This window comes from Vulpes vulpes, chromosome 13 (genome assembly GCF_048418805.1).
Source record: "Vulpes vulpes isolate BD-2025 chromosome 13, VulVul3, whole genome shotgun sequence".
Classification (NCBI taxonomy): Eukaryota; Metazoa; Chordata; class Mammalia; order Carnivora; family Canidae; genus Vulpes; species Vulpes vulpes.
Window position 1 is genome coordinate 154,259,047 of NC_132792.1, and position 139,943 is coordinate 154,398,989.

The 139,943-nt window shown below is 49.5% G+C and overlaps 6 protein-coding genes and 1 long non-coding RNA gene across 9 annotated transcripts; 3 read left to right on the forward strand and 4 right to left on the reverse strand.

Moving 5' to 3' along the window:
• Positions 1-20,346: 20,346 nt before the first annotated feature.
• On the forward strand, positions 20,347-33,281 carry FCAMR (Fc alpha and mu receptor). 2 transcript variants are annotated; one of them, XM_025987320.2, is made up of 7 exons: positions 20,382-20,815; positions 23,167-23,227; positions 25,089-25,232; positions 28,242-28,580; positions 29,428-30,169; positions 30,831-30,946; positions 31,592-33,281. In XM_025987320.2, exons 1-7 carry the CDS (start codon positions 20,780-20,782, stop codon positions 31,771-31,773), a joined length of 1,620 nt encoding a protein of 539 aa, XP_025843105.2. In that variant the 5' UTR covers positions 20,382-20,779; the 3' UTR covers positions 31,774-33,281. The 2 variants fall into 2 exon arrangements, with proteins under 2 accessions (XP_072589782.1, XP_025843105.2); XM_072733681.1 differs by lacking the exon at positions 25,089-25,232 and having other exon boundaries at positions 20,347-20,815.
• Positions 33,282-35,059: 1,778 nt separating this feature from the next.
• LOC140595090 (uncharacterized) lies at positions 35,060-38,081 on the reverse strand. Its single transcript, XR_011996476.1, has 2 exons — positions 37,969-38,081; positions 35,060-35,241 (listed from the first exon to the last, which is right to left on the reverse strand). It is a non-coding gene; the product is annotated as an uncharacterized lncRNA (long non-coding RNA).
• A 4,228-nt stretch (positions 38,082-42,309) lies between these two features.
• PIGR (polymeric immunoglobulin receptor) lies at positions 42,310-60,219 on the forward strand. The gene is made up of 11 exons (XM_025987313.2): positions 42,310-42,669; positions 48,930-49,026; positions 50,169-50,513; positions 51,881-52,534; positions 53,800-54,132; positions 54,711-55,034; positions 55,914-56,085; positions 56,451-56,572; positions 57,436-57,567; positions 57,696-57,769; positions 58,847-60,219. Exons 2-11 carry the CDS (start codon positions 48,984-48,986, stop codon positions 58,940-58,942), a joined length of 2,295 nt encoding a protein of 764 aa, XP_025843098.2. The 5' UTR covers positions 42,310-42,669; positions 48,930-48,983; the 3' UTR covers positions 58,943-60,219.
• A 4,368-nt stretch (positions 60,220-64,587) lies between these two features.
• FCMR (Fc mu receptor) lies at positions 64,588-83,643 on the forward strand. The gene is made up of 8 exons (XM_072733407.1): positions 64,588-65,928; positions 73,209-73,544; positions 74,270-74,401; positions 75,365-75,587; positions 77,216-77,346; positions 77,689-77,847; positions 78,239-78,291; positions 80,785-83,643. Exons 1-8 carry the CDS (start codon positions 65,892-65,894, stop codon positions 80,959-80,961), a joined length of 1,248 nt encoding a protein of 415 aa, XP_072589508.1. The 5' UTR covers positions 64,588-65,891; the 3' UTR covers positions 80,962-83,643.
• On the reverse strand, positions 82,812-89,912 carry IL24 (interleukin 24). The gene is made up of 6 exons (XM_025987323.2): positions 89,855-89,912; positions 86,447-86,583; positions 85,277-85,339; positions 84,297-84,455; positions 83,783-83,857; positions 82,812-82,895 (listed from the first exon to the last, which is right to left on the reverse strand). The coding sequence occupies exons 1-6, from the start codon at positions 89,910-89,912 to the stop codon at positions 82,812-82,814; spliced, it is 576 nt and encodes a 191-aa protein (XP_025843108.2).
• Positions 89,913-107,386: 17,474 nt separating this feature from the next.
• IL20 (interleukin 20) lies at positions 107,387-109,954 on the reverse strand. Of its 2 annotated transcripts, XM_025987295.1 has the most exons (5): positions 109,796-109,954; positions 109,435-109,500; positions 109,167-109,319; positions 108,491-108,565; positions 107,387-107,464 (listed from the first exon to the last, which is right to left on the reverse strand). In XM_025987295.1, exons 1-5 carry the CDS (start codon positions 109,952-109,954, stop codon positions 107,387-107,389), a joined length of 531 nt encoding a protein of 176 aa, XP_025843080.1. The 2 variants fall into 2 exon arrangements, with proteins under 2 accessions (XP_025843080.1, XP_072589783.1); XM_072733682.1 differs by lacking the exon at positions 108,491-108,565.
• A 13,407-nt stretch (positions 109,955-123,361) lies between these two features.
• On the reverse strand, positions 123,362-128,811 carry IL19 (interleukin 19). Its single transcript, XM_025987292.1, has 5 exons — positions 128,668-128,811; positions 128,443-128,508; positions 125,869-126,021; positions 124,861-124,935; positions 123,362-123,457 (listed from the first exon to the last, which is right to left on the reverse strand). Exons 1-5 carry the CDS (start codon positions 128,809-128,811, stop codon positions 123,362-123,364), a joined length of 534 nt encoding a protein of 177 aa, XP_025843077.1.
• Positions 128,812-139,943: the final 11,132 nt, after the last annotated feature.

A 139,943-nucleotide genomic window follows, 5' to 3' on the forward strand; every position in this document is an offset into this window, starting at 1 on the left:
CTCTAAAAATATGGTATATGGCATATTTTCGTTGCTGAATTTTAACATGATTCTTTTGTGATCAGATGAGAAGATCTGTTTGATAGTAATTCTTTGAAATTCGTTGAAAAATTGATTTATGATTTACCATGGTGGTCAATTCTTGAAAATTTTTTTAAAGTCTGTATTTTAAGAGTATGTTTTCTTTCATTAGTATGTATTATATTTAATATATGTCCATTAGATCAACTTTGTTATCTTATTCATAATGATATTTTTAGAAATGCAAAGACTGGAAAAATTTACCTATCTAACTTCCTTTGTTAGTAAATGATTAGCAATATGCTTGAGCAAATAAAGGAGTCAGCTAAGACAGAGAAAAACAAGGGACCCAGGAAACAGTCTCTGTCTCAGGCTCTGTCTCTCTCAGGAATGCAGTGACACCCCAGGATGCCGGCTATGCAGCAGGTTCAGGAGCTCCAGGAGGAAGTTTCTGCAAGCACAGGCTTGACCCCCTCCCCCATTCTAAGCAAAGAATTGAGAAATTGTAAATATTTTGGATGGCAATTTTTCAATATGCGTCAAAATCTATAAAAGTTTCATTTCGTAAAATCATGGGAAGGTGTACAAAGATGATTGAATAAGGATGTTCACTGAATCGTTATTTATGTTAAAAAAGTGATTATTAACGAATAAAGGATTGGTTGATGAACTTATAGTCTCTGTATATGATGTAATGCTCTGTAACCATCTGAAATGATATTACAAAAGATGAAATGTCATCAGTAAATAAGTCTGGGTACACTAGCAAACGGAAAAATATGACTTGGGAAAAAAGTGTTTTCAGAAGAGTTTACTTTTGTAGGACAATATCAGGAGAGATAAGCATTTGGATATTAAAATTGGGTATCTTTATATGGTGGAGTTATAGGTAAATTTTAATTTTCTTCTTTAGCTCCCTGTATTTTTTAAATATAAAACTATGAAACTGTATAACAACTTTTACAATAAAATTCTTTTTTTTAAAGATTATTTATTTATTTATTTATTTATTTATTTATTTATTTATTTTCATGAGAGACACAGAAAAAGAGAGAGAGAGAGAGAGAGGCAGAGACCCGGGCATAGGGAGAAGCAGGTTCCATGCAAGGAGCCAGATGTGGGACTCGATCCCGAATCCCGGGATCACATGCTGAGCCAAAGGTAGACGCTCAACTACTGAGCCACGCAGGCATCTCAAAATTCTTTTTTTTTTTTTTTAAATCCATTTTTAAAACAGTAAATAGTTTGTTTCTGTCCCCTCAGCACAATTGTCTTTGGGAATTGATTTTGATGAGTTGAGCCTGTTGGGAGTGGTCCTGGCGGCTCTCTTGCTGTAGATGGGGAACAGGAACAGGGAAAATTGACCAGCAAGGACAGAGCAAAAGGCATTCCACACTGATGAAGTTTTGGATATAGGTGAGGTCCGGAGCCAACCACCAAGAAAAAATTCTTGAGATTTCTTTGGTGCAAAATGGTGGTTTTAGTAAAGCCCAGGGACAGGACCCCTGGGCAGGAAGAGCTGCTGCTCCAGGCCTGTGAGGGTGGCTGATTATAGACCTGGGAGCTGGGAGGGGTCTGGGGATAGCATACTAGCTAAGGAATTTTGGAAGCAAGGTTTCCAGGACCTCGAGGGGGCTAGCTATGGTTGGGAAAAGGTCACTTATTACTGTTTAATAAAACCCGAGTCTTGAGGCCCTTCAGATGTGCATTGGTGGGCCGTGTGCTGGGGGATGATTGCCAACATGTATCTTGGGGGTTTAGGATAGTGAAAATTTCTAAAGGAATTTTTATATGTTAAAGTAGACTTACAGGCTCCTGGGGGCCGGGCTAAGATTGCCTTCTGCCCTTAGCAAAGTATGAACATCAAGGCAGTTGAGTCCATAGAGGAATGTCCCTCTGCCTGTTTCAGGGACTTGTCCATGTGCTACTGGGCTCGTGCTTTGTCCTCAGCTAGTCCTCTGTTCTCCCATCAACATCACACTAGGAAGCCTGGGGACCAGACAAGTTTCTACAGCCAGTGCTCTCTTGACACACAGTACACCTGCCCCTCGGGGAGGGCCCCAGTCAGCAAACACTGGTTCTGTGCCATGAAGGAGGAGAGAGAGGTGAGTGTTTGAAACGCACACAAAAGGGCTGATTAGAAAGAGGGGGGAGAAAAAGTGAAACAACTACAAAGATGTGCAGTAATTAATTCAAAATACTATAGGATTGCTTTGATATACTGGCTGAATTATGTAAGTGATAGTGGTACAGAGTAAATAATCCGAGTTCTGAGAATTTATTGAGAGAAGCTAAGTGAAATGCATGGAACACGGGCTGGTTCTAGCCAAAAAAAGAAAATCTTTTTAAAGAGTGTGTCTTGCTCACTATGCCTGTTAGTTTCTCATTAAGTGTTTGTGGAAGGAAAGAAAGTAGAAAGGGAGGAAGAAGTGGGAGAGAAGGAGGGAAGGATGAAAATAGAAGAGACATTTCAGGAGGAAGATGTGGCTAAGCCGGTGGTTCTCAAAGCATGGTCCTTGGGCGCATGAGTGGCTTTTCTTTAAGCATCTAACTCCTGGTTTCTGCTCAGGTCATGACCTCAGGGTTGTGAGATGGAGTCCACATTGGGTTGAGCGTGCATCCTGCTTAAGCTTCTCTCTCTCCCTTGCCCTCTGCCCCTCTCCCTGCTTGCATGCTCTCTCCTCTCTCTCTGTCTCTAAAAAAAAAAAGTGTGGTCCCTAGACCACCACCATCAACACCAACTGGGAACTTGTTAAAAATGTAAATTCTCAGGCCCGGGCCCAGCTCTGTGGTACTGAATCAGAAATCCTTGGGTGGGGCACAGCAATATGTGTTTTAACAAGCCTTCCAGGTGATTCTGATGCACCTAAAGTTTGAGAACTACTGGGCTAGGCAAAATCTTTGAAGCTGGCATGAGCAGGCTGCAGGTAAGGAGATTCACTTTGCTAGAGCAAAGAAGTCATGTCAGGGTTTGTTGGGAGACCAGCTGGAAAATATACAGGAACTCCGTATTATTGGAGGTAAAATAGATTTTTTTTTCACAAACAACATGGCTGGTATTTATGTACAACTAATACAAAGGAAATGTGTTAAAAAGAATCACCCATCCTCTCTCCTCACCAGCATATCAATTAGCTTAATATTTTTCCTGTTCCTTTATAATGTGTGTAGATATGCATAGATAATGTTTACGCAATGGTAATGAAGTCATACATGCAATTTTGGGATGTGTTTGTTAGTTTTAGTATTTTGTAGTGGACCGGTGTTTTGATACATTAAGCAAGGAGTTTAAACTTTACTGTGGTTTATGCTGTTGTATTTTGTATCTTTGCTCTTCCTAGCCTGTCTCTGGGAGGTTGTTAGAGCAGAAACAAATAATAAAATGACCAATCATTGGGTTTAGGATTTCAAAAGTTGAGATCCAGGCCAAAGACAAGAGCATTTGCAAGTATCTACACAGCCACCATCAGTTTTTCTCACCTGAGAGACTTGACGAAGTACTAGGATTAGGGGGCTAGGGCAGGGCTGCAAAGAATCAGAAGGAACATGCATGTCTTGGGCCCATTCCCCACACCGTCTGCTCCCCCAGGACCTCGTGGATGGGAGCTGAACCACCTTCCTGAAAAGAGCCTGGAGAAGTGGTGAGTGTGGCAGGGATCCTTCCCCGTAGCACCACGTGAAAACAGCAGTGGCTGCATGACCCACATCAGGCATGAGGACCCAACACGACTTCTCCAAGCTCCTTGCAGATCCAGAGTCATTTGATGAAACAGACTGAATATGGCTAAGACAGAGGCTGACCTGAGGAACCTCTCTGAATTAGGGAACACAGAAAAACCCAAGTCCTGCATGGATCCATGACCAAAGAAGACAGAAGTCGGTGACTATCCCGGTGGGTGCCAAGAAAGGGCAGGTGATGACAAAGTACCAGGCACAACTACAGGGGAAAAGCAAGCAGTTGGGAGGAAGGGGGGGTGACAATAGACAAAATTGCTTAATACGTTCCTAAGAGTCCCCAAAGTGTTGCCAACCAGGAACAAAGCACTTCATGTGATGCAGGCTTGAGGAGGGACGTAAATCTTCTGTAGAAGAGTAAAGAAAGTCACTATTTGGCACACCTGAGTACGTCCTCTATGATTTGTACTCGCAACAATGATGTACGCTTTTTTTTTTCATGTCTTATAACTCTGGATAGTAAATTAATGGACTATATCCTCGTCAAGTGACTATACTGTATTTTATTGAAAATTAGGATTGTTTCCATTTTTAACATGATACAAATATGGCACAATGGTTATTCTGCACCATTCATTTGCCACCTACAATGTGCCAGACTCTGGTACTCGGAGGTGAGAGGAACACAGTCTCCTTAGTGTCTGATGGGAGAGTCCGACGTGTAAAATGATCATCCAGCGCAACATGAACGGCATTATAAAAATCGTGTATAACTTGAATCTTCTTTTAAATTATTTCCTTAGAAATGAGACTCCAATATTGACAAGTTGCTTACCAAAAGGCATCAATTTACACTACACTGAAGCAATGCTGGTTTCTGTTATATGCCAAATTCCCTTACATGTTCTAGAAATGTTTTGCAGGTTTTGTTTGCCTTTCTATTTATTTACATTGCCGTGGGGGGGGGGGGGCAGGGCTGATTTTTAAAAGTATTTTAATTTCTCTTTTCTTATTTTATTTCTTCCATGACTTTAAAGCTTTGAAAAGTACTCCTTCAGAGACATGATAAGTACTCATTTCTATTTTCTGTTAGTTTTAAAACATGATTTGATTTTTCTTCAGTTGTTCAGTTAATCCACCTGGAATGTATTTCAACCATTAATCAGAACAATTGACTTTCTAACTGCTAGCTTAGACTATCATTCCTGTACTTATTATTTGAAGACGTTTATCAAATGCAAAATTCTTACTGCACCGGGATAATATTTTTTGAGATATTATGCCTGGTACTGCCTAGAATCTGATTAGCCTGTGGCTCTTATATATTGGATTAATGGCATCCACAGCTTCATGGAAGGGGAGGGAAGAACCATCAGGAGTAGGGGAGCTACTGTTTGGTGTTCCAGGCTATGTTGAGAAAGTAAAAAAAATTAAAAAACAAAAATGCTGGAGGAGTTTCAGATAGCCTGAGCTTAGAGAGCTGATCAGGGGGCCGATCACAGATCAGAGAGGAACATGGAATAAGGTGGTAGTGAAGTTCCCACCACAGAGTGGATTCCGGGTATTAAGAGGGAGGAGAGAGGGCGAAGGGTCACCTGAAATGCTTGACTCCCTTCCTTACCCCAGGATGAAACATTGACAAAAGGTGGGGCTGGCAGGAGGTGAGGAGATAAAATCACAATCAGATGGACTTGGAGAATCTGAGAATTTTAGGGGCTGGCATTCTGTACAAGCTGGGTGGAGCCTGGGGAAACTATAGGCCTTGCAGAGAAAGGCTTTACTGGTGAGATGCCAGACTGACATGATTCAAGATGGCAGACGTAGCAGGGACTGGGCCAGGCGCCAAGACCCCTACCCCCACAGCAGAGAACACAATATACAGTTTTCTGGCACTCATGAAGAGTGGGATAGCTGACAGACCAGAAGAGACCTAGGTTCTGAATCAGGAAACTCTTAATGTGGTCCTCTTGTCACCAGAGGCAATAGCAAGGACTAGGGTGTGGGTGGCAGATGCCACTATGTTGCCCACGGACCCGATCAGGCCAGCTGCACCTTCGTCATCAAGCGGGATGAGGCTCTCAGTGGAAGCTACTGGGGACCAGGGATTAGCTGGACAGTATCATTGCACCCAGTAGTGCTTCCCAGTATCCCACGAAAGGGTGACCCTTCCCAGCTGTTAGGAGTTTGAAATTTGACTTGACTGCTTTACCCACAGAAGATCTGAAAAGGAGAGAAATCAAGTTACCAATAGTCTTCGGTCAAAGTATCTTGCCAGGGTCACCTGGTCCCTGCTATCAACAGAAGAAAGGGGAACGCTCTCAGCTGTTGGTGGGGGTGCAAACTGGTGCAGCTGCTCTGGAAAATAGTGTGGAGAGTCCTCAAAAAGTTAAAAATAGAGCTACCCCCCGACCCAGCAATTGCACTCCTAGCTATTCATATAGAGGATATGAGCATAGGGATTTGAAGGGGCACCTGCCCCCCAAGGTTTATAGCAGCAATGTCCACAGCAGCCAAAATATGGAAAGAGCCTAGATGTCCAACAGATGAATGGATAAAGGATATGTGAGCTATACATCTCTCTCACAATAGCATGCTACTCAGCCATCAAAAGAATGAAATCTTGCCATATGCAATGATGGAACTAGACGGTATTATGCCAAGCGAAATGAGTCAATCAGAAAGATAAATACCACATGATGTCACTCATATGCAGAACTTAAGAAACAAAACAGATGAACATAGGGGAAGGGAAAGAAAAATAAAATAAGATGAAACCCGAAAGGGAGATAAACCGTAAGAGACTCTTAACTCTAGGAAACAACTGACGTTGTTGGAGGGGAGGGGGGCGAAGGGAGGGGGTACCTGGGTGATGGGCATTAAAGAGGGCGCATGATGTCATGAGCACTGGGTGTTATATGCAACCAATGAATCACTAAATTCTACCCCTGAAATGAATAATGCAGTATATGTTAACTAAATTGAATTTAAATAAAAAATTTTCAAAAAAAAGTCAGCATCCAGAACAGAATGCAATTGTAAAACAAAAATTTTACTTTTATATTACTGAGTAATATATATATTTTGAAATTACCACCACCACCACCACCACGTGCGCATACACACACACACACACACACAGGAGGCCCTTTCTGGGCCTTTTGTCCCTTTATTGATTTAAAACATATCTTTGAAGTCAGAACAGGACTTTAAGTGTGTTTGAGGCATGCTGTGTCCACAGGCAATGTAGAAGGAGATCATTTTGCTTTTTTTTTTGGCCCCCTTTTTATTTTTTTTAATTTTATTTTTTTATGTTTTTATTTTTTTATGTATTTTTTTTTTGGAGTTCAATTTGCCAACATATAGCATAACACCCAGCAGCATCCCATCAAGTGCCCCCCTCAGTGCCCGTCACCCAGTCACCCCCACCCCCCACCCACCTCCCTTTCCACGACCCCTTGTTCGTTTTCCAGAGTTAGGGGTCCCCCCCCTTTTAATAGGTACAGTTGGAAATTCTTTATACTTGGTGTCAGGGGAACGCAAAGCTCTTTCATGTGTTGTTAACCTTGTGTGAGGCGAGTGGAGGCCCACGTGGGTAGCAGAGGAAGCCTCAGGCTGGGAGGAAGGGCTGGAAGGTGGGACAGTTTGGGACACACTGCCAGACTGGCCTCGAGAGAACCCTGCACGGCCTCTTATTCCCTCAACGCCCTGTGTCCCGGGCCGCCTGGGACAAGTCCCCATTTACACTGCTGTCCCAACACAAGAACTAAAAATGCCCACTCTCACTTGCAAGAGTGTGCAGGGCTGAGTGCTCAGCCACGTGGCCGCCCTGGCCGTGGAACCTTCCTGCCACAGGGCGGCAGCATCTGCCCAGACTGGAAAACGTCCTGCAGCTTGTGGGGCAGGTCCAGGGGCTGCGGCAAAGAAAGTGGCCCCTTGGGTAACCCAGGGCAGGGCCGTGAAACGGGGGCAGCGTGGCCTGCAAGCACTTGTAAGTCCTTGTCCATCCCCCGCCCCCGGGCAGGTGGCATGACCACGGCTGGCAGCTGTGACAGCCACTGGGGGGGGGGGGGGCATGCTCTCAGGGTGCCGAATTAGGCCCTGCCTCAAGCATTGCTTGTGCGATCCCCGGAGGGGGGTCCTCTCCCCCAGCAGCTTCTGAGATCCCCACCTACAAAGACACTAATCCCTGCACTGAAGCTGCAGGTGTCATCAGGCTCGTGAAGAGGTTTATTTTCCAGATGATACATGAAGGGTCCGGCCTCTTCTTTTTTTTTCTTCCTGTGATGGGGTTGAATTTTGTCTGCAAAAAAAGAGTTAGGTTGAAGCCCTAATTCCTGGTACCTCGGAATGGCTTTATTTGAAAATGGGGGCATCAAAGATGCTGTTAGTGGGACGAAGCCGCACAGGTGGAGCAGGCCCTCAGTCCCACGGGGCTGGCGCAGAAGACAAGAGGTCTGGGTTAGAGACCTGCCACCCCGGGTCAAGGAACGCCTGAGGAGGCCAGAAGCTGGGGAAGGCGAGGCTGGATTCTCTTTTAGAGGCTTCGGAGGGGGACACCTGGGTGGCTCAGTGGTTGAGCACCTGCCCCTGGCTCAGGGTGTGATCCACGGTCTCAGGATCGAGTCCCACATCAGGCTCCCTGCCTGGAGCCTGCTTCTCCCTCTGCCTATGTCTCTGCCTCTCTCTCTCTCTTTCATGAATAAGTAAATAAAAAAAAAAATCTTTAGAGGCTTCAGAGGCCTCCTGGCCTAGCCCACACCCGGCTCTTGCACTTCTAGCCTCAAGAACCATGAGAAAATTGGCTGTGGTTATCTCCTAGTTTCTTTGGGTCAAGAGCCCCGCGTACGACTTAGCTGAGCTCTGGGCAAGGCCGCAGTCGGGGTGTTGGCCAGGGCTGGGCTCTCCTTGAGAGCTCAGTTGGGGGAAGAAGCATCCACTTTCAAGTTCACACGATTACTGACAGGAGTCAGGCCCTTGTGAGCGGCAGGACCGAGAGCCTCGGTTTCTTGCAGGCTGTAGGTCAGAGGCTGCCCTCGTGGCCTTGCCGTGCGGCCCTCCCCACAGAGCGACTCCCAGCGTGGCATCTGGCCTTGGTAGAGCCAGCGAGGGACGCAGTCTCCTTGCCAGATGGGTGTTAGAATCTTCCGCATCTTCGTCACGGGAGTGACCTCTCATCACCTTTGCTGTGTTCTATGGGGTGAAAGTAAGTCACAGCTCACCCCGCGCTGAGGGAAAGGCAGGAACACCCTGAGGTTGGGGGGGCCTGGGGACCATGTTCTACACGGAGTGGGGACACACACTCCTGGGGGCTGGGCTCCTGGACTGAACTTCCAGGAGCTCGTGTCTCTGTGGCTCTCCTTGGTCACTGTCTCCCCAGACACCCAAAAGATAAAAAATTATGTTTTCCTTCCCATTCCCAAGTGGAGAGCGACTTCCCACTGGGCTGTGGGGTGACCCTCTTCCCAATTTTGCCCGTTTCTCCCTGCTGCCATGGTGTAGAAGGAAGCCCCCAGGTCCAGGGGCAGCAGCGGAGTCTGAAAGGTGAAAATGGGCAGATCCGAGGCAAGGACGGGCTGTGTCTGGCCGGAATTTGGTGGGTCTTATCTTCCTTTAGGGATGGGGTGAGCCACTGCTCAAGCTCCCCCACTTTTCCCTTGCCTCTGCTTCTGGGTCCAGGGTCCGTCCCACTCTATGGCAGCGACAAGGGACAGTGCTGTCCTGATTGTCCATGTCTCGACATTTTCCCTTCCTCCTTTGCAGTCAGGCTGGGGCCACGGAATAATTTAGGCCAAGGACGTTTGGTGGGGTGCTCCTGGGATGGGGAATTGAAGAGCCAGCGTGTCTCGTCCATCCCTTTCTGCCCTGAGTCAGCAAGCACGGAGCCCAAGGGCTTGAGAGGGCAGTGCTGCACGCAGGATGGAGGGAGCTGGGTGCCTGAGAGGGGCTGTCCCGGGGAGAGAGCCCTCTGCCAACCCACACAGAACGTCACTTGCAGGAGAACTACAGTTTGGGTTGCCTTATCAGCCCTCGGGCCAAATGTTGCAAAGAGCAGCTCAGCGAAGCACATTTTGAAACGTCCAGAACTTGCCCTGGGATCAAGACACCTGCTGGGGTCCCTTGGATAATAACAGACTACGGATTGTGCTCTATGCCGCGTAAGGCCTGTGACCTCGGGCGGGCCACTTAACTTCTGTGCCTCTGCTGCCAAACCTGTCAAACAGGGTCCTGCCAGTACCTTCTCATATGGCTGTTGTGAAGCGTGTGTAAAAGCCGCAGAGCAGGCCAACAGTTCCCGGCTCATGGTCTGCGTGATTGGCCACCACCAGGTATGTGCTCCGGACACCAAGGCGGTGCTGCCTTTAACCCTTTCCCCAACCTGTCAGCTCAGATCCCTGGGGGCTTCTCCTTGGCCCAGGTAAAGGACCAGCCCCCGCTTCCGAAACAAGGGCCCACTTACACTCTTCCTTCTTACCCCACTCCCTTCCTTGCGGGCATTCCTTTCCTTTGCTTAACACTAGAGGGCACGTCGTGACTGGCACCATCCAGCCCTCCAGCTTGGGTTCTCACTCCATCCAGCGACGGCGGCAAGGGTCCAGCAGGTGGCTGAACTTGAGCCTGGAACGTATCCCTCTGAACAAGGAGATGGGCTCCCACCTGTCAGAACAGCCAGCCAACCAGCTAACTATCCGGACCCGTCCTGCCCCACTTGCACTGAGCCCTCTTCTTTTCCTCCTGAGGAGCTAGCAACGTTTAATTACGTACTTCTTTCTCTGCTGATCAGGTTACTGTCCTTCCCGCACCCCCCCCCCCCCACACCCACCAGACTGGAAGCTCCACAAAGGGAGGCACATATCTATCTGGTTCTCTATCCATTTCTGACACCTAGCATTGTGTCTGGTGTACTTATTCTTTAAAAAAAAAAAAGATTTATTCATTTATTTGAGAGAGTGTGTGTGCACAAGCAGAGGGAGGGGTAGAGGGAGAGGGAGAGAGAATCCTTGAGCAGACTCCCCGCTGAACCAGGACCCCAATGGGGCTTGATCCCAGACCCCGGAGATCATGACCTGAGTCGAAATCAAGAGTCGGCCACTCACCCAACTGAGCCACTCAGACGCTCCTGGTGTATTTATTCTGGATAAATATTTGAGGACCCATTAAAGTAATCTCTCTATCTCTTCTCATACCCCTCCTCCACCCACCTACCCCACACCCCTGGATGTCAGCCTGATCTGGGCTACTCATCACTACCATCCTAACCTCATCACCTTTGGTAATTGTCACAATTTCCTAACAAGTTTTCATTTTTTCCAGATGTTTACTCTCCAATACATTTTGTCCATTTTTATTACCCTGCTCAAGAAACAACTGCTTTCAGGGCATTCCGACAAACAAACTCATCTAGAAGGGAGAAACTTAGGAGAGGGTTTGAACTTCTCTGAGGGCCCAAGATTCTTATCCATATAGTGAGGATAGTCATACTGACTTGAGGGGTCATTGCGATGCTTAAATGAGGTCATGGCAGGCATGGGGGCCAGCAGAAATCAACCTTCAATAAAGAATAAATATTTGCGTCAGTAATAACCCAAAGGAATGAGGACTATTTAGATGAGCAAACGGAAGACTTTACTGGACTAGTTCAAATGCTAATCAAAGAAGGAATAGATTAAATCTTGTATTTTTCTTTCTAGAAAGTGTAAGTATTACCAACTGGTAGGTATTAAAAGTAGTTAGATTTTTCCCAGCTAAGGTTTCCTAAAAATTGGAAATATTTGCAAATGGGTTTGGCTGTGCATGAACTCTGTCATGGGAGCTCATCAACCTGAGGTGGCATGCCTCTCTTTTAAATTTTTTTTTTTATTTATTATTTATGATAGTCGCACAGAGAGAGAGAGAGAGAGAGAGGCAGAGACACAGGCAGAGGGAGAAGCAGGCTCCATGCACCGGGAGCCCGACGTGGGACTCGATCCCGGGTCTCCAGGATCGCGCCCTGGGCCAAAGGCAGGCGCCAAACCACTGCGCCACCCAGGGATCCCCATGCCTCTCTTTTAAAGATGTCTTGGAAGATATTGTGCATCAAGTAGAGATTTGAGTTAGGTCACTTCTAAGTCTCCCATACACTTTATAATCCAATCATGATTTATGATTCTATGAGAATCCTTTCCTAACTTTTTTTGGTCCATTGAATTCTCTTACTTTTTTGAGGCCTTATTTTTGGGACTATATGTTTGTATGGACATTTGCATTTTCAAGTTCCTTCCACAAGGAGGTAGTAAATTTCTGGAGGACGTACCTTGTATCTGTGCCCAATACCCTCTCCCCAGTGCACCCAGCATTGTGCTGTATAGTCACTGGGTGCTCAATAAAGAGTAGTGAGAGGGGAAGCGGGAGTCCAGATGGGTCTTGCTTTTGGGGAGAAAAGTCTCCCGTGCTGAAGTAGGTGGGGCTGCAGGATTCCATCCCCTCCTCTGCTTCAAGATAAACCTCAGCTGCATAAATTGAACAGTTAGGAAGGACATAACCCCAGGGACACTGGGGAACCTATGCATCACTTTTTGAAATGCAAAGTGAAGCTTCATCATTTCTTCAGGTATCTTCATTTAGAAGCCATTAAAAAAAAAACTCACATGAATGAAAGATTAAGATCAATGATCTCTGAAGATAAATTACCTCCTCAAATTAAGTAATTTTTTTTTTTTACTTAGAGCTAAAAAGGTGATAGTATGAACAAACATAAATGAAATCCCCCATCATTTTGGAGCTTGTCTCACTGTCATAAATCTGGAGGCTAAATACATCCATTTGTTTCGATATAAGTTGCCCTTGAGAACCCCCTTGTTATCAATTCCTGTGGGATTTCAGGCAGTTGGACAAGTCCCATAATAATCTGTCTATAACGGAAAGCTGGACCTGCCCTTTCTAGTCCATGCACACGAACAGGCTAAGTCTAAGGGGAATGGAGACATTTGTGGAGGCGATGGGGCCCCAGGACTTAGGATGGATGATTTCCTCCCCTCCCCCACCCACAATGTTTAACTCCTAGATTCTTCTAAACTCTGAGCCTGCAGAATTAGCCTGCCTCTCCCTATTAAGAGCGAACACTACTCTTTCTACTCCCACTTCCACATTGCTTGAAGAAACCTCAACAACCTTTCCCTTCCGCCTCCCCTCCTAGTAACTAAACTTGTTACTTGGCTTAAGTCACAGCATAACCCAACGGGGCTGTTCTGGCCCTGCTAATGGAAGAAGGGTGTTAAAAAGCAAAAGTGAGCTGAGTAAATTGAAAGATCTAATTGGCTTTATTAATGATCCCTGAGCCAGGCAGCATCCCATCCTAGCAGATTTAGAAAGGAGCTCCGAGGAGTTGTACAAAATGGAAGACTTTATAGGCAGGAGGTAGGGCAATGAAGTGATTCTAGCAAAGAGTGAATTGTTTTGCAAGGTCACCTTCCCTTGGTGGAAGGCAGGGGTCTCTCGGGCAGGTTACCTCACTAGCACTGACCAGGCAATTCTAGATCGACTGATTAAAGGTTTCACTCCTGGAAGAGACTGAAACGAGAATTATTAGGTATTACGTTTTGGTTTGTTGATGTGGGGCTTAGTACAAGTGGCTCCATGTTAGGCCTTTTTTTTTTTAAACAAAAGAAATAGACCTCAAGTGAGCTGTAAGTCTACTCAGCAGGTGTCAGCAAGAGTCAGAGGAGTTCATGTGGACTGGATTCTGAAAATGCTGGATCTCGGGAGGCTGAAGCACAAGATAGAATAGGGAAGAGTATAATGATTAGGGAGCAAATCCAGAGATACAAGTTTTAACACCTGGCAGCGATTCCAGGAAGTATATGACCATGCTATTCAAACGTTTCCTAGAAGTATGGAAAAAGTGATGACCCAAGCTATATGAGGTTGAAATGCCAGAACTGCCCCAGCAGGCAGTGGAGGAAGAAATGAAGAGACTCAGGAATTGAGCATGCTAAGAGTGGATATACCAGAAGACTGGAAGACCTACCAGATAATTCTGTTCTGTCGGAAGGCCTGGGCAATACGTCATTCACAAAGCTAAAAGAAATGAGCTAGTGAGGAGGACACCAGCATTTTCAAAAACTCAATCAAGACTCTTCTATAAGCCAGGGCTGAAGTTAGGAGAGGTAGGTAGAGAATTTGGCTTAGTGATACCAATGATGATGATAGGTCCAGATTCAAAAAGACCAAATGGATGCAGTTATTATGATGAGCAAGGGGGTCGGAGCAGTGGCCAAAGGGGCCTGACCCGCAGACAGTAATGGGGGTGATTCAAAGAACGCAGCATTCCTAGAGGCAAAATAGACACTCAGCCAATGAAATTGTTTCTTTTAGTTTGTACCGTTAGGAGAAGTTAAGGCTGGATGACAAAGAGTCTAAAGACAGTGGCCCCAATAATATGTCATGATCTCTTGCTCATTTGCTGGACCTGAGCCAGTTTTCAGACTCAGGCTCAGCCAGATTCCCAGGAGATGAAACCTTGCAACACCACAGCAAACATACACATTAATGATTCCATAGGTCCTTTCCAAAGGAACCCACAGTCATTTATTTGGGGACACGTATACTGGTGAAGAGGGACTCCCGAATGTTTGATGTTAGAACACAAGAGTCCAAGCTGACATGATACCCAGAGAACCCAAGGCTCCTCATGACCCCCTATTCTAACTAGTGGGGCTATGGGGGCCAGGTAATAAATAAAGTCCTGGCCAAGTCTGGCTTACGGTGTGCCCACTGGGTCTGCAGATACATCTAAAGGTAAGCTCTTCAGTCCCTGAAAGTATAATTAGAGTTGACGTGCTTGTTAGTTGGATCATTGGGTCTTAGGCTTGTGCAGCAAGAACTGTTGTAGTGGAGAAGGTCAAGTAGAAGCCTCTGAAACTGCCCCATCCCCCGCCAAGACAATAAATACAAAACAAATCACATAGTGGGGGGATTGTTGATATTAGTGTCACACTGAGGGACTAAAGGATGCAGAGTAGTAGCTCCCATGATGTCTCATTCAATTCAATAGTTGGCCTCTGCAGAAACCTAGTGGACCCTGGGGGATGACTATAAATTACTGCGAACCCAATCAAATATTGGCCCCAATTCAAGCCACTGTGTCCGTTTATCTATTACAGCAGAATTGATGTGACCTCGGGGACATAGTATGTAGCCTTGATTTGCTGAGTGCATCCTTCGCTATTCCCTTCAGAGAAGAGGAGGAGAGATTATTTGCATGTTTATGGGTAAATGTAAACATATGTTTACAATTTCCCAAGGCTGTGCTGACTCCCTGACCTCTGTCATAATATAGTCCAAAGGGATCCAGATCATCGGGGCATCCTGAAGGATGTCACATTTGATCCATTATTTATGGACGATATTATGCTAATCAGGCCATGTGAGCAAGAAGTGGCTAGCACGTGGAAGGGCTTAAGACATGCATGCCTCAGGGGACAGGAGGTAAATCTCAGGAAGATCAGAGGACTGTCACATCAGTGGTATTTTTAGGGGTCCAGTGATCAGAGTCCTGCCAGGAAACCTCATCCCAAGTAAAAGACAACATATTCCATCTTGCACCTCCCACCACAAGGAAGGAAGCCCAAACTTGGTGAACATCTTTGGCTCTGGAAGCAGCAAACACCACCCTCAGAAATACTGCTCCAGCCCATACACCAAGTGGCATGAAATGCTTTGTCAACCCTAAAAATAAAATGGCAGGTTATTTTTTACCAGCAAAATGCGTTTTGGGGGGAATAGGAGAGAAATTGCAATTCAGGACAAGCAAACTCTGCCGAACCACAGGCAAGTTCAAAGAGATGGGTGGGGGCTGGGGGAAGGTCAGCTTTTATTAGGTTTCAGGAGGAAATTGGAGAGGCTTGTTTTAAACAAAAGTTCATCGGAGAAGAACAAGTGTTGGAGGTTGTGGCAGGTTCTCACTGCCACACGGGGTGGTTGCTGCATTGTTGCTGGGGCGGGGAGGGATCTTCTTTCTTTTTTACTTAAAAGTAGGAGAGAAACTCCTATGTGGAAAAACGCCTCCCCTTGTCCAGATAATCCTTATCTCCCTTCCCCGGGCTGCGAGGTAGTCCGTGCAGGACAGCGCCCCCTTCAGGGCTTCCTGGCTCCATCTCAAATGAGGAGTTCACAGCTCCTACCTTGGAGCCGGGAGCAGGGAAGGGCCCTGCAGGGCCAGGCTGACCTGTAAGCGGCCTTTTCAGGTCAGATGTCAGGGTGTTGGGGAACGATGCTGTATGGAGCTCATGGTCAGTCCCAGTGGGAGAATCGCAACCTAACCCCCTGGGGTTCTTCTGCACAGCCCTGCCATCTGCACGGGAGATGGATGCATCGTTGACAAACGACTCCTGGTGTGATACGGGCCAGGCCGAGATGTAACACCTGGACGCCGGATCCCAGATGACTGCCCATCATGAACCGAGGGCTATTACGGCCACGGAGTCATGCAGTCAGGGAGGCCAGCAGCAGCTCATCGTAAATGGGAAGTGGTATGGCTGGGACCGAGGCCATGGGGACGTGGGGCACCAGCAAGCTGCACGAGCACGCGGGCCGGCCCCTCACTTCGGCTGTCTTGTTGCACAAGCGTCCCCCTCCCTCCGTTCATGAAGGGCCACACAGGAGCATACCTGATAAACCACATGGCAGGAGCCAAAACCCAAGCTTCAGTTACAGATGAGTTGGTTCCATATGTGGGTTCACGGCGAACGTGAACGGAGTGGCCCTGAAGAACAGCGGCAAGAGAAAGTCCTTCCAACAGGCAGACCTTTGGGCAGTGCCTCTGATGTCCTACTTTGTGCACAGGGCAAAGCAGCCAGACGTTAGAACATGCACCGAGGCCTGGGCGGAGAGAAAGTGGAAGATTGGTCGGAGGCACGTGGATGCACGTGGGAGTGACATCAGGTGTGAAGCCCTTTGCCTCACATGCTAAATCCCACTGAGAGCGCCCTCTGCGGAGGAAGCCGTCAGTCCCCAAGCAGACAGAGGGCTTGGCTGTCTGACATCAGCCAACTCCAGGCACTGGCCACCGTGGTGCTGGCACAAGGGACATGAGGGAAGTAGCCACAGTCGGAGGGATGGGACCACCATGCCTGGGCTCCCACAAGCAGCATCGGCTCCTCCAAACCCAGGCTGAGTTTAGCCTTGTTGCTCATGACCATCCACCCTGCCAGCAAGAGAGCAAACCCCTAGCCCGCCGCAGAACACCATCCCTCGGTGGCAAGTTAATTACTGGGGGTCCCTTCCATCCTGCAAGGGCTCATGATTCACGATCACAGGACAGTGTCTATTCCAAAAAGCATCATCATTAAATAATCCCAACCGGTAAGAGATTTCAGTTCCCAGACTCATCACTCCAGACGGATTGTGCGAGAAGCTGTAGTTGATCACGGTTTCCTACAGTGATCTATGCCAAGCTCTTGGGCTCTCCTCCTATGAACTATGAAATGATCCCCGGGGATTCTTTCCCCTGCGCTTTTGCCAGCAGTCCCGTCCATGAACTTAAACCATCTCAGCACTCGCCTGATTGCCTTTGGGATGTCTTCTGGGTTTGGAGGGCTGTGAATGTCGCTGGATTGCAATCTTTGCTATCAGCTAAATGATGGTGGACGTTGTAAAAGCCTGCTAATGTCATTATAAAATGATTACTTGTGCTATACAAATACTTTCTTCTCTTACCCTTTGGAAGAGTGACAAGTCTCATAGTTCACCTTCCTCTGTGAATTTCTAAGTGATCAAGGAGTGGCGGTGGCAATCCAGGTGTTTTTAAACAACGCTTTCTTGGGCATGCAGGACTTGAGTTAGGGACGGGGAGAAGGACTGTGTCTCTCCTGCTAATAACTAGGCTAGAACAAAGCTTGCAGGGGCACCTGGGTGGCTCAGTTGGTTAAGCGTCCGACTCTTGGTTTCAGCTCAGGTCGTGATCTCAGGGTCCTGAGGTCCAGTCCTGCATTAGGCTCTGTGCTCAGCGTAGAGTTTGCTTGAGATTTGCCCTCTCCCTCTGCCCCTCCTCCCTCCCTCTCTCTCTTTCTAAAATAAATAAATGAAATCTTTTTTAAGATTTTTAAATTTACTTACTCATAAGAGAGAGGCAGAGACACAGGCAGAGGGAGAAGCAGGCTCCAAGCAGGGAGCCCAACACGGGACTCGATCCCGGGTCCCCAGGATCATGCCCTGGACTGAAGGTGGCACTAAACCACTGAGCCACCCAGGCTGCCCAATGAAATCTTTTTTAAAAAACAAAGAACAGAAAAGCTTGCATATGTAGGTAGAGCCAGCTGAAAACTCGGCAGTGATGCAGAAGGAGGAATGCGAGCTTTGAGGACGGCCAACTGGATGCATAAAGCATCGCTACATATTGCTCTTAATTTATTCATTAGAAAACATGTTTTGGAGACGGAAGAGATCAATACAGATCGTGTTATAGCACAAATAGCTTTCCCTGCCTTGGTTAGCTTCCTGATTTCTGATTTTTACTTCAGTGCGTCTGTTTAGCAAATGACCTTTGCTAAATTTGGGATTGGAGGAACTAGGGGAGGGGGGCAGGGAGTGGGCAAAAACACTTCCCATACCTAACATTTGGTCTATGCGTTATTTCGTTTTCTTTCTGGAGTCTGGGACCTGGAATCAGAAGGTCACGGTGTCATAAACCTATATAAAGAGGCTTCCTGTGGCTTGATACTAGGCAAAAAAAAAAAAAAAAAAAAAAAAATTCAGTTACACTCTCAAGAGGAGTAGCCAGTACAGAGTTTTCTCCCCCATAAAGTTTCAGAGAGGGAGCACTTGGCTCCGGGTCAGGGCTCTGAAAACTGGCCCCAGACTTTACAACTAATTGGGCTTTACTATGGCTTACCTCTTTAGTAATCAAAAAGTCTCCAAAATGTTCAAAAGGAGATAAACTAGACAAAAATATCCTTAAGGCTGTAAAATGTCCGCCTGGTTTATTAAACAATACAATTTGACCATTTTTTAGTTTAAAATACAAAATCAATCTGGACATGTCCTTAGAGAAATTGATTTATTTTTCATCTTTCAGATGCCAAAATAATCAAGTGGCAAAAAAAAAAAAAAAAAAAAAAAAAAAAAGAAAGAAAAGAAAAAAGAAAAAAGGAAAAAAAAGGGCAAAAGAACGAAAGGAAAAAAGAAGAAAGAAGAAAGAAAAAAGAAAGGAAATAGGCTGCTGAATAGAGGAAAAGCTTCAGAAAGGACTGTTTTTTGAGGCTGTGATCATTAAATGACACCTGCTCTCTGTCGCTATAAACTAAGCTATTAACATTATCTATTAATATTATCAGCTGACATTTACTGAGAATTTGCTACACGCAGGGAACTTTAAGTTACATGGATTGTCACACTTAATCCACAAACTTTATGAGGTAGGTGCTATTATTTCCTGTTTTCAGATGAGGAGAACAAGGGGTAAAAACGGTTAAGTAATCTGACCCATATCACTTTTCCAGTACAAAGTAGGGCTGGGATATTAACTTGGAAGGAGTCTTAACTCCAAAGTCTATGGATCAACCGCAGTGCTCTAGTGCTCCCGGCGGAGCGTTAACCCTCTCTGCCACCATTCAATTCTGGGGATAAGGGGGGCCATCACGTACAGTTCTTCAGGTTGTGCACTGCGTCAGCATGCCACAGCTAAGGGGATGCCATTTCCATGGTGCATGTATTCTAACCTATAGGAGAGGCTACAGGTGTCGAAGATCTGGGCCGTCTAACCACGTCCTGGGATAGTGGCACACACCGCTCCGCACACAGTAACTGGCATACACACGTGCCCAGGACCACCTCGGCCCTGCCACACCCTGGACATCCTACAGTAATGCTTCTTTTCCTCTCTTATTTGCTGTCAGTGACCCAAATCCTACCCACAATCTATCTCCAAACCTGGAAGGGGGAATGCATAGGTAATACGTGCTGCCATCTATGGTCACGGCGCAACAATATATCAACTGCCTTGATTTTTCTAAAGAAGAAGTGCCCTTTTTCACTGGCCTACGGGTACTATGGTGCCCGTCAGGGGCCCTGGTGAGAGTCCCTCACTGGAGTCTACAGCACCTCCATCCCTTGGAGCATCTTAGTTGTCATTTGAATGTCAGTTTAAAACCAACAGAGGTGGGATCCCTGGGTAGCTCAGCGGTTTAGCTCCTGCCTTCAGCCCAGGGCGTGATCCTGGAAACCTGGGATCGAGTCCTGCGTTGGGCTCCCTGCATGGGGCCTGCTTCTCCCTCTGCCTCTCTCTCTCTCTCTCTCTCTCTCTCTTTCTCTATCATGAATAAATAAAAAATTAAAAAAAAAAAATAAAACCAACAGAGGTAGGCATTACATCTTTTAAGAGGAAGAGAACCCACCCCTGATGTGTTTTCCAAAGCGACATATTGGGGTGTTTTTAAGCATGTTGTCCTCCTGGATGGGCCACCACTTGTCAGTGCTGTCTTTCCATGGAGCCCGTCTCATTTCCTGTATTGTGCTCGCTCTGGAGCATGAATCGGGGACTACCAGGCACGCAGTTGACCTGGAGCCCGTGACCCAAACTGGCTCTCCCTGGTGGCCGAAGGGGCCAGGCCAGCAGAAGGCCCCCGCTGTCCAGCCAGCCTACAGGGGAATTCCTCTCCCAAATTTTCTCCCCTCCCCAGATTGTTGGTTGCATTACTTATCCTGAAGGGGCCAGTTACACTGGGGCATCCTGAAAGATCAGGATGGGGCCTTGGGCCGGAGGGATAACGAGAGGTTGGAGAATGTAGATCCTTGACACCACGGTCGCCACCCCTGGAAAAGCTCTGCGAGAGTAAGTGACAGCGAGGACCACAAGGACTGGCTCCTTCCTCGACCTAGAAGCCGAGGCGCGGGGTGCAGCGACTTGCTGCAGGTGCAGAGCGGCGAGGGGCAGAGAGAGCCCCTCTCGCACTTGGAGCTTCCACTGCAGCTCCAGCTGCTTTCCAGCCCCCGGTGCTACCTTCTCAGTGTCAAGGCTAAGGAGAAGCTAGACGGTGTTCCAACACCAGCATCTCAAAAAGACAGACAGACAGAGAAGGAGAGTCCGGGTGGGTCTTATCTCTGGACTGAGATGGCTGCAGAAGCCTCAGCTAAGCCAGGAGGACAGGTGAGCCTTGGCTTTGTCCCCGGAGGCTGGGGTCCTGTCTCCCCGGGGAGGGGTGGTGACTCGCAGCAGCAAGTCTCACGTGTGCAGTGGGGGGCCCTTCTCGGGGCAGGCGTGTCCCTCCTGCCTCCCCACTTTCCTGCTCACCCTGATGCGCGACTCCCCAAGTCACGTAGGACCCACACATGTCACAAAGAGCTCTGGAGCAGGATGCATTGCTCTAGGTCATTCTATGGTTCGATCAGCCACAGGCAGGGCCAGAGCTCCTGAGTCCTGCTTCTGGGCTGCACTACCCGACTGGGCTCCTTGGCTTTCCTGTCGGCTGTCCCCGGGGGCAGGGAACAGGAGAGAAGTGGCCTGGGGGGACCGGAAGGAGGGGGCAGTGGGGATTTGGGGCGCAGTCCCCCAGCTGTGCTGGAGATGGGGTAGATGCGCTTCCCGGCAGGACAGGAGGGGGGGCCGAGAGGCCCCACCCTGGCCCTCATCCCAATCCCAAGGTGCTGGGCATTACTCCGAGGCCTGCAGCCCCAGGCTGCTGAGCTGGGGCGCCCGGTATTCCAGAGAAAGGCTTTCGGAGGTCACGGGCGGGGCGGGTGCCTGGGCGCACTTCCTGCAGCGTCCCCCTGCCAGCCTCCAGTCAAGGCCGATACCCCCCCCTGGAGGCGCTTATCTCGGTCCGAGCTTCCTCATTGCCCCTCGGGGCAGGTGCCTTTGCTCCTGAGCCTGGAGATTGCTGCCTCCCCGCACTGGGGGGGTGGGGGGGGCAGACTTTGGCCTCGGCCGCGGAGTCAGCACCCAGCGTGCTAGAAAAACTTCGCCCCACGGACCTGGGCTTGGTGGGCGGTAATCAAACAGCAGATTAGGGCAGCGCACCTGGCAGAGGCCGCCGGGGAGGCAGGCGGCCAGCGGGCGGGCGGGGGCCTCTTCCAGGGCCGCCCCCTCGGAGCTCCCTCGGGGCCAGCCCCGGCCTCCAGTGACCCCTCTGCTCTCGCCCCCCACCCCCGCCCCGTCTCCTTAGGGCCTCCCCCCATTCCCTCCCCTCCTCCCCTACTCCGGCTGGGCCCAGGGGAGGTGACCGTCCTCTGCCCGGGGCCAGACCGCTGACTGTGCACCTGTTCTCAACCTTAGTGAGGTAGGGAGGAGACGGGAAGGACCCCAGGACAGCCAGCTCCCTCCTCCCTCCCTTCCTTCCTTCCTCCCTTCCTCTCTCCTTCCTCCCTTCCTTCCCTCCTTCCTCCTTTGCTCCTCCCTCCCTCCCTTCCTCCCTCCTTCCTTCCCTTCTTTCCTTCCTTCCTTCATCTCTCCTCCCTCCTTCCCTTCCTTTCCTCCTTCCTCCCTTCCTCTCTCCTTCCTCCCTCCCTTCCTCCCTTCCTTCCTTCTAGGTCCCAGGAACCTCAGGCAGTACATAGATTTCAAGCACAGATTTGGGATCGGTCAGAAAGCAACCGTGAAAACCCTAGGGGAACGCGGATGAAGCAGGCATTTCTAATCAGCACGCGATGAAAGCCGGCCGGTGGGGACGGGCAGGGCGTCTGTCGCAGGAGTGGTCAGTCCCGCTCCCGAGAGCCCGCGGTGCCCCCACACCCTGCGGCCTCCTGTCCCAGAGCCATGGGGTAGAGGGGTGACACACACAGGCCCACCCTCGAGTCTCCGGTGGGGGAGATCAGCGTTGGCCCAGGGGACAGGGAGGGCTTTCTAGAAGTCCTGGAGAAGAAAGAGAATGAACTAGGGCCCTTGTGCAATTGCTCATCTGTGAGCCAATGTTTAAGTCCTTGTGACTGACCGGAGGCACCCCGCCAGCAAAGCAGCAGGCTCCCCCTGAGGGAATCAGCTCTTCTTCGGCCAAAAAGAAGGGGTGGGGGGGCGGGAGTTGCTCAGTCCCTGCACACTGCCCGCGCCCCTGGCACAGTCGAGTTCCAGTTGCACAACGGCCCCCTGACGCACTTGCTCATTCCCCAGCCAGGAACCCAGCCCACGAGGCCCCACCACCCAGCCTGGGTCCAAACTGCAAGCCTGTAGCCTTTCCACGACACAAGGCTCCCCCGGATTCCCAGCTCCGCCGCGTGGGTGCAGGGGCTGGGACCCTACGGAGGGAGCCCCCACTCTGCTGAACACAGAGACCCCAAGGGCAGGGACGCTGGAGCCTGGAATGGGGCCCCCGGGCCAAACACACATGCTTCGGAGCGCGGTGCAGTCCACGTCCCGCGCTTGGTTAGGCACGGCCCACCCAGCACAACACTGCGCCAGCGGACGTCCTGGAGTGAGAGAGGGCTCACCCCAGGTCTCCCTGCTGCTCACCCCAGCTTCTCACTGGTCCCCCTCAGGCTTCTTCAACTATAGTGCTTTCTTTGCAGGTCACCAACCGGAGGGCAGGATGGAAAATGCCCGTCCTCCTCATGGTGTGCCTATTGCAAGGTGAGACCCCGACACAGCCCCGGTTCAGAGCTTCCAAAACCAGCCCCGTGGCTTCCAGGCCGCAGGGATGCGCGGCGGGCCGCCCAGCTCCCTCAGCAGTCCGGGCCTACCCCTGGCCTTCCCTCCTGGGACTCCAGGCCATGCAAGATCCAGGGGGTGGTCAGGCCTGGCTCCAGGGGGAATGAGACAGGCAAGAGCTCCCCAGAGAGGGCATATGCCTGCTTTGGTCAGTCCTAGAATAATCACTGTTTTGACATTTCCCAGTGTCTCTGCTCTCTTCTATTCGAATTGCTGACTGAAAGTCAGCTGCGTTTGCAAGATAAGGGGTCCAGGGCATGAAGGCAACAGATGCAAGGTGCGCTGCTTGTTCCACTCATTTGAAAAACAGGGATCCCGGGTGACTCAGCGGTTTGGCGCCTGCCTTTGGCCCAGGGCTTGATCCTGGAGTCCTGGGATCGAATCCCACGTCAGGCTCCCTGCATGGAGCCTGCTTCTCCCTCTGCCTGTGCCTCTGCCTCTCTCTCTCTCTCTCTCTCTGTCTATCATGAATAAATAAATAAAACCTTAAAAAAAAAAAAAAAAGAAAGATAAAAACAGCACCAGGCCCAATACTGGGGACTTTGAGATGCAGACCTGCCCTACCCCAAAGTGCTGAGTCTACTAAGAAGCTAGGTGGGTAGATGATATTACATCTCTGCATCCACTAGTTTAGTCAGTACACATCCACAGAGGGCAGACGACACACCAGCCACGGCGACAGTGGGGGGAAGACAGCCCTTGCCCTCCCGGTCCTGGCAGGCTGGTGTGGGGAGGCTGGATAGATCAAGGCTCAGATGACACATAGCCCTGTCTCTGTGCTGCGGTGTCTAGATTTTTTTTTTTTTTTTAGATTTTATTTATTTATTCATGAGAGACACAGAGAGAGAGGCAGAGACACAGGCAGAGGGAGAAGCAGGCTCCCCATGGGGAGCCCGATGTGGGACCCGATCCTGGGACTCCAGGATCACCACGCCCTGAACCAAAGGCAGATGCTCAACTGCTGAGCTTCCCAGGCGCCCCTGGTGTCTAGATTTTATTTTAATGGTAATGGAGAACCCTTGAGAGATGTAGTGACTGTTTGCCCAGAGCGTCTGGTACCTAGAACCTAGTCCTGAGTACACGCTGAACAAATAACCATTGAATGAATGAATAAAAAAAATGCTCTGGTAATCCAAAAATAAAGATTAATAATTATGTTTGGCCTATAAACAAATCAGAATTTTCAGGAAACGAAGGTTCATTTTGAGCAAGGACTCTCTGTGATATAATCATCCCATCTCTTTATTTCAATCTCCCATGCGCCCCTTTAAAATTTCTCAGTAGAAAAAAAAAGTAAATAAAATAAAATAAAATTTCTCAGTAGAAGGCAGGCATCCCCCTGCCCCCAGATGAAAACTCAGGCAGGCCCGTTCTTTTTCTGCTAACATGTTAACGTAGGTAAGAGTCCTGACTTAATTCCTCTAGGTCTCAAATCTGAATTTGATACTTTAAAGGATGTAGTTAAATGTTTTGGTCGGGACTTCAATCTTTCTTCAAAGACAAGCCCCCTCATCCACCCAAGGCCTGCGGTCAGGAGGCAGTGCAGGGGACGTGGTGACTGTCTACTCTGTTCCTCTCTCCCCTCTCGTCCCCATGTTGGGACCCCAGCAGGGTCACAGGAGCAAAAAGGGAGGAGAGGCAGAAGGCTGGGAGCTCTTACTCCATGGGGGGGGGCCTCCAGCAATCTGGCCTGGCAGGGAGTTTAGAGCTGGCTCTGCCTCTCGTGGGTGCATTTGTGAACTTAGAAGGCCCCCTGATGGTCCATCTCCTCCCTTTGCCCCAGGTTCTGCTTTGACCCCTCCACACAGAAGACCCCATTTCAGATGCCTGTGGAATGGCCCTGTCCCCTCCGGGGCCCACCTCTGGGCCAATGAATCACTCACTCCTTTCTCGCCCCTCTGCCTGATGGAGGAGACATCCATCGCAGGTGCAACCCCTCTCCCTCTGCCCTGCCTCAGACCTCTCCTGCTCTCTCAGACCAAGTCTGTCTCCAATCCCTGGCCTCCCTCCATCTGCCGGCCCCCCTCGCTCTTCCCCAGGGGGGGCCATAGCCACAGAAAACCGCAGGGAAATGATGGGGGAATGAACGCAGGGCACCCTAGGGGGGGGCACCACATTCATCCTAAAATGCTAGCTCTTTCCTTAATTCCCACAGGTGACTAATAAAAAATTCCAAATTACTTGGAATACCTACCAAATATATTCCAAATTATATATAATATAATTAATATAATATAATATAATATAATATAATATAATATAATATAATATAATATATATACATATACGTTAATTACATATAACTAAGAGCTACCGATCAGTAATCCATAAAATGAGTCTCAAAGGCAAGGACAATTTGGTATTAATAAAAGAAAAAAATGTTCATCGCAAGAGCTCATTTAGAATTCCTTTTCAAAATATTTTCTTTATTTATTTGGCAGAGAGAGAGACAGGGAGGCCATAAGCAGGCGGAGCTGCAGAGGCAGACAGAGAAGCAGGCTCCCTGCTCAGCAGGGTGCCCGACACACGGGGCTCGAACCCAGGACCATGGGGTCATGACCTGAGCTGAAGGCAGACAGATGCTTTACCATCTGAGCCACCAGGTGCCCCCCATTAAGGATTCTCAATCAGCTTTCTCCTGAGCAGTCAGACTGCCCCATCCTGTTGACTAATGGGGCAGAGGGCCTCTCGCGTGTGCAGCCCGTAGGTCGTAAGAATTCCCGAAGCTAGGGTGTGAGCACTTACTCAGGGCCCCACCACGCTGTCCCAAGACGGTCCTTGTTTATAATCCTGAAAATTCTCTCAATGATAAATCGCCATTTAGCTTTAGTGATCGTGGCCTAGTTGGACGTACGTCACTTAATTAAAACTACAGTGAGAACATTGCTACAGTCGTGGCCCGTACGGCCTTGAGTCTCCCTATAACTAGACCTCAAGACATATGCAGCAGGCAGGCCAGCTCCGTGAGCGCGTGCCCTGTGCATCACAAGGGCTCCAGCCTCAGAAGACCCCTGGTTTACTGCCCTATTACCATAAAGGACGGGGGTTAATAGCCTCCGAACAGCGGGGTCCTGCATTTCCGTTTTGCACTGGGCTTTGCAATTCTGTAGCCAGTTCTGGCCACAGGATGTTATTAAGCTTAGATATTAAACTGAGCCTTCTTGGGGTGCCTGGGGAGCTCAGTCGGTTGAATGTCTACCTTCGACTCGGGTCATGATCTTGGGGTCCCAGGATTAAGCCCCAATTCGGGCTCCCTGCTCAGTGGGGAGCCTACTTCTCCCTCTCTCTCTGCCCTTCCCCCTACTGGTGTGCTCTCTCTCTCTCTCTCTCTCTGTGTCAAATAAATACAATCTTTAAAAACAAACAAAAACTGAACCTTCTTGGTTTCAGAGGCCCTAGAGACATAGAACAAATTGATAGATGCCAGGCACCGACATCCCAAAGCAAGATATTTAACAGCCTGTGTAGGATTGTGGGGAGAGATGGCTCAGCTGGTTGTGCGAGCAACAGCCCCCCCCCCCCCCCCCCAGCCATCTGAGGAATCCTTAGTGTGGCCACACTCCCTGTAAGAGCTGTTTTGGAGACAGATGTCAGCGTGTTGTGCTCTCCTCCACCTGCCCCCTCCCCACCCCCAGGAGACAGACAGGAGGGCTTACTTCCCCCTTCACGTTCAGTCCAGCAAGAGAAGGAAACTTGTAGAAAGCTACGCAACACGCTGTCCCGTGTCCGAGCTTCTCTGGACAGCAGGACAAAACTATGCTTCCTGTGACCAAATGTGGCACCTACGAAAGGAGCTGGCGTGGGGACTCCACCACAAAGGCCCCCCAGAAGGGACCATGACCACAAAAGGAAGGGCGGGTGGCCAGAAGCCATGGTTTGGTGGAGGTGGAGGAGGCCCAAAGGCCAGCAGGACAGGCACTTCTTACAAGAAAGGAACAGCAGCCAGAGAGCATGGGAAAGTCTGGGAGGCCAAAGTCCCAGGAAGGGCCCTGGACATGCGTGTGCCCAGAAATCAAGGCGAACAGCCCACAACTGTCCCCCCACCTTCCCCTCTGCCCCTCCGTATGCGATCCCCGAGGGGCCTACACAGCGATTTTGAACAGAGGAAGGAGGAGCTCAGAGAGCCTGGAGTTGCAACCGGTCATCGCACTGCCCTGGAGATGCCATTCTCGGCCGGACCAGACTTTTTCCTCTCCGGGTGAGACGACAGAACCTACTGTCCCCAAAAGGATGCCTGAGATGCGTGAAGGAGCAGAGCCAATATGAAGAGACAGTGAAAGGACAAGCTTTGCTTCTGCCCGCACCGGGTCAAGTTCATGCCATTCGGTAGACAGGCCACAGCCTGGGTCAGGCGTGATTTCTGCCACTTGCCAGAGCAGACACGGTCCCAGTCTGTGCTTTGATGGGGGCACATGACGGTGACATCTCTACAGAAGAGTGCCGGGTGTGAACATTTTTCGATCCTGGGTCTGGGGACGGCCCCTCACCAGGGGGACCGGGATTCTTGTGTGTAGGGCAGCCTCCCCTCTCAGAGGAAAGCACCCCAGCCTCCCTTACCCGCGTACCCTCTCTCTTCTGCGGTCCAGCAAACCCACCACAGACCTGCACATGTTGCCACAGGCTCTGGGTGGACTTGTGCGACCACACCTGGCACCTGGCACAGGACAGGTGCTGGCTAATAGCTGGTAAGAGTATCCTTGCGTTTCTGTGTCTCAGATGGGGCCTTGGATGCAGCTCCATTCCATATCTTGGGGTGCTCCGGACCCAGGGGCTAAGCTCTGACATGTCCACATTGATTCTTCTTTCTTCACTTTCATGAGGCCATTTTCCGACCTGTCCCCTCATTCCGGCAGAGCGCGGAGCTCGTGACTCCCCAAACGGTGACCACACTCAACGCCCCCTTTCCTCTGACTTTTTCCCCTCTCTCTGCCTGCAGCTGCAGGTGCATTGAAGGGCCCGAGGCTGGTGTCCGGGGAGCCTGGGGGAGCTGTCACCATCCGGTGCCACTACGCCCCCTTGACCATCAACATGCACGACAGGAAGTACTGGTGTCGCCTAAGCCCCGTGACACACATCTGCCACACCATCGTGTCCACCACCCACTACACTCACCTGCGCTACCGCGGCCGCGTGGCTCTCACTGACTTCCCGCGGAGAAGCTTGTTTGTGGTGACGCTGACCCAGCTGTCCCCGGATGACGTGGGGCGCTACCGCTGTGGCATTGGAAACACGAACAACATGTTCTTCTTTAGCATGAACCTGACCGTCTCCGCAGGTACGTGCTCACGGCTGGCGGGTCAAGTCCGGTGAAGGGAGTGCAGGGAAGGTGCAGGTGCAGGAGACGCTGCACGGGTCCAAGAGGGCTTTGCCCCCCCGGGGGCGGGTAATGAGGAAAAGCTGGGGGTAAGGCAAGACGTCTAGGAAGCAGGCTTTCATTTCAGAAAGAAATCACCTTCAGAAGGAAGGTAGATATTGAGAAACCCTTCCCAGCGGAACGCACGCGGGCCATCCCACCCGAGCTCCCCCACGGCTCCTGGCAGGCGTATTTGGGCAGGACTCGAGAAGGGAGTGAATCGGATAATTTGGCCGCTTGGGCTCACGATGTCTCTTTGTTCAGACAAGCAGAGCAGGTGAGACACGAGCATGGAAGAGGCTCTTCCTGAGACCGAGCCCCTGAGCAGACGTCTGGCGCCTCCCAGGTCCATGCTCTGTGTGGAAGGTTCCAGAGAAGTGACCTGGAGCTGGGGACCCAGGGTCCGCAGAAGGGCGCCCCGGGGAGGGGGCATGGCAGGGAGGGGGCAGTGCCTGGGACCGCACTTGACTAAGCATCTGGCGAGAGCCCCACGTGGCGGGCTGGGGCCCAGGGGCTGCCGGAGGGCTGAGGAGGGCATGTGTGGGCACCACACGAGGAGGAAGGACCAAAGCACGTCAGTGTTTGCAACAGGCTAGAGAAGACACCTGGTTTTCCCTAATTTTTTTATCCTATCCCACATATTGAGCAAAGGCTGCTGCTTCGTGAGGCCGCGTTCCTCGGAGCGAACACGTTAGGCCTGGCGGCCTTTGGTGACTCCTGTGGGCAGCCGGGGTGGCCTTCCCATGGGGTGTCCCCCTGCCGTTCGCAGGCCCTTCCGGCTCCATCCCCAAGGCCACTCCGGCTGCCACTGAGCTCGTCACGGGATCCTTTGGAACAGCATCACCAGCAGCCAACAGACGGACCCCAGGAGCCACCCAGACCATAGGAAGACAGGGGACAGGATGGGCCGGAGTTGCTGGGACTCCAGGAACAACAGCTGAGGGAAGGCAGACCCTGGGAACAACGGGGGCAGGAGCTCTAGGGACGGGCAGCCAGGGAGCGGCCTCCATCTGGGCAACGGTCCCCATTCCAGAGAGTCCGGCTTCAGCGATCGGAGGCGTGTCCGATACAACAGAAGATGTTTGGGTGTGGGACCCCAGAGGCTTGGTAGCCAGCAGGGCTCGGCCCAGCGAGGAAGGGGGGGAGACAACTACTGAGGCCGATGGAGCAGAGGAAGAAACAGAGAGGGTCAGAGCAGCCCCGGATGTAGCTGCGAAGGTCACAGGGATCCGTAGGCCATCAACTCTGGTCTCCGAAAAATGGGTGCAGGGAATCCTTCGAGAAGCAACAACTGTTTCTGAGCCACAAGCCCTGGGCTCCATTGAAGGAACTGCTCCAGCTGCAGGTGTGTGGACCCTGGGACCCACCAGCAGAGAGATGGCATCGGAGGAAGGAGCCACCCAAGGGGACCTAGACAGGCCTGCAGGAGACAGCGATCCCCAAGCCACACCGAGCCAGGCCCCAGCTGCTGGGTCTGTGAGGCCCTTGGGCAAGGGGTCCCCCATGAAGAGGTAAACTCCCAGACCCTCGTCTCGGCTGGGGCCCTGCCTCTGCCCCACTTTCCGCATGCTCCTCTGTGGGCTGACCTCTGTGCCCCCCTCCATCTGCTCACTCCTCTTTGTAAGCCCAGGACAGCGAAGGGCAAGGACCATCAAAATCACAGACCCTCCCTTGCCTGTTCAAGGGTCCTTGCTGAGAAACCCCGAGTATTTTCATGTGGTTCTCAAGTAAAATCTAAACATTAGGAAAACAGACTATTTAGGTGGAACCTTTGGGACTTTTTTAAAAGATGAGGAACAAAAAAATCTAGACATGGGAGGTCCTTGCTGAAGCCACAAGGAAGGATTGTGGTGGAGCCAAATGCCCAGGGTAGATTCCCTGACTCACTCAGCTGTTTCCCACTGGGGCACATGGTGGGGCCCGCACCCAGGCAGGGCAGACAGTAGTGACAGGGATGCAGGGCTTGGGAACCTGAGGGCGGGGTTCTGGTCCCAGCTCTTCTACTAACCTGCTGTGGGAATGAGGGCAGCCCCCCTCCCCCACCTCAGCTTCTCACCTGTAAAGTGAGCAGCGAGGGTCAAATGCCCTTCAGTCTCCCGTCCAACTCCAACCTCCACTCCCCTGTGCTCTTTCCACATCCCCACCCCCCCCCACCGGCTACATCTACTCCAGTGCTACTCCAGGAGAGAAAAACAAATCTTGGATCCTGATTCCGGTCTCTATGCTGTTCCCCGTTACGCTTGTGGCTCTTGGCCTATTGCAAAAGAAGCTCCAGAGAAAGAGGATGAGTGAGTTGAGTTGCAGTAGCCCCCCGGGGTGGGGGTGGGGGTGCAGGGAGTGCTTGTTCCCATCTGACACCTCGGGACTGGGTGGGGTCAGGGTTGATGCCAGGACCTCTGGATGTAGAAATGCTAAATTCTCGTCTGAGCCATCGAACCACTCCTGGTTTATCAATAAAATGGGGAAACCATCTCTGTACCTATGCCTCAGCGACCGCCCAGGGCTGAAGGAGAAGCTCTTCAGGGGATGGCAAGACATTTGCTACCAGTAGGCATGCGTGCCCCAAGAGCAATCCCAGCAGCAGGTAGCAGCAGGGCTGGGGTCAGATGCGGGAGCAGACGGCACTTGCGCCCCCTGGACGGTCTGGCTGGGCATCTCTTCCAGCCCAGTTTTAAATACTCGTAAAAATGAGGGCTCCATGGTGTTTAGCGCTTCTGAAGAGAGGGTGAGATTTCTGGGAGCAAGTGCAAGAGGCTAAGTTGATCACACCCAGGACCCCAAGGGTCTGGCCCAACCCCTTTCAATCTAAGGGTTCAATTGCAACTCTTCTGGTGTCAGGAGTTTCCCAAAGTCTGTGGGGGTTGGGGGCCGGGGTTCCCAGGGAATCAAATTCAGTCCCCAGTCCCCTCACAGCATCCTCTGTATGTGTGCAGCTCAGGAGACAGAGAGGACTGCAGGGGTCACCTTGATTCAGATGACATATTTCCTGGAACTGAGCCTCCAGCCAGACCAGCTGCCTCTCATAGAAAGGAAGATGCTCCGGGGTGACTGTCCTCCCCAGGCCAGTCTGACAGTCCTGGAGAGGCACCCCGGACCCCGAGGAATAGAAGAGTAAGCTGCTCAGTCACCATGGGAGGAGAACCAGGACCAAACACCGTAACTTCAGCCTTTTCTCATCCTTCCTCCACCTGCATGAAGGGGAGCTAATGGAGCTGGGGCTCCATCTGGGGAGGCAGGGGCTAGCCACCCCTGGGCCTAGGAAGGTCGAGCATTTCCCACAGCCAAAGGTGATGCTTGACTCAAAAGAGGATTCAAGAAAGGATTTATTAAACCCTGGTGGAGGTCCCCTGGGAAAGTGGGATTTCCATACCTGGGGATTTGATAATAGAAGAGGCTGCCAATTGCTGTGACATCTTAGCCATCGCTCCTAGCCCTCGCTAGCTGCCCTCTTTCCTGAGGTCTGTTAGCACTCGACCTGCTGCACACATTTAATCATATTCATGTACACGAGGCTGCCTTCTCAAGTGCATCCTAAGCTCCTTTAGAGCAGTAATCATGTTGGATCCGCCTCACTATGTCCCCAGACAACTTCCAAGTCAGTGGGGGTCCCAGTAAATATTTGTGACTGAAGGGCTGACCGGAGGGCATGGGCTCAGTGGCCTTTGAGATACTCTGAGCCCCCCCGCACTTGGAAGTTCCCCTGGTTGACTCCACCAGCAGGTGCTTTCTCCATGGAAACCAAAAAGAACAACCCCCATTCCTCAAATCATTCCTCCCCAGGAGCCCTCACTCATTATGCTCTAGACCTTTTGACCCAGGCAAGATTTTCTGGGGTTTTCCTAAATTCATGGATGAGGAAGGTGTTTTTCAGTAGATCCTCACCTTGTTCATAAAGCTCCACTTGTTCAACTGCTTATAAATCTTTGATATCAAGGACTGTTGATAAAGCTGAGACATGGTCATTTTAGGGGGAGGGAGGTGCTAACAGAGAAGGTGGCCAGAAGGAATTTTATGTGGATTCGGCTTTATGACCACTTCATCCCATGCCTATCGGGGAACTTGCCCTCTACCCTTGGTCCCACGGCTCTTTTATTTTGTCAAATCTGTTAATCAGCTGTCTGAGCTTCATGTTTGGGCAAAGCAGCCTTTGAGCCTTGGAAGAGAAAGAGAAGAAAGACTCTGATATTGAGTTGAGAATTGTCGGGTCGACATTTCCAGAAGAATCAGCCCTGCCTCCTCCCATGCTGCCAGCCACAGTAGAAACCCTTCATTAATACCTCCTCACAGCTGGTACTGAGCACAGACACTGTCCCCAGAAAATCATGGCAGTTTGGTCTTTAAGGTTGGTGAGAGAGACCCCATTTTTTTGGATAAGGGGAGGGGAGCGTTGAATGTATCTTGCCAAATGGAATGGTAGACTTTCAGAGCTAATAGATCCTTAGAGTCTAGGGGAAGTAACTGAGGCCCTGTGGGGAAAAGAATTTGGTCAAACCCAGTGGGTACCTGAGCAAGGATCAGAAAAGGGACCTCATAACCTTGATCTTGTGCTTTCCTCACTTTGCCATTGCTAAACAGTGTATCGAAGCCAAACTAATAAAAAATAAAAAAAAAAAAAAAGAAAAATCAATGACACCACAGTCATCTTGCTCCAGATCGTTTTCATGAACGCTATCGCAGTGACCTACCCGAAAAACCTGCAAGAGGCCGAGATAGGACAGCCCCACTACCGCATTCAACCAATGAGGAAGCTGGCCCCGGGGTGTATGTAGTACAGCCAAGGTCACTTGGCCCATTAGAGGCAGGGTCAGGCCGAGAACTCAGGCAGTACAGGGTCATTCCACCCAACTAGTGTTTACCAGGGGCGTCCACAGAACTCTAGCTTCTCAAGATTGTGAAGAGGTAAAAAAAAAAAGTTTCGGGAGATCAAACAGGTTTGGGACATGCTTGTTGAACAGTAAAAAGGTTCTTCTGTGTATGATTTTTAGGAGGCCCTAATACACTAAGGGGCATTGTGACTAGCCCTGGGGTGTGGAGGCACCATGACTGTTTCCCCGTCTTGGTGAAGCAACCTCCCCGGACCGGGTTCCTCAGATCACTCTGTTTGGGAAAGCTGGATGCACTGAGAGCAGGGGCCTGCAAACTTTTTTGCGTAGAGGACCTGATGGTAAATACTTTAGACTTTGTAGAACAAGCAGCCTCTGTGGCAGCTACGCAGCTCTGCCGACATAGCACCAAAGCAACCAGGGGCAACACGTGAAGGAAGGACTCTGGCTGGGAGCCAACACGGTTTTACTTACAGAGACAGGTGTCAGGCTGGATCTGGCTCTAGAGCCATGATTTGCCAATCCCGATCCCTGAACTAAGCCACAAGAGCATACAAGACCTTCTGTTCCCGCTCTCATGTCAAGGATCAGACCCCACTCTTCCTCATAAGCTTCCCTGCCTCCCCCTGACTACCCTTCTCGGGGACCTCTCCCTCCACCCGAGTCCTGTAACACTTTCTCTTGGGGTCCAGCAGCTAGGGTGCCCCGCCCGACTATCTCATCTTGGGGAAGGAGGGGACCCACCTGGCAAGGGTGTTGCCCAAGTGGCCGGAGTCAGGGGTGACTTCTGGCAGTAGAACCGGCTGCCACGTCAGGGTGCATTAGGGAAGCTGCGGCCTGCCAGGAGGAAGAGCCAGTACAAGTTCAAAGCGTCAAAGCAGAGCCAAGATTAGAGTCTCAGGGCCTATGGTTGGGAGCTGGGCAGAGATAAGATGTGAGTCAAACTCTCCCCTGGAAGGAAATGGGGGCAGCCCAAGTCTTTACAGCTCTCCTTTATGGCCTAACTGGTGCCTGGAGTGGGGCAGGAGTCAAACAGACGAAGTAGACCAACTTGGGATTGTCCGTGATTTGTTTTTCATTTTCTTTTTTTTTTCATTTTCATTTTTTAATTTTTATTTTTCATTTTCTATCCCCAGCTAGCAGGCTAGTTGCATCACTATCACGCGGGGCAGGGAAACATCCATCACTAGGTTGCAATGAGGGAAGTCTTCATGGAGATTTCTTTTTTTTTTTTTTTTTTTTTTGAAGCCTGGGGGAATAATTTATTTTTTATTGGTGTTCAATTTGCCAACATATAGAATAACACACAGTGCTCATCCCATCAAGTGCCCCCCTCAGTGCCCATCACCCAGTCACCCCCACCCCCGCTCTCCTCCCCTTCCACCACCCCTAGTGCATTTCCCAGAGTTAGGAGTCTCTCATGTTCTATCTCCCTCCCTGATATTTCCCACTCATTTTTTCTCCTTTCCCCTTTATTCCCTGTCACTATTTTTTATATTCCCCAAATGAATGAGACCATATAATGTTTGTCCTTCTCCATGGAGATTTCTAATCCAAGATGCAGGGAGCACGGACTTTCCTGAGATCGAACAGATCCTCCCCGCAAGGGCGCAACTCTTCGTGCTGCGGCTTCTTGCTTTAGCAGCTCCACACAGCAGCCCCCACCCTCGGTTTTCACATTGCATTGGACGCAACATTTCCATCAGGCAGGTCTGATGATTCTCGCTTTACACGTGCAAACACTGAAGCCAGTTACACTCCTAGGGAGAGGGCAAGCCAAGAACTGAACACAAAGCCGTCTACCTCCATGGTTAAATCCTTGACCCCCACACTGCCCTCTTCCTCCACACTTGGGTCTATGCCCTGGCATCTGATCAGGTCCTTTCCTGTTTAACGTTCTAGAGCCTTCTTTGTTTTCCTCTGTTAGGCCTGTGTGTAGAAGGTTTTATAATCATTTCCAGTAACTTGTTTTCTTTGGTCACCCAACTGGCTTATTCCTATTCTGGCTAAATGAAGTATAAAAGTTCAGGGAGCTGGAACTGAGAGCTATATATTTGGTCACTACCCCGAGGTCTCACCGGCCTTGTGCTAGTAGAGCTCAGATCCTTAACTCCTTGCGAGGATATCTATCCATCGCAGGTGACCCGGGGCAAATGCTTGACCCCCTCCTCCCCCCCAACTTGTCAATGTTCTCCACTAAGATTTTGGGGGGTTTCTTCCTCTCCTCCAGCAGCCAGTGTGGTCTGGGAAATTCAGAATCAGCTTAAAACCAGTTTGAGTCAGACACAAAGAGGAAAGTATTTCCATGGAATGATCTGTAATGCACTTCAGCCAAGTAGACGTGAATCGTGTGATTATTTTCCACTGGGATGGATACTCCAGGGCTAAGAGCTTGACAAATGTTGAATGGAAATGGAGATTCGACACACAAGGAAATCTGGCCCTCTGGCAGGGTCCAGCACCACCAAGCTCTCCCCTCCCCAGTAAGGGATGCAGCTTGGCTCTCGGGTGCTGGCCTTCTGGCGTGCTCCCTTCACTATCAGCAGGAGCATGAATGGTCACCCCGCTACCTGCTCTCCGAGGGGTCGGCTGAAGCCCATAAGGGCAGCAGAGAGGCAGGAAGGGACACTATGCCACACTTCTGGAGGCATGTAGAAATCAGGGACACTGAGGCACGGGGCCAGTAGGGCCATTATTCACCCCCCCCCCCGGTCCCATTTTATTGGATACACATTCCTTGGTTAGCATCTGGCGTCTTCTGTGTTCCACCATTTCTAACCTCTGTCCGAGTTCCCAACCTTTGCTTATTTGCTGACTTGATCTAGATCTATCAGCTCTGCTCTGAGTCTAGAAGGTCAAAAAAGGGCCACTTCTCTCCCTAATGTTTTAAGTTCCTGCCTCCCCGACCCTGAGTATCTTAGCTAAGAGGAGGAGAGCCCGGACCTCCATGACCAAAGGCATTTTCCAAGTTGCCCTGCAAGTGTAGATGTTGCACTTTGGACAAGAGAGTTCAGGGAGAGGACATCGGGGAGTTTTGCTTCTTCAGAGCCTGGCATTGGAAGGACAGACTGGTGGGTGAATGCAACGGGCCTAAACTCTTCATTTTGCCAGCACATTACGCCACCTGTGCGGCGCAGACAACTCAAAATTAATCATGGTATACGGCACCAGAAAAAAGCGGATTGTACACCATTGCACAGATGGGAATGTTAAGGCTCCGATGGGCATGGGCTGCAGGGGATCTCCGAGGATATTTTTCCAGTGGCTGTCTGACAGGCAAACGGTGGGCTGAAGGCCAGGCTCGGACCAGGAACAAGGAAACTGCAAGTCCACAGGAGGACCCCAGTGGCTTATGAGAGGGGCTGGGCCCTGTTACCTGACACGCTGCCTGTTGACTTTGGATGTCTGCTCTAAAAAATCTTCCTCCTTCCGCCCATGCCTGGCCAGGGTCTGGAGGTGGGAGAGGCCAAGAGAGCAGTGAGAGCAGTTTGGTAACCTCTGAAAAGATTTGTTCGTCTGTTCCTGCCTCTCAGAAGCAGAGAATGAAAGTCTCTGGGGCTCTGGATTGGCCCCAGGGAAACTGAGACAGCCTTTGGCCCACGGCCAACTTTCCACCCGGCTTCACTACCCCTTGCTCTTCACAGCAGGTTCCTCTGGGCAAGACACTCCAACTACAGTTTCTGCCTTCATTGCCCCACCACCCAAATGATGAAGACACCCCCCCCTTCCCCGCCCAGGAGCCTCTGAGGAAATGTTGTTTTCACTCTCTGATTGGGAGTGAACAGAATTAGGGAAACAGGTGAGGGGTTGGACATCTGGGCCACGACACAGGGAGGCAGGTAGTCAGGGAGAAAGGTGGCTCAGTGAGTGTGCATAGGAGAAAGAAGAGCTCTGAGGCTCTCATGCGTATTTTGTGCAGGAAGCTGCCTGCCCCAACACTCTCCAGTGACCAGAACCACCTTCCTTCCCGCTCTCCACGTATCCACCACCCAGCTGGCCATCCTCCAGCTTGTCCCTCCCAGAGGTTGTTCTTGCCATTGACATGACACTGGCCAGTCACAGATGTCATGCTCCCAGCTCCTTAAGAACAGCCTTGGGGAGCCTCTATGAAATCACCCAATAGCCAGGCAAATACAGAGTATTTATAGCTAATCTCCTCCCCCCCACCCCACCTACTCCCTAACAGGGAAGCTCACCTGGGAAGAGGTTCAGGCCTCTGAACATACGTCTGGGCTCGAGAACTCCCCCAAAGCCTACCTGAGCCCAACCAACTAGACTATTGGAGCGCCCACTTCCACAGTGGGACTCCTGGCACGACCACACTAGGGCCCATCCTCCCAGCCAGCAGCACTCAGCTAAGCACCAAGGGTAATAGTCCCTATCCCGGGGCTTAGGACAGGCGCGGGGAGCTGCCCAGGACAGGAAGAGCACATGCTGTGTTCCTGCCCATCGAGGACAGCTAGGCCCAGGAATTGCCAGAATGTTACCTGCTGCTGGTGAGGGGAGGGCTGCTTAGACATGACAATCCCAAAGACGGGGAGAGGGGCTTGATGTTTAGCTTTGGTGGATTCACTGTCACAATTCTATTTTTCAGTGATCGACATTGAAATGACTCTGTATGATTGGTTTGCTGAGGAATGCCGGATTTTGGGGCTGGCTGGCCTGGGATTAAACATTGACTCCAGATGGGGTTAAACATTGACTCAGCCAAAGATCTGCACATGGGAGCAGAGAATGGGCAGTAAACAGCAGTGATAGGCTGCTTCATCTGCCCGCTCTTATCTCGCTGGGCTGGCAAACGCTGCGTTCATAAGCGCCATCCGCAGCGAGGGACACCAGAATGCCAGGAGAGCAGGGGACGTCTGGGGAAGGAGCCCACAGCTTGGGCCTCCCCTTCTCTATGGGTAGCAGGGTCAACCCAGGGACTTGGAGCATCAGCTGATGACACCAGCCCGTAGGGTTGGACCTGCACAGGCCTCTATCCTTGGTCCTCTCCAGTCTTCCCTGAATGCACTGAAGGTGCAAATCGAAGTCTGTTGCCACCCGTGGAAGCACAATTCAAAAGATCCATCTGGAGAGTAGAGGCTTTGGGAAGTGGAAGAAACTTCCTAATGCTGGAGGACCCTGGTGCTTGACCGGTCTATGTCATTGCCTCATCAGGGCAACGTGGGCAAATCATGCCACTTCTCTGCCCTTGGTTCCTCCTCGATCAGCGGGAACCACTTTGTTCTGAGAGCCTAGGCTGCCCCATTCGTTTGAAGCTGAATCCTCAGCACCTACGTGATGCCAGCCCCTGCACATAATAAATATACTTAGTATTTGTAACAAATACACAGGATAAGTGTAATTCACCCCATTTTATACATGAGAAAACAAAGGTTCAGAGACCCTATGGAACTTGTCGAGGGTCCCCTGGGGCCAGCAGGTGGCAGGGCTCGGATATGAAGCCGGCATTCTGGGTCCCGTGAGCTATCCCCAAGCCGGCCCTGCCTCTCCATGCTGGCTACCGCCCAGCTGGTGTTGCTCCTTGGCAGCAGTGTGTGGGGTCGTGCCTCCTCAGAGAATACAGCCTTGGAGAACACAGATGCACACTTCTGGAATCTCCCTGGACCTCACCCAAACTGGTCATGGGCACGGTAGATGCTTGCAGTAGGCTCCAAAGTGGCCCCCCAAAGACAGTCACCCCCCTGATCCCTGGAATCTGTAAATGTTACCTTATTTGGGAAAAGGGTCTTTGCAGATGTGATTCAGTCTAGGGACTTGAGATGAGGAGGTCATCCTGGATTATCCGAATGGACCCTACACACCATCACAAGTGTCCTTGTAAGAGAGCAGAGAAACAGCTGAGGCCACACGCGGAAGGCAACGTGAGCACAAGAACAAGACTGGGGTGATACAGCCAGGAGCCAAAGGCTGCTCCGGGGATCCCACAGCAGCCGGCAGCTGGGGGAGGCGGGAGTGGGGAGCTTCTCCCCCAGAGCCTCCGGTGGGAGCACAACTCTGTCCACCTTGATTCCGACTTTGGGTCTCCAGAACCGAGAACACGTTTCTGCGGTTTCAAGCGGCCGGAGCTACAGTGACGTGTTAGAGCAGCCCCGGGAATCAGAGGCCGTGCTCAGCCGAGCCCAGACTCCCAGGACTGCAGAAGCCTTGAGGACCACGTGGCCCAGTCCTCCCATTTAGCAGAGGAAACAACTGCAGGCCTAGAGGAGGAAGCAACGTGGCCAAGGTCACTTGGCAAGTCAGAGGCAGAGCCCGAACCGGGACACGTGTGTTCCGAGCCCAGACCAGTGCTCCTGCTGAGTCCCTTCAGACGAGAAGCCCTAGTTCTCATTATTGGTATATTCTTCTCGTGTTATTATTTCACGGGGTGGGGGGTAGTTTAAACCACATGATGTGACGCGAGCTTCAGAAGGTGCGATTACTGCTCTCATCGTCGTTAGTGCTGAGCTGGGCCGTTGACCCCTCCTGGCCAGTCCTTCCCCACGCAGGACAGGGAGGCAGGGGGGTTATGCTTTAGGGCCACCGAGTTCCTGATGGGGAAGCCACAGCGCCAGAGGGGAAGTTGGGGAGCTCCAATCACACCACCAGCATGTGGCTGAGCCCAAAATAAGATGCAGGGTTTTGACTTCCCGACTCTTCCCTAGGTTCTACTTCTGGTTTTCTCTTTGCCCAGAGCTGGATCGGTAGGCCAGGTGGGCTGTGCACACGTGTGTGTGCCTGACACAGTCTGCCAAGACAGTTTTGGGGACTCCTGGGAGCACGCACCAGAACGTGACCTATTCTCCCCAGTACAGCACAAAGAACCAGGGGTGGGGGGGATCTGGGGTCTCCAAGGCAGCCAGAGAGGTGACCATTTCCTGGGGGTGCCTCCCCCAGCCCTGCAAGCACTGACCACGTTTCGGCCCTAGCACCCAGGAGGCCTCCCGTGCCCCCTGCTCCAGTCCACACGATGAGATCTGAGTCATCCTCTGCTTGGGAAAGTGAGTTAAGGGGAACCAAGAGAACAGCCGGTACCTGCCGACTGGGTCTGGAAGGAGAGAAGTGCAAGAAGGGGGGCTTGCGGAAGGAGCTGCCACCCGGCAGGCCAGGCTTGCCCGAGCCCCGTGCCCCCACCACCCCCATCTCCCCTCCCACGTGCCTGCTCCTAGGCGCCCCGGAGATAGACTGCCCAGCCACTGTGCACCTGGGTGCCCCCCAAGCCCCACAGCGGGGCCTTTCAGGGGTCGGGAGATGGACAGGGGTGGAGGTGTCCCGAGTGGCTGGGAGGCGCCAGAGCCGGGGACCTGCACCCTGCTTGTCCTGCGAGCACGGCCAGGGGTCCACGGTCTTGCCCACTCGTGCTGCTGCTCCACTTACATGCCAACAGTGGCCAGGGGGAGCCAGGGGAGCGCAAGGCCTGCTGCACAGGACCCCCCACGGCATCGGGAGGGTGCAGGCCAGCCCCAGGCCCTGGCATCCACCTGAAAGACAGTGGAGGGCTGGGAGATGGCAAAAGTCCTACCCGAAGGAGCCTAGAAGTAGGGACAAGGGCGGCACGGAGTGGACCACAGGGAGTCTCAGGATGAGCGGGGCCCAGGGCCACTGACCAGCAGTCCAAGTCACATCTCAGAGCACAGGGCTGTTCGTGCCCCAGGAGGAAGCCGGCGTAGAACCGCGACAGAGCCGGGTCAGAATAATCGGACATTCCTTCTCAGAGCCCCCGACAGTGACGTAGAGCCACCCCCTTGCCCCTGCCCCATTCACCCCAGACTTAACAGAACCAGAGGAGAGAAGGGAGATGAAAGGGAAACTGAGTCCCAGTCGAGGCTCAGCTTTGAATCGGGAGTCAGGTGACAACGACCCAGAGCTCGTTGAACTGGACCGAGCTTGCCCGGGAGTGACTAAGGAATTTTATTTTCTTACATTAGTCAGATCGTGCACTGAAGGGTCTGAAATCAAGCTCCGTGCTCGAAAATACAATTTCTAGTCTTGCCATCGGCTGTAGGGTTGCAGGTTAACATCCACTCCCGAGGGAGGGGTGAGCTAAAATAAGACCCGGGGCTCTGACCGCCTGTGTTTCTCTGGGACTCTATTTCTCCTTTCCTCCTTCCCCTTCTGGGCTGCGGCCTGCAGGGCGCTGGAGGGAGAGCCTGGGGCATCCTGCACAGGTAGGATGGGGCGGGACGGTGCGGGACCTGGTGTGTGGCAAGGGGTGCAGGGGCACATGTGCGTGTGTGTTGGGGAGTGGGCTTCACTGGTGTGACATGGGGCTGCTAAGAGCATCTGGGCACCTCTGGGAGGCCTAACCGGATCACGTCGGGGAGACAACCGAGGACTCACTGACAGAGGGAAGGAGGATCCCCTCCACCCCCTGCCCCAGCTCGGGACACCAACACCGACTTTGCTGTGGCCCAGAGCCCGGGTCCCAACGGGACTCTAAGGTCCACCATTTGCAGGCGAGCCCAGAAGCAGCCCGTCTCTAACCTGCATAGGGAGCGAAGTGGGAAGAGCCACAGTCCCACGCGTTCCCGGAAGCACTGGGGCTGGTAAAGTGGGGGGCTCTTCAGAAGATGTGTGAAGAGAAGACCTCCTCCGGGCGAAATACCCCAGGACGTTGAGGGTTCCTGACTTGGGGGGCGGGCATGAGGCCAGGGACTGCGAGCCATTCCTGCCACCTGTGCCCCATCACCTGCACAGGAACCTCATACCACACCTGGACCAGGGGTTTACATCTAATATCTGGTTACACCCTCGACCTGCAGGTTTGGGATTACTATCCCATTTTTCAGTGAAAAAAAAAAAAATATATATGTATATAAAGGTGACTTGCCTAGGATCTTGCAGCTAGAAAAAGGCGGAATAGGCTCTTCATGCTTGATACTCTGTCTTGCATCCTGCAGTGATGGAGGGTTCCCTGGGAACGGCCTCCCCAAGGTCAAGGGGAGCAAATGGAACCAGTCAGAAAAGCCGAAAGGAAAGGAAAGCAAGAGATCTGTGAGAGTCACGTGGCCCTGGCCGGCCGCCAGGCCTCGGGGAGAGTGTCCCTTTAAGAGCCCAGGTGTGGGTGAAGCCCTGCACACAGTTTCAGTTTTGGCAGCACCATCCGGTGTCCTGCTGGCAACTTTGGGAAAGCCCCAGGCTGTGGACTGGCCAGTGGGCTGCGCCCCCCGAAACCGACTTGCCAGGAGAGGAGAAAGTGGCATAAAGTAAGTGTGGCTGCTCCGGGGTCTGCGAAGGGATGTGTCTGGGAAGGGCCTGGGATGGTGGCTTAGGCAACCCTCGGCCCTCGGGGGGCCGCAGCCCGCGTGGCTGAGCGAGCGGTCGGGGAGCAGAGGGCCACGGCCCAGAGGTGAGCAAGGGCGCGCGTGTGCGTGGGAGCCCCCACCCCTTCTCTGCGAAGTGTCGGCTGCCGGGAAGGAGGAATGTCCATGGTCAGCACGTGTAGTCACTTCGTCCCCTGAATTCCCGACTATCTCCTCCGCAGTTCATCCTTGTGACCCTAAGCAAGTCACCCCATCGCTCTCGGAGCCTCAGTTCCTCCATCTGTAAAATGGGGATCCAAATAATACCTCTCACTCCGGTATGCGGGGTTCGCATGAGAAAATAGGTGTCACGTTGCTTTGTAACCTCCGGAGCAAAATGACAATTGTTGGGTGTTTTTCAAGTTAGCTCAGGTACCCCAGGACTCACTGAGCACCACAGAGACCTGGATAAGATATTGCATCCCACGTGCCCGGCGCGTAGCAGGTGCCCCACTGATCTTGGAGGCTTTCCACCTCTCCTTTCTGGGGAGGGCGCCTGCAGCCCCTGTTTCAGGGCCTCAGAGGGGCTCTGGGATCCTTTCCTGTTTGAACCTAGCTTTGTTCCAGTTGATTCCTGCATACGGAGGCATCATAGGCCCCATCATATCCCCCTGCCCTCGCCAGCATGGGGGAAGGAGGTCCTCCCAGGGTGAGGTGGGTCGAGCCCCTCCCAGGCACATACAGCCTTCTGAGTCCACTCTCCACCCGCCCCCCAGCTCTGCAGCCGGGAGGCCCCCCACCCTCCATGCTCCCCCCTTGCCCATCCCAACAGCATCCCCAGCCGGCCACGGGACCCTCAGCCCCAAGTGCAGCGGTTGCACAAGCTCCATTCCCAGTGCCCTCAGCTCCGCTTGGGCAACTGGCCCAGGCCTGGGGCCACCAGAACTGCGGGTGGCTTGGCCCCGATGCCTCTGCCATCGCTCTCCCCCTTCACTAGGGGAATGGTGGGTTCCTGAGCTTCTGGAGAGGAGATGTGCCCATTCATGGGTTAGGGTAGAAGGCAGCCGTCTGCTCCCCAGAGCCAGCTCTGGATTCTTCATCCATCCAGCCTTCTCCTTGGCCCTGGACGTGGTGACGTAACAGAAAGAGCAATGAACCAGGAGTCAGGAGAGCCACTAGCTCTGTGACCATTGCCGGCCTCTTATCACCTCTAGACCTCTGTGGCTTTATTTTATCGATAGTGTGAAGACCGCAAATTCCATGTAGTGAAGTCACGCACCCCAGGCTTTCACAGCTTCACCTCATTCCCACCTGAAACAAATCTAGGAGGTAGGCAAGGCAGGTGTCACAATCCCATCTATAGTTGAGGAAACTAATCCTCCATGGGTGAATGGGTGACTGCGAGTGGTATAAGGTCACCCAGCAAGTATGGAGGTGACATTTTGGTATAACCATTTTGCCATGGCCATGGGGACCTTTTGACATCATGTAAAAAAAAAAAAGGACAAAATACCCAACTTAAAAAAAAAAAAGTAGTATTAGCCGTGCATGTACTTGACGGAGACCTTCCTCAGATATGTCTTGCCCTGTCTCTGGGTGGGCTGGGGCTGGGATCCCAAAGTCCCTGGCATTGACCACGTAGGAAGAAGTTTTGGAGGCAATGGGTCCAGTTACAGGAAACAAACATAGCATGCCTCACACGTGGTAGGGGCTACGTAAATAGCAGCTATTATTATCTTTTAGGAAGAAATTTCCCTGTTGGCACCTACCTCTGGGTTTAGGTGTCTCTTCACAGGAACTATCTTTCCTGTGAAAAGTGAAGAGGAGAGACCCGGACTAACTTTTCTAGCTCCCTCCTCTCCTGAGCGCTTCTTCTCCATTTCAAGACAGCATCGCCTCTGCTCTTGGTCCAGAGTACCTGAATTTGAATCCCATGGCAGTCACCTACCAGCTTTGTGACTCTGGGCAGGTTTTTCACTCTGCCTCAATTGTCTCATCAGTGAAAGGGGTTTGCCTATTTTATTCTCTCCCTTAGGAGGGAGAACAAGTGAGGGAAACACGGGGGAAGCACGTGAAAAGAACTCCACGTATGCTGGCTATAATTATATCTCCCATTTCGAACCTACTCTCCTCTTTCAGACCATGCCGGTCCCATCAGAGTAGCTCACCCCCAGGCCTCAAAGGACACCCACTGAACAGACTTCTATTGTCTTCTCACTCTAGGACAGGGAAAGGAGAAGACCGTGTTGATTTTAGGAGGGAGATGGGAAAGGAACTAACATTTTTTAAGCCGACACCATACTAAGGACATTGCATATGCTGTTTCATTTAATCCTTATAATGATTCTCTATACCCGGTGTAATTGTCTCCAGTTTACAAATGAGGGCTTGAGGCTCCCGGAGTTGAAATACCCTGCCCCCAAATCACACAGCCCCCAAGTGAGAGAGCTGTTAACCAAGCCGTTAACCAAGCTAATGCTGTGTGCCACGCTCACGTGCACAGCAACCGTGAAAGTCAAGTGCACAGACCCCCTACACCCTTGTGCTTAAGAGTGATTGTAACCTCCTACAACTGAAGGGCACTTCATGCTATTTAAAGCACTTCCATAAGCATACCCCATTATCCCCTCCATATTCCCGCATCCCACAGAAGCCTTTCTCTCTAAAAGATTCAAGAGACCGTGATGCTCATTTTACAGATGAAGCATTTGAGCCAGCATATTTTGCCCAAGTGATACAGCTCTCCTGGGGGCTGTGACAGCTCTCAGGACCTCTGAGTTCTCGTCCATCCTCTAAGCTCCTCTTCATGCAACTCTGCCTTGCATGCCCCAAACCAAGAAGGCATTTGGCAAAGTGAAAGAAATCAGCCCTGACTTGACCCTTCCCACAGACAGGATGGGGATGTAACCATTTCCAATCCCATTCGACTTTGCTGAGCAGCTGGTCGTTGCCAGATGCTCTCATGCAGGCCCCTCAGGGTTGTAGAGGTCCATCTCAGTTGGCCCTGGCTTCCAGGAGCAGGAGCAGACGAGAGAAGTATCTAGGCATCAGGATGGGATGGAATCAAGAACAGAGTTCTAAGTTTTTGCAGAAAGATCGTCTGGAAATCTACCAAGCTTAATCCCAGGGCTTTACGGAGCTGGTATTTCAAATGCTTAATTTATGCTTAAACTTTGCATTAATGCAGGCTACTTTAGACAGGGACCGGACTAGAAAGTCTTGGATCTTTCTAGCTCATACATTCTTCAGACCCCTTGACTGTTCTCTATTTTCTTGCCTTCTAGAATTCTTTTTTTTTTTTTTTTTTTTTTTGCCTTCTAGAATTCTTATTCCCTTCCCCCAACATTGCCTTTACTTGGAGAGTCTCCCACACTCCAGGACTTCTATAAATCACATAAACTCTCCTAAGCTCCTACCTGTCATTTCAAGCCTGAGGCCCTTCCAAACCACACAGACTGCTGTCTCTCCCTTAGTGACAATGCAGTTTCTGGGATCACTCTAGTATATGCTCTGCTCCTGCACCCAAGGGAGATAGAAGGGATAGTCCCAAATGGACTCAGGCAGTGCCTCTCCTAGAAGTAGGCAGGCACCTCTCAGTCCAGGCCAAGAAAAGCCCCATCCCCAGCCAGGCCAGTCACTCCCCACTCCTCTGAGCTCCAAATTTCTTGCTCCTCCAAGCTCACACTCACAGAAAGTCGCCAGAAACTGCCAACTTGGCTTCAGTCTCTGTAGTACACACTTTCTGTCCTCCCTCAAGCCTGTGGGGCTGTGATAACCCTGACTGACCCTCTGCTCTGTACCAAACAGATGAAAAGCTCAGAGTGGCTAAAGGCCATATGGTCCCCCAGCAGCCATGCTAAGCCCTAGTCCAGGAGATCCCTCTCCCTCTGAATAAAAAAGGAAACTATAGATTCGACGGACAAAGTTTTGGATCCCAAGCTAGTAGAGCTGAAGTTCAGTCACTCTAATAATGGAAGGGGAACCAGCTAGATTAGTTTTTTAAGGTAACAAATTCTGTTCTCCAGCATAGCCTACAACTCTGTCCCAATCCACAATTGTGTAGACATGTTATAAATGTGTCAGAGATAGCAACTTGGGAACATGAGAATGATTTACAATATCCCAGTCTAGCTGGGAAAAAGAACAACTCCTGCTCTGAGGACAAGAAAAAGTGCCTCCATGCATGATACCTTAGCCTATGTAGATTCCCCAAAGGACAGGTCCCTCTGCTCATCTAAGTAACCCAATTCTGCTGTGGGGCTTGGGGCCAAAAATCTCTCCAACCTTTAGCTCTTCCATCTACAACATGAAGATAATTATATCTACCTCTTGGGTTGCTGTGATGATGGATGAAGTCATAAAAGAAAAGCAGTTAGCAAAGCCAAATGGTGCCATAGTAGGTGCCCAATAAATTTTATGCTCTTTCCTTAAGCAAATTATTTAAACCAGCCCCAACCACCATGGACCAGTGCCTCCCTGGGACATGAATTTCCCAGATTTGAGAGAAAATTCTGGTTTGGAAAGGAAGGGATCTCTAATGATACTCAAGTCTCAGGGTCCTTTCAGCTGCTGGCAGAGAAACTATGCTTCAAGTTTGACTTTGAACAGAGTCCTGAGAGTGGGGGCGCCCTCGCCCTCCCATCATCTCCCCTGTGATTATACTGTGTTCCTCACCAAAGTCATTCTCTGCCTGCATTGCCTTCCCAGCTGTGCACACCTGATGCTCTTGTCCCTGGCCTGAGGCTATGCAAAGGGTTATGGGTCCGTGTGCATATCCTCTCCCCAGGTGGACATTCCCAGCCATTTAAGCAGGTCACAAATGGAGGAAGCCTGGGCCAGAAGTTGTGGCCCGCTCCCCACTTGGGAAAAGCAGGCATCTGCCTCTCAATAACTGCAAGCAAATCACTTTTATCAATCCAGAGGAGGTACTGCATCCCTCAGCTCAGCCCATGGGAAGACCTATTCTTGTCTCAGAGAAATATTAAGGAGCTTGCTTATCTAAAGGTGAGAAGAGGAACCAGAACGAAGGAAAGCACTGCTGGCTTGACTCTTAAAAGCATGTGGCATTTTGTCATTGCCCTCAAGGCCAGTGCAAACTGCAGGTGGTAATTTCCCTGGGTCTCTGCAGCCCGCCCACTCCAAGCCTTCCAGAGGAGACAGACTTCTCAGCCTTCTGACATCTGGTCCCACCTGGAAGTTTCTCTCATGGTGACCCGTAGTGTCCCCTCGGATGGTTCCCCTAGCCAGCATCTCCCGAGTGTATCCAGTTTGGAGCTGATGCTGGCATTTGGCTAAGAACCTACCCTAGAAGTTAATCATTGGCCTCATATGAAAGGTCCGGGGCAATTAACTGGAATCAAGAAAACGTCAGGCTGCCACCTGACACCCATATCTGTGCCCTCCTTCCCTAACCCACACTCCTCACTCTTCCAAAGAACTGGAGAAACAGAGTGCCTTTATCTGCACAAGGAAATAAAAAGGTTCCTTGCTGGGGAATTCCCCCACGGAAAAGAAATAACCAAGACAAACAGCTCTATTGCCTTTGGCTCAAGCAAATGAAGGGAGTCTCTGGGGGCGGGAGCAGGGGTGAGGGTGGTAAGGGGAGGCTGGGAGATCACTCCCTGGGCTTCCTAGTGCTTAGAGCTTCCTTATCTTTATAGGTCCTCATTACTGCCCTGTGCTTGTTGACATGGTTTTCTCCCTTAATGCTCTCATTGTCAAGTCCACTCCGAAGGTTAAAGCCTACTGAAGTCCGTGGGAAAGTGGCGTTCCTCTGTCCCCCTCTTTCCTCCCCTGGGCTGCAGTGAGGCTGATCCCTGGGACCCTCAGACTGCACCTCCTGCCCCAGCTGAAACAGAGAGATGGGGCCGCTTGTTGCTATAACCATTCATCCAGTGAGCTATTCCTGAGATCTTACAGATCTTGCCTAGGACCATGCCTCCCAGATGGGGACATAGGAAAAATGGCACCTGTGTCCTTACCCCAAAAGGAACGTGCAGCTTAGTTGAGAAGACAAATATCGACACATAACTATTAAGGAATAAAAAGCACTGTGGGATAATGGGACTGGGAAGTGTAATGGGAAAGGCGGAGCCATTCATTCTTTCAAAAGGATTTATGGCAGTTACTGGAGGTACAACACCAAACAGGTGTTACAGGAACTCGACGGCCTAATTGGCCTTGGAAAATACAAGATTGTCATCTTTTGTATTGTTGTCTTTCAGCTTCCCACAAAGAAGTTGACCTGAGTGGCACAGCCCCCTCAGGAGCCACTAGCGATGAGGCTCCTCTTCCTCACCTGCCTGCTGGCTGTCTTTCCAGGTGCGTCTTTCAGGCCCTGGCCCATCCCTCCAGGACCCAGTTCCCTGGGAACGCTGAAATCATGCCTATACCCAGGGATGTCACTCTCAAAACTTGCACTCCCTTGAGGAGGAGTCACACAGACGATGCAGAAAGGTCATGTCTCAAAAAAACCCACAATGACCAAGTGTTGGGGGTCTGGAACAGGAATGGCAATTCCTCATTTCAAGGCCAGGAGTCTTCACCAGGTCTTCCCCAGGAGGGCGGAAAAAAAGACCTTGACCTCGAACCAGACATCCCTATAAGTTGCTCTGGGGTTTTGAGGAAATGACTTATCCTTCTTTGCTGTCAATATTTTAATCTGGGAAAAGAAAAAGAGAAAAGAATCTACAAAATGTTTTTGGAAACATAAGAAAATAGGGACCCCTGAGTGGCTCAATGGTTGAGCGTCTGCCTTAGCTCGGGGCGTGATCCCGGGGTCCTGGAATTGAGTCCCATATCGGGCTTCCTGCAGGGGGCCTGCTTCCCCCTCTGCCTATGCCTCTGCCTCTTTCTCTGTGTGTCTCTCGAAAGAAAGAAAGAAAGAAAGAAAGAAAGAAAGAAAGAAAGAAAGAAAGAAAGAATAGCAAATGCAATGGGGTAGTCCCCACAAAGTGCCCTTTTTTTAAAAATTTTTTTTTAATTTTTATTTATTTATGATAGTCACAGAGAGAGGGAGAGAGAGGCAGAGACACAGGCAGAGGGAGAAGCAGGCTCCATGCACCGGGAGCCCGACGTGGGATTCGATCCCAGGTCTCCAGGATCACGCCCTGGGCCAAAGGCAGGCGCTAAACCGCTGCGCCACCCAGGGATCCCCAAAATGCCCTTTTTTTAATGAACAAGGATATCATGAAATAAGTTTGCTGTTTCATTGTCCTTAAAATGGTGATCTTTAATGTGTTACAGTTAGAGTTTAATAATGATTAATCAACCATTTTACCCAATTGCAGCAAGTCATGTAGCGTTGTCTAGTAGCACTTGTCCCACTGTAGAACACAGCAAATAATCCACAGAAGGCACATGTGCTGGGGGCAATATTCATCTCCTGGGGCAGGCTATCTGGATCTTTTCAGTAGGCTTTACCTCCCAGGGCCTCAGAAAACCTCTGTCATTTGTCCCCACAGTGGTCTCCACGAAGAGTCCCATATTCGGTCCCCAGGAAGTGAACAGTGTGGAAGGTGGCTCAGCATCCATCACATGCTACTATCCGGCCACCTCTGTCAACCGGCATACCCGGAAGTACTGGTGCCGACAGGGAGCCAAGGGCCGCTGCACAACCCTCATCTCTTCGGACGGCTACGTCTCCAAGGACTACGAGGGCAGAGCCAACATCACCAACTTCCCAGACAGCAGCACATTTGTGATGAACATTGACCACCTCACCCAGAATGACTCTGGGCGCTACAAATGTGGTCTGGGCATTAACAGCCGAGGCTTGTCCTTTGATGTGAGCCTGGAAGTCAGCAAGGGTAAGAACCCAGGTTCCCTGGACTCCTCTGGAAGAGTGAGAGGGACTCATCTCAGTTGCAGTGGGAGGGCTTGAGGAAGAATTGCCTGAGAGGGAAGAGTGTCTGGCACGGGGTAGGGAAGGCTGTGAGTTCTTTTCCCAGAGGCAAGGACTCTTCATAATAGAACCTGGAAATGAGACAGATGGGACCTCCTTGGGGGTGATGGGTACACTTTCTAGGTCTTCAAGGCCTGTAACATTGTAGGGTTTTACCAAGGCAGTAGCTTAGAAGAGCATCAGGAGGACAAGTTCTCTCACTGTTTGCTGTAGGTGTGGCAAGAGGTCTTTGAGCTGAGAGAGACAGAAAAGGCAGGGAGAGATTTATAGGGATCCTCAAATTCCTGCCATTAGTGCACCCTTCAGATTAAGAACTTAGGTCACCAGAAGGCTTCTTACGAAATGCATTTTTTTTTTTTAACCTGGTACCCATTAGGCCATCAACACCCTCAGCATAAATTAAATGATCAGTTCCTGAAGGAGTGGTCCACTGAACAAGCCTGTTCTAGTTGAGGAAAGAGAAAAATAGGAAAGATCTTTCTGACAAGGGTTCAACAACACAGGGCATTTTAGATAATCCAGGGAAATTAAGAGAGAAAGAGGTCTTAAGAGAAGAAAATTGGAAGGATTCTCAAAGATATGTTTTATTCCTTTGGGATATGCCCAGTGTTATCTGTGAACTGAATAAAGAGTTCATTCAGGTGGTCATGGAGAGTCATAAAATGGAAGAGTTTTAAGAGCTGAGGAGAGCTTGGAATTGACCCTATACAGGATGCTTGGAAGAACGCTGGGGACAATGAATATACAGCATCTGATTAAACACTTTAAGTGGCAGAAATTCATTACTTTACAAAGCAGCTCATTCCATGTCTGGACGGTTGTAAATTTTAGAAATTTCTATCACAACGTACTGAAATCCATCACCCTATATGAACATTCATTCTGTTTAATTTCAACACACGTTAATTTGGGCACCTACTTTGTATTGGCATCATGCCTGGCACTGCAGGGGAGTCAAGCTTGTGTAAAGCGTGTCTTTGCTCTCAAGGGACTTCCAGACTGTGGGGACATAATTAACTATATGCGAGATCAGATTGTAATAAGAGAGACAGATATAAGTGTCATGAGAGCCCAGAGGAAGAAGAGACTAGTGTCAGCTTGTGGGGGGGCTTCACGGAGGAGACGGCAATAAGGCTGGGTCTTGGAAGACATATTGTGACAGTGTCCCTCTGGGAAGGAGGGCAATGAAGGTGATAGGCACACCCAGACCCCCACTGGGAATACTGAGCTGCCCTGTGTTGCAAGAAAGTGAAATCACCCCTTATCTTGCAGGTCCTGGGCCCCTAGTTGACACTGAAGTCTACACAGCTGACTTGGGTGGCACAGTGACCATCAACTGCCCTTTCAAGCCTGAGAATTCTGAGAAGAAGAAGTCTGTGTGTAAGAAGACAGACAAGGGCTGTGTCATGGTCATTGACTCCACTGGGAAAGTCAACTCTGACTATGGTGACAGAATAAAGCTCGATATTCTGGGCACCGACCAATTAACGTTCAGATTCATTATCAAGCAAGTCCAGCTCAGTGATGCTGGGAGCTACGTCTGCCAGATTGGGGAAGATACCATTGGTGAGAAGAGCAACATTGACCTCCAAGTGCTGAAGCCTGAGCCTAAACTGCTTTATGGAGATCTGAGGGGCTCCGTGATCTTTGACTGTGCCCTGGGCTCCGACGTGGAAAATATGCCCAAATTTCTGTGCCGGATGAGCAGTGAGGAAGCCTGCGATGTGGTCATCAACACCCTGGGGAAGAAGGATCAGTCTTTTGAGGGCAGGATCCTGCTCATTCCCAAGAACAAGCGCTCCTTCAGCGTGCATATCACCAACCTGAGGAAAGAGGATGCAGGGAACTACCTGTGTGGTGCCCATTCTGATGGCGAGCCTCACAAAGGCTCACCCATCCAGGCCTGGCAACTCTTTGTCAATGAAGGTGAGACCTGAGACGGGGAGGGGAAGAGGGGAGTCAGCCCAGCAGGTGGATGCCTGCCTCACACCCCGTGAGTCTATCCAATATCCAACAGTCGCCAGTGTCATGTGCTCCCCATCGAGCCTTAAACTGCATGCTATGTGGACAGCTGGACAGGAGAGCAAGAAAACACGGTCTCAGCCTTGCATTATTTACTCATTCTTCTCTGTCAAAGGCCTTGTGATAGCTGTCCCTGATTAATGAGTAGGAAAGGGACACTCCTCATTGCGGCAAGACTGCAGGTTGTTTGGGGCTCAGAGAGCCACTATGAGGACTTAGCATGGAATCCCAGTGCCATGGCAGAGCTTGCAAGGGCCACCTGTCCCTTCTCCCTGTCTTTTGAGCAGGATGGCACCTCATCCCTCACATTCGAATGGGAGAAGGGTTGGCTTATCTTGGTCTTAGCGCTCTCCCAGGAAGGCAATGCCCCAGCCTCTAACTTTCCCCTTCAACATCTCACAGGGGTATCTGTTATTCCACCACCTGGCCTACTCAGCTCTAGTTTGGCAAGCCAGCAAGGTGGTGAAGTCATTCGATCCCTGCTGCCTCTCACCTGGGAGCAACCTGCACAGTTACCCTCATGAGAAACAGCAAACCAGTACTTGCAGTTGATTGTCACTTGTGACTTTTTGCTTAAGGGGCTCCCATTCCCTGCTCGTCACTTGTATATCTAGCTTGATCCTCACCACATTCCTCAGCATCTTCAGTCATCCAGTGCTCCCACCGGATGTCAGCTTTAGTTTTTTGGAGAATGGCCATCTTTTTTTCTGAGATGGCCTCCAGGGTCTTCAGCAAGTAAAGCTTCTGTGCTACACAGTTTATATTTTAAATCGCACCAAATCCTAAATGTATTTTCTTAATTTGGAGAAACACCATCTGGTCATTGTTACGGGATGAGCTAATAAACAGCCAAAAACTTAGATAGAGAGAGATTTTATAAGAAGCGCAAAGAGAAGAACTGATGGTCTCTCCTTAAACTCCTCCCATTCTCTGCACAGAATAAGGTGGGGAGAGGAAACAAGAGACCCAGACGAGTGGTGAAGGTCACTGGAGTCTGGTTGCACGTCTCCAGCTCCAGGCTCTGTGACGTTAGGAAATTCCTTCTCATTTTCTGAGCAGAATGAGGCAAATAATCGACACCTGACTCTCCACCCTCGCGGAGACCATGGGGAGGAGGCTGCCTATACCGTGTTGGTAACGTTCCATTCCATCTCTGCCTGTACTTCCAGAGACCGTAATTCCTCCTAGCCCCTCTGTGGTGAAAGGTGTGGTCGGAGGCTCTGTGGCGGTGTTCTGTCCCTACAAGCCTAAGGAAACAAGCAGCCTGAAGTACTGGTGTCGCTGGGAAGACACTCAAAATGGCCTATGCCAATCTCTGGTGGAGAGTGATGGGGGGGTCACGGAGCAGTACAAGGGCAGGCTCGCACTGCATGAAGAGCCAGGCAATGGCACCTACACGGTCATCCTCAACCAGCTCACCGCCAACGATGCTGGCTTCTACTGGTGTCTGACCAACGGCGATACTCACTGGAGGTCCATGGTGAAGCTCCAGATTGTCGAAGGTAAGAGCTGTACTGGGCCAAGGGAAGGGAAGGTGGGCAGCCCTAGGACCTACCAGTCAGCAGCGACATCTCCCTCAACCACCTTCCTCCCATCTCACTGATGGGACAGACCTCAGGAGAGGGCCCACCTGTCGACATACGTTTTCATGACTGTAACAGGTACCCTTTCCTGTGCACACCCCGCGCTCTCCGAACTACCACATGTTGCACCTTTTATTATCAAAAACATTGGCCTCTTTTACAGTATATGTGCCACCAGCTGAAGCAGAGTACAGCTCTTTGTATTGAGTCTGGAAGAGAAGAGCAAGGAAAGCAAACTGAGGTCAATGTGCGAGAGTCTAGATTAGTGTGCTAGTCTAGATTAATGCATGAGGGTCATCAATAATAATTATTATATGGGCACATAATTACATTCTTTATGCATCCAGTATAATGTATTTATTTATAATGCTATCCAGAGAGGAAATAGGCCATGGACAAAGGCCCCGCCATACCCAAAGGTCCCCGCCATACCCACTTTCCTGCAGTATCACCAATGCCAACTTGTGTGCCTATCTCTTTCTCCCTCCCTGCTCTAGGAGAACCGAGCCTCAAGGTGCCCAACAATGTCACTGCTTTGGTGGGAGAGACTTTGAAGCTCCCCTGCCACTTCCCATGCAAGTACTACTCCTATGAGAAATACTGGTGCAAATGGAGTAACAAAGATTGCAAAATCCTGCCCAGCCAAGGCGAAGGGCCCAGTGACGCCTTCGTGAACTGTGACCAGAATAGCCAGATCGTTTCTCTGTCTTTGGACCCAGTCTCCAAGGAGGATGAAGGCTGGTACTGGTGTGGAGTGAAGAATGGCCTCCGGTACGGAGAGACCATGGCTGTCTACGTGGCAGTCAAGGAGAGGGTAAAAGGTAAGTCTCTGAAGACAAGATGGTCTGTGCTCCCCAGGACACCAGAGCAGCCTCCTACCTACCAGCTATTCCAATGGAGGTGGCTCCCAGGTTTGGCTACAAGAAACTGGAAGCAGGAGGAGACTTATCCTCTATCTAGTCTCATTTACCCTCCTTAAGGAGCATCTGAAATAAACGTACAAACCAAAAAAAAAAAAAAAAAAAAGGGTTTGCCATACAGCCTCAGCTTCAAGACAAATCCAATGGTTGCCCCCTTCAAGCTATTTTGAAGCCCTTTCTATAAAAGAAATCTTCTACACAGTGGAATTTCAAAGTCATTTGAAAGTCACTCTCAAAAGAGAGCCAGATATCTTCATGTATAAGATCTGATGGAGAAAATTAAGGCAACTTCTTCTAGCATGTTTGCATTTTAAGGCTCTTTTTAATACGTCGCATGAAATGTTTTATCCCTATGGGGTATGATTAGTCCCTCTAGAAATCCTACTATGTCTGGGTCCCACTGGTCTGGTTCACTGAGGGGCCCATTGCCAAGCTACCAGCAGGGGGCAGCATGATTGCACTCAGCCCTGCCATCAGGAGACCTGGGGGCAGGGTTTCAAAAACAGAAAAATCTCCCTGTCTCCAAATGATGGGTCAGCCCTTAGGCAGAGCCGGGTCTGTGCCGTGGAGCCTTATAGACAGAAGTGAATTTGGTGCGAATGGGACCAGGCCCTTGGGACAGGGCCATCTGTTTCTAGTTCTCCTGGACTCTAAGAGCCTCGAGACCTCACCCTGGTGTGGTGATTGCTAATGAAATCCCTCTCCTCGGATTCCCTAACCTCAAGGAGTGAAAACAGAGAAAGAACAATAATCCAGCCCCCCCCCCCCATCTTTTTCCAGGGTCCCAAGATGTCAGCCAGGTGAATGCTGCTCCCGGTGAGGAGGCGGTAGAGTCAAATGTCCGGAAGGTTGAGAGCAAAGTCGTTCAGAATCCCAGGCTTTCGGTAGACAACGTAGCAGTGGAGACTGGAGACGCTGCTGGTGGGAACAGAGCATCCGTGGACACCAGCAGGTGAGAGAGAACCTCCCAGAGGAGGGGGCCTGAGGTTGGGCCGCGGGGACCACGGAGGAGAGCCTGTGTGCCTCTCACTGGTGGGGCAGCCCTCACTGCCTTGGTCTGTGCGCAGGAGGGGCCGGTGGTGCTCTCTACCCTTCTCCTGCAGCCAAGGTGGTGTCCACTGTTCAGTTCAATTTCCCAGGCCTGAGACGCAGAGAAGGCCCAGTCCCCACCTTTGCCATGTCTGGAAAGTCTCCTTTCAAGAGGAGAGCTGGGGGGCTGTATCAAGAGGAGGGAACGGAAGCTAGTGGGACCCAACCTGCTGGCACATCCTGGGACCCAGGCTTCCCTTCCAGGGACTAACTCAGTCCCTTTTCCAGCTCCGCAGGACAAAGCGGGAGCTCCAAAGTGCTTCTCTCCACCCTGTTGCCCCTGGGCCTGGTGCTGGCAGTGGGGGCCGTGGTAGTGGCGGTGCTCAGAGCGCGGCATAGGAAGAACGTCGGTGAGTACCCGGGATGCCCTTGCCCCACCCTCCATCTCCAATCCTGAGCCTTTGGGCCTCACCGGGGTGCTTAGCTGCCTTCAGCGTGGGGCTGCCACAGTCCCTGAGAAAGCGTTCTGGGAAAGTGGGATGGGCAAAGATGAGCTCGTACTCGAAATCCCCATTAAGTGCTGCTGTCTCTGGAAGGCCACCTGTGATGGCTCAGGGCTCAGGTTCAGAGGCCAGGAGGAGGAACTCAGGGTGCAGGGGGAATGACGCTTCTGGCCTACTTTGAGAACTGGCTGGCCGTGTGACTTCGGGTATCCCCACTTCATGCCTCAGTTTCCCCAGAACTTGGGGTAATAATAGTAATAAGTGTCTCACCGGGCTGATGCGAGGACAGAAGGAAGCACTATGCTTTGAAAGGTCAGGGGTTGTTGGGGTGCCTGGGTGATTCAGTCGGTTGAGCATCTGACTCTTGGTTTCAGCTCGGGTCATGATCTCAGGGTCATGGGGTTGAGCCCCACATTGGGCATCGCTCTTGGCTTCTCTCCCTTTCTCTCACTTTCCCTCTGCCCCATTGCCTTCCCATGCTCGCTCTCTCTCTCTCTCTCTCTCTCAATAACTAAGTAAATAAATATATCTTTAAAAAAAGAAAAAAGAAAAGAGAAAGAAAGGTCAGGGGTTGTTGAGTCTTGATTCTCCGTGAGAAGGGAAGGGTGAAGGAGACTCTGATCATTTCCATTCTGCTCTGGGTCGGAGTCAGAGGCGAGCGACCTGCCGTGCTGCCCCCTCCAGCTATGCTGCGGGGCTCCCTCAGAGGCAGCACATCCTGCCCGCGTACGTCCTCTGTCCCTCTGCCAACTCCTCTTTCTCCTGGACAGACCGGATTTCCATTAGAAGCTACAGGACCGACATTAGCATGTCAGACTTTGAGAACTCCAGGGATTTTGGTGCCAATGACAACATGGGAGCCTCTCAAGTCATTCAGGAGACAACTCTCGAAGGACATGATGGTAGGTCTCTCCCTCGGGGGAATGCCTGACCACACCCCTCCCTGGGAGAGCAAGAGTTAGACCTGACCCTGCCTCTGGGGTGGGAATATAAGGCCAGTGAAGGCTAATCTCCCCCGCTTGCTCCTCAGAGTGCAGTGCTGCCACCACCACCACCACCACCGAGAAGACCATGGAGTCCGAAGAACCCAAGAAGGCAAAACGAGTAAGAGTGAGGAGGGGGAGGGAGGCCTCATTGTGTGACAAGGAAGTGCAACATGAGGGACAGCAGTTAGACCTCAGAAGAAACTACCTCAACGTGCGGGGGGCTGATGTCAGAATAGGGAAGGTAGTGGAAATCGTGCTCGGGAGAACTTTTGGAGGACAAGATGTGCCTTATTGCTTGTGGCACCTGTGTGGCTGAGGCAGGGGAGGGGGTAAGCTGATGGGCTGCGACACGTGGGAGGCAGCGAGGCTGAGGGTTAAGAAGAAAGTGCATAGACGCTGCAGACACAGGGTGGGAAAGGTCAAATGTCAAATGCTGGCGATTAGGTGGATCCTTCTCCTGGGCTGCGAACCAAACCGGTGCACTTGACGCCACCCAGCCTCCCTTGAGCATTTGCTCAGGACCAGCCTTCTGCTTGGGTTTGAAAGACATTTGCTGGCACTGGGCAATTTGGTAGTCACCAGAAGCCCTTCCCCGCCCCAACCAAGTGCCATATAACTCGCGATCCTACCAGAAGTGACTCCTGGCACTGGGTCACATATCACCCTCCTCCTACCCCCTGTGTCTCCTTAATCCCAGGGTGTTAATGCTTGCTATCGTATGGACTCTCCCTGGAAGCAGCAGAGCCCCCCAAATCTGGAACAAGTAGGGGATTAAGCTGGTGCTGGAGATGGCTTTCCCCTCCAGCTCTGTGTCGTTGCCAAGCTCCATCTCGGAGCAGGTGGTAAAAGAAAAACATGAACCAATGTGGCTAACACCAGTCTAGAGCACCTCGCTTGTGGACTGTGTGGGCAGAGCTTCCGGGGACAGGCCCCAGCAACAGAGGTGGTTCCACTCTATGTGTCAGAAGACGGTAGTGAGACAAGGGGAGATATTTTTAGAAACTGTAACTTTCCGCTTCTCAAAATTAGTCCTTGGTGAGCACGGGGAGTTAGAACAAGAGCAATAGGGCAACACAGGCTTGGATTGCTTAGGCCAAGATTATGGATTCAGGATATTTAGGGCCTACTCTCCCTCCCACCCCCACCCCCTGAGCCAGTGTCCCAAACACTGACTCCTGTCCTGTTGCCCCCTTAGTCCTCCAAGGAGGAAGCCGACATGGCCTACACCGCCTTCTTGCTCCAGACCAACAGCATGGCTGCTGACGTCCAGGAGGGCCACGGGGAAGCCTAGGCGCCAGCTGCTCTCTCCTCTCCCACCACTCATGACAATCGCCTTCAGAATCATATTGATCCTCAGGGGACCTCAGCTCCAGGGGGCTTCACTGCACTCACACTCCACTTTCCTACCTGCGCTCAGAGGATTTGCTGGTCCCTACTCAGTTCGTACCCAAACCTGGCCTAACTGTTCCTGGTGGGGTTGAGGGGTCCAGAGGGGTTCCCTCTGCAGCTTCTTTTAACAAGAGAACCCAAGATATAGAAGGAGAATTAAGATCTTAGAGGCACCTTTCAGCAAAAAGAGAGATCACATGGGTGGGGAGCTAAGTTCAGAAAGAAGGCTTTTCTGCACATTTCTAGTGGGATCCTCAACGGGATTGTCCTCTCCACTCCACCCTTCCCTCTCTCCATGTCCCCCTCCCTTCCATCTTCTCTTCTTTCCTCCCTTCCATCTTTTCCTTCTTTCTCTTCTTTTCCTTCAAATACATATCTGGATACGCACTAGAATCAAGGTGCTCTTCTAAACACTGGGACAGAGACCACAGACCCAGCCAACAGCCTTTAGGTAAACACCACTGAATCCTCGGAAGCTGCAGTTCTTCTCAGTATAGTTATACTCACCAAGGCCTGAAATCCTCACCAGGGACACTCACCTCCGCCCATAGTGGGAGAAATCATAACCTGTCTGGAGTCCCAGGGCCTGAGGGATCATGTAACATGGGCATACACACAAGGAATCATAAACACACATGCTAACCACTTCACAGCAGAGAAAATTGAGGTCCTGAGAGGTGGAGAGGTTTGCTCGAAGGTACCATGTAGCATAAACCAGTGTCAAAACCAGGGGTGGCGTCTCCTGTCCTCTTGGCCAGGAATCTCTCTACAACAGCCCCTGCACTCCTGATGGAGGCAGAGTTTTAGAATAATGAGGAGGAAGAGGAAGAGAAAAACATAATGGAGACTGGTCTTTCGCATGCCCCCCTCCCCCTCCCAGGGAGGAGGACTCTTTTCCCTTTCTGTCACTCAGATGACCCAAAAGAGTGTTTGGCCACTCTTTTATACACTTACGTGGATAAGCCACTTATGTGAAGCCACTTATGCCAAGAGTTTCCAAGCAAAGGGAAGGAAAGGAGGTGTTTGATGACGCCAGGGAGGGGCTGATCTCCAAAGAGCTAAGGTTTAAGGTCTTTTCCCCTCTGAGCTCTGTACTTCCACCAGCACCTACCAGCTGACACTCGCTTACAAATCAAAAATGTGACTTCATTGATAATTAAAGACCGTGATTGCCACCAAGAAGGCTCAGACTGCATTTGTCCCCATACGTTCCATTTCCCAGACAACCCCTTCAGAGTATTTTGCTTTGGTCCCACTTTTAGGCCCCCCACGCTGTGGCCCTTAGTCAAAGTTCCCCCCCACCTCCAGTGCTGGGCTGAGGGAGGCTAGCAGACTGCCTACAACTGGGACCAAGATGATCTTCAATAAAAGAAGTGTTTGGGGTCCCCACCAATGGTCAGGACCTTAAAGTTCTGTGTTACAGAATGTAATACACCAAAAGCAAATGTAACTGTGCTTCTCTTTGGCATTAAAAAAAAAAAATCTTTGCTAAGCATCCATGGAATACTTGACCTTGAATCTCATAACTTCCTGGGGTACCCTCCCAGATGGAGAGGCTATTAATAAAAAATCAAGTAACCAAATGAGTCAACTCCCTCCATAGAAATATTAACTAGAAGCTAGTTAAATGATAACCAAGCTTTTAGAACAGTTGACCCAAAGTGTCTTGGGGAACAGCAATTACATAAAGGACCCCCTTGTCCGCAAGGCCATTCCTAGGTTCTGGCACTGCACCTTGTCATGTCCTTTAAGCCCCAACCCCGTGCCGGACTCATCCTCAGGGCCTCTGTACATGAGAATTCCCTCTGGGAGAAGGTTCTTTCCAGGCTTCTATCCTGCCTGATGTGGGGCAGAAACTTTACTTCCACATTGATCTCGAACATACTGCCTCTGACACGCTGTGCTTCTAAGCCTGCCCCTGACAAGACTCAGATTTCAGATTCCTCCTTGGTCCCCCCTCCTGCTCTACCAACTGCAGTTCCCGGGCTTGATTCCCGGACCATGACCTCGTTCAGAGCCTTCGGCTCCACCCCGACCCAGAGAGGTGGTCGTCAGAAATGTTTATTTCTCTGTTCTCTATAATGGCGATGGACCATCAATCCATATAATAATGGACCATCATTCCAGAAGAACCAAAACTACGAGGTCCATCAGAACCTATCACTCCTTTCTCCCCTGGAAGCTGCTCCCCGACCTGCAAAGCATCATGCCTGGGGCAGAAGTGTTAAGATGCAGCGTCCGTACTAATGCCAATAACCCACAAGCCAATCCTGAGCTCACAAAGCCTATCCCAGTCCCTAGAATCAAAGGCCAAGAGATGCCACTAAAGCCATAGACAATCTTACATGATTCTGAATTGATATTATAAATAGGTGATAGCAGTATAATCACGTACTACCCCAAGTCCACCTTAAATCTTTTCATGAAGAAGGGAGCTGGTCTGTAGTTGAAATGGGGTATCTCATAGGTTAAAAAGTCACTAGTTTGGGGGAATGTATTGATTTCCGAGGGTGGCTGTAACCGAGTACCATGAACTGGGTGGCTTCATATAACCGTAATTTAGTGTCTGACCATCCTGGAGGCTTGAAGCCTGAAATCAAGATGTCTGCAGGGTTGAGCCCTTCGGGAGATGTGAGGGGGAATCTGTGAGGGGGCTCGGCCTCTCTCCTGGCCTCCAGGGGCCGCCAGCAATCCTCAGAGATCCTTGGCTCACAGTCGCACTGCTCCATCCTCTGCCCCATCCCCCCTTGGCCTTCTCCCACTGTGTTTCTCTGTGTCTTCACGTGGTGTAGTGTCCTGCAAGGACCCTTGTCATTGGATTTGGGACCCACCCAAATCCAGTTTGGCCTCATCTTAATGAATTCCCTCTGCAAAGTGCCCATTTCTAAATAAGGTCATATTCAGAGATTCCAGTGGACGTACATTTTGGAGGGACACTATTCAGCCCAGTGCTGGGGAATAACAATCAACTGCGGGATTAATGATAAACCAAATAGCAGCGATCGGTGTCCAGCAAACACTCAGAGAACCACTGAAATATTTCTGACGATAAAAAAAAACAAAAAACAACTCAAGTCCTTGAATTATCTTGATTTTTTTTCTTTTCAAAAATCTATTATGTAATATAATGATTCCATAATACTAAGACCCAATAGTGACTGAAATATCTGCGGATAGTCATTGGTTTGGGTGTGTAAAGATGTATACGTCGTTTGTCCAAGACTTTCCTGAGAGTCAGGATGGAACATTTCTCCTCAGGACAGTAGACAGCAGAGAGGAGGAGCTGACTGTGGGAAGGTCTTGAAGCTGGTCCCCAAGGCAGAGAGACAAGGACAGTCCTCCCACCCCACCCCATCAGCTTCTCTGAAATGACAAACTCTACCGGGGAGTCTGCACAATAAAAATTATATAAGGGATCACCTCAGAAAGACCACATATCTGAGGAGACAGGGGGCACACCAAGAGAAGTGACGTAAAACTGAGACCTCTGGCCCCCAGCTGGCCGGGGGAGCTGAAACGGTAGGAGAAGGAAGATGGTACTGTAAGAGTCCACGAGTGGAAATGTCCCTCATAAGGCTGATTTTTAAAAAATGGGCAGCCAATGCACCCTACTAGAGTCAAAAGCTTTGATTAGATGTGTGGAGGGGAATACTCTAAATTCCAGATTTTTCTTATAAGTCACATTAAAATTCATGCCGAATCCTACGGATCAGGGTTCTAACCTTAGAGTAGCAACAGAAGTGGAGCCATATTCAGGGCAGAAGTCTTCCCACTTGTTGTACCATGAAGCCAGGAGTAGGCTAGCAGTAAAGGTGAACCTTCCCGAAGCCCCATTCCTGCAGAGTGGCTCACAGGCAAGCCTGTGGTCCAAGCTCTCGGAAAGCGGGATGCCTGAGCCAGGTACCTCTACCTGAGTGGGCTCTCTGGTGAGTCCAGCAGGCGGGGTGGGGGTGGGGGTTCTCACAGTCTGTCTTTGGGGAGAGCAGCGTTGGGTCATGGGGAGGGCCACCTAGGATCTCAGCGCTCAGTCTGGAAAGGCCCAGGAGGTGGCCGTCCGAAGTCTGGTGACATAGGAGGTCAAAGTCAGGTGATGCTACAACCGAGCACAACCCATAAGGACAACGTCCACCCTCACGACAGGGCCGCTCTCCACGGCACTCACCCTACCTTCCAGGCATCGTGCGAGACCCTCTGTGGTGCCTCCCTCGGGCAATCTCACAGCAACCTCGTGAGAAGTAGTTTTCTCGGGCAGCCCGGGTGGCTCAGTGGTTTAGGGCCGCCTTCGGCCCAGGGCATGATCCTGTAGACTCAGGATCGAGTCCCCCATGGGCTCCCTGCATGGAGCCTGCTTCTCCCTCTGCCTGTGTCTCTGCCTCTCTCTCTCTCTCTCTGTGTGTCTCTCATGAATAAATAAATAAATAATCTTAAAAAAAAAGTAATTTTCTTCTCCCACCTGTGATATAGGGAGGTTGATAAAACCCAAGTTATTATGGGGACTAAGTGCATTTACCTGGAGGACTTAGAACAGCTCCCGGGGTTCCTGGTGTCACTTGTGCTATCCACCTGCTATCCACCTGCCTGTCATTACACTCGGGATTTTCCCCCCTGGGGTTCATCCCCTCCGGTGCAGCCCCGGCCCCGAAGGCGTTGGGCCAACGAGTTCCCGGCGTGTCGGCGTGTCAGCGTGTCAGCGGGCTCCGGCTGCTCACGCCCTCTCCGGGGAGTGGGAACTCGGGGCACTGGGGTCAGAAGGGAGACATGAAATTTTGGTGGAGGAAGCCAGGAGAGGGGGGCAGGATGAAGACAGCAAAGGTCTCGGGCTCTGAGGTTAGCCAGGGGCCCGCCTCCCCTGGGGCCCAGGCCCGGCGACCCCGGGGTCACGCCTGGGGATGCTAGGGACAGGGCCGCCCGGGGCCCGAATTCTGATTCCTCAGACTCCAAACATTCACAGTCGCACCTCGCACGCCACACACCACACACCCACACACTAACGTATCGCACAGGACACGTTCCCGGGCCGTCCCTCGCCGCGTCCCACATGGCGTGTCCTTCACGCACGGTCACACGCTCAGAGTCATATGTCCCTTGTCACTCACACGCCACACGCCCACACTCTTATACACTCACAACCACACAACACACACACGCCACACACTTTCTTACGCCCACTGGCACACCTATGGCACATCCACTCATGGGTTCTCCCTCCCTCCAGAGGCCTGGAGCCCAGCAGGTGGCAGACGTCCGCTGTGGGACAGCTGTCGGGGATCTGGAAGAGCCCTGCAAGCAGGGAAAGGGGGAGGCTGACCAGAACCAAGACCTCTGGTGGTCACTCACCCTGACTGGGCCTCAGGCCTGCCCCCTCCACCTTGGGCCCCTTGGTGGTTGGAGGAAATCAGAACTACCTCAGCTCTGGGCTGCTGGAAACCCAGGTGGGGGTGGGCAGGGCAGGGCAGGGCAGGGCAGGGCAGGGCAGGCTGCCCGCCCCCACACACGTTTCCTCTGCACCTGCTCTGGGCCTCACACGCTACTTGCACTGCGGATGTTGTCGTTTGATGTTTGGGAGAGCATGTGACAAGTCCGCGCGTGGGGGCCGGCGGGCAGCAGTGTGCGCAGGACCACCGAGAAGCTTTCCCGGGAAGGGGGTGGAAAGGGCCTCCGGCCTCCACGGGCTCAAGAGGCTGCCGTGCCCGGAGGCGTGGACGCTGGGAAGCCACCTGACATGTAACCGTCAGGAATGGAGCCGGGGGATCTCCTGATAAGGAATAGCCCCGTGCGTCTCCACGTGAAAGGGCCCTTCAAGCACTTCCATGACCGTGGCCTCCGCTGGGCCTCCCGGGAGTCCTGGGACTTCTGGAGAAACTAAGGCCCGAAGCTAGCAAGCACCGAGTCAGGACCAGACCCCACACAATCTGACTGGAGCCCAAAGCTCTTCCCGTGATACCTCACGACCGACCGCCTCAGCGTTTGTTTCTTCTCCGTCAGTCACTGGGCCTGCCCCGTGGACCGTCAGGGGCTTGAGGGCCATTTCTGCCAGGCTGCCTGCGACCCTAAGCACTGTCGCGTCATCTCCTGCATGGACCTGGGGGCACTGGGCGGTGGCCTGGGCGCCTGCCAGAGGGCAACACCTTTAGGGCACAGCTGGGGGACATGGGAGGCGGTTGATATGAGGTGCTGGGGAAACTGGGGTTGATTAAGACTCCAGGATCAATGACCAATGGGTGGGAATGTTATTCCCATCTAGTCCCACGTTCATTCTTTAGATAAAGGGCCCTAGGTTAGAGAGAGGGAGGGAATCCCTCAAACCCTGTGGTTGGTGGCCCCACGTGGTAGGTTCTCAAAATAATCTGTCAAAGAAATCCAAGGGCTACCCCCAGCATCTTGTGGCTTCAGGCCTGAGCTCTATCCACCCGGTCTTCCTCAGATGGAGAAAATTGGTGACAGGTCCCTTTTGTCCTGAAGACAGGGATAGAGCAAGTGAGGCGAGCTCACAAGTTAGTGAATCTACATAAAGGAAAAGTGCCCAAGGCAAAGAAATATCATACCTGAGAGTTTCTAATGGTTTTTAGGAGCTGCCTAGAAGCCCTTTGAACCCTGGTGACCCGTTTGCACTCAACATAACATGTTTTCTTAATTCCTAACTTCCGCTGTGGTTTGCTGCTATTTTCTTTTTTAGTCTAAGACAAGAGAGCAAACAAGACAAGTTGTCATTTCCTCATTTTCAAGCCTTGCTCCTCGTGAGGCCAGAGATCTCTTTCAAGCTCCAGCTTGTAAAGGTTTCCTGGGTGAGCAGGGGGTCTCTGTTCCCATCTCCAGGGGCTCTTGGATGGGACCTTGCTCTGGAAGGAGCCATGGACCTCTGGCTTTGGTCACTTTGCTTCTTGCCAGGTAAGTGCCACGGGAAAACGCTGTGCGCGGTTTATGAGGTTCGAATTTGGCCACAGGTCGGGGAGTTGCGGGCCATCTCTGGCTCTGACGTCCCTGGACAGATTTAGTGGCAGACCAGTGCCTAGGACGGGATCCGGAGGGAGACCACGCAAAGTTTGGGGAGCCTCCCCCGTTCTCTGCTAGAGCCCCTCTCTCCACTCCAGACACATCTCCTGCGGGGCGATGTTGACTCATGAGGGCTGAAGGTGTCACCTCTCCTAGACATCTCAGCCTGATAATAGGGGATCTTAAGGCCAGTGCCTCCAAGTTCCTTTCTTCCTACCTCTACCTTCTTTCTTTGAATCTCTTTTGCTGCTGGTTTTCAACTTCAGCTTTATTTTTTTTTTTTTAAGATTTTATTTATTTATTCCTGAGAGATACAGAGAGAGGCAGAGACATGGGCGGAGGGAGATGCAGGCTCCCTGCAAGGAACCCAGTGCGGGACTTGATCCCGGGACCCCAGGAGGCAGAGGCTCCACCACTGAGACACCCGGGCGTCCCCCAGCTTCACCTTTAAACGAAGACTCCCTCTCCCATTCAGCAACCCTCATCCGTTCCCCAAGTTCCATACCACTTTACAGCTGTCTTCTGGGAACTTCCATTTCTAGGTTCCACCAAGATCTGAAATGCAACATGCCTAACACCTCACTTCAAATTCCTATCCATCTTAACTATCTCTAATATCAGCTGAAAATGCCAGAATGTTTTTTTAATGTTTTTTTTTATTTTAAATTCCATTAATTAACATATAATGTATTATTGGTTTCAGAGGTAGAGGTCAGTGACTCACCAGTCTCACGTAACACCCAGTGCTCATGACATCACAGGGTCTCCTTAATGCCCATCACCCACTTACCCCATCCCCTCACGCCCCTTCCCTCCAGCGACCCTCAGTTTATTTCCTATGGCCAAGAGTCTCTTATAGTTTGTCTCCTTCTCTGATTTCGTCTTGTTTTATTTTTCCCTCCCTTTCCTTATGCTCTTCTGTTTTATTTCTTAAATTCCACATATGAGGGGCACCTGGGTGCCTCAGTCAGTTAAGTGGCTGCCTTCAGCTCAGGTCATGATCCCGAGGTCCTGGGATCGAGCCCCACCTCAGGCTCCCTGCTCAGTGAGTGGGAAGCTTGCTTCTCCCTCTCCGTCTGCTTGCCACTCCCCCTACCTGTGCTCTCTCTTTCTCTGTCAAATAAATAAAATGCTTTAAAAATTTTCCACATACAAGTAAAATCATATGATATTTGTCTTTCTCTGACGTATTTCCCTTAGCATAATACCCTCTAGTTCCATCCATGTCATTGCAAATGGCAAGTTTTCATGTTTTTGATGGCTGAGTAGTATTCCATTCACCCTGTCTCCCCATTTATCCCCACCCAGACTGTGACCCAATCAATGGCCAATTCATGGAGTTTCTGGGTTAGCATTACCAGAATGAGCAGCAGTGGCAGTCTCCCCTCAAGGGAATGGAAAGGAAAAGAACAGTCATCCCCACTTCCTCCAACCTGACCCACCTGTGGCTCCAGCTTACACTTTCTAATGCTTGACTCTGATCGCAGGACTGCCCTTCCCAGCAACCTTCAGTGGCTCCCACTGCCTACAAACTCTTCCCTTGTGGTCCTCATTTACCCTCCGACCTTACCACCCTCCCCTACACTTTCTTAACCTCCAGCCAAAGAGGACTTCTCCTTGAACGTGTGCCAGGACATTCTTGCCACCGTGTTTTTACTCACGCCATTCCTTCTGCCAGGAACGTCCTTCCTCTCATCGCCACCTTTTATCCTTGAAAGTCCACCTCAGCCTCCACCTCCTTCTCATACACTTTCCAGAGCCCTATCTTCTGAATCCCCGTAGCGGGCCTCATTCTGCCTTATGTTGTGATTTGGCGTCTGTTCATCTTGTTGATTCAACGATAAGCTCCTTGAGGGTCAAAATTATTTTTTTATTCCTATTTGCTTCCTTCCTGATGTCTTGAATATGGAATAAAGTCAAATATTTGTTGAGTGGAAGATTAAAACTCCCTAAAAGTCCAAGGAAATGCAGCTTTAACGAAATGTCAGTCTGAGAGGTGGTAGTAGGGCTCATGTGAACACGGTGGATGGTTAACTAAACGTAGGCCTGAGAGGAGAGAGGGGTTGGGTGAGGGTCAAAGACTCTAGGAATGAAGAGCACTTAAATTGTACCACCGCAGTCTGTCCTGAGCAATACCTCCATTCTAGCTGGGCCAGAGGGATCCTTGGTCTGGGTCTGGTCCATCTCCATTTGTAGCCTTTCCCACAGGGTGAGGAGTTCACAGGCCCAAGGAGATTGTACACTTTGAGCCTGCAGCCATGTCCCCTCTTCTAGGCCTCAAGTTTCTTGTCCAAATGACTATGGGCCCACTTTTAATGACTGTGCGACCTCTATCCTGGGTCTTCTATCCTAGAATTCTAATTCTATAAAAGGGTGGCCACAGGTGATCATTTGGAATAAGATGGGTGGAGCTAATACACGTCAGCTGGGTTATCTGCTGTGTGCGTACCAGGATCCTCGTGGTGTGGGCAGGAGGCGGTGTTGAGAAAAGAAGGCAGAGGGGACAGAGGCTAGGAACAGGAAATATTCTTCCCACCTAGAAATGATTTGGAGTGGACATCTAAAAAGTGTGTGAATTTGCCAAGACGGGGCATAGAACACATTTTATTCAACAGTTCATTAACTTGGTTTATAACTTTAAAATACTTACATGTCTGATGTTTGGGCCTTTACCTGTATTTCTGCCCCAGCTTGTACCAATTTGGGGGGTGGTCCTGGTTCCCAGGGCCCAGTGCATGGGGCCCAAGCCGTAGACCACATTGGCTGCAGCCCTGGATGAAGCTCCATAATAAAGCAAAGCAGCGTTACGTGGTGTGGACTTTCAAATCTTTTTTTTTTTTTACCTTGACTCAAAAAATGATAATACATACACTTGATGTTGTGACCCGGTCTGTGCGTGTGCGCATGCGTGCGCACGCACATCCACGCACACACACAATCCTAAAATTTATTCTTGATTCTTTAATACGATGTGGGAATGAGTTTTGGACTTTAGCAGTTGGATGGATGCTGGTGTTATCCCCTGAAACAGGAAGAGCTTAGAAGGAACAGGTTTTGGAAGAGAAACCAATAATTCTTCTTTTTTGTTTGTCTATTTGTTTTGCCTTCGTGAGTTTGAAATATATCTTAGATGTTCAAGTCGAGTCCAGGTGGAGCTATCAGAAAGGTGATTCCAGAGCTCAGAGGTACAGACAAGACTGGAGAAAAATATGAAATACGAAAAATATGAGATCTATGTAGAGTTGGCATTAAAGCCATGGGAGTAAACGAGCTAGTGCAGGGGGAGGAAGGGAAGATGCAGGTGAGAACAGGCCCAAGTTCCAGGCCCTGGGGCAGCCCAACATTGAGAGGCGGATAGAGAAGGAGAAGAAAAGAGCGTGGCATCAGGGAAGCCACAGGAAGCAAGCATTTCAAGCGGTTCCCTCAGATGTTGCCAAGAGGGCACGTCGATGACTTGCCACCAAGTGTGGCCACAAAGAAATCTCTGCTGACCTTGACCAGCCATCCTAGTGGAATGTTGGAGACAAAACTCTGACAGGTGTAGGGTGAAGAGGAAGTGGGAGGTGTGCGGGTGGATTCCATGATCACAATGATGCGTTTGGGAGAGGAAGAGAGGAGGGGAGAACAGCAGCTGAAGGGAAGGCAAAAAGGAAGAGGAGGGTTTTTTCAATATGCGCAACATCAGAGCAAGCGCGTAGGCGTAGGCCACGGCCTGGCAGGCAGAGAGGAGACCACTGGTACACGGAGGAGAAAGGGACGGCGGCGCAGGAGAAGGTCTGAAGAACGTGACTCAGGATAGACTCGGGACGCAGGAGGAAGGACTGGCTTTTGGGGGGAGAGGGGACACTCCCTTTCTTGTGACAGGACAAAGAGCAGACAGCCGGCCTCAACACACATGTTGGCATATGTGGGGGTGGGAAGTTGGGGAGGACGTTTCTCATTCTTTTTCAGAAATTCACACTCCATGTGATAAACTTAAAAACCTCGAGCTAACTTCCTTCTTCCAGAAATAATTCTGCTCTAAGTTGACAGGGTTCTCATCTCCTGGAAAACCATCGCTACATAGAATCCAAAGCCCAGTCTCCAGAGCACCACCCCAGCCAAGGCCTGTGGGCATTTGCCATGATTCTCATTACGGAAATATGGAAATTTTGTGGTTTTCCCTATGTTCCAAATATATATCTTTATACCCAATTACGTACTGAGAGTGACTTTTCAAACCGCATGTATCTCTGTCGCCTACCATCATCATGGAAAACCAAGTCGCCAATTTAGAGATTAATGTCACTTACTGAATAGCCTCTCTAAAATACCAATAGTAAGCAGGGTGGGTCCTTTGGGTACCTCTCCCACCCCGCCCTTTAGTCCCCAGAATCATTTGGACCTAATAACCACATAATTCAGAATTGCAAAAATTCAAGGGTACCTGGGATGCTTATTTTAAGGAAGGCACGTGATGTCCTGAGCGCTGGGCGTTACTTAAGACTGATAAATCACTGACCTCTAGCTCTGAAACCAATGATACGTTTTATGTCAATTAATTGAATTCAAGTAAAATAAAATAAAATAAAATAAAATAAAATAAAATAAATGAAATGCAGGTCCACAGGCCCCACCCTACTTGGATGTAACCACCTTGCCAAAAGGGAAGATCAAGCCATCTGTAGCCTAGTGTGTTCCTCCCACATGAATCCTGTGCACACTGTGCATTAAGTTCCAAACCAGGAGATATTCTCACTTTTCTCTCTTTGGGAAATCTGCTTTTCTGAGCGTTGAGTATGGGTTAGAAGGTGGCACGAACTCCAAGGAGAGCTGGGGTCTGATCATTTCGTATCCCGCCAACTCGTGCTTCCTTGGGGCCAGAGCTCGGTGTACCCAGCAGCTTTTCTTGTGTTTCATCCATTCAGAGTTTGCACAGTCTGGCTGCTTCAGTGAACTACCATAGACAGCGTGACTTCAACAGTAGGTATTTCTTTCTCCCAGTCCTGGAAACTAGAAGCCCAAGATCAAGATGCCAGCAAATATTGCACTTGGTGAGGGTCCTCTTCCTGGCTTATAGACAGCCACCGTCTCCCTGGGTGCTCGTGTGGCCTCTTCTTGTGTACAAGGAGGGAATGAGGACATGAATCCCATTATGAAGACTCCATGAACCTCATCTAACCCTGATTATTTCCCAAAGGCTCCACCTCCTACCACCACCACATTGAGGGTTAGGGCTTCAACACCTGTGACGGAGGGTCTGGGTCAGCCAGGGCTTTACCAGATCATCCCTGAGCAGAGTGAGGTCACTGAGGTGTCTGCATAGGTGGACACCCCTCGCTCCCCTGCTCCATCTCACCCCTGCCCACACTGTAGCATCTTGCTCTTGGGAAAGTGGTATTTACTCCCCTTGCTGGCAGAGTTGGTCTAAAAATACATGTTCACTGGCAGGTGCACGGCCTTGCACCCAGGTGTGGGCTGTCTGGATGCACAGGGTAATTCCCCCACCCCCTGGATTGCGTCTTTGTCTTTTGAATGGGTCACACTCTACCCATGAGGCTGCCTCACACACCTCAGTTTCCAACAGATTAGAAGCAGCGTCGGATTATGCGTGTGAAGGCTCCCGTGTCAGCTATTTCGTGTCTGGTGGCCCCTCTGCTCCTCCCCACCACGTTAACACCAGCTACACTCTGAGATTTGAACGTGCCCCAGCAAATGCTCCCTTCCCGGCCCCTCTGCCCTGGCCCACCCACGGCTGTTCCTACCTCTTCACTGCTGCCCACACGTCCTCCTCTCCCCAGACGTCCTCCTCAGCTCTCTCTGCTCACCTGGGAGCCTCAGGCTCTGCTTCTCTCCTTGACTGTCCTCATCTCCCTAAACTCGTTGGAGCTATGCTCAGTGTGTGGTCAGTGAATGAATTTCAAGACATTTGTTGGCTCCTCTTTGCCCCCCCCACCCCCCAACATGCCATGTTCTTTCTCATATTCCAGCCTCTTTGGGGGCCGCACTCACCGCCCAGAAGAGTCTTTCGTCCTCCACTCAAGTCCCCGGGCCTCACTCCAACACACACGTGTCACCCCATGCCCCTCTTCCCAGAAATATGTGGACACTGATTGGGACCCACTTAGGTGATAGTGAATCATCCTTGGACTTACCTTCTTCTCCAGCTGACTCAACCGCATTAGACCTGCCTTTTCTCAGCCAAAGCGTGAGCTTTTTGATTTCAGGGGCCCACGAACTATGCATTTATTCCTCCCTGCTTCACACCCTCCCTAGCACACATGCAGTGTGCGTGCACCTGTGCACACATGCACGCACTCACACACACCCTTCAGTGAGGATGATCATCGTTCTCTCCGCTGCCCTCCACACTCAGTCTTTCAGGTCATAACTAAGATCACTTCTTCCAGAAACCCTTCCTCAGACTGCACTATTCCTCTGCAACAACCTGGTCCTGGGGTCTCTGCTGTTTCCAAGGAACACTGTGCATCTCTGTCGTGGAATTTATTTCCCTGTGCTGTGCGACTGTCCACTTCTATCACCTGCTAAATGATTTATTATGTGCAAGGCAGGGATGCCAGCTACCTTCCTGCCACATGAAAGGCAGTAAATGCTTTTTTTTTTTAATGACTTAAAAAAATAAAATCTGAGGGTGAACAGTCATTTTGGCTGAGTGGATCTGAGCAAAATAAAACCAGATAGAAAACCTCTTGTAGCAAAAAAGCACTGTGCCTCCCAACACCACACTGAAGTCACTTGGGTGCTACGTGCTGTTTGGGGCCACCATGGCACAGCATCTCTTCCTGGGGTGGGCCAGGAGGTTTGACTATATTCTTAGGGGGTTGGTGTCTGGGATCTTATGGGTTTGGGTCTGAATGAAGTTGAGGGTTAGGTTAAGGCTTGGGCTGGGAGAGGTCTGGCTTGGCCAGGCTTGGGCAAAAGGGACCAGGGCATAGAGCCGGGCTGAGGGTACACGTAGGGTTAGGGATGAGAGGGGGGCAGAGGATGAGGCAAGGGCAAGAGAGCAGGAGGGGGCCGAGGCTGAGGGCTCACTGAGGCTTAGGGTGATGATGGAGCTGGGGCTGGAGCTGGGGAGGAGTGTGGGGCTGGGCTGGGGCCTGGGTTGGAAGTAGGGCTGGAGTTGGGGATGTGGTTGGGCCTGCGGCTCCCTCTACACGAACTCCCTCTCCCTGCAGTGGCTGGGGCTCTGAGGATCCTCCCAGAAGTAAAGATGGAGGGAATGCTGGGTGGATCCATTACCATTGAGTGCCCGCTTCCCCAAATGCACGTGAGGCTCTATTTGTGCCGGGAAATAGCCGAATCCGGAGTATGTGCCACCGTGGTATCCAACAAGAACTTCGTCAAGGAAGAGTACAAGCACCGAGTGACCCTGAAGCCTTGTCCAGATAGGAAGCTGTTCCTAGTAGAGGTCACCGAGCTGACCAAGAGTGACAGTGGCATCTATGCCTGTGGAACCGGCTTGAACACAGACCGGGGCAAGACCCAACAAGTCACCCTGAGTGTCCACAGTGGTAGGTACCCCCGGCTCAGTGCACCCAGCAAATGTCCCCACCTGGGAAGGCTGGCACGGCCATCAAAGTAGAGCAGTCCCCAGACTCTCCTGCTACCGCCATGTCAGCCAGTCCAAAGATGATCGGGATTTATAGAGTTGGAACCTCACAGTCCCCAAAATTTCCTATCCGAACCATAGGAAAGGAACAAGACAAGCGCTCTCCTAGTGTTGTTCCGGATCCACCCTACCCAAGGTCTGAGGGCACTGGGGGCTTTAGATCGAGGAGAGGCTCCGAGACAGGAGGAAATCGGAAGCAAAAGGGCATAATTGTCCTACATAGTTGTCCAGTGAGAAATATCAGGGATTTCAAGTCACATTTGTAGGCCAGACTTGGCACTTGATAATCTGATCCTTCCCATATATCTTCTCCCAAACCCCATCTTTCTCCCTGCCTCCACTGGCTTTCCAACTCCTAGGCAGCACCAAGTCAACAACCTAGAATCCCAGTGGCCTCTGGTGCCAAGGCTGACCGAGGGGGTGGGGGGTATCATGAAAGAGCGTATCATTCAGGGAAGTCTCCAGCCCATGGCTTATTCGGCTCTTCCTGCTGGACTCTGCCCCCAGCCCCTCGCCCGCCTCAGCGCCATCCACCTGGGCTGAGCCAGCTTCCACTCCTACCAACGTCCCTTTCCCAGGCCTGTTCTCGGAACCCACCAGTGTTTCCCCCTCCTCTTGCCTCCACAGAGTATGACCTATTCTGGGAAGAGGAGCCGATGCCTGAGCTTCCAAGTTGGTTTCATAAATTCCTACACATGCCGATGCCCCCTTGGTTCAAGATGCCCACACCTCCCAGTTCTTTCGAATTCATCCCTAAAGGTCAGTTCAACCGAAGCCAGGGTAGGAGAGGGGGAGGGAGAGATGACGTGGCACTGTGGCAGTGGAGGAGGGGGGACGTGTTCAGTTGGCGGAGTGGTTGCAGAGCACAGGTGAGTCTCAGATGGGCATTTCCCTGTCTTGGGAGAGGGTACCTCTCTGAGATTAGTGTCCCAGGTGCTTCCCGCCCACCCTTAAAGCCTGGTCAGGACTAGTTGCAGGACTGAACACATCACCACCAGGTGGCACCACAAGGAATGAAGTTCGTGCTTCATTCACAAAATCTTAGGTCTCTATGAATGACCTGTGGAAACCCAGACTGGGCCGACCTCTTCCAGCCAGAGTCCCTCATGCCTCCTGCCCATAGGGCTGTCTACGTTTGCTGGAATACGGTGATTTTAACAATTCTGTTTTGCAATAAAAAGACCGATGACCTTACCAAGGGTACCTTTACATCCTACATTCTTTTCCTGTCTTAAATGCATTTTGACAGGCAACTATCTCCATCATATCCTCCCGTCTATCTTGTGAGGGTAGATACATTAATTGAACAATTGTCACACTAGAGGACTCTGCTGGGTGCCAAGAGGGATAGTGTAACCGAGCATCCCATATACCCGCGGTTCTGACTGTCAGGCGTGGGATGAAGGAGAATAGCCAAGCACACACATACGGCATAAAGCAGAGGAGGGATGGAACTACAAATAGGGTTTTCTCCATGCTCAGAGGAGGACAAGCTCCTCTGCCTGGGAGGTCAGAGAAGGCCTCTTGGAGGCAATGGCATTTGAAGCAAATATACATAGAATTTAGTTGGTGTAGAGAACGGATTGAGAAGGCATTTCAGGCCGTGAGGACAGTCTAGGTGAAGGGAAAGAGTGTGTTCCAGAAAGGGAGGGTGACCCACTCCTGCTGGAGACTACAGAGTGTGTGGAGGGAAGGTCACTTTTTCCCTGTTATCTCCTGCAGTGGTAACACCGGCTCCAAGGACCGAGGCCCCTCCAGCAGTTCACTCCTCCCCCCCGATCCCAATCTCTCACCACCTTCGAGTTTCCGAAGCGTCTTCAGTAGCAGCTTCCAAGCCCCCAACCCTCCTGCCCTCCACCACAGCCTCAAAGACCTCAGCTCCGGAGGCGCTGCCGAGGCCCCAGACGGCCAGCTACAACTACCACACCAGGCTTCACAGGCAGAGGTAAGAGGTCTCCACCCATCCAGGAAGGGCTAGAGGTCAGGCAAAGGAGTCTAGAGTTAGAAGATCCCCTGAAGTCTTCCTGCAAGGCCCGCCATCCCAGACCCTTCTTGGCTCCAGGCCACTGTGGACTCTACTACCCATGAGTGTAGCACGTTACCTCGGTCGTCCAATGACAAGAATACACTTGTCCATGCCCCAGCAGAAGATCCTGTAGAAATGAGACCCGAATCTTTAAGTCCCTCAGCATTCATTCAGATCCGCCTTGAGGGGGAATCTAAATAAAAATAAAACCAACAACGAAACTATTAACTATTAAAATCCACTTCACCTGTTTTCTTTCACTTTTTCAGTGTGGCTATTAGGAAATTTAAATTGCATCTGTGACCTAGTGTTTCTACTGAACAGCACTGTCCTCAAGGCTGGGGCACACCCAGGAAAGTGCTGCAATGGACCCCCAGGGGGCAGCATTGGCCCAGTCTCCAAAGAAAACCTATAATAATTGGAATTATTTTTGCCTAAGCAAAGACAAGCATGTTAGCCAGAAAAGAGACCTCCAACATCATTTGGGTTTTAGAGGTGAGGAACTGAGGTCATGAGAACTACGTGGCCTATATAGAACCAGGACGCCTGACTCCTAGTTCAGTAGACTGCACCAGCCTATCAGTGGTGAAGAATCCAAGTCAATTCAACCAACATTTTTTAAATTAATTAATTAATTAATTTGATAGAGAGAGAGAGAGAGAGCACAAATGGGAGGGGCAGAAAGATAGGGAGACAGACTCTCAAGCAGACTCCCTGCTGAGCGTGGAGCCTGACATGGGGCTCAATTGAGCTCACGACCCTGAGATCATGACCTGAGTTGAAACCAACCGTGGGACGCTTGGGTGCCCCTCAACCAATGTTTGCTTAGTTTCTACTACCTGCCAGGCATCGTGTTCCATCCTGAAAGTGTAAGAAAGATGAAAACATGCCATAACCAGGTCTGATCTTAGTAAGGCCAGTCTGACTGTGATGAGGGCGGTAGCTGGTATAAACACAAGAACTGAGGACAGTGAGAGAAAAAAAAAATTGATTCTAGTTTGTCATGATTGCAAAAGAAAAGAGAACTGATGTACTGAGGTTTCAACCTGTAGAGCAAATAGACGGAAGACCTTCTAAGATGAGGGCACCCCATGAGAGAAACATCTTTTTCCACGGTTATAAGAAACTTAATTTGTTTAGTCTTTGCACTAATCTTGTAAGAAAAGTGAGATGCAAACAATCAGAAGGGGAACTGACATCCGATTGCCGCCTGGACCAGGTGCTTTCACTTCTTTATATCTACAATTTTGTTTTGCCCTTTAACAGTTCTGTGAAATAGGTTTTACTATACCCATCCCTGGAGATGAGGTTCAGAGACGTTCGGGGACTGATTCAAGGTCGCACAGCCAGTAGCCAGCTGAACCTGAATCTGAATCCAGGTTTCGTGACTCCGTAGACAAGGCTCTTTGGGGGAGAGGGGCAGGTTTTTTTAGCCAAGGGACAGACCTGTGAGCCATCTCCAAAACAGCTGGCTACCCAGGAGTGTTGCCTTAAACCTCCCTCCCTCCCAGACCTCATCTTCCCTCTCGCTCTGCTTCCATCCTCAGAGCCTTCCACCAGGACCCCGTGCCTGGGTTGGAAGACCAAGGATTTCACATCCTGGTCCCCACCACCCTGGCCCTCATCCTGCTGGCACTGCTGGGGCTGCTGATGAAAAGGGTCATTCAGAGGAGGAAAGGTGAGCGGCTCCGGGCTCGGTGAGGGCGAGGTGCGCGCCGAAAGGGCCCAGAACATTCGGACTCCGCTGGAACCACCCCCCCCCCCCCCCCCCCCCCCCCCCGGTGCAGGGGACACTCGGGAGCTTCAGCTGAGCAGCCTGGGGCAGGAGGAACGTGGGAGGGGGTGCGTGATCTGGAGATGGGGGCCAGGAGGGCGCCTGGCTCCGCCGGTCTGCGCCCTAAACCCTCCGAGCACCTCCTCTGCAGACCCGGCCGGGCCGGGGAGGGAGCCCCGAGGGCGGGCGCGGTGGCCGCGGGCCCCTGACCCGGTTCTCCTCTTGCCCCGCGGCTTCACGGGGCAGCCCTCTCCAGGCGGGCCCGCCGCGCGGCCGTGAGGATGCGCGCCCTCGAGGCGTCCCAGCGGCCTCCGCCGCACCGGCCCCGCGGGGCGCAGCCGCCGCGCTCGCAGAACAACATCTACACCGCCTGCCCCCGGCGCGCTCGAGCGGCGGACGCGGAGGGTGAGCTGCGCGCTGGGCGCGCCCCGGGGACGGCGGGGCGGGGCGGGGGCGGGGCGGGGGCGGGGCCAGGGCCTGGCGGGGGCTCGGCTGGGGGCGGGGCCGGGGCGGGGCCGGGGCGGGGCGAGGCCCGGCCGGGGGGCGGGGCGGGCAGGACCCGCGGGCGCGCTGCAGCCGCAGAAACCCGCGCCTCCAGGATCGCCCCGCGCCTCCAGGATCGCCCCGAGCCTCCAGGATCGCCCCGCGCGTGGGCGCCAGCTCGACCTTCCCCGGGCTTCCGGGGGGCCCGGCGGGCCGGGGGCGGGGCCAGGGCCGGGCGGGGGCGGGGCCGTGCCTGACAGGGGCGGGGCGTACCCGAGGCCACGCCCTCACCTCCGTCCCCACGTCCCCTCAGGCGTCCCTCCTCTCCCAGGCTCCCGACCCTCGGCGCCACCTGTCGCTCCGCAGGTAAGCTCCGCCCCGCCCCTGATTGGCAGCCGCGGCCCCAGACCTGGGTGGGGAGGACCGAGTGGGGGCGGCCTGTTAGCGGGAGGGCGCGGCTTTCCCAGCAGCTCCAGCCTGGGAAGAGGTGGCGTCAGTTTCCCCGGACCGCCCCGCAGGTGTAATAGGGCTTCGCTACCGGCTTCCGGGGGCAGGTGGGGTGAGCGCGCGCTCAGCGGGGCGATGGATGGCAACTCTACAGACTAGCACTTGCGCACGAGAGAGCTGCGATCGCCAGGGCCTTGAGGGATTGGAATCTACCCAGTTTCATCTTAATAGGAGGGAGAACTTTCTAGTAACCCCTGCAGGACGAGAGGAGGTAGTTTGCCCATCACTGGAGTTTGCAGGAAGCCTGGCCTAGAGGATGACTTGGCAGATAGATGTCAAGATGTAGATAGGATTCAAGGCTTGGGTGAGGAGGAGTCCCCTGGAAATGTAGGAATGGACATAGGGAGCTCCTGTTCCTCTCAGTGGCCGTTGGCACATGGGTAAAAAGTACTCAAACTGTCCATTCATCTCTGTTGATCCAAATTATGAAGAGAATGTATTTTATTCCCTAAAGTAGCCCACAGTAGATAAACACTACTACTACTCTTGCCTCAGGAGCCGGGAAAAAACTAAGTGTGGCAAACGTTCTGGTTGCATTTAGGGTGTAGACTAAGCTAATGCACCAGACCCTAAGCCACAGAGCTCATAACACGGAAGCCTGTTTCCCTCCCAAGGTAAAGCAGGGGGCCAGGAAGAGATGGAGGAAGCCACCAGGTGACCCAGGGACTCAAACACCTTGTCTGGTTGCTCTACTGTCCCCTGGAGTCTTGCCTGGTCCACCGTCCATACTCAATCACCAACACCCATGTCTACATTCCAGCCCATAAGAGAAAGAGAGAGGGACCGTAGACCATAACCCCGAGGTTTCACACATCACTTCCAGTCACGTCCTACTGGCCATGACTTAGTCATGAACCACTCCTATCTTCAAGGGAGGCTGAGAAATGGAGTCCCTAACCCGGCCATGGTGTGCCTTATTAAAAAGAGACAGTGATCCCCAGTAACAAGTAACAGCTCTGCCACAGTCACCGCAAGCTTCTTGACGGTGTCCTCCCGCGGCCCTACCAGAGGAGGTTCATGGCAGCGTAGGCGTGGCCCACGGCACCCTCTACCTCTACCTCTACACCAGCCCTTTCCCCTTGAACCTCCCTGCAGCCGCACACACCCTCGCCTGAGCCTCTACCTCGCTCAAATCTTACTCTTCCTCCCTGCTTGAAACTCTCATTCCCACTATTAGCGACAAAAGTCTTGATGGAACTAGTCCACCACAAGGTGTGGATGGTTAATGCCTTGGTATTTTAGCTTTCACAGGGAGCATCTTGATTTTTCAAGCAGGATAACTTAATCTTAAATGATGAAGTGTAACAAGCAGTAGAAGATATATATATATATATATATATATATATATAGTTTTAAGATTTTATTTATTTATTTGAGACAGAGAGAAGCACGAGCTGGGTGAGGGGAAGAGGGGAGGAGGGAGAAGCAGACTCCCCATGGAGCAGGGAGCCTGATGCAGGACTAGATCCCAGGACCCTGAGATCATGACCTGAGCTGAGGGCAGGCACTTAATGGACTGAGCCACCCAGGCACCCAGAGATGTGTTTTTTTTTTTTTTTCCAGAGATGTGTTTTTGAAGCAAATTGCAGCTCATTCCCTCTCTGGCAAAGTTCACAAAGTAATAGCTGCTTTCCATGGCTGAGTACTTCCCAAGTGCTCCCTGTGCTCATGGGGCTGGACTTCTCAGCTCTTGTGTTTCAATAGGGCGACTCTCCCCACCGAAGCCTTTCTTGGGTGGATGCCATAATAACTGTGCAGCGTTGGAGTCACGGCACAGCCCCATCCTCCCAAGAACTGACCCTTCCCGAAGCCAGATGATCCTGCGGTTTCCTTCCGGGGAGGAGGAGCACCGCTGTGCTCAAGTGGCCTACTGCCTCCCTCCCCTTCACTACCCAGCCCCTTCCTGGAATGTACTGTTATGCCACATCACAACTTCTCTGAGTCCTCACAGAGGTGCAGGGGATGACTCACCCTGCTTCTGAATAACTCCCTAAGAAGATGCATATTTATTCCACAAGTCACACCAACCATCTAATCCCAGAGGGGAAACTCCTCTGGCAGCTGAGTCTCCTTCAGCCCCATGCTCAGCCACGTGACTTTAGCTGGAGCCCCATTTAAGGCATTTCCTGCCCACACTAGATCTAAGCGTTTTCCAGTTATCTAGAGTGAGACCCCACCCTGAAACTGCCCAAGTGAGAGACACTTCTGCATCTCTGCCTTCTAGAAATCAGCAAGCCGGCACTTACCCCGCGCCCCCCCCCCCCACCACCATTGCCCACTGTGGAAATCTATCTGGAGAGATACTGAAATCACCCTCCCCAGATCCAGTGACACTTCTTTGGTTGTTCCCAGGCGTCCGAAGTTCTCTGGCTCCACGCCCCGTCTCTGAAGACCAGCTGTGACTACGTGAGCTGCTACCGTGAGCCTGCTGCCAACGCGGAGGACACAGATTCGGATGACTATGTCAATATTCCTTACCTGACTCACCTATCCAGCTGTCCCCCTGGGCCCAGACCCTGGTGCCAATGAGCCCTGTCTAGCTGCTTGTTTCCAATACTTGCTCTGTTTTCAGAGCCCTCATTACCTCCTGCACCAGCCTCAAGTCTTGTTCCTGTCTCTTCAGAGAATAGCTCAGTAACCCCCTCCCAGCTCTTCTTGCGCACCTCTGCAGCCGCCCTGTGGTTTTCAGGTGGGCTCTGGGCATGCAGAGCATTTGTCTTGGTTGCACCAGCTTCCTCTCCAAGCCGTGGAATCTGCAGAGTGTCTTTGATCACAGGATCTTTACTGCCATGGCTCCGGACTCATGGCATCAGGCTGGAGCATAGGCCTGGCTGTGGCTTTGGGAGACTTTCTCAGGCTTGGGCGTCACACCAGTGGAAGGCTCTTGGACCTCGTAGTGAGGGCATGCCTCAGCCCTGTGAGTTAGGAAGGGGTCAGGTATGAAATGCCCCTGGCAACATCCTTTGCCCTGATCTTGAGGCTGCCTCTTACTAGTGAGCTTCTGTACATCTTGAGTCCGATGGTGAGGACGTTTTCTCCTGATATGATGAAATGTAAATTTTCAGAACCACGCTTGTTAGTGTTAGTGATCATATGTATACATGTCCCTAAATTCTCTTTACTGTCTCCCTCCCTTGATGCACATAAGTACCCTGACCCGTGTGTCTCCCCTGTTTTAAAAATAGCATAGTTTGTGTCATCTCTTTATCTTTCTTCCATGGCTTAGCACTAACTCTGTGTACTTATCTGAATGTTGGTCTGTTTTGGCCACCCCAAACTATTACATCTCTGCTTCAGAAATGCCCCCTCATTTCTTTGCCATGTAACCTGTGCCAAGGTAGGGGAGGAAAGTGGCTTCTTGGAGGGCCAGGTGCTCTGTAATAGCACTTATGTCATGAAAGGAGAGAGATTGGCCCTCCAACATATACTTTCTCGTCAGTTTTCTGGGCCAGGGCAGAGGCAGACATTGCATCTCTGGACTAAAGTCAACTACAAAGTCCATTCAGAGCTTGAGACTAGAGAACACCCAGTCTTGCTGTTGAGTCTTGCTGGATGCGTAACTCAGCCTTACTGGGCACTTGTCCACACTTAGAAAGAAGAGGCTGCCAGAAATGAGTCCCCTGCCTTTTATTAGCAGAGAGATTGGACAGTCCATCCAGGTATGATGACACCACCAGCAGTGTCAACTTGACAATGGCACCCTCTCAAGTGGCTGATAAGAATGTAAGAGAGGAGGGGCCCCAATGAGAAGGGATGATGGAAATGGGGTGGGGAGAAATGAAATGTTTAGTGAGGCTGCATTGTGCTGGGCACTTAGCCTGCGTTGTGTCTTCTATCATTTACCTTTCAAACTGATGTCCCTCACGTCCACCCCAATGCTCTGTTCCTACAGATCTCGTGGCAGTATGGTTTCTAGCCCATGAAGTTCAACCTCGTATCCCAGCACCCCCTCATTGATCCTCAATAATTCAAATACAGACAAAAAACCCAGTTTATTAAGCATTTACTGAGCACTCATCCACTGTCCCACACGGTGTCAAGCATTGTGGAGAATAAAAAAGAAGCATGGGGCACTGTCCCTGCTGCCTACACAGAATTTACGATGTGACAAATAAATATGACATCAGTTAAAACACTGACAGGAATTAAATAGAATGGCAATAAATACAGAAATCTACCTTGTAGATCATTCACAGCATCTAAGGGAACCTTCCATGATTGTCTTTGGGGCCACTTAAAGAATGAAGTCTTTGAGGACAAGCCTAGCCAAGAACGAAATCCATCATCAAGGGTGTGCAGTGCCCAGAGAACATCACAAGAAGGGATACGGCACGTTGGAAATGACGTGGAGATCAAGGAGGGTCTCCTGGTCTTGGCATTCAGAACTCGTAGAATTTCTCCATCCAGGTCAAGAGAATGTCGACTTCTCCAAAGGCTTTGGTCTGGGCTGCTTGTATGTCCAACTAAAGAGAAAGGAGAGCTGACGATCTACCATATTAGCCACAAGAATAAGTTTCCTTCCCACCCACCACTCCTGGAGCTGGCTCACCTCTGGGATGGCCTCTGAGGAGCTCACCCGCCCACCCTGGTTCCTTCACAGAGGTGGGGGGAAGCACTGAGGACCAATGGACCAGTGAGTAGCAGTGGGTAAGGAGCAAGGGAAAAGCATCTGGAGTTCCCGATAACAAGAACTATGAAATCCCAGTGCAGGTTGGATTTGGCCAACTCCTGAGTCTACTATGCAGATGATGAAACTGAGGCCCAGTTGGCCCCCTTCCTCTATATATGATTACCCTTTACCATTTATTTTTAGACTGATATATCTGATCAAAATCGTATATATTTTTGTGGGGGGTCTGGGGATGAAGTTTGGATTTTCTTTGTTGGCTTTCTTTGGGGAAACAGTAATGTATTTTCCCATGCTTTTTTTTTTTTTTTTTTTTTCTCACAAACTGGACCATATGAGCATAATGGAAAATACTGCAGTTATGTAGTATGTGTTTGGGGTCAGGGGCCTACTTCAGACTCCAGCTGCCCAGCTCAAGTATTTGTAAAACTTTCACAGGGAAAGTCCTTAATAATGAAATCATCTTGCAGGGAAATATAAAAGCATTTTAATGTGAAAACTGGCACAAAAATGGACCATGTTGTTTGTGGAGCTTGTGCAAAGTGTATGATAATTAACGCAAATATACCTGTGCTTGTGCAAAATTAGGTGGCTCTTGGGCATGCCTGCAGGAGTGACCTGCCGTGAATTCTGCAGGCACCCTCGTGTGATGGCACCCTCATGTGGCGGTTCAGGCTACTCTACTGGTGGAGAGGCAGGCTCTCCAATCCTGGCCTTGATTACCTGTTTAAATGCCCTCTGAAACAGCAGAAATCGCCTGCGTGCACTCTCGCTGATAGAAAACATCTCATTTTCCTGCTGGATAATAGAAAAAAATTGTGCCAAAGGTTGGGTAGCAGCAGAGGCAAACCCCCCCCCCCCCCCCCCCCAGTGATGCCAGAGGGCTTCCCAGGGCCAGCTCTGAATCCCACATTCTCAAGGGAACCGGTGGTGGGGGCTGACTTCTTTCATTTTCATAGCAATCTTGCCACGTATGGGTGATTATCTACATTTTATAGGTAAGAAAACTGAAGTTCAGAGAGGTTGACTGCCTTGCGAGGCATTATCCAGCTGGTTAGATGCAGGCCTAACCTCGAATCCAGAGCTGCTAGCGTTCAGAGCCTGTGCTCTTTCCCATGACAGCACTGACTCCCCATCATGGAATAAAAGCCAAGACTGGATAAGGGGAGGGAGAGGGCATCTCCCCAAAACACATCGCTTCCCTTGGGCTCCCAGGTAGCAGCATTGTTCTACTCACGCTGGGTTGTAGTTTTGATGCGATGACAAAAAAGTTGTTGGCCAGAGTAGAGAATGACCTCCGGATCCTGACGTCAGCTGCCTCATCCAGGTAGTTTTTGAAAACGGTGTTCAAGTAGAACGTCAGCAGGGCACGGATGAGGTAACAGCTCTCGGCATCCTGGGGAGGGTCTGGGTTACTGCGGAGTCGAGCCCTGTGCCCACCCTGGCCCCAGATGGACAGCCCACATGCCCCACGAGGCGAGATAAGCACATAGAGAAAGAGATCTCCCAGGAGATGTTGAGCAGCATTTAATCCAAAGGGAGCATTTGATCAGGGTGGGGGGTGGGGGGCACACAGAGGGGCACCTGTGGTTAATGGGAGGAACCACTGACCCAGGGAGGAGGGACACACAGCCAGCCAGTGGCAGATGCAGACCTAGGCCCCAGGAGTCCTGACTCCCCATCTGCTTAGTCTTCTTTCCCTACACCACATGGCCTCTCTGATAGCTATTGGGGTTGGCAGGTGGTGGTGATGGAGCCTGAAAAGTACCCGACACTTGGTGGCTCAGAGCTGAGAGTCTAGGGAAAGAACTGGAAAGAGAAATGAGAAATGCAAACTAACACCCTGGAACACAGTGATTGTACTCGAGCCCCCGTGAGCACCGGTGAACCTCAGTGCCTTGCAGGGATCAAGGCTCGGTGCATATGCTCGCTGACTGCCTAGCTGGGTGAGGGGAAGGCACAACAGGTGAGGAAGAAGGATGGGAACCAACCAAAGAGACCTAAGCAGATGTGGGATCCTGGCAAGTCTGGATAAATGGAGAAAAAGATGCTTATGAACCCTAATCCCCACCACCTTCCATGCCTCGTAGCCCAGGCACTGGGGTGACGACCCAGACCTCGGCCTGGGCAGAAGTGGTCTCTGTCAACCTCCCCTAGACCACCCGTAGAAGACAGGCCACCAGAGAGAGGCATCGTCCTTCCCCGAGGTCTAATTACCGAGACATCCTGCAGAACCTCCTTCCGTAGCAGCCGGACACCGGTGATGTTATCCTTAGCTTGCTTTGGGGACAGAGAGCAAACTTGAGGGGCAGCACAGAGACCCACCTTGCAAACACACGCTGACCTCCCAGATCCACGCAGTCTGAGATCTCAGAGGCCAGAGGAACCAAGGGAGGACCCAGGAAAGGCTGAGCGGAGATAGCCTGTGGGGTGAGGGCACCGCTTTCCAGCCAGAAATCACTCCCCTTAACCCTCCGGGGCAGATGGAATCCCCGGAGCTCTCAGAGCCTTGGTCGGGGACCTGTTTGGTTTCCCTGGTCAGGAGGGGGCAAGCCTCTTGGGTTTAAGAACGAACGGGGGCAAGGTTCTGCCTTCATATTCCGTGGGGGTTGGCTTGGGGTGGGGGCTGCACCTCTCAGCTGCCTCTTGCCCTTGGAGCTTCCTCTGCAACCAGCCACATCCTCCAATTCTCAGATTATAGTCAAAGCATCCTCGTGAGAAGGGAGCTTTCGAGCTTGTCCCCCACACCCACAACGTGCCACCAAGGAAGGTGATGGAGGGGCGGGTACTGTGCCTGGTTTCAAGGTCAAGGTCGCACCCGGCTGTCCTGTCCCCAGTCCAGCGCTCTCCCCTCCTCCGGGCTGCCTCACCGCGCTCCCTCTTTCTGCCCCAAATCTGAGTCCTTGTTGAAGGAGTGCGCTTGCCAGTGGGAGTACCGGGTTACCACTTTCAGGACCCGGAGAGATTCAGTCACATTCCGCCGCCCGAGCCTCAGACATTCTTTATACCACTAGCCGACGCCTTGGCAGGTGAGAGCAGCTGAGCAGGAGCCTGGCCAAGCCGGTGCTGAAAACCCCAGCGGGTCTCAAAGCAGTTCCCAGGACTTGCGTTTGGTGGAGTCCCATGTCCCCTCTGGGACGTAGATGAAGCCCCGGGGAATCAGGGCCCCTCTGTATTCCCCTCGGGCTAATTTATTTCCCTAGAGATTGACCACATCCTGCTGAGCCTCATGTGCAAGAGGGAATGGGTCCTTGTGATGCCTCGGACTTTATAAAGTTATCATATAGGAACATAATGAGCGAGGGGCGAAGGGCTCTATCATCATAGGATACTATCCCGCACCCACGGGAACCCCCGCAGCCGGGCCCAGAAGGACTCGTCACTCACCACAGTGTCCTTCACGGTCCAGAAGGCCTCCCGCAGTTCCCGGAGAGCTACTCCCTGCACTCGGCAGGGTCCAAACCGGAACTCCTGGCCCTGGACCCCCGGCCCTTGGCTCCGGAGAAGCAGGATCAGACTCAGGCCGAGGAGGGCAGTTGTCCGTCCCGGAGAGCCCATCTGCCGCCAAGGAACGCCCGGTACGATCCTGCTGCAAGAAAGGGAGGCATCCCACTGAGGTAGGTCCTCTGCTCCTGCAGGGGCATGTCCGGGATCACACTCCTCCGCTCTCCTCGGCCACCTTCGGGGACACAGGTGCAAAGGCTGAGACCGGGGTAGGTTCCCAGTGGTGGAATATTGCTGACGGGTGGCCTTGCTGGGGGTGGGGGCTGGGGGTACGTGGCTGTCTGCCCCTCCATCCCACACCCGCGGCTCTCCCTGTCTCTCTGCCCTTCCCCAAGGCCTGCCCACGTCTCAGACGCCCAACACCCCCTTGCTTGCTCCATGACAGCTCTCTCCAGCCACCAACTGGAGTGTAAGCAAGAAGAGTGAAGACATGGGGCGGGGGCTGAAGCGCCAAAGAGCATGTGTAGAACAGCCTCTACACTCGGGAGGTTAGGGACCCTCATTAGGCGGTTGCTAGTCTGAGCCCTACCCTGAGGTCTCCAGGCGCGCTCACTCCAGGTCTTTGCTCCTGCCCCGGGAGGGGACCCTCCTGACTCCTCATCTCTGGGGAGCCCAGGGATTAATCCTGGCCCACAGGGAGGGGCCCAGACAGTAGGTTAGGGTCGCAGGCTCACTGTGCCTCCGCAGCTGACCGACTCACCCCTTTCCAGGTAAGGGCACAAGAGGGAGGGATCAGGTTTCCAGGTGAATCAGCTTCAAAACCTCCCACTAAAGCACCAGTGGGATGACTGTCTGAGGAGGCCCCAAGCCGAGGGACGGGAACCCATCATCTATTTGTCATGCCCGCGGGCAGACAGTTTCTTCTCCCTGCTTTCTTTGCCCTTTGCTTTTCTTCCTCCCTTCTCTCCTCTCCGTTGTCTGTCTCCCTCCCCTTCTTCCTTACTGCCTTCTGCAGGAAGTTAAGAACCTCTGTCTCTCTGGGCACCGGTCTCACACCTGAAGCCACCCAGTTGCAGCCCTAGGCTGGGAAGGAGATTGTCTCTAGAGTGACCGCCACCCCGTGGCCCAGAGGGGCCCAGGACGAGCGCCCGAGGTCCTCTATCAGCCTTCCTGCCGTGCAGCCCAGATCCTTCTTGGTGTCAAAGCTGAGAGTCCAGCTCCTCATCCATCCCCCCGGCTCCCGGGCCTGAGGACGCAGTGGCCCAGTGCTCCGGAGTGAAGCACCCCTGAATCGCCCATCACTCACCTCAGGCCCCAGCAGTGATGCTTGAGGGCGCACTGTTCAGGGGTGGTTGGCTCCTGGTATGGGGGGGGCAAGTTGGACAGGCCCCCCACGGTTTGCTGCTCGGGGGAGTCCCCGTGGGCGGAAGGTTCTCCGGGCACCGTTGCAAAAGTTCAAGGTGTGCAGGCGGGCCAGGCTTTGTGGGGATCATATATATGGGGGCTGGGGGAGGGGCGGAGGGAGGGGGAGGTGGAGAAAGGGAAATTGGTCATGCTTTCCCACAGCATTACTTCACTGCCTACTCACCGTTCACTGAGGTGAGCTGAGGCCTTGGGCTGAGTGCTGGCTGTGACCGGGAGCAAGTGCCCCGGCTGCCCTGAGCCTCGGGCTCTGCACCTATGAAACTCAAACGGACCAACAGACGACCAGCCCCCACCCCCCCAGGGCAGGTGCGAGGAGCAGTTGGGAAAGCGTGTCCTCGATGTGCTTTGGGAACTCTACACACCACGTGCAAGCGCATCACTGCTGTGCGGAGTATCCTGGCCTCCTTTTTTTTATTTTCATAATATGTATTTTTAAAATTTTATTTATTTATTCATGACAGAGAGAGAGAGACAGAGAGAGAGAGGCAGAGACACAGGCAGAGGGAGAAGCAGGCTCCATGCAGGGAGCCCGACGTGGGACTCGATCCCGGGTCTCCAGGATCACACCCCGGACTGAAGGTGATGCCAAACCACTGGACACCGGGGCTGCCCCATACCCCGGTCTCCTTATTGCAAAATCACTCAATAATTATGCCCTACTGGTGCTGGGACAGTGACCTGGACACCGAGGCTGCCCACGCACACTTCTGTGATGGTTCGGGGCCAGGAATGGTGGCGTGTCCCCTCGCACACAGCCACCAATGGCCGTGTGTCCAGCGCAGGGAGAATGAGACAGTGTGTGCATGGCCAGACCGGGAAGGCGGAAGGGCCCCGGGGCCTTGCGGCCTAGCCTCGGCCTTGCTGCTCAGCGGGGGATCCCTGAGGGATGCGGCCTGTCAGGAGCCAGTGCCGCGGACAAACCCCAGCACGTGTGCAGCCGGCCAGGCCCTAGGGCTTCGGGCCGCCTACAGCATGGAGGGTAGGCCCAAGCAGTGCTCCCAAAGCAGGTCGCACAGCACGTGGGCTGAGGGACGAGCGATTTCGTAGGCAGGAGATTCCAGAAGGCTGGCATGTGCCAGCACCCCACTTGGAAACACGTAATGCTCCCAGGAATGATGAAGACTGAGAAGTCCCCCGAGGGCCAGGGGGGTGGGGACATGGCTGTATGTGACTTTGTTAATGCAGCATTTCCCATGAGTATCTGACCATGTCCCTGGGACACATTGTGGGAAACGCTGGACCCTGAATCAGAGATTGACAAGCTGTGGGCCGAGAAAAGGCTAAGGATGGCTTACCCTGTGACCTGAGGATGGTTTTTATATTTGCTAATGACAAAAAAAAAAAAAAAAAAAAAAATCAGAAACCGAAAAGTACATGAAATTTAAATGTCAGTGTCCATGAATACAGTTTCTCCGGGGCGCAGCCACACCCAGCCTGTTTACATATTGTGTATGGGCGCTCTTGTGCTCCGATGACAGAGACCAGTACTCATGGCGGAGACCCTATGGCCCACAAAGCCCAAAATATTTACCCTCTGCCCTTTACAGAGAGGGGCTGCTGAGCCCCGCTCCGAATTACCCTCCTGCACAAACATCTGGGTTCAGGTAGACTGTGATGTGAGGGGTGGGAGAAGGAAGACCAGGGGACCCTGGAAGGACTCGGCCCTTCCCCATCTCTCCGGCTGGCAGGCCCATCTCATCCTCTGGGGCACCAGCACCCCTGCCCTTCATCACTCATTCATTCACTGGCATTCGTTCCCTTAGGCAGACAAACTCCTCGCCACCGTCCCCTGGCCAGGACCTGGCCCTGCTGCCTCGGCCTGCGTGAGGGCCCAGCTAGAGTCCTTCGCTCCAGCAGAACCTACATGTTGCCCTCCAGTCCATGGCAGGGGCCCACACCACACCCTTTCCTCCCCCTTGGGGATCCAGGGCACTACTAAAAATCCCCAAGTACTACGGGAAGAAGATGCCCAGAAGGCATACATGAAACAAAAAGAACATGGGCTAAGAATGTGGCAGCAAGAGGGGGGATGGGGAGGAGGGACCGGAGACGACTGGAGAGACAGCTGAGGCAGGAAGCTGAGAGGGAAAGTGAGCCCCAGGGCAGCCACGGTGCTAGACAGCTGCCTACTGATAGGCAGGAGGGCAGAGGGATGAGCTGTTAGCAGGGCAGGCTAGAACAGAGGCATGAGGTCATGCGTAGAGCTCGAGAGGTTCCAGGACATCCCCCCGGGGTCACGAGTAGCTCCTTCTGTCTAAGGGAAAGATAATACAAGTCAGATATTCCAGGCAAACATGTGCCTGAGCTCAACATAGCACAATTCCCTGGAAGAGGGGGCAAGGGAGAACTCAAGGACTTGGCCCAGCGACAACTGAGATTGCGGGATATAAGCACCAGGCTGGCCCCCAGGCAGACTCGGGTTCAAGATGTGACTGAGCTGCCTTGAGCTGTCTGCATCTTAGCCTCCTTATCTATAGAGTCAAGTCTCATAGGGTCATGAGACACAATGATGTAGGGCCTGTTACTCCAAGTGTGGTCTGTGGACCGGGGCAACAGCAGTATCTGGGAGCTCATTGGAAATGCAGACTCTCAAACCCTTCCCCCGAAACTGCTGAGCCAGCGCGTGCATTTTAAGAAACTCCAAGGGGATTCTGAAGTATAGTAAAGTTTGAGAAAACACACGGGGCACAACCCAGGGTCTTTGACGTGGTAAATGCATAACAAATTAGGGCTTCAAGGGTAAGCGGAAGGACCAGAGCGGTGATTCTCCATGGGGCAGTTCCATCCCTAGGGGACATGTGACAATGTCTGGCGACACTTTGGGTCATCCTCACTGGGTGGTGTGGGAGGTGGAGGTGCTACAGACATGGCATAGAATGGGTCAGGGCTGCTGCTGAACATCCTACAGCACGCAGGACAGCCCCTCATCACAAAAAAGGAGGTGACCCCTAAATGCCAACAGTGCTGAGGCTAAGAAGCCCTGGGCTAGAGGCAAGTAGTGGCTGTGGGGGAAAGAGCTGGAATAGCACCAAAGTAGGACAAGAAGGGAGCCCTTACCGGGATGGGGGCAGTGGACAGATAGCATGGGCAGGGGAGTGGGAAAAGCAACATGGCAACTTGGAAGGCAGAGCCCAAAGGCTCCTGGCAGCAAGGAAATGGGCAAGGGCTGGCCCACCCCACTGGCTCATCCATGGGGAAGCTCCAAGTCCCTGACCTCAAGGGCAGAGAAAATGGGGCTGGTCCTTTGGTCTATATGCACATATTTCTACCCAAAATCCATCCTAGACCAGACTAAGACCAGAGGTTCTTCTAATATCTCTAAACTCCATGCTCTCTGGAACTTGGGGCATTTCCTTTACAAAAATAGGGGCGGGAGAAAAGCTCCCCTGAGAATAAACTTTGATTTACAAGGCCACCCCCCCAAAAAATTCTTTATTAGATTTAGGGGGTTTATGCTTTTCATCCCATACCACCTGTCATGTATAACTCTCTACAGAATTTCAGTTTTACGTTTGAGAAATAAATCGACTCCTACTCCCATATCTCCTATAAATTCCCCTAAACCTACAGGGAGAGAAGGGGCCTGAATCAGGATGGAGAAGGGTCCCATCTCCACTCTCAGGTGAAGCAGTAAAGGGCTCACTCTTAGACCTGAATACCTCCTCTTTCTGATGGATGGAAATGCCCTGCAGGAGAGAAGCAATAAGCCCATTAACTAGGATTTCCTGATAGCCAAGAGATAAAAGAAAGTTACATCATCATTTTTCTTCCAGCAAATTTACTTTAATCTTCTCTCTAAAAATGATTTTATCTCCCTATTTGGCTAGGAAACATGCGGTAATAGATGTGGGTTACGGGGGCCTTTTGTCAGCCTTTTCCCTGTCTTCCCTGCACACCATTCCCAGGAGCAGAGATGACACGTGCTTGTATCTACCGGTTGGCCCCTGGGGCTGGCCCTCGGCCATTCTACCTTGGTGTCATAAATGGTTTCTTGTTCCAGCCGTTTCAAAAGATGAAAGTAAAAACAAACAAATTCTTTTTACATCCGTACAGCATGCTTAGATATACAAAACACTTCCAAGGAAACGTTCCCTTTTGATAGGCACCATGACCTTTTGGGATAAGGAGGACAGATATTATTTCTTCGCAGATTAGAAAGCTGAGAGTCAGAAGAGTCCAGTGATTTTTCTCTCGGGTACGTAAATCGATAATAGGACCAGAACTGGAGTGCAGGTCCTCTGGCTTTGAGTCGAGTACTCGTTGCCCTGTACCACCCTTTCTGTGCTACTTCTCGATCATGCAAATGAGCATTCATTTACTGAACAAATATTTCCTAAGCACTACTGAGTGCCAGAAGAGGCTATCCAAAAAAAAAAAAAAAAAGAGTTACTGTATTTTACATTTCTGTGAAAATGTCCAGAAAAGACAAACCTATACAGACAGAAGATAGAGTTGTGGTTGCCTAGGGCTTGGAGTCAGGATCTGGGTGGGTAAGGAGGTTTGGGTGTGACTGCTAATGAGTTTAAGGTTTCTTTTGGAGGCTTAGGAAAATATTCTAAAATTAGATTATGGTGATGCACTCTTTGAACATACTAAAAGCTATTAAATTGGACGCTTTAAGCCGGAGAACTCTATAGTGTGTAAACTATGTCTCAATAAAGCTGTGAAGAAACAAATTGAGATGCAGTCCTCTGGGTTCCAGTGCATCAGTAAAGTGGAGATACACTTGCAAACAGAAAAATTGTCACACTATGTCTTGCAAGGTGCCCTTAACAGAAGGTTAGAGCTCATGGGGACATGGAAGTTGGACAGAGGCGCCCCTGGTCTTGGGACAGGACTGGAAGGGGTAAAGAGGCTATGCGGTTGAGGTGATGTTTGATCTGAGGCTTGAAGCCTGAGCTGGAGTTTATCAGCAAAAATGAAAGGAGGGCACCTGCCCGAGACCACTGTGAGCCTCACAAATTCCATGGCCATCCAACTACTGAAGGGGACCAAGAAAAAGAAGGATCTGGAAGCTGCTAGAAGAGGGACCATCACTGATTGCTCTTTTGCTTAATGATTCATGGAAACCAGTGGAGAACAGCAATTTAAATACAACTTAGGAGCCTAAAAAGAGACCTAGGGTGTTGCTGATCCCTCAGAGCTGCAGGCAGGAATAGAGGCACGGGAAGAGCCAGGGTCCTCATTTTCTAAGCAAAGCCTTTGGCCAGTCACAGGAAACAGAGACACAGGAGACACCCAGTTCTGAGAAGTGCCCCTGCTCCGCAGAAGCCGGGCTCCTATACCCTCCCACAGCCCGCAAGGCACTAGGTTTGAGTCCCAGAGACATGAATATTTTAAGTACAGGACAGTATACAGGTTGGGAAAAATGATAGTTATAGTTTCCTGCTGGATCCAGGATTGTGGCCCATTTTCCTGTGTCACTCTGTCTCTCACATGTCCCAGATTGCTTTTCCTAATGGAGATTTCTTTTTCTTTTTCTTTTATTTATTTTTATTTTTATTTTTTAAGATTTTTCCTTTTTAATGGAAAGAAGGAAAGGAGGGAGGGAAGGGGAAAAGAAAGGGAGGAAGTGGAAGGAGTCTTACAGACTCTTGTCTCATCCTTTGAAACAGAATGCATGCTACTCTAGAAGAAAATTCTATTTTTTTAAGTTTATTTCATTGTATATTTTTTTATTGGAGTTTGATTTGCCAACATGTAGCATAATACCCAGTGCTCATCCCATCAAGTGCCCCCCCTTAGTGCCCCCCTAGTGCCCATCATGCAGTCACCCTAATCCCCCACCAAATCCATTTCTACCACCCCATTTTTATTGGGGTTCAATTTGCCAACATATAGCATATCACCCAGTGATCATTCCATCAAGTGCCCCTCTCAGTGCCCGTCACCCAGTCACCCCAACTCCCCTCCCACCTTCCATTCCACCAGCCTTGTTCATTTCCCAGAGTTAGGTGTCTCTCATGTTCTGTCATCCTCACTGATATTTCCCATTTTCTCTCCTTTCCCCTTTATTCCCTTTTGCTATTTTTTTATATTCCCCAAATGAACGAGACCGTGTAATGTTTGTCCTAGAAGAAAATTCTAAATGCACAACTCAAGTGTATCACCCCTCACCCATCAAATCATCTTTGGTTTCTGGGGAGAACACTCTCCCTTCCCTACTTCCACTCCTCACTTTTCTGTTTCTGTACCCCAGCAGTGCCCAGCTCAGAGCCCTCTACTTTTCGGGTGGTCAGTAAATGTGTTTGCTCTCTAAACAATTGTTGATTTCAAAATTGGGTAAATGGAATACACCTGGGGGGGGATAAAGTGAATTAAACTGATTTTTGCTTTTGTGTGATTCTTAATTGATTGTTTATGGGTAAAATCTATACAATGGCAGGCCGTTTGGCCACTAATAATTTCTATTTGAATTCTTAAAAAAAAATTATAGCCTTTTAGAATTCAAAAGCAGGTCACAAAATGATATATGCAGTATGATCCCATTTTTTATGCCGAAAAGAATGGGCATATATGTTGAAAATGATGAAGAACTACACATGCCAAGATGTTAACCAAATTATCTCTGCGTGGTAAGAGAAGGGGTGTTTCCCTCCTCTATAGCTTTTCTTCATTTTCCAACCTTCTATATGTTGAATATAAGCACAAGTTTCTTTAAAAGTTATTTTTAATTTGGGGGACCTGGGTGGCTCAGTTGGGTAAGTGTCTGGTTCTTGGTTTCAGCTCAGGTCGTGATCCTGCCACCATGGGATCAAGCCCCACGTCAGGCTCTGTGCTTCACATGGAGTCTGCTTCGACTTCTCTCTCCCTGTCCCTCCCACTCACTCTCTCTCCATCTCTCTCACACATACATAAATAAAATCTTTCTTAAAAGTTATTTTTAATTTAGGTAAACCGTTGGTTTCACCACTGCTCACTGAAGATGACCGAGACTCCCTGACCTGGAAAGGTGCAGACCTTGTCCATTCATTTTCCCAGCTTTCTTTCTTCCCACACCTCCGCACAACGTGCTCCCAGCCCAGCTGAGCTGCTCCTCTCCACCTCCTGCCTCTACCAATCTGTTCACAATCTGGGGTGTCCTTACCACCTGCCAAACCCTAGCCACCCCCTATCGCCTTGACATAGAAGGATGGTCACGGTATATTTTTGATTGTCAAAAGAAGATTGCACATATGTGCGCAGGTATATAGCCATATATATGTATATATCCATATGGGTGTGCACGACACACGCACACACACACACTGTGAAGGGGTAAGATTACAGGCTGAGTAGAGTTTTATTTCTATCTTTAAACTATTTGGTGTAATTGGCAAAACCAATAAATCCCTATTACTTTTGCATTAAAAATTTTACCTGCTCTTCGAGTTCTGTTCCTTCAAACCATTTCTGAAAGCTGCAAAGAATTTCTATCACCCCTGAGCACTGTAGCAATTTGAACCTTTTTTTTGTGGAACGGGATCCCCTTCCCTCCTGGCCACACCCCCCCCTGCCTCCTGGATTAAGATCTGGGGAGGGCAAAGGGATAGATATTGTCTCTTTATCTTTACTTTACGCTGTTCAGCATTGAAAAATAGGTTATTAAGATACTCACTAGGAAAGTGTTCGGAATGATTGGAAAGCTGCATTTTGCTGGGTTAATCTCAGCACACGAATTAAGATTTTCAATCTCTGAAGGTGCTCTACACCCACTTTAAAGTATGGCAGACACTGAAGTTCCTCCTCACATTTACAGCTTCCCTCGTCCCACACCGTGGGAAAATCACACTTCCCAGCCCCAGTGGAGTTAGATGGTCCATGGGACTATTTTGAAGTGGAAGAGACATGTCGTTTCGGGTGGAAGAATGAAAAGCCAGTGCGTACTTCTCCATGCTCTCACGTCCTGCTTGTGTTAAGATAGCGTTACAGGATAGAAGTGTCTCCTTCAGCCTGGGCCCCTGAGCATCCATGAAGGACAGAGCCTCTTGCCAACATGTCTTGTGTGAAAGAAGTGAGAAATCACTTTTGTTGCATTAAGCCACCGAGAGAGATGAAGATATTGCTTATTATTGCAGCACAACGTGGCCTAACCTGGCTAATGTTAGAGGGGAGGAGAATGTAAATGTTTTTAAAGACCCTTTCAATTCTCAGAAAATGAATTTAGAGCCTGATTTAGGAAAAATCGTTAGTCTTAGATGCTACTTAGACAGCTCATTATAAGTCAGAGATTCTCAAAAACCATTCTTTGATGGAGAGCACGGCTTTCTCCTGAAGCACAACGCAAGCAAGGCACGCAGCAGCTTCTGGCATGATGCGCACCACTTTGGGATCCAGCAACTGGCTGCTCATTTAGGAGTCACACCATGGGACAGCAGCTCCAGAATGCAAGATGGATGGAACCCTGACAGTCTCCCTGCAAGAGAGAGCCTCGTGCTCCTGGCAAGAGTGATGGAGAGGACCCTTCTACCGGGAGGCACCAGTAAAAAGTTTTGGATAAGCCAACACACACACAGACACAGGCTTCTACCCACATACTTACTACTTGGATTTTAAAACTGGCAAAGAAAGGCAGGTCTGAGCTTGCCCCAGAATATGAGAAATTAGAGATTGTGGCCCTGAAAAGCCTTGCATATGGTGCTTGAAGTGCAAAATGACTTGGGTTCTTAAACCCAAATTTTTTTTTCTAAGATTTTATTCATTCATTCATGAGAGACATAGAGAGAGAGGCAGAGACATAGGCAGAGGGAGAAGCAAGCTGCAAGGAGCCCGATGTGGGAGCCCGATGTGGGACTCGATCCCAGGACCCCCACTGAGCCACTCAGGTGCCCCATAAATCCCAAATGTTTTGCATGTGGTTCCTTATTTCCAGCCTTTCCCCACAGATAAATGGTCAAATCCAGGGAATCATCAGAGTCAAAGGACGGGTGAAGAGTGGTTACTGCTTCCAGCAACAGTGGGTGGGGCTCATTGTCCATTCTGTCTTCAACTTCCGAAAAATATCCTCTTAGAAAATGTATTACTCATGAAAATGAGGAGAGGGTATTTCCCTCCGTGGACTATTTCCTGCCTGGAAAAGTCACCATGACTTTTCCCAAGCCAGAGAGTCCTAGAAGAAAGGAGATGTGATGGATCTAATTGCTTGATCCTGGTTGAACGAATTCCTTTTTCTCCCACACTAAAATAACAGTAAAAATAACCTGGGATAGCATAACCTAAATGCTCATGTTTCATTAGCCTGTGATTAAAAATCAGAAATTAAATATCTCAAAGTTCTGTGGTCCCATGGACTCATGTAAACATAGCAGGCTGTTACAGAGTTCTCCTCTGCAGTGTTTTGAGAATTCCCAAAGGAGTGTGTCTCAGAGCCCCGTCCATGCACCAGTCTGGACCAGCAGGGCTGGCCGAGCCCGCTATTGTAAGCTCCAGCTGCTGCCTCAGTGACGGTGAGAATGGGATTCTCCTCGCCAGCTTCTCAGCACCAGTTTGCTCCAGCAAAAAATGTCACAGGGTCTCATCCACCCCCCAACCCCCATAGGGTGTTGAGCCCAAAGTGTTACAGAGTTCAGTGAGACAACTTTCCAGATTGATATTGCAAGTCCTTCTTGGCCACATAACCAGGACACCTGCCGGGATGATTGGTTTGGGGACAACTTCTGGTAGCATGGGACTGGAATTCATCATTTCTTTGTGCTGGGGGTTGGGGGGTAGGTCTCAGCTCTACTCCAATAAGCCAGCCTATTGTGTTGTGCCTTATGAAGATCTCCCACAATTTGATATTTACGAAAACCCTGTGGGACAGAGCAAATATTTATCCACTTTATGGATTAGAAAGCCAAGACCAAGAGAAGTTTAGTGATCTGCCTAAGCTCATAGGGCTAGAAAATGGAGCTATCTAAACTTGACCCCAGGATTCTGACTCCAAACACTAGCTGTGTGGCCTTGGATAAGTAAATCTCTTAGTTCTGGGGTGCCTGGGTGGCTCAATCAGTTAAGCTTCTGCCTTTGGCTCAGGTCACGGGCCCAGGGTGCTGGGATTGAGCCCCATGTCAGGTTCCCTGCTCAGTGGGGAGCTCCCCTCCCTCTGCCACTCCCCTGCTTGTGTGCTCGCTCTCTCTCTTTCTCTCTCTCTGTCAAATAAATAAATAAATAAATAAATAAATAAATAAATAAATAAAATATTTTTAAAAAATTTCTTAATTCCTCTGTTCTTCAGTTTCCTCCTCTACAAAGGGAGACTAACAACGCACCTCTAAGTATTTGTGAAGGTTAAATGAGAAAATAAATGCAAAACACATAGAAGAGAGAGCCCGACACATTAGTAAGCACAGGAAAGAGTTAGCTGCTGTTAAACTATTACTAATATTATTTTTATATATTGCCATGACACACTTAATGCCTTTTATTAATAAAAAGTTGCTTGAGACAGCTACAAATAGCTTGTCACCCTTTATCTATATTCTCTTTCATTTAGGAAGAATAAAAATAAGGCTTATCATAGTACCTCCTATAGAAATGGGAGAATAGACTGTGGCTAATCCCAGTGTCTATCATCTGCTCAGGATGTCTGCAGAGTTACTTGAAAATGATAATGGTTCAGCCCCAAGAGAAGCCATATGAGAATATTATATAAAAACCTCAAGACCAGAACTTGTGGAGTGGACTCTTTTTTGATTAACATTTATAATGAAAGCAAATGGGAACTAAGTCATTTCCTAATAAGCCAGATCATCTTGTCCTAGAATCACGATGCCTTAAATAACTATTCGTACTTTCTGCTAAAGTTTGTTGATCTGAAGATGTTTTTATTTCATGTTTATTTTTAAAACAAGAGCTTTATTGAGATGTAATTCACATACCATAAAGTTCACCCTTTAAAAGTGGTCTCGGGTAGGGCGCCTGGGTGGCTCAGTCAGTTAAGTGTCTGCTTTCTGCTCTGGTCATGATCCCGGGGGTCCTGGGATTGAGCCTGCATTGGGCTCCCTGCTCAGTGGGGGGTCTGCTTCTCCCTCTCCCTCTGCCCCTCCCCCTGCTCGTGCACGCTCTTTCTCTCTAATAAATAAATAAAATCTGAAAAAAAAATTCTATAAAAGTGGTCTTGGATACATTCCCAGAGTTGTGCAACCAGCACTGTTATCTAATTCCAGAACATTTTCATTACCCTAAAAAGCAAACCTCCTACCCATTCTCAGTCACTCCCCATTCCCCTGCCATTCCCCTGCCCGTAGTCCCTGGAAACCACTGGTTTATTTTCTTTCCCTGTGAGTTTGCCTATTCCCAACATTTCCAGGCATTGTATTTGAAAAATTACCATTTCAAGCCTAGAATATCATTTTCCTATGAGGTGAATTTATATTTGCTTCTGAAAGGAGAGCAAGGGATTAGTTATCCCAGATTACTTTAATTACTTTAATTGCTCAGATGACTTTGATAGACTGAGATGATTCAAAGCGGATTTTTCTGTCTCTGTTAGGGCCAGTCTATGGAATACCATGATTCCTAGGGGCAGCCCTTTGGGGTCTCAACCCCAAGCTTGCCAGGGAGTTAGTAGGGCTCCTCTTCAGCAGGCCCCGAAGCCTACTGTTGTGGTCTTGATCCTGTAAATTTCTGTTAAATTCTACACATCTTCTCAGCCTCCCAACCTTTCCTTAACCTTTCTCAATTTAGATGATTTCCCTGAGGGAAAAGCCATCCCCAGTGGCGAGCCCAGCACCGACTGGATTTCCGTCTCCCACGTCTTGGCTCTATAATTCTGTCTACCTTGTTATCTCTCCAAGACCTTCAGTTTTTGTTCCCATATTTCCTGATTTTTTCCAATTTTTTCTTGGATTCTTCTCAGTGAGAAGTTTCATCTAGAAGCCAACAGCTATTTCCTCCTTCATGCAGAACAGATGAAAAGCAAGATACTTCCACATATTCACCACCCCCTGACAGCTTCGGGAAAGTCTCTGGGCTCTGCCATTGGGAGGAGAGACACCCCCACTGTGCAGAGTCTGTGAGGGTTCAACGAGATAACGTAGACCAAGTGCTCAGCGAGTTTGTAATAATCGTTTCCCAATTTGTTCCAGCCTGCATAAAGTGCAGAGCCAATTTTTAATCCTTCTAGCAATTTATGATTCACACTCTTGTGATACATCCTTTGTGGAAAAATCTTAGCTCACCTTCATTGCATTGTCTGCCTTCCACATGTTTCATCCATTTTCCTTAAATCTTGGGTGGCATGTATCTTTATAAGCCACTCTAAATCACTTTAGTAGAAGGAGGGACAAAAGTAAGTAAATAAGATAAGTTAAATAAGGGCATTTTAACTGCTATATGCTCTACATGCAGAAGGAAATAATGATATCAGCGCGAGATTGAACCAGTTGCCTGGGGTAGCAGGATTTTGAAGTCCTTTGTCTTCTCGTGCCACTTGCTGACATCCTTGCTCATCCTTCAAGGTCTAACCCAAGAATCTCTCTTTTGAAGAGCCTTCTCTGGTCTCTCTACACAAGTTTCTTTCTTTAACCATATTGGGCCATATATTGCTGGACAGTGACTTACCTTACCAGCCTCGCTCTCCTTATACACCTGTAACCTCCACAGCGCCTACAAAGAGAAACTGCCTCATGTTGAATTATTTTGTAACAGCTTTACTGATATGCAGGAAACTGCGTATATTTAAAATGTACAATTTGGTAAGTTGTGGCATATGCACACTTCTGTAAAACCATCACCACCACCAAGATAACAAACATATCCACCACATTAACCATTCACTTATTGGTGGACATTTAGGTTGTTTCAAAATTTTATTTAAAAGAGAGCTGCTACAAGCATTCGTGTACAAGTCTTTATAGGGGTATATGCTTTTTTTTTTTTTCTCTTGGGTAAATACACAGAGGTGGAATGGCTAGGTCATATGGCAAATATTTGCACACGTTTTTACGAACTGCTGAACTGTTTTCAAAGTGGTTTTATCATTTTACATCCCCAGCAGCAGCATATACAATCGCTTCATTTCCTCCACATCCTCGCCAACACCTGGTGTGGCCAATCTTTATACTTTTAGCCGTTCTAGTTTGTATGATGTGGTATCTCATTGTGGTTTTAATTTGCATTTACTTAATGTCAGATGACGTTGAGCGTCTTCTCATGTGCTTTTTGTTTTGTTTTGTTTACCTTCTTTGGTGTCTGCTCAAATTTTTTGCTTATTTTTTTAATAGATTGTATCTTTGGATCTATGGTCCGTTTTCAATTAGTTTTTATATACCGAGTAAGTTAAGGGGTCCAAGTTCATTTTTTTCCGTACAATATCCAATTATTCTAGCATCATTTCCTAAAAGGACTATTCTATCTCCACTGAGCTACCTCTATAACTTTGCTGAAAAATCCATTGCCCACGAATATGTGGGTCTTTTCTAGACCTTCTTTTCTGTTCCATCAATCTATTTTTACACCAACACCAAACTGTCTTAATTGCCATTGCTTTAGATAAGTCTTCAGATTAGCTAATATACCCTCCAATTTTGTTCTTCTCTTTCAGAAAGCTATTTTGGTCTATTGTATTTTAGTAGGAATTTTAATGTGAATCTATCGATTTCTACCTTTAGGCTGCTAAAATTTCATAGTGATTACATTAAATTTATAGATAATATTGGGAGAATTGACATCTTAATAATTTTGAGACTTCCAATACTTGAATACATCTTCCCATTACTTAGATCATCTTTTATTTCTCCCAGCAATGGTTTGTAGCTTTTAATGCAGAAATCTTTTTTTAAAGATATATTTATTTATTCATTTATTTATTTGAGGGAGAGAGCAAGTACAAGGGAGGAGGGGGAGAGGGAGAGAATCTTCAAGCAGACTCCCCACTGAGCACAGAGCCTGATCCAGCTCTCCATCTCATGACCCTGAGATCATGACCTTAATTGAAACCAAGAGTCAGACTCTTAGCCAATTGAGCCACCCAGGTGCCACAGTGAAGATATCTTTTACATTTTTAGCCTGATTTATCCCCAAGCATTTCAAAATCTTTTATGCTTTTGTCAAGAGTGTGTATGTATGTAAATGTGTGTATCATATACACACATCTATATTATTTATGTATATCATTTACTTCTATTATTATTATTTGTATTGCAATAATATATATATTATTACAAGTTCCAATTGTGTGTTACTGGTATATAGAAATACTATTGATCTTATTTTCTGCTACCAAATAAAACTTTCTTTTTAGTTCTAGGAGCTTTCTATAGATTCAATCAGATATTGAACTCAGACAAGCACATCATCTATGCATAAAGACAATTTTACTTCATTTCTGTGGATGACTTGTTTCTTCTTGAATTGAGCTAAGGTTTAATAATGTTCGAATTACATGGACCTGAGTTTTAATGCCAACTCTGCCATAACTCACTGCGTAACCTTTGACAAATTGCTTTCCCTCTCTGAACCCCAGTCACCCTTAAAATGATCTATGTTCTCTTCACTTCTAACATTCAGTGAAACAAAGGATGCTTTCTGAAAGGTATTAGCATTCTAGTTGTAATCCACGGCTTCCTGCCTCCAGGCCTCTGAGTCCTACCTTCTTCCCGTTAAGCAATTGACTCATCCTGCTCAGGACAGTTGAGTTGAACTGGAGGGTGTCACCTCTTCTCCTCCCAACCTTCCAGTGAAATATGGGAGTGGTTGTATTCAGTCATCCTTTTACCATTTGCCCTGCTGCCTCCTATGGGCAAGGGAGCAGGGGGGTTATCTGTGTTCTGGCAAAAGCCAAAACATTTAACTCAGGGGAAAAAAAAAAATCAAGAAAAAGTAATTTAATTTGGTATTTTAAAAAATGTTGCCATTACACACATTCTATCTTTTTGCTTTTGAATAAAGTCTTTAAAATGTAATGTTACATGAGATAGAGTAGGCTAAAAAGCTGAAAAGACACAGTCCTGTCCTTCAGAGAACTTGAGTCCAGCAGGACAATGGTCCATCCCTTCACCATCTTTTTGAAAGAGGGATATAGGCAGACAAAATCACATTGGACTATGTTGGTGAAAGCCTGGACCCTTAAAATTAAGGATTTGGGGCAACCCCAAATGATGATGGGAATGAAAGATATAGTGGATGTTTGTATTCTTTTGAGTTACTCTCCATCCAGATCTCATTTCTAGGCTTGGGAGCTAGCTTTCATTCTGAGAAGAAGCCCACCTCCCACCAGAGAGAAGGCTTGCCCAACCTTCCTGGCATCCAGCACCCTCTAGGCCTGCCAATAAGATGCGCTTACCCCAAATTCTGAATCCAAACCTGGTGATGTGGGAACCATGCAAACTCCTTCTGGCAACAGAAGGCAGCAGCAGCTACATCTGATCCCCCAAGTCAGTTGTAGCACATCTGGTTTCTAGAATTCAGAATTACCTGTTTCTACACTTTCATTTTACAAATGCAGTGTGGAATAAACTAAGACCAACCAAATGAGAACAAGCAAAGGCTATTTAATCAGAGCTTGTTACAGTAAAGAAGTCAGCTACTGTCACTTGTGTTCTGGCACAGATTTAAGGCCTCGAAGGAATGGGAAATTTTATAGTGGACAACAGGGAAGTCTTTGGATTTGCCTTGATTGGCATGGGGAAGCTGTAGGTGGGCTCACTAGAAGCAGGGCATCCTGTGTGATTGGTTAGGGGGGCATATTTGGCTTTTCTGGTTCATGCTAAGTTGAAAATTGGAACAAAATATAGGGAATCAGTCAGTTATCAATAAAATCCTGGCCACGAAGGGGCCAATTGCTACAGGGGTTACTGTTTGGCTTCCTGGCTCATTGCTGCATAGCAGTCTGACTTCATACAAATCCAACTTATAGATAGCAGACTGGCTTCCTGGGCTGGGCACTGTGGGCAATGAGCTGGTTTCCGGGGCTGCAGATTGTAGATCAGAATTCTATTTTTATATATGGTCTAGCCACTGACCATATTCAATCTCTCAGCAGAAACTGAGACCCAAAAGGACAGAGTAACCAGAACTGATAGGTCAACATGAGGTTGGGCACATTTGTCTTGTGACCTCCAAAGGCACTTATGCTCTGCTTGTTGAGAAGACAAGGTTTAGACTATGGGAAAATGATGTCATTTCCCATGATGCTCAACAAATAATGCTCAACATAGATGTCATAGAGAGTAGTTGCACCAGGAAATTAGAGTTAGCACTACAGCTTGGAAGGAAGGCTCATCACCTTCTTCTCAAGACAGAACCACCCCTATAGCCAGAGCTTCTGTTGATCAAGGACTGTCTATATTCTGGACGTTCTGTCCAGCTGGTGAGGTAAAGTGGTTGGATGCATGGTTCTCCAGTCTGCCTACTGTGTTCATATTTTACCTCAACCATTGTAAGCTGCATGAACCTAAACAAGATGCTTCGCCTTTCTGCTCTTCAGCTTCATCATATGTAAAATGGGGAATAATCAACTATCTCATCATGCTTTTATGCAAATTAAATGAGTGGGTACTTATAACACAGAGCAATAGCTAATATATAATAAGTGCTTGTTCAAGTTAGCTATGACAATCTTGTTCAGTGTTTACATCAACCCAGTGTAGTAAGTAGTATAACCTGCATTTTGCAGATGAAGAAGCTAAGGATAGTTACGTCACTTGCCCAAGATAGTGATTGTCAAAGTCAGGATTTTTATTCATGTCTCAATGAAGTCATCACACATTTTTCCTTCCTACCGTATCTCTGAACACAAGATTCCATTGTTAGAAATGCAAAAGGTAGAGTAGAAAGCATATAGGGCTGTGGTATCAGGGTGCCCACCTTCAACTCTTGCTTCTGCCCCCTTACACAAATTACTTGCCATCTCTGAACACTTTGTCCCTTGAAATTGGTAATAAAACTACTTATTACAGGGTTGTCTTGAGGATTGAATAATATAATATATGTGAAGTTCTCAATACAGTGCCTGACACATGATGAGTACTTAATAAATGACAATAATCATTTTAATAATTGGAGTTGGAAGTAACAACCATAAACCATTCTTTAGAGTCTGTCCCTTACCGGCCCCACCTTTATGAAGTTTTTCCTTTGCCCATAACCTGACTTGACCTCTCCACTGCTGAATTCCCTGTTGTTGGTACAATGATATGACAGGTCAAGCAATGACTTGGAGGAAGAGATGGGTCCTGCTGGGGAGAGGAATCAATAGGCAAAGAGGTAACAAGTCATTGCTAACACAGTAATGTGTAGTCCCAAAAGGCCCAGGCTTCTCATGGCTCAGATTTCCAGAAGAGTCAGAAATGTTTCCCAGGAAACAAATGGATGAATTTTATCCTTAGCTGTGGGATCAACCTGTAACACATCCTTCTGGAATACTCATACCCTTCAAAGATAAAACCAGCCTCCTCATTGCTATCCAATGTCTTTTGGAGGTAGTTGTTCCAATTTTAACACTGAGTTAATTAAGATTGGCTCCTCAACTATTCCCTGAGAGTTGAAGCTAAGTTGTTTTTCAGACTGGTCAAAGAAAACCATGAGACGTGTAGCTGGAAAATATGATAGAAGATAGGTGGCAAATATTTGATAGTAAATGAGTGATAATTATGTGGAACATGAAAGCAGAATATGTCTTATTTTCAAAGGAGAATAAAAAGCCATGTCTTCCATCAACCTGAAAGGTAGGCATTATCATCCTGTCTCCCAGAGGAAGAACCCAAATTTCAAAAAGGTTAAGTTTTACAGCCCAAATCACTCAGGTAATGAGGGTTGAGTCATGATTTAGATCCAAGAAAAAAGATCTGGGAGAAATATATCTAAATATTTAAGAGTGGATAATAAGTGATCTAAATTTTCTTCTTTATGTTCCTTTGTGTTTTTCAAATTTTCTCTGTTGGGTAATTGTTACTTGTATAATGAAAAAAGAAATTAATAAAGTCATTTAAACTTCATCAAGTCCCAAACTGAGGACTGAGAACAGAAACCAGAGGCAGTGAGGGGAGCCAGCTTTGGGAGCCAGGGCATCAGCATTAGTCTGCTGTTCACGAAGTTGGGAAAACTAAACTGCTAAGTGGGGGGCGGGGGGGTTAGGTCAGAGTGCAGTGGGGAGGAAGGAGGCAAAGAGCCCATGCCAGAAGAGCTCAGGGAAGCTCAACATGAAACGGGCCTGAAGAGAGAACACCGGCTTAATAGACGGTCACAAAGACTCGATCCAGAAACAACCTAGACCCTGGAGCTGGCCAGAATAGAAAGTAGAAAAGCCCAACGTAGACAAGGCCCAGAAACTACACTTTGCATCTGCGTATTTTTAACCTTTATAATAGAGCTTTCTGTCTGTTGTAATTCATGTTGCAATCAAGACTCTGATTACAAAAGTGAGAAAGAACAAGAGGTCAAGAAGGACAGTGCTCAAAGCCAACAAGGATAAAGCAGGGATGACTGAAGCTCTTCACTTGGTCACAGTCCCTTTATGTGGACAGAGGGGCAGAGTCGTGGGGTAGAGATGTGGGTCAACTAAGACACAGAATTGGGAATGCGTTCAGTAAGAGAGAAAAGAGGTTCTCATTGGCATCGTTCTTCCCCAGAGAAGCCAGAAGTCCCTAGGTAATATGAGATTCAAGGTCTCGCCACCATTGTTTTTGTTCCTGAAGCATTTTCTTTTTCTTTTTCTTTTTTTATTTATTTATGATAGTCATACAGAGAGAGAGAGAGAGAGAGGCAGAGACACAGGCAGAGGGAGAAGCAGGCTCCATGCACCGGGAGCCCGACATGAGATTCGATCCCGGGTCTCCAGGATCACGCCCCGGGCCAAAGGCAGGCGCCAAACTGCTGCGCCACCCAGGGATCCCCTGAAGCATTTTCAAACTCCAAGAAGATATAATGCAAAGAAAATTTTATTTGTAGAAATACATTTTGACCATACAGACTCCATAATAGTACAGGGTTGGGCAGTTGAGTGGGGGTGGTCAGTAATTATAAAATAAGTCTCCAATTTTCACATCAGAACTTTTTCCAGAACCCACACTTAATAGCCATTAGTTCTCTTTTAAATATCTCATAGAATCTTGGCAGTCGGTAAACAAGTCCTTAATCTAATAAAATAAATAACAACCCTAGCCACCTCTCTGGAATTTAGAGGCTTTGTTTACGAAAACCTGTAGTCAGGTTATAAATACAATCCTTGAAATTTTTTTTATAAGTCTTATCTTCACATACAAAAAATAAATAAGTTAAATAGAAAAAAATAAATAAATATATTAACCAATAAATACACCCAATAGTAGAAAAGATATTATTAAAATCTTATAAAACCATGGGCTAAATTAAGAGTGGGAACACATGAGGATAGCCACAATAAGGAAGCAAATAATAAATAAATAAATAAACAACACACGGTGACCCAGCACTAAATTATGTAGCAGTGAGTTGGTAGTTTGCGATCCCCTTCTGCCAGTACCAAGGACTGGGACTCTTGGCCAGCACTACTGCCAGTAGGGTCATCATTCTCTTCCCCTATTCCATCTCTTCCATCCATTGCAGGAGAATGTCCAGCTCTCCCAAAGCCTTCACCACTGCTGCTTGAGGTGTAAGCTGAAAGACACATGCTTCTGTGGTGAGCCTCTCCTAAAAAGACAACATATGCTCCTAGGTTCATCCTCTCCTTTCATTGGTAGGTCTGCAGGGGATTGTAAGCACAATATTCTTTTCAAGATGGAGAGCCCGAAAGCAGTTATGGAATTTCAAGATCCCCAAGAGTCAGGGAGCTCCTGGAGTCCATTACATAGAAAAAAGTGAAGCTTGGGGGGAGAATTCATACTACAACTCAAGCCTTTTGAATCACAGAGATAGAGTAATTAGGCTGTTGTTGTTGTTAAAGGTGTGCGTGAATGTGTGTGTGTGTGTGTGTGTGTGTGTGTGTGTGTGTGTGTGTGTGTAGGGGTTACCTACTGTGCAACTTTAATTGAACAAATATTTATTGTGTTAAGCATTGGGCTGCTTAGGGATTCAGAGATGAGCGGCACAATCCCTACCTACCTCCCTCAGTCTAGTGAGGGAGGCAGAAGCAGACAACTAAAATGTAGTGTGGTGGACAGAGGATGGAGTCCCCATGGGATGACAGGAGAGGCACCTCGCTTTGAGAGATGCAGTCAGCCTAGAGGTGATGCTAAGGATGAGTCTTAAAGGATGAATAGGGATTAGTCAGTGAGCAGAGGACTCCAGGCCTTCCTGGCAGATGTGCTGAGGCACTGAAATGAGAAACAGCATGTGTGAGACCTGTGTGAGACTGTGACTGAGTGCTTTTGAGGGCATGTGTAAGTAGGTGAATTTTGAAAAACTATTGCCTCTTGTTTGTACAGCTGGAAGATCCAGAGGTCTCAAGTGCCTTGATGGAATTAGAGCCATTCCCTCTTGAACCCCAGAGTGTGTTCCAGGGACAGCAACACTTCTGGAGACTGGATGCATGTCCTCTGGGCTAAAGCAGAGGGGTGGTCCACATGACCTCAGAGGGCTACTGGGGACTACAGGGTTTCTACCAGTGTGAATATCCATCCCACCCATCTGTGATCTCAGTTCTAAAAAACGCACCCATCCCAACCAAGGCCCAAATTGCTATACCTCTTCGAAGTGACTCAGAATCTGGCTGTATTTCTCCGTTGCTTCCTCTCCACAAGAGCATGTCATATGTGCATGCTGAAAAGAATGCCGCAGAATAATAGATTTTTTTATTAAAGATTCTGATTTTCTGCCCTTGCCACTGTCATAAAGTAAGGAGAACTCTACTCTTTCATCTGCATTCTTGTACATACTCCATTCCTATAGAAAAGTCTTTTCAGACCTCATCATTTGAGATTATAAAACTAATGATCAACCAGAAGAGGAGGCCAGCTTTGTAGGCTCAAATATGGGGCTCTTTGTTGGGTCCCCAGGTCCTATTCAGACCTTATCTTGATATCGAGTCCAATGGCTTACTGGGAGGCTACCTGGACACAGGATACACTAATATGTGGTAGGATCCTTCACCTACAGAAAAGTGTAATTTCATGCATAATAGATAATTATCATGAACATCAAATAGCATTTTGTAGTTATGTAGATTTTTTTTTTTTTTTGCATGGAGCGTGTACCCAAAACTCAGTAAAACTGAATTCTTATTAGCTAGTCATGCACTACAAGACAGATTATGAGAACTTTTGGACTCAGCTTTTTTATCCATCAAATGGAGGCAAGAAAGAGCTTGGTTGCTAAGTCATTGAAGTTATGTGCAGTAATGGATGCTTTTCCCTTCACTCACACAGAGCCGGAGGTCCTTCTTGATGGTAAGAAAAGAGTTGGCAAGACTGCTGGTCTTCCGGAGGATATGGTGGTCAGGAGTCTGATAGTTTTTGAATACCCTGTCCAGGTAGAGTCTCAGTACGTGGCGAAGGAGGCAGCACTGATCTGCAGGCTGCAAAGAAGACTAGTATGTTGGTTGGGGGAAGGTGTCCCGGGACAAGACCCAGGGTGATGGAGATGCCTCCAAACCATATATCCTCCCAGAACTTTTGGGACCAAACACATACCTTTGTGTCTTGCAAAGACTCAGTCTTCCTCAAGATTCTGATATCAATGACTTCATCTTTGGCTTGCTAAATGGAAGAAGGCAAGGCAACGAAGGACAGGTCAGTGACTGCTGCCAGGTCTTAGACATCAAGACCTCTCCTCTTTTCCCTGCCACATGGCCCAGTGGACAGTGTCCCTTTCCAAAACACTCTTAAATTATGAACTACAACTACTTCTTGGGGACACATCCTCCCCGATCAGGAGTCCCCAGCCTATCTCTTTTTGTGATCACACTGCCGGGCTGCCAGAGGACCGAGAAAGACAAGGAGAGAAGGAGAAAGACAGCCACAGGGGCAGGGAGGGGTTGCCTCCCTCACTCACCACACTGTCCCGTATCTCAGAAAATCCATTTCGCATTTCCTGAAGGTTTGTGGTGATCACACAGCTTCCCAAATGGAGTGTCTTCAGCCCAGCAGAAGGTGTCCAGAAGAGATAAAATGCAGCAGAGAGAAGGCAGATGGGAAGACCAGAGGCTTTCATCTTGTGCCAGAATCTGAAGACCAAAGGAGCTAGGAATTCAAAGGAAAAAGATGACTTACTGATTTTCCCAACATCGTGTCTTAAGAAGCCAATCCAGTCACCAGGGACATGCCTTCCGCAGGTGTCCCCTGGTGAAGCTCCATAGCTCTGTCTGGCTTTGGACAGTCTGGCCCATTCATCTAACTTACTAAGAGAAGCTGCTGAGCCTCCTGAGAGAAAAGACGGGTGTTTGTTCAGGGTCTGAGTGTGAGTTGGTGCTACAGGTCCTGACTCCTTTATTCTGTCCCCAACCCAGCTCCATCGTCATTGCCCAGCAGGTAAGCCCTGGAGCAGCAGCCACTTGCTGTGAGTAGACAGAGGATTACATTTCAGGGAAAATGTTAAAACTTGTTTTGGCGAATTGACGTATACAGTCTTCCCTTCCAGAATGCCAGTGTAGCTCGCTCTTCTGGTCCCCTTAGGCCTGCAGGGGAACTGCAGGAAAACAAAATCTCACAGGAGCTGCTGATGAGCCACCAAAAACACTTGGATAAAATTGTCTGTGGATTTTATGGCCACCCCCAGGGCAGAAGAGCTTAGCTGTTTGGTATTTGTCTGGAATTGGGTTGGTTATTTGGGGATAATAGATTTATTTCAGTCCCAAAGGCAAATAGAAAATCAATGATTTCATAATAATTCTCCTGCCAGGGAAAGTCAAGATCTGATGGGCAATTAGCCCAGTTACACCTAACACTTCTCCCTCCTGAGGTGTCTGAGCTCCACAGCACCCTCTACAGGGAGACTATGGTCAGACATCTGAGAGGAATGACCAGGGTGCTCTCTCCTGGCTCTGCCCAGGCTCCCCCAAAGAGGAGAAGAAAGGCAGGAAGGGAACTCATTTCTTCTCGAGATAGGCTGCTCCAAATGGTGAAAAGTAACAAGGCAGGAAACCACAAATGTTGGAGATGATGTGGAGAAAGGGGAACCCTCCTGCACTGTTGGTGGGAATGTGAACTGGTGCAGCCACTCTGGAGAACTGCGTGGAGGTTCCTCAAAGAGTTAAAAATAGACCTGCCCTATGACCCAGCAATTGCACTGTTGGGGATTTACCCCAAAGATACAGATGCAGTGAAATGCCGGGACACCTGCACCCCAATGTTCACAGCAGCAATGTCCACAATAGTCAAACTGTGGGAGAAGCCTCAGTGCCCATCAACAGACAACTGGATCAAGAAGCTGTGGTCTATATATACAATGGGATATTCCTCAGCCATAAGAAAGGACAAATACCCACCATTTGCTTCAACGTGGATGGAACTGGAGGGTATTACTCTGAGTGAAGTTAGTCAATCGGACAATGACAATCATTATATGGTTTCACTCATAGGTGGAATATAAGAAACAGTGAAAGGGATTATAGGGGAAAGGAGAGAAAGTGAGTGGGAAAAATTAGAGAGAGCAACAAAACATGAGAGACTCCTAACTCTGGGAAACGAACAAGGAATAGTGGAAGGGGAAGTGGGCAGGGGGATAGAGTAAGTGGGTGATGGGCACTGAGGGGGGCACCTGATGGGATGAGCACTGGGTGTTATACTATATGTTGGCAAATCAGACTCCAATTAAAAAAAAATATATATATATATAAAGAGATAGGCTGCTCCGGAGGAGGGCATTTTATAGTGTCTGCTAAGTTTTAAAATAAATTATAATGGGCTGGGATTAGGGTGAGGGAAGGGAAGCACTCATCCCAAGCACAAAATTGATGGGGGCACCCGAAGTCGCAAAAATCAAGATAAATAATATTTTAATGCAACATCAGAATTAATTTTAAAAAAATCCATAATGAACAACATATCAGCGTTGTAAATAAAGACGGAATCTGACAGGGCCATGCTGAGGCATACTCGCTATATGTTCCCATTGAAGTAGGTTGTCCCAGTTTGCTCAGGACTGAGGAGGGTCCTGGGACACAAGACGTTCAGTTCTAAAGCTGGAGAAGTCACAGGTAAACCTGAATGCTTTGGTCACCCTACATCTATGTGACCCTGGACAGGTAAACGCGCCTCTTTGAGTTTTGTTTTTTTAGCCCCCAAAATGGTGCTAATAACATTACCCCAGAAACTTGGTTTTAGATTTAAAGAAAATGATGCATGATTTATACATCTAAAATATACAGATAATATACATCTAAAATAAATCAGAGTGACCAATTCATTTTTAAGAGAATGATGTTAGTTGCCTTGAGTGTAGGGGATGTATAGTAAATATCGTTTAAATCCAAAATTCGATTAGCATTTTTTTGAGCACCATCTTAAATACTGTGTTAGGTACTGGTGTGAGAAGATAAACATGACAATTCTCCACCTTAGGACATTTTGTTCTTTTGCAAAGTGCTCCTTTAGATGTAGCCCTGAACACACCTGGGTAAGTGATGGGGAGAACTAGCCCGATACCCAGACCTGTGTGAATAGTGTTGAGAAAGGGAGTTCTCTTACCCGAGTTCAGGAAAGGCTGCTGCTTCTGGTCTCCTGCTGCTTCTGGTCTCAAACCAGAAGCTTCCAGTGATTTATATATGTCACATAAAGGAAGTGAGCTCCTGCAGGTGAGTTCTGAAACTCCCCTGGAATTTCTCTGGTGGCATTGCACTTCCTCCCATCCTCAGGCAGATTAATTGCAGGCTGTGTTACCTCAACACCTTCCTCCTAAAGAAGGCTTCTTGGGAGACTCCTGGTTAGAGTTTTTAGGTAATGATGGTGCCTCTTTCTCCCCAGCTCCCTTCCAGAAGGAAAATGGTAATCAAAGCAGGAAAGATTACTGAATTACAGCAGAGAATTCTAAGAGGTGTTTTTGTCCCTCCCTTTTGACTTTTGTTTTTTGAGATTTTATTTTTAAGTAATCTGGACACCCATTGTGGTGCTGGAACTCACAGCCCCGAGATTAAGAGTTGAACGAACTACCAACTGAGTCAACCAGGCTCCCCACCCCCTCCTTTAAATCCAGTTCTCCTTAATCAGGTTTCTCCCCAGCCCAGATACTGGGCTAGCTCCTTCTGTTTCTCCTTTGCATTTGTTATTTCCATGATTTCTCTCCAACAATGACCACCCTTCATTCCCTTCACTCGTTATTAAAGAATGGACCCCAATTCTTTATTTTTGAACTATTTAGGGTCACATCAATCCATCCCTTTTCTGACTTCTACTTGCAGATTTTTCTTTGGCAGGTGAAAGAGTCTAATGTTGCCATCTGTTTCATAAACCTTAGCCTTTTCTCCCTAATGACACTGAAAGATTTTCTCAGACAGGGATTAATCCATCAAGCAGAACAACACTTCCAGGTAAGATTAAATCAAAGCACCTAGGATTAACTATACACGATGATTTGAAAACTATCAAGTTGATAGAGATTATAAGATACCCTTTTTCAGCTCATTTCTTAATAACTAAGACTCTGGGGTCCTATATTTGAGCCATGGTTTATAGGATGACTTTCCCCATTATTTCATTTTTCTGGATTTCAGTTACATATCTGTAAAATAAGAGCAATAGAATAGGTAATGTATAAGATCTTTTCCAATTCTTCTTCTCTTTTTAAAGATTTTATTTATGAGAGACACACGGAGAGAGAGAGGCAGAGACACAGGCAGAGGGAGAAGCAGGCTCCATGCAGGAAGCCCGATGCAGGACTCGATCCTGGGACTCCAGGATCATGCCCTGGGGCCGAAGGCAGGTGCTAAACCGCTGAGCCGCCCAGGGATCCCTTTGAATTCTGATATCCAATTTCACTATGATTCTTTGCTGTTCTACCTTTTGGGTCAGAACATTCTTTTTAATGTCTTTTAGTGTCTTCCTAATGTTCCTTGAAAATGAAGGCTATAACTTTTCATTGTAACGCTTGATAAGTGTTGAAAATATGTGTGAATATCTAATCTAAATACCTCTTGAGCTCATGCTTGTTTTTTCATCATTGTTGCTAAGTAAATCAACACTCATGATCTTCCACAACCTTGAGTAAAATAATGAGAAACATGGTTTGACACGAATACTTGAAGTCAAAACCTTCAGAAAATATAAGCTGTTCTCATGGTAATCATTTCCTTTCCTTTAAGCAAGAAGAACCCAATTGTTTTATTTGAAGTTACCTGTATAATCAACTTAACTTATTCATGTGCAATCCTGATTCTACTTTAATAATTGAGTCTCTCCTTTCCCTACATTGAAGTACTTTTTTTCTCTTAAAATTCACCGAATAGATCCCATTCCACTCTGTACACCAATTTGACTCTCCTTCTCTATAAGACTGTCTCTGCCTCACCCTAACACCCCCCCCCCTCTCTCTCTCTCTCTCCACCCCCATTCCCCAGGACAAAATTGGTCCCTTTCACCTGTGGGCCTTCACTCTGTCTTGCATATACTTCTTTTGTACTTATCACAGTTAACTGCAGGGTTTTTGTTGTTGTTGTTGTTGTTCCATATCTAGATCTCTCACTAGCCTGACAGCTCTATGTTCATCTTTGAGGTCCCGACACTCAATGGCTCCTGGTAGATGCTCAGTTAATACCTGATAACTATTGAATGAACATACTGATTTAAAATCATGTCTTCTTCATGTTATATCCCAAAGCCACAGGATCTCAGGCTTGGCTGAACCTAAAAATACAGACACACAGAGCAATCCATCATTACCAGACGGCCTGAAATCAAGAGAGAGACAGGAGGACAGGGAGATAAGCATAAAAGATAAGCTGGTTTGAGGTCAGAAGTAATAGTGGTCACGTTAAGGAGTTTGGATTTAGCCAAAAGCAAGGAGTTACGAAGGCTTCCAGCAAGGAGCAACATGATTGGATAAGCAAACTAGAAAATCCACTCGAAGCAGTAAAGACAGGGAAGAGTGGGGTCCAACAAAGGGCTTTCAGGACAGAAAGGACTAGGGTAGCGAACCTCGCAGTATAGTTGAGGACTAGCAAATGGCCTAGCTGACTGCAGCTGAATTTTGTGTAGAGGGGCAATAGGAGATCTGGTTGGAAATACGACTTTATCATCAAGGACATCATGTCAAGGAATGTGAACTTGGACTGGGGATCTAAAAAGATCCTTTCTAGCTCTAGCTTTACCTGTAGCCCGCTGTGTGGTCTTGGGGAAATCATTTCCCTTCTCTGGATCTCCATTTCCTCATCTGTACATTATGGGGAAATTAATTAAGTGATTCTAAGTCCTTTTCATTTCTGCCTTTTGTTTCAGGGATTCTTTGTCCTCGCTGCCGCCAGCCACCACCTCCACACACACCCCCAGTGCCGCCCACTGAAGCAGTAAGGAGCCGTGAAAGGTCTTAGAGAGGGGGAAGAGGTGTGAAGTAGCTGTACTAACCATGAGATCCTCAAGGGCAGCAGCGTGCTTGGTGTATTTTAGTGATCAAATAACATGCTTGGCAGATGATGCGGCTGTGGTGAAGAAGTGGGGGGTACATTTCATGAGCCCGTCAAGATAACTCTAGGAAATAGGGTTTTAGGTCAGCATATAATCGGTGCCAGTGTAACTATAAAGGTGAGCTGGGCAGAGAAGAGAAAAGAAGAACCCCTTCTTATGAAATAAATTCAGCTTCCTAACCAAGCCATTTTTGGGCAGGAAATAATTTTCTAGAAACCAAGAGTAAAACCCAGCCACTCCTTTTTTCCCAAGGCAAGTCCTGTGTTTGCAGCTCAGGGTTTTTCCTATCTACAACAACGTCACAGTTGCTAGTACGTGGGCTTCCTCCCCAGTTGCATCACCTTGGAGGGAAACACTTGGGTGTTCAGGTTCTGCTGAAGGAAGAGCCTCGCTTCCCTGGGTGGGCAGGTAGACACCATCCTCACTCCCAGGCCTGCAGTGTGGGAGCTTTGCCCAGCCTGCGGCCTCTGGTACCTCCCCTGGGGTCCCCCCGCGGGGTGGGGATGGGCGGAGCAGCAGACACCATCTGAAGCACATTTTCAGTTCCCTGTCCTCAGAGCCTACAAAATGGATGACGTCATTTCCTCTTCCTGCGTTTTTCCATCATGCTCTGTTTAATCAACTTGACTTGCTGCCACCCTTTCTCTTGAGATTTCCTCTGACATAGCTGGGTCCCCAGAGTTGGCCAACGCCTCCGAGCCTCTACCTGCAAAGTGGGAACCCCTGGGAAACCCCACCCTGGACATAAATTCTGGGAACAAAAATCCAGACATGGCCTTGGAATAAGTTTCCTCATCTAGAGGAATAGGGATGAACTTAATTCTTTGCCTTTTAATTCCACAAACAAGCATGGAGACTCCCATGTGTGGGCATGAGCTGGATGGTCCCAGGGCACCCAAGGGAAAAGATTGGTCTCTTGAGACCTCTATGTGGGACTCTGAGCCTTGTAGAGGAACAGAGCCCTTACTGTGGGAGATCTTAACCTAGGAGAAGGTGGATGGGAAAAAACCACATCTTTTCTTTCCCCTAACCTCTGAGCAAAATTTAGCATTTTCTTTGATTATGGGGATATGAAATGAATACAAAACACAATAGTATTAGCAGTATCTGTGACTTTGTCACTGAAAAAAACATAAATATTTTTGCATAACATTACTGTTGTTTCAAACACTTCAAAATATCATTTATACTCATCGCTACTTGGCAATGTCAGTAGCTTGCAGGCCTGCCTGCTGCTGAGAGTCTTGTTAATGTATGAATAAAGAAGCACATTTATTATATATTACCTATGGTCATTCTATATTTTGATAGTTGTATTTTAATACAATTGGTTTCTTTTGTAAGCCTATGTATTCTATGCATTTAGAAACATGATTCTGAGTAGGGTCCATAGGCTTTGCTATATACCAAAGAGGTCCAGAGCACAAGATCCCTGGCTCTAATGGCAGCTGCAAAGACCCACAATTATGACACAAAGTGGGAGAAGAAGCAGGTTATTGATGGAGGTGATGGGAGAGATTGTTTGTTATCAGCATATTTCTAGAAAATTCAGAGTCTGCGCTCAGCAGAGGCACCCAGGGTTGGGGGTGGGCGTGGAGATTACTTCTTTTTTTTTTTTTTTAAGATTTTATTTATTTATTCATGAGAAACACAGAGAGAGGCAGAGACACAGGCAGAGGGAGAAGCAGGCCCCATGCAGGGAGCGCGACGTGGGACTCGATCCCGGGTCTCTAGGATCATGCCCTGGGCCAAAGGCGGCGCTAAACCACTGAGCCACCTGGGCTGCCCTGGAGATTACTTCTTATCTGAGTTGGTTTCTTAGACAGAGTCTGGTTTGAGAAAGGCTTTGAAGAACTAATGACTTTATGAGGTTTGGGGATGGAGAGGCTATGGTAGGAGCAGAAGGACCTTTGCTCCTTCCTGTGCTATGACTAGAACAAAGTTTCTGAAGCAGAGGGCACTTCTAGAAGTATATGAGGGAGGGCTCCCCTGTGGGTCTTGGGTGGGGAAGGGGTGGCAGATATTGAAGAAGGTTGAAAACGCCCAATACCATGAATGGTGAACATCAGTTTGAGGCCATGGCACTCTGAAACCTTCCATTTCTAAGAACCAATGACCAGTGTCCTTTGGTGACGCTTGGGTCAACATTGCCCACGTCGCAGGAGCTCAGCTGACTTGCTTACTGATTCATTTCCCCAACTAGATTCAAAGCCCTTTTTCAGGCACTGGTTGCTCACAGAAACTAAGATCTCTGACATCCAACAACTGTCCCATCGGACGTGGTTTCTGGCTCCCCGGGCATAAACCCAGTGCCTCGGCGCAGTCCTCCGGGGGTGACCGCCAGTGGCCGTGGTCTGTTCTCTGCCTCAGTTACACTGTACTCTTGGTGGGCTAGGTGTGGACGTGTTAGAGGACTGAGTTCTTGGGTTCTTTCTTTCTTTCTTCCTGCTCACAGGGCTCGCGGCCCAAAAAACCTGAGAACTCCCTGCCCCAGAGGGAAGGTGCTGCTGCTGGCCTTGTCAGAGCAGAGGACGTGCCGTAGCCTGCAGTTGGGACCATGCTGCTCCCAGGTGTGGAGGCACCTCGGTTAGCAAGATACCCAAAGGGCTGGCTGGCCCAGGAGAGGGATGGGAGGCGCTGACCTTCAGGCTTCAGGATGTGGAGTTAAAGACCATAAGACAACAATCAGGGGCAAAATCAAAGCCAAAGCCAGAGGGGTCAAGCAGAGGGGAAAACTGACTCCTTGCTCCAGGCTAGAAACAGGGATACCAAGCAGATGCATCCAAAAAGCAAAGCCAAGGTTTCCTCCGAGAGAGCCACCTCGATAGCTCGGATTGGCTTTGCATCATGCACACACTAATTTATTCAAGGCCTATTTATATCCTGAGGGCGGCCACTCGCGGTGTAGCTGCCCCCATACCAGCAAGTCTGGAAAAACAGAGATGGACACTAGTGGATCTTGGACTTGTCCAAACCTGGAAAACCGCTGTGGGTCCCAGGGCCCACAGATGGGGATGGGGTAGGGGTGGAGACGAAGGAGCAGGAGGAAGATTGCTTTCTGTCCCAGGGGTGGAGCTAGGGTTCTCGGGAAGTTCAGCCTGGGTTGGGGCAGAGATGGAACAGCAACAGAGCGTGACCGGAGGCTCTCCTGTTGCTTGTAGCACTTACTGAATGCCAGGCGCTGAATACTTCATAAAATATGAGCTCATTTTACCCTCAGGCAACCCATGAGGTAGGTAGGACTATTCTTTGCATTTTCCAAATAAGGAAACTGAGGCACAGACTCTTCTTCATGTCTAGGAAAGTGACCGGATGGAGGCATCCAGACTAGAGGCATGCTGGGGCAAACGTCCCTCCTCGTACAAGCTGGATTCTGAACCCTCTCGGGGCCCGGTACCTGACCAAGCCTTGTGCCTGCATGGAGGAGGCTTCTTATAGGACACTCTGACCTGCTGAGAGTGGCTCCATGGCCGAGGTTTGAGACTGGGCCAAGCAAGTGGCTCTCAGAAACAAAACTGAAAGGAGAGACTATTTCTAGAATACTCTAGAGCTCATTCATAACAACTTTTTAAGATTTTATCCTCCCCCAAATCCCTGGGCCAAATTTGATATGCTGGTCCGTGAAGCCACCTCCAGGAAGGAGTTTGTTTCCCCCTCCCCGACCAAGCATTCGTTCTCTGCTGCCTGGGAGGTAGCCTGTGATTTGTCTGTGCGAGGGGTTGTGCCGGGCATGATTGAGGCAAGGTCGGGCAGACCCAGGGAGGGGTCCCGCACTGGGATGGGTCGGTGGCTGAGGGAGGACAAGTGCAAGAGGGTGTCTGAGCAGCAGAGAGATTCAGGAAGACAGGTGGAGCCTGGCTGGGGGCGCAGAAACTGCGAGTTCCCTTTGGGGGGCTCAGCTGACAGCCTCCTGCAGTGCAGACCAAGGCCAGTGCCTTTTGTCTTGTCTCACTTGCTAGTTTAAAAAACACAACAGTGTTTTAAGGGAAATAAGATCAGAAAAGTTGAGAATCGTTAGTAGCAAGCGTCATTTCAAATGATCCATACTATGGATGATGTTCCGAGTCCTCACAGCGATTCCATGAGGCAGCTCTCTCCTGCATTTGTACCAAGGAGGAAACTGAGGCTCCCATGGCCCAAGGTCCTATGGCAAGGGCAGGAGCTGGGTTTCACACCAAAGCCCGTCCTCTTATCCTCTTGGCCGATCTTTTGGGCAAGATCACAGTTCTGAGAGACAGTTGCCTTAAGCAGGCATGGCTGTCAGCGATTTGCTCTGAGATGCAAGGAGGAGAGAGTGTCCTCCAGGGGTCAGAGGACTCATGTGACACCTCAGGAGCTGGCCTCTGCTTCTTCGCCTTGTGTTGGCCCCTTGATGAGCGTGTAGCTTTACAAGATTCTTGCTAGTAAGTCCAGGCCCTTTGTCGTACATCTGGGTTTGATGATCTGCGTTGCTTGCATCCAGCATAGCAATCCAGGCCCTGGATGATACAGTCTTGGCCAAAATAAAGTGCACCCCCCACCCCCAGCCCTGCAGCGAGGGGAGAGAGCGCAGGAGCCAGAAGATGGGGCCTGGATCTACCGTCTACATCTGCATCTCCCGTCTCTCAGCCCCGCGATTTGAGGCAAGTCTCCCACCACCCTGGGCCCCAGCTGCTTTCCCTGCTCACTTGCGGGTGAGACCCCGATCTCCTGGGCCCTCCGGGACCCGAGCGGGGGCATACATGTAAGGTGCCTGCCATGGTCCTGCACAGGCTGTGCGGTCCCTCCCTTTACACCTAAGCGGTGGAAGGAGAGCCCTAGTGCAAGGTGCAAGGGTGCCTGCGCGCCCGTAGAGGCCCCAGAAGGGATGCTCCGGGGGAGAATTCTAGACTTGGATGCTCAGCAGGCATTTATTAAGCACCAGCTCCGTGATGGCAGGAAACCAAACAACGACACAACGGCAGAAACAAAACCGTCACCCTGTACCAGGCCACCACCACCCTCTGCCCCAACGGGCTGCAAAAGAGGCAGGGTATGTTCTTCTAGTCTGGAAGGAAAGAAGGGACGGGTGCACACGGGAAGAGGACAAAGCGAGACACGCAGACTAGAGATAAGAAGGAAAGAGAGGGTGAGATCTCCTCCTTCCACATTTCTCACCGCCCGCCTCCCCGCCTGGGCCGTCTCCTCCTCCTCCCCTCCTTCTGCTTCTGCAACCAGGCAGGTGGAGCTCAGGAGCCCAGGAGAGCTCCTTCCCTGCCGGCCCCCCTCCACCTCCACCTCCAGAGGGGGTGCAGGCTGTGCAGGTGTCCATGCAAAACGCATGGGCAGCATTCCAGCCGGGCTGAGGGCCCGGGTGTTGGGGCCGGACGTCCCGAGAGTGAATCCCGCTTCCACAGCCAGCTGCATGGGCCTAGGTGTGCGTGGAGCCTCGCCAAGCTTCAGATCACTTCCTCTGTGGGATTCGGGGGGTCGATAACCTTTGCCTTACAGGAGCGTCGTGAGGACTAAGGAGAAAGGAGATGTAAAATCTCCCCCTGGGGGCCTGGCACAGAGTGAGCGCTCAGGACGCTGCTGCTGGCCTGATAGTTCTTTCTGGAAACCAGGTTCCCGGCTCTGCTGCTTGTGAGCTGTGTGACTTCGGGTCAGTCACTTAACCTCTCTGGGTCCCGATTTCCTGCGTGGGTTTAAACATCTGTATTGTTAGGATTCAATGCAGTGTTTTTTTTTTTTTTTCCATTTTATTTCATTCAATTAATCTTGCTAGAGGATTGTTGTGAGGATTAAATTATAGATCTAGGTATATATTCGTATTATAATACATTAAGTGTATTTCAGGGACTGTAGCTACCACGTAGAAAGCACTATTTAAATGTTTGCTATTATAATCGTTTAGGTTCATCCAGATGATTTATTCAAGAACAGTGAGTTTAATACCTAGTAGGTGGCAGGCAGTGGAGAAACCAAACTATCCTCGCCCTGGTGGAGCTTACATCTGACTCGGGAAATGTAATGTGGGATGCTAGGGAGGCCTGAAAGGGGTATAAGCTGTGTTAAAGGTGGAAATGAGGGTTTCTACTTACATAAGATGCCTTTTAATAAAGGCCTCCAGGAAGAGGGGGTGCAGGCTGTGCAGGTGTCTGGGGTCACCTGGGCCCCAGGGCAGGCATAACAGATCAGAATGCTCTAATGAAGCCGGTCCTGCCCTCATCCAGCTGGCTCAGGATGGCTGCTCCTCCAAGGTCACCTCGCGAAGGCGGAGGCCTCAGCAGACAGTCCGCTTTCTCTGAATGGCCCATTAACCCCCTCAGGACACAAGGCTGGATTGTTTTCTAACCCTACCTCTGCGTTGGCATGTGTGTGCCCACGGAATGCAAAGGCCCTACGAGGAGAACATGCCTGGTGTGTTGGGGGAACACAGAGTAGGCCCATGTGGCTGGGTCGGCGTGAGGCCCAGCAAGCGGTCGGGACACGGTTGGAGGGCACGTTGCTGGGGAGGCAGTGTCTGCAGGTCGTAGGGCGCTCTCAACCAGCTTAATGACTCTGGCTTTTAAATGAGCACCCACGGGAGATTGTATAGGGGTCGTTATCCACATTCCAGGCAGCTAAGGACCTAAAGAAATTTAGTGACCTGCCTCAGGCAGTTCACGGCAGGAGGAGCCTTGAGAGCGCATCCCGGCCCGTTGGTCGGCGCTCTATACCACACCGTGGAGCGCCCACCCTGCTGGGGCTCCTACAGGGCCCTGCAGCACCCTTGAGGCTCACGGCAACACCCTGAGATGGTGCCACCTTGAGATGGTGCCTTCCCCTTCCTTTTACAGAAGAGGACACTGAGACAGACATGAGGAGTTAGTGCAAAGTCCCATGGGACTGGAGCCAGGTCTGTCCGACCAGAGATCTGCCCTGTCCACTAAAGCATGTTCTGTGGGATCTCTTCCTCAGGTAGGAGTGAAGAAAGGGTGCTTCAGCCAGCCAGTGACTGTATAAATGTTGACCCAGGGCAGCACATAGAACGTGCTCGTCTCAGCACCCGGCACTTGGCAGATGCTCCGTAAGTGCCAGTTGTTATCGCCACTAACCATGTGAGGAGGGGCCTTCTAGAAGATGGTGCCCATTTGGCCTCTTTCCAGTGGAGCCTGGGCCCAGACCTCTTTACTCAGCCTAGCCCATGCCGCGGGCCCTACTTGCTCAGCTCTGTCACCAGGACCATCATCCCGCTGTCAGAAACATCCTCCCTCTAACGCAACATATATACTCATGGAGGATGAATTTAGGGTCAGAGAAGATGTATCCAGGTGGGGGGCAGAAAGAAAATAATAACAGACAGAAACAGAGACAGAAAGAAGTGGAGTGATGTCAAGGAGCCAGTGGTCAGAAGCCCTGCGGCCATCATCCATCTTCTTGATCACTAGGTGGAGGACAGGGTGCTGGGTGGAGGCTTTGGGGACCCGGGGTGCAGCCCTTCTCCGCACTGACTTGCTTTGGGACTCAGTGATTCTTGTCCCTCACTAGCCTCGGTTTCCCTACCTAACGTGCATTCCTTAAGGCCCCTTTCACTTCTACTTGTCACCACGGTTCCCTGACTGACGCTTGCTGAATGAGAAGACACTTCCACTGGCTGGTAGAGAACGGAGTTTATTCAGGGAAGTCGGTCCGTACAATATGTACTACAGGGCATCGCTCCGCTCGCAGCCCAGACACAGCATAAACACGTGCACAATAAATTAGGGGAAGCCCACCCGTGCCCGCCACGATGGCCCTCAGGACCTGTCGACAGATTGGTTTATTATAAATACGACAGGGGACGTCTGGCTACCTTCGGGTGGGGTCGGGCAGCCTGGGCCCAGCGGTGGGCCTTGCAGCCCCATCCAGGACCTGTTCACACCTGGATCTCTCCCGGCAGTATCCCAGCCCCAGGGGAGAGGATTCTAACCCCGAGAGAGGTCTCTTCCTCTGCATGAAAAACGGGGCCTTCTCCATCTCCCTCCCTCGGGGGTGGTTCCTCCCTGGGGTGTTAGGCCCCTGTCCGTCAGGCAGCCAGAGTTCCTTGATGATTCTTGTCAATCCAGGCTAGCAAGACGTCAAGCTCTCCCAGGGACTTAATGGCAGCAGACCGGACCTCCAGCTGAAACCAGGCAAATCATCGTAAGAGCCCACCTTTCTAGGCTATGTAAATCATTTTCAAATCTTGCCCCGTATTCCAGTCCTCGTGAGCTTTTCCTTTAATCCATCAAGTATATTGGCAGAGCATCCCAAGTTATCTAACAGGCCACCCAAATTGCCTTCCCCATATGAGCAGTTAAATCAAGTCAGCGACTTAGAAACAAAATTAAAAATTCTTCATTCTTTGCCTCTGGTTTTCTTTTCCATTTTTTTTTCGTATGAAAAGAAAAAAAAAAAAAAAAAGAACCACACACTGGCCTTACTGGCCAAGCCCTTTGCTTGTTTTCCTTTTCCCATCAGCTGGCTTTACTTGTGCTTTCTGAGAAAGCCTCAACTCCAGTGGGTTGAGGAGCATGCTGGGTAGGAGGACATTGTCCCCGTGTGACATGGGCAAGCACCGAGGCCCTAAAGACAAATGTCCTCCCCCGCAGTGTCACACAGACAGTTGGAAGCAGAGCTGGAACTAGAACCCAGGTCTCCTGACTTATTCCACCCCCTTGCGGCGGAATAGAGGGAGAGGGTGAGGTCCAGGTGTATATCCTGGGGAGCCAGACAGCAGGGAGTCGAGTCCCACCTCCACCACTTGGTTGCAGTAGTTAAGTTGCTTAACCTGTTTGTGCCTCAGGCTCCTGATTTATCAAATGCAGATAATGGTTCGCAGCATCGTAATGAGGAACACACGTGTTGGTATTTGCAGTGTGTTTGGAAACACAGCGGGTTCGTGGCAAGAACAATACAAGGCTTAGGCATTGTTCTAGTATTAGCCTCCCGACTGGTCAAAGCCCTGGCATCGCTTGGGAACGTGGTTGAAATGCAGAATCGCAGGCCTCCTTCCACACCTCCCAAGCCACAAGCTGCATTTTCTGTTGGCAGAGTCTCCAAAGGACGCATGGGAGAAGCAGGCTCCTACTCTACCTCTATGACATGTGCGCTCTGCAGCCGCACACACGTGAGCAGCCCTGTTCTGCGTCACCCCGCAGGATGCCGGTGGCAGCTATGGACCACAGTGACACCTGGCAGGCAGCATGTTTGGTGTCCAACAGCTTACAGTTCACCGAGGATCCTTGCTCCCTCTGTAGCACGCCCACCCAAAAGAGTGCGTGCTTTCCCCCCACAACTTAACGGGTTAGCTCTGATCCGTGAGGGCAGGAGAAAACCGTGGAGGCGTGATGGAGAAGGGGAGCCCAGGAGACTAGCAAAGGGGCTAAAACCAACACACTCTTTGCGGACACATAGAATTGGGGAGATGGGCAATAGATACTATGGAGTGAGTGGGCGACTCAATGAGCAGACAGAAGGGTTGGCCCAGTCTCAGTCATCCACGCCCCATCTCCAACTTCCACATCTCCCCCTGCCTTCTCTTACCTGATCGTAGTTGTCGTGGATGATTCTGGTGGCATTGGTGGCTGCCTCCCTGCAGTGACACTGCCTCTGCGCCTGCTGTGATCAAGTGGAAGAAGCGCTCGTCAGAGGGCCTCTCCACCCAGCCCACTTCTTCCGCCCGAAGAGAGGCACCCTTGTTCCCAACGTGGGTCAGGTGGACCAACTCAGGTTGGAGCCACAAGGGGCAAGTCACAAGTCACCTTGTGTGTGACCAGGGCTTTTACTATGTCTGGGTTTACAGCTCACCCGACTGGAAGGGCCAGGAAAGGAGAGACCAAGTGTCTGTCTCGTCACCACTCAGTGAAGGCCGCACCCCACAAGGTAGGCACGAAATATTTATTGGACTAGTTAATTAATTAGTTGATTAAATGAATCTTAATGTAAGTATGGCAGGGATCATGGCTTCTTCTAACAATTTTAGAATCCGAGGCACAGAAAGGAGAGATAATTTGCCACAAGGTCACATGCGTACCCAATGGCAGGGATGGGGCTAGAACCTAGGCTTTCTCCTGGTCCGAGTTTGTGTTGGTTTGTTTGAGTTTGGTTTTATTCCTGCTGTTTGTTTTTAATAGAGCACAATGAATTTATAGGCAACCCGCAGGGGTAGACCATGGGATGCAACAACCCAGCTCAGAAGTTAATGGGTTTGGAAACCCCGAAGGACCACAAACAAAGAAACTAAAGAGATGCATATGATTAGCCTGGACTCCTGGGCATGCCTGTCTCCCAGGCCAGCCCTGACATCCCTGAAGGAACACTTTGATATAAGGCCGCCCCAGGAGGATTCTCCATGAGGAAGTGGGGTCTGATGAGGTATCAGCCAGGAGGAAGCCCTGAGGAATAGGTTCTGGACAGTTCTCCTCATGGATGACAGGGCAGGGGATTTCCTGGGAGGCCAGGAACCCCTTCAGAAAGGCTGAGTGGAACCAGCATGTCCTGGGCTCGCCCTGGGGCTGTCAGGGAACACAGAGTCCTGATGTGACCACTCACGCATCGTTGCAGAGCCTTGTGCATGTAGAGGAAAGAGTTGGCAATGCTGCTGATTTTCCTCAAGATTTGGGGGTCCAGCTCCTGATGGTCCTTGAATACTCTGTCCACGTAGAATGCCAGGAGGTTCTTGGTCATGCAGCATACGTCTGAGGGCTACAGATACAAATTAGAGAAAACCCCGGGGGCCTTCTTTTACTGTCTTAGAGACCAAAGCAAGTCTTTGTAGGGCCATCAAGGAACAAAATAGCTAAATCAATTTTTTTTAATAAAAAAATTCATATTAGTCTCAGAGTATCCATGTCCTCTCAGCACATCAAAGATGCTTATGACAAAGGCACTGGAGAGAGATGGCAGCTCCTCCTTCTTTATGGCCAGGAAATAAAATAGCAAGCGATGGAGCCCAGGCACAGTCTCGACCTCTCTCTACTGCATCCCAGCACATCATCACTAACTTCAGCTCAAACCCTTCCAGGAATTCAGTGTCTCCCCTTTGAAAGGACCCATGTCTGAGCAGCCTTCTGGAAAAGGACTTCCTTATGCTGTGCCGCCGTCCACCCCTGGCACTCTCTCACCCCTCAACATGCACATTAAGACATGCGTGTGAGTATCCGTCTCTGTGTGCACGGGGCACGCACTGGCCACGATTCCTTCCGTGGCAATGACATCGTGTTGGTCCTGACCGCCCTGCTCTCCTCACCATCCCAGTCTGTCCTTTTGAACCTGGCGGGGATCATTTGAACGGAGCTAAGATTGGCAAGAGTGGAAACTGTTCACAGCTGCAGCAGTGGGTGCATCTGGGCGAGTGTGCAGCTGGCAGTGTGCACATCCCTCCAGGGGGAGGGGGGAGCCTTAAATTCCCAGGACGCAGCTCAGAGCAGTTGGCCAGGCTGAGTTTCCTTCTAGCAAATTACAGCCTGCCCCGAGCGCCAGGGAGCTGCTCTGCAGATTTAGGGTCCCGTCTGAGAAGGGAGGGGTGTGAAGCGGGATGGTGCATCCATCCTCGTCAGCATTAAAGCAGCAGAGGCTCCTTGGCCCCCCAAGCAGCCTCTCCTAGATGGTAAACTACTTGTAATGCAAAACCCCCCTCCTCCTCTCCTGCCGGTTCCCTTGACCAAGGCAGCAAATAGTTGCACACCTTTGTTTTATCAGGGAGGGAATATGATAAAGACTTGCGCCCTCATTGATGCTTAGGCCACATCAGCCATTTCTAGACCTAGAGAGGAGAAAGCATCTGGGGACAGAGAGGGCTTAGGGGTTCAACCACTGGCTCAACCACAGACTAGACATTTTCTCGCCCAAGCTGTCAATTTGCTTATTTGAAAATGGTGGCTCAGGGGTACCTGGGTGGCTCAGCGGTACCTGGGTGGCTCAGGGGTACCTGGGTGGCTCAGTCGGTTAAGCGTCTGCCTTGGGTTGAGGTCGTGATCCCAGGGTCCTCCCTCTCCTTCTGCCGCTCCCCACCTTGTACCCTCTCTCTCTCTCTCAAATAAATTATTTAAAAAAAAATACAATGATGATTCTGGAATAGGTGGCCTTCCAGGTCCCTTCCAGCTGCACTCTCCTATGAGTCTGTCATGTGGTTGGCTGGACTAGCACTTAGTAAGTAGCAACATCTACTTACAATAAGTAGATCAAGCCCAACACTGCCTCGAGGAATTATCTTGCTCAGAGAAGCCGAAAGAAAAGAGAAAATAAAAAAGTAACTCGTTGCAACTCTCCTTTGCACTCTGGCAGATAAATAACTGAAAAAATATGAAAGGATTTTTCTAGAATGCTTACAAGCACTAGGAGGAGCTCATTTTTAAGGGCACTTTTCAGTGGCCCCTTTTGTAAATTCTTACCTCGTCAGTCAACTATTTTGTAACACACTCAACATCTCTGGAGGGTTGGACTCATCTCTTTAGTGGCTTTCCTGCCTCACACTTTTCATTGTAAAGAACATCACCAGACAATCTTTCAGAAAGATCCTGTGGTCATGGAGTCTTTGGCTCAAAAATCTACAGTGATTCCTTATTGCCGTATCACAAGGTCAAGGCTCCGCCTGACTTTGAAGGTTCTTGGTAAGATGACTCCAGTGTATTTCTCCGCTTCATCCTCTTCCGCTCACCTGACTCACTTGCACACCCCTCACACCACAAGCCTGGCGGCCTCGCTGTCTCCTGACACACCGTCATTGATCTCACATGTAATTTCCCTGATCTCCAATCTCCTTCCTCCTTGAACCACTGACCCACAGCCAACTCAGCTTTTAAGTCACTGCTCATTTTCTCAGCTCCCCCGTGAAAACCTTCCAGAATCGCCCTAAGCCACAGAGAACCTGCCTCGGTTTGAGCGTGTGGCACCCCCAATCCCTCTCTAGGTAGGTGGCGCTTCTTCGATTCCTCCTAGGGGTCTCCAAGTCCCTGAGACACCAGTGTGCCCTCGCACATCAGCTGGCAAATGAGAAACCAGGAATATTCAGAGAGCACGCGGGAGATGGGGAAGGAGAAGAAGACAGGGTGGGGATTTCTTTCTCAGACCAGGGCCGCTTCACCATAAAAATAAAACACAAAAAGAGCAGATGCGGGCCGATACCTTAATGCTATGCAGGGTCTCCGATGTGGACAGGATGGTGACATTTTGGAAGGTGTCCTTAGCTTGCTATGGAGGGAAACACAAGGACAGACAGACACAGCCAATGAGTACTCCATGTCCCCCCTGAAGACACAGAGGCTGATGAAAAGGAGCTTGCTCTTCAAGTTAAGACGGAAGGTGAGACACGTCCCCTTGCCCACACCGTCACCCTCAACCCATACTCACGATGGTTTTTTTGATTTCTTGGAAAGTCTCTTCTACTGGGTGGATGTCCATGGAAATCAGACACCTCCTCAGGCCTCGGGCACGCACTGACCACAGAAAGACCATAGCAGCCACGAGCCAGAGGGAAACTCGCTGTGCCTTCATGTCCTGCAGGAAGGGGTGGGAGTCAGCTGCCCGGCTTAGAGGGGAAAGCAGCGGAGACCCCAGACCAAGATCCCCTTTGGACCGCGCAAGGCAAGCCAGACAGCCACCAATAAAACAAGACCGAGCCTTGTGGAGTTCATGGTCATGTGTCTCCTCCTCTGGTTTTCTCGAATCAATTGAATGAGACCTCTCCCTCCCCCGGTGCCCCCACCTTCGCCCCAGAAAGCACAATACAGTGCTCTCTCAAGTCCCAGGGAGTCTATTTGTGTGGATATCACTCCATTATGACTCAACACGGCTCATTTTTGTCAACAGTGGTGAAAAGCATTGTTTTTAATAAATTAAATAGGAAAAACAGTGTTGGTAATACGCCCTAGGAATTAGGCAACAGATCTGAAAAACCCTAAAAGCACATTTGGTTTTTTATGTTTGCTCCTGAAATAGGAGACACTCTTTTATTATAAACCCCCGATGTGTATCTGCTTAAAATCGTTCATCTGAAGCCAACTCTGAAGATGTTACCTTCTGGAGAAATAGGCGAGGGAGGCGCAGGTCACCCCCAGACAACTCATTAGCCACGGCGATGTGAGAGAGAGGGGCAAGTTGGTGGCTTCCCCTCTGTCACCCACTGAGCGAGGGGCCATCGGGAACATGTTCGCAGCTCACTAGTCCTAGACAGGACCAGACTCTTCTGATCCCATCACCCCCCCACCCCCTCCCCTGTGCTCTCTGCCTCTTCCATGTACCCACTCTCTGGTGTCATGTAGACACGTTGGGGAAAGTACACATGATATGGTTGTACAGCTTGTTGGGTCTCTTCCCCTGACTCTCCCCAGCACTAGCCCGGGCCTTAGCCTTAAAGAGGAGTCTTAGGACAGCGCGTGTGATGAGACCAGCCCTCTGCTCAGCGTGGTCCGGGGTGCCCACCCAGAGCCCTCACTTCCATCATGGGTGTGCTGGGTGTGTTCAACTGGATATCCCAGCAGATCTCCTCATGCCACACAGACAGCAGCACCTTTCTGATCAGGTCCCACTGAGCGAGTGGTGCTCCTTACATTTAAAGAGATATTTACACTAAATAAATAAATAAATAAATAAATAAATAAATAAATAAAATAAAATAAAATAAAAATAAAGAGCTATGTAGGGGCTTTACTGGATGGCTCAGTGGTGAAGTATCTGCCTTTCAGCTCAGGGTCCTGGGGTCGGGCTCTCTGCTCAGCGGGGAGTCTGCTTCTCCCTCTCCCTCTGCCCCTCCCCCTGCTTGTGCTCTCTCTGTCTCTGTCTCAAATAAATAAATAAAATCCCTTTTTAAAAAGTGCTATTTAATACTGCAAAGCCTAAAAAAAAAAAAAAAAAAAGATATCAAGTGCCCAGCACAGCTCCTAGAACAAAAAGATCTTTCCTCTTCCCTTCCTTTCTGCCCTCCTTTTTCCCCCACTCTCCATCTTTTCTTATTGAGAACAAAGTCCTAGAAGGCTCATCCTCAATAGGGAGTACCCTTCCCTGTCCTACAAAATACCCAGGCCGTACGCAATGATGACAGGTCACCTCTCTGCAGCAGTGAGAGACCAGGGCCAGGACGACGTGCCCGAAAGCCTCTAGCAAAGGCCCTGCAGGAGTCTTACCTCTTACCCGGTACTTCCAGGCTGCTCCTGTGTCTTCTCTCTCTGTGCTCCTCGCCACTTGGAAAGGGCCGGTCACTTTTATGCAGGTGGATAAGAGGAAATGCTGTCAAGGTTTACTGGGTGGGTCCACCTTTGGGAGATTATTTTTCTCCTTGTTTCCTTAGCATCTCATTTCCTTAATTGTTCTCTTTTCTTGCTTCTTTAAGATACAGCTGATTAATCATGATTAAGAAATGCCTCTTTCTTCTGGGTTTTGACATGTAGCTTCTAGGAAGAATAAACTCCCCATCTCCATGCAAATGAGAATTTCTTGCAATTCTGTGTCCATATAGAAAAATCCAAGTTAGGTCACCTTCCTGAGAGCTATGGCATACCACCAGGTGTACCCTGCAGGCAAACTCAGGAAAGTACTCTCCTGATGGCCACACCCTGACAGCACCAACCCCATGAGACGCCACAGGTGTCCCTGGTCCCGGCACACTCCATCTGCCCAGTGCCTCATACAGCTGTTGAACACCTTTTAGTGCAAGGCACTAGTTAAATGCTCTACATGAAATATTTTGTTGACTTTATGAGAAGCATCTTTCCCCCCTCCAGAAATGTATCTATTTGGACATCATCTCTTTCCTCTTTCTCATATCCCTTGGGAGGCCCTTTCATCTCAATTAAAGCAGGGAGTGAAAATGAGAAGAAGAAAGTGAGAAAATGAGGAACTAGAGGGGCTTAGCAGCCAGTGGCAGACTCAGAAGAGAGCCTAGAGTCAAGTCCTTGCCTTGCTCTTGGAACAGAAGACCCTCCATCTAAATTACCTTTTTTTTTTTTTTTTAATACAAACTCTACATTATGACTTCTCTAAGCATCAGGGTTTGGGGTGATGGTGAGGGAGATATAGGATGTAAAAAGTTTCCTCCCCAAACATGAAATCCCCAAATAAGCAGAGCTTGTTTTTACCAAATGAAGCAGTCTCGATGAAGATGGGATGCAATTACAAGAGACTCACTGGGCCCTTTGGACAGGGCTGGAGCAGACCTTGCATGTAACTAGACCAGGGGGTGATGGGCAGGACACTGGCAGAGAAGAAAGAGCAACAAGGAAATCTGGGGACTTTTTATTGGGCTAAGTATGAGGGAAAGAAACTACGTGGGCTAAAAACCTTGTCTAGGATCTTGGACTTAATGATACATGTTCTAAGAAGCAGTAGATTAGAATGGCCCCAGTAGAGCTCTAGATTTATACACTTCCTTTCCCTCTTTTCTGTGAGACACTAGACAAGCTGTTTATGACTTTTCTGAAGCTTGATAAAATAAGTAAAATAAACTATGAGGATTTGAATGAGCTAATGGACTTGATCCATGGCAAGTACTCAATAAGTATTATTTATTCCCACCTTGTGTGTGTGCCAGGCACCTGGAAAAGTAGACACCTTACTTAGGAGTTACAGGTGTCTCTCTGTCCCTTCTGTCAGAGAGAAAGGAGATCTCTTGAGTCCAGAGACCTCCTATGTCCCCACCCCTGCTTTCCCACAGAGGGGCTGGGCAGGAAGGTGGGTGCTGTGTTCCCAGCATGGCCTGAACCTCCTGGCTTGTAGCTCATAGATGGCGGCAGCCCAGCCCCACATGCTGCATGATTGCAAAACTATCCCTGCTGGCTCTCACCCTGTATTCAACCCCCTGTGCTCAGACTGTATGTTCTGACCCAGCTTTCATTTCAGGGCAGAGATGTCATATCAGGAAATTTGCAGAGGAAGGACAAATATGTGATGTGTTTATAGTTCCTCTCCAGCATGTGGTGTATCATAGCGGCTGGGACTATAGCTCCGGCAGCAGCCTGGGTTAGGGTGCCTGCCTCTGCTCCCTGTGGCTGGTAGACGGAAGCCAAGCCGGTTCATCTCTGCGCCTCTGTTTATTCATCTGCAGAATGGTGCTAACTGTGCCTACTGAATACTCATCTTATGAGCAAGGCATGTAGATTTAAATAGCCTGGTGAATAATAATAGGAGGTTAAAAAATGATAACCTTTGGGGCACTTGGGTGGCTCAGTTGTTTAAGTGTCTGGTTCTTGATCTCAGCTCAGGTCATGATCTCAGAGTTCAAGTCCCTCACTGAGCTTCATGCTGGCTGTGAAGTCTATATAATTTTTTTTTTAATTTTAAAATGGTAACCTCTGTTATTAATTTTACAGTCCCATTTTGAGGCCCTAAATTGGGGGAGAGGAAAGATAATAAGAAATTACTTCCCTCCATCCTAAGCCTTGCTGTGTAATATAATACTTAAAGTAAGAATATAGATTGAGATGGAATGGGCATCTCTTCCAGGATTGCAGTAAATCTATGGATTTGATCCGTAAATGTAGGGCTGTGTCTAACCTCAGAATTGGGCCTTCTACAATCAGTTGACCCACCACTGAAATACCAGAGCTCAATTTTCCATCTGGTACGTGGGGAAGCAGAAAGAATGTGAAGCAAGACTTTCAAGCCAGAATGGAGAATGCTCTGAGCTTGATGTGTGCTGGACACAGCTCCCTCACGTCTTCCAGTCCCTTATCCCCACCCACTGTCCACTCCGATTTCATGAACTGTTCATGGTGGTGCCAGGATAATTTTCTCCCTATAAAAAAGTGCAGCTGGCCCACTCCTCTAAGTGCTAAATCCTGGAGGTCAGGCAAAAAGTGAGCCAGGCATTGCACAACTCCAAAGGGCACCGTGCCCATTGCCTTTTATGGGAATGAGGCTCCATGGAGTTGAGTGGTGTGGCCCTACTGAGTGATCTGGACAAAATGGATATAGTCTGTGTGAATGATTCTGTGCATATCATGGTGAGGACTGTACCACACTAGAAAGAATGAGAGAGAAACACCTGGATGGCTCAGTGGTTGAGCATCTGCCTTCAGCTCAGGGTGTGATCCCAGGGTCCTAGGATGAGTCCCACATCGGGTTCCCCACCGGGAACCTGCTTCTCCCTCTGCTTGTGTCTCTGCCTCTCTCTGTGTGTCTCTCATGAATAAATAAATAGAATCTTTAAAAAAAAAAAAGGAAGAAACAATGATAGAGAAAGGATCTGTAAAAGAAAGAAATGTTGATAGTGATGAATGGATATTCCATCTGGGAAGTCAATAGGAACTTGAAAAGAATATAAATGTTTAAATGTCTTGATGAATACATTTGGATTGTAAAGATATGTATGAAATTTGTGTGTATCTTTGAAAATAGAGCAAAAAAAGGATAAATTTCCCAGTCCTTGGGGACTAAAAAGTTTCTAAGATATGTATGAAATTTGTATGTATCTTTGAAAATAGAGCAAAAAAGGGATAAATTTCCCAGTCCTTGGGGACTAAAAAGTTTCTCTTTTGTTTGGGATTTAGAAATGAGGGCCAAAAATGATAGCAGAGAGCTCCCCGTTCAACATTCCCATTAGAGCAATGAACAAATGGAAGCGTGAACCAGCCCTCCTGCCACACAGTGAGGAAGGGGCACTCTGCTCTCAAAGCTCCATCTTGACTTCTAGCTTAGTGCCCTTCCTAACCCCATGCTGCCTTCTTATCTTAGGATCAGATGGAATGGAGTGGAACACAAAGCTATGGGGAACCTCAAGCCTGTTTAGCAGAGAAGATAATGTAACTCTCCCAAGCAAAGCTGTTCTGACTTGCCTTCGCCCAGGAAGTCCATAACCTAAGGAAATCTGAACTGGCTGATCCTGCCTAGTGGGGGAGGGAAGGATAAATTGGGCACCTATGCTTCTTTTCACCCACAGGGCTCTCAGTCAAGCCCTGCTGATCTAGAGCCTCAGGTCCCATTTGACACGTTACGCCAAGGATTCTAGAGGTCAAATGGCGTGAAATAACTTATATGAAGACTGGGGAGGAGAAGCCAGGGATGGGTAGCAGAAAGAGTCCAAGCTTTGTATCCCCATTCCTTTCCTGGATCATTGATCCGGTCTCATTCCCAACAACCCATCTTCTCTTAGGCAGCCAGACTTTCTAACATGTAAACCCAGTCTTGGTGCTCCCCAGCCTAAAACTCCCAGCATGGCTCCCAGGGGCCACTAGGATAAAGAGCCAGCCTCTCCCCCATAGACTTCAGAACCTTCACAATCCAGACCTTGCCCACATCTCCAACTTCCCCTCTCTTGATGAACCCCAAACACCTCACTGCCCCTTCTCACCTAGAAAGCTCCCCCCTTGCATTTCTGCTTTGCAAATGCTATCCAGTCCTCAAAAGTTAGCTCTAGTGTGACTTCTTGTGTGAAATCTCTCCCCTCTACCTTTCCCTCTGCCCCCTCCTTCCTCCTCCCTACCTCCACCGTGGTTGAGTTGAGTGGTTGACTCTTCTTTCTTTCATATTCCCACTGGATGGATACAAGATACCCAGTTTCAGTGCTTATATATCTAAAACTCACAGTTAACTGGAATCCTGTATTTTCATTGGTCAAATCTGACAACTTTACACTGAACCTCTATAGATTTCAACCTCAGCCAGGGCCCGACCCAGCTTCTGTGAGGCTTGTACCCCATATAATCAGGGAGGGAGGGTACATTTTAAGAAAAGAAATTTTAAAATAAGAGTACAAAATTAGAGACCAAAGTGAATCTTGATTTAGAATGATACAAGAAATCATAACAAATTACAAATTTTGAAAGCTGACAAATATCACGCACCACAAAACCCAGGGAGATAAATGAACACATTTATGAATTAGTACGCAACATCCCTTTGTTTGCTACTTCTTTGACAATAATTTTTAAATGTTATTTTCTACAAAGAGCATAAAAAGATAAGTTTGTCTTTCCTCTGGTGTGGTTGCCCAAAGTTGGGTTTTTGTTGTGGATAGTTGGAATGCATGATGTATATAACAGGTTTGCACCCTACAAACATGGAAATTCTGATAACTTCTGCCTCACAAGGTGCCCGTCAGAAGAGGAAAAAAAAGTATCTGATTCATTTCTAATCGTATATATTGCATTATTGAATAAATATTTCTATATTGACTAGACTTTAATGAAAACCAGATCTTTGGCTTACAATTTTACATGCCCGGAAGAATTTTCAACACACTTCCTTCTGTCTCCATACATCTCCAACCTTGCTTCTCTTCTATCGCCCACACACTTCCAGTAACAAGAATCAGCATTGTGGGTGGAAGGAGCATTCCGGGTGCTTTTCTCACACCAGAATGGCTAACAATATCTTAGCCATACACAGATGTGATTATAAGCCATGGAAATACATCTTGATAAAGGCAAATGCCTCCAAGTCAATCGCTCCTTAGCCAGATCCCCCAGGTATTGTGGCTTCTCTCATGTCACCTGCCATGATGAGACGTCAGAGTGAAAAAGGACACTGATCTTAACTCACGGAGCCTAACATATCTTCCTCTTGTGAATTTTACAAGAAAGACGTGTGAACATTGCTAAGACCCTTCCAGGGACTTGAAAGGAGCCCATGCAAGTGAGGGACCCGAAGCTTAAACTTCCTTAGCTAAACAGTAAATCCCACCGACCACATACTCTAGGATAATACGTTGCATTTATTTGTATTTTGTAACTTAATGTTTATTCTTAATCAAAGATGACCACGTACATATTTTTAGAAGTCATACATATGATGAAAACTGCAGCCAGTTGCCCCAGCACCCCCAGGCCTCTATTCCTATGCCCTGTAGGCAATCTAATGACATTCAGGTTTCTCTTCGGTTACGTAGCTCCATAATTCTAAAAAAAAACATGCATTTATTTGCTACTTCATACTCTTTGTTTTAGAAACGATCTATCAGCTTGGAAGATAAAAATTTAGTTCTTGTGTAACACCGCATGCCAACATGCTCACTTCCCTCCCCTTCCAAACCTGCTAGTACAGACATATCACAGTTGCACTTCTCTCGAGGCAACATATCACAGAAGTCCACCCAAGAAGGCATGAGCCACTGGGAGAAGGTGAAGTTCTGTTCTCCGGCCCTTATGTCTTGACTTGCTCCAAAGAGAACCAGAAGACTCATATCAAGTCCAAATGTCCCATGTGCTTTCCATTCCATATGAGCTTACATTTCTCATGGTCACGAACTCAGAGTTCACAGACTGAAGAGGCTAGATTAACAGGGATAGCTGACAACTGTTAAGCATATTTATTAGCCCAGGCACAGTATTAAGCATCTCTATGCATTATCTCCTTTGATCTTCCTATCTGCTGCATTCTACGCTTCACCTTGGGGTATTGGGGAGCAGGTGGCAGAGCTGAATGCAATCTAGGCAGCCTGGCTCCGGCACCGTCAGTTTTAACCCTTCCATTCTACCAGACATGAAGAAGCACCTGGCCCAGTCTTCTTTTATGGATGCGGAAACACTGAAGTTCTGATAAAGGTGAAGTGTCTTGTCCAAAGCCACACAGCTGAATAGTGGTGGACTGGGGACCCACATCTCTGAACTCTCAATCCAGTATCTTTCCATTCACTTGACCTTTGTCACTCCTTCTAGCTTCTTCCTGCAAATACAGAAACCTCCCTACAATTAAAAAAAAAAAAAAAAAAAGACACGTCTTCCCTCCAAGCAAAGAAAAAGCAGGGCAGCAAATGGTATAGATTATATGGCTTGAGAGCACCCTTCCCAACAAACAAGTCCAAACATGTCAGCAGAAACTGATTCTGTAGATATTGGATGTGGTTTTGTTCCTTATTGGTAAAATGAACCATGTCAGTTAAAGAGAGCTGTTCCCACAGGCACTGAGAGCCAGGGAGTTCCTGGCAGGGAGCTTCATCTCAAGAGACCTAGGGAGAGGAAGAGGTTGAGCTGGAGGCCGTTGACTTGCTGCATGTAACCATGCAAAGTGGGCAGCAAAGCAAGGGCTCGCAGATCTGAAATACTTGAGGTGGGAGAGGAGGAAGGAGGGAAGACTACATCTTGGTTCATATTGTCTCCTGGAGGAAGCCCGGACCAGCAGCGCTCTATCACCATACTATCCCAACTCTTAGGATCCTGTCTTTCCGGAAAGCCCACGGTTTTGCTTAGACTTCCTTTCCTAGCAGATTGTCTCCACTGGTTGGGTTAAACCTCCACCATATTCTAGGTACAGATTCATCCCATCCGGCATACTGAGCAGGAGCCAGCTGTCAGCATCTCTTAGAAGTGAGCAAGGAGGGGCAGCTGGGTGGCTCAGTTGGTTAAGGGTAGGACTCTTGATTTTGGCTCATGACTGTAGGGTCATGAGATTGAGCTCCGAGTTGGACTCCACACTCAGCATGGAGTCTGTTTGAGTTTCCCACCCTTTGCCCCTCCCACACTCAGGTTCTCTCTCTTCTCTCTCTCTCATAAATAAATAAATCTTAAAAAAAAAAAAAAAGTGAGCTAGGATTTTCAGCTTAAAGGCTCAAACTTAAAGTATGTTGCAATTTCTCCAGGAATCTTCTTGCTCCTCTCCATTCTTTTCCGCTTAGTCTCCTCTCGGCACTTGTGAACTGACTCTGTGCTCTGTTCATTTTCACTTTGAGTTATTTGAGCCATTCTGAAATCTCCTTCCTGTCAGGCTTGAAGCTTGAGGAGGACTGCGACTGTGTCTCCTCCAGCAGAGAGTGCGTTCCAGCTAGCAACTGGAGGGCTCCTTTCCTAAATTAACCTTTTAGTTGGAGAACATACAGTTAAGCTCTTGCCTGGATATAAACTCCACGATGACAGGGATCTTGTCTGTTTTGCTCATTATTTTGCCTCCAAAATGTAGCACGAAGTAGATCCTCCGTAAATGTTTGTGGAGTGAATGAAGGAATAAATGGTAGATGGTGGAAACTTCCAAAAGTGTAGACAATTGCAGAGTTTTCTGGTGTTTCTTCACAGCCTCCTGTAAGTTCTGATGAGTTCAACATGAAGAACTTGCCCACTAAGCTGGTTGCCCAGTAGGTAAGGGCCCCTGGATTTGTACCACAGAAACACTTTTCTTCTGTTCCCTTTAGGTGCAGCCCTGCCATAGAAGGAGCAGAGAGGTCAAGCCCAAAGATTTTCATGCTTCTCTCTCAGCATCCACAACAAGCATCCCCTAGGAAGAAGTGGAGGCAGGCAACCCTAGCTGTTGAAGAGTCAAATTGTATAGGTCTTATTCTTTCAGTACATGCACCTATGCTAGAGATCAAACAAAATGTGGTACCAGAAGGAAAAATGTTGTATGTGACATTCTCTAGATATTAAAGAATTATCAAACAAGAAGAGAAAAAATTTCCATTTAGTCATTTATATCAAAGTAAAATTAATCGTTTTACCTAACGCACTTGAAGTACAATAATACTTAACCGCATTTCAAGTGCCAGAGGAGCTTGCCATTCATAAAGCTTTTCTCGTAGCATAATTATGGTTTGAACACAGAAAAAAATTCATGCCCAGACTACAGATCCAAGATGTCTGCTTTGTTCTTTTGAGAAATTTGTGAAATATATGGAATGCCCCTCCCCCAAAATGCACAGAATGTATAAACTTTCTCTCTGATGTCCATCTATAAATACTCAGGAGTTCATAGACTCTAAATTTAAAACCTTAGAAGACTTGGATTTGGTTATAATTTTGACACTTGTTAGCTGTATAACTTTGGACAAGTGAACCTTTGTGACTCAGTTTCTTCGCTGGCAGATGCGGGGTTGATAATTCCTGCACTGCCCTCCTATGTTACAAATCACGTGCTGCATCTATGTGTAAGGAAGGATAAGGAGCACAGCAAGGGACATTCACCTGGAAAGGAAGAATTGCTTTTCTCTCTACCTATTTACCTAAGAGTAGTCACAACATGCTCAGTGATGGAAGTCACAGAAAGAGATGCAAAACTGATGCTGAAAGGGAGCTGCCACTTGGCCTCTTGGTTGAGTTTTTCATGTTAATCCTACCTAGAGAAGGGTCTTTCCAGGGCAGGAGGCCCCACCATCTCTTCCATAGGAGAAAGCAGGAGAATAATTTGGGGGCCTTCAGAGGTCTATAGCCCCCATCAAGATTGGGAAAGCCAAATGCTGCTGACTTATGGAATAGGCCCAGCCTTAGGGTGACCAACCATCTCAGGTTGCCCAGGACTGAGGGGTTTCCTGGGACATAGAACTTTCATTCTTAAAGATGAGTCCTGGGCAAACCAAGACAAGCTGGTCACTACAAGCCAGGTTGAGAAAGAAGAGCCAGATTTGAGATCTGCCGATTACTTGCTATGCAACCTTGGGTAAGTCCCATAAGGCTAACCTCTTTTAACCTCAGTGTCCTCCTCTAGAACATGGGGCAAATAAGGACAAAACAATATAACATATAGAGCCACTCCTAGCTAAAGGGGGGAACTCAATAAATGTCTTTTTTGTTTTTTGTTTGTTTTAGTTGGCTCCATACCCACTGTGGAACCCAACACGGGGCTTAAACTCATGACCTTGAGATCAAGACCCAAGCTGACATCAAGAGTTGGATGCCTAACCTATAGAAACACTCAGGCACCCTAGTAAATGTATTGTCACTTGAAAATGCAAGCAACAGGATGTAACTCACTGAGGGGAGTCTGTGCCTTCC

What these genes read in the sequence shown, in the direction of transcription:
- FCAMR (XM_025987320.2), top strand. Translation starts at nt 20,780, where the DNA reads ATGGCTGCAGAAGCCTCAGCTAAGCCAGGAGGACAG. An exon ending in CATGGTGTGCCTATTGCAAG is followed by an intron (nt 23,228 to 25,088) that starts GTGAGACCCCGA and finishes CCTTTGCCCCAG; the next exon opens with GTTCTGCTTTGACCCCTCCA. An exon ending in GGAGGAGACATCCATCGCAG is followed by an intron (nt 25,233 to 28,241) that starts GTGCAACCCCTC and finishes CTCTGCCTGCAG; the next exon opens with CTGCAGGTGCATTGAAGGGC.
- PIGR (XM_025987313.2), top strand. Translation starts at nt 48,984, where the DNA reads ATGAGGCTCCTCTTCCTCACCTGCCTGCTGGCTGTCTTTCCAG. An exon ending in GAAGCTCCAGATTGTCGAAG is followed by an intron (nt 54,133 to 54,710) that starts GTAAGAGCTGTA and finishes TCCCTGCTCTAG; the next exon opens with GAGAACCGAGCCTCAAGGTG. An exon ending in AACCCAAGAAGGCAAAACGA is followed by an intron (nt 57,770 to 58,846) that starts GTAAGAGTGAGG and finishes TTGCCCCCTTAG; the next exon opens with TCCTCCAAGGAGGAAGCCGA.
- FCMR (XM_072733407.1), top strand. Translation starts at nt 65,892, where the DNA reads ATGGACCTCTGGCTTTGGTCACTTTGCTTCTTGCCAG. An exon ending in GGTCATTCAGAGGAGGAAAG is followed by an intron (nt 77,347 to 77,688) that starts GTGAGCGGCTCC and finishes TTCACGGGGCAG; the next exon opens with CCCTCTCCAGGCGGGCCCGC. An exon ending in TCGAGCGGCGGACGCGGAGG is followed by an intron (nt 77,848 to 78,238) that starts GTGAGCTGCGCG and finishes ACGTCCCCTCAG; the next exon opens with GCGTCCCTCCTCTCCCAGGC.
- IL24 (XM_025987323.2), bottom strand. Translation starts at nt 89,912, where the DNA reads ATGTATGCCTTCTGGGCATCTTCTTCCCGTAGTACTTGGGGATTTTTA. An exon ending in CATCAAAACTACAACCCAGC is followed by an intron (nt 83,858 to 84,296) that starts GTGAGTAGAACA and finishes TCTATTATCCAG; the next exon opens with CAGGAAAATGAGATGTTTTC. An exon ending in TTCAGAGGGCATTTAAACAG is followed by an intron (nt 82,896 to 83,782) that starts GTAATCAAGGCC and finishes CTTTCTCTTTAG; the next exon opens with TTGGACATACAAGCAGCCCA.
- IL20 (XM_025987295.1), bottom strand. Translation starts at nt 109,954, where the DNA reads ATGAAAGCCTCTGGTCTTCCCATCTGCCTTCTCTCTGCTGCATTTTAT. An exon ending in AGTCTTTGCAAGACACAAAG is followed by an intron (nt 109,320 to 109,434) that starts GTATGTGTTTGG and finishes TCTTCTTTGCAG; the next exon opens with CCTGCAGATCAGTGCTGCCT. An exon ending in TTCTGAGTCACTTCGAAGAG is followed by an intron (nt 107,465 to 108,490) that starts GTATAGCAATTT and finishes TGTGTCTTTCAG; the next exon opens with CTTACACCTCAAGCAGCAGT.
- IL19 (XM_025987292.1), bottom strand. Translation starts at nt 128,811, where the DNA reads ATGAAGGCACAGCGAGTTTCCCTCTGGCTCGTGGCTGCTATGGTCTTT. An exon ending in ACAAGGCTCTGCAACGATGC is followed by an intron (nt 124,936 to 125,868) that starts GTGAGTGGTCAC and finishes ACTTGATCACAG; the next exon opens with CAGGCGCAGAGGCAGTGTCA. An exon ending in TCCACGACAACTACGATCAG is followed by an intron (nt 123,458 to 124,860) that starts GTAAGAGAAGGC and finishes GCCTGGTTTCAG; the next exon opens with CTGGAGGTCCGGTCTGCTGC.